The sequence below is a fragment of the Carcharodon carcharias genome, chromosome 13, assembly GCF_017639515.1.
Source record: "Carcharodon carcharias isolate sCarCar2 chromosome 13, sCarCar2.pri, whole genome shotgun sequence".
In the NCBI taxonomy this organism is placed as follows: Eukaryota; Metazoa; Chordata; class Chondrichthyes; order Lamniformes; family Lamnidae; genus Carcharodon; species Carcharodon carcharias.
In genome coordinates this window covers 14,926,243-15,070,421 of record NC_054479.1, presented here as the reverse complement: position 1 = coordinate 15,070,421, position 144,179 = coordinate 14,926,243, and the positions used below count along the sequence as shown (strand labels likewise).

The 144,179-nt window shown below is 42.4% G+C and overlaps 3 protein-coding genes across 7 annotated transcripts; 1 reads left to right on the top strand and 2 right to left on the bottom strand.

The window, feature by feature from the left end:
* Positions 1 to 36,177: 36,177 nt before the first annotated feature.
* lrrc74b (leucine rich repeat containing 74B) lies at positions 36,178 to 81,228 on the bottom strand. 4 transcript variants are annotated; one of them, XM_041202900.1, is made up of 14 exons: positions 81,178 to 81,228; positions 79,562 to 79,738; positions 75,235 to 75,388; positions 73,120 to 73,262; positions 67,039 to 67,171; positions 64,075 to 64,281; positions 62,313 to 62,422; positions 58,296 to 58,411; positions 53,397 to 53,475; positions 49,714 to 49,809; positions 45,328 to 45,444; positions 43,387 to 43,515; positions 38,340 to 38,425; positions 36,178 to 37,115 (listed from the first exon to the last, which is right to left on the bottom strand). In XM_041202900.1, exons 2-14 carry the CDS (start codon positions 79,733 to 79,735, stop codon positions 37,085 to 37,087), a joined length of 1,575 nt encoding a protein of 524 aa, XP_041058834.1. In that variant the 5' UTR covers positions 79,736 to 79,738; positions 81,178 to 81,228; the 3' UTR covers positions 36,178 to 37,084. The 4 variants fall into 4 exon arrangements, with proteins under 4 accessions (XP_041058834.1, XP_041058833.1, XP_041058836.1 ...); XM_041202899.1 differs by lacking the exon at positions 81,178 to 81,228 and adding an exon at positions 79,926 to 79,950; XM_041202902.1 differs by lacking the exon at positions 81,178 to 81,228 and adding an exon at positions 79,926 to 79,940 and having other exon boundaries at positions 79,562 to 79,782.
* Positions 81,127 to 117,183, top strand: chek2 (checkpoint kinase 2). 2 transcript variants are annotated; one of them, XM_041202903.1, is made up of 14 exons: positions 81,127 to 81,386; positions 87,363 to 87,487; positions 88,673 to 88,820; positions 90,787 to 90,877; positions 91,775 to 91,883; positions 93,563 to 93,631; positions 93,712 to 93,776; positions 95,805 to 95,904; positions 103,207 to 103,293; positions 104,766 to 104,929; positions 106,090 to 106,205; positions 106,881 to 106,966; positions 111,878 to 111,958; positions 113,667 to 117,183. In XM_041202903.1, the coding sequence occupies exons 1-14, from the start codon at positions 81,158 to 81,160 to the stop codon at positions 113,760 to 113,762; spliced, it is 1,566 nt and encodes a 521-aa protein (XP_041058837.1). In that variant the 5' UTR covers positions 81,127 to 81,157; the 3' UTR covers positions 113,763 to 117,183. The 2 variants fall into 2 exon arrangements, with proteins under 2 accessions (XP_041058837.1, XP_041058838.1); XM_041202904.1 differs by lacking the exon at positions 111,878 to 111,958.
* Positions 117,184 to 130,159: 12,976 nt separating this feature from the next.
* On the bottom strand, positions 130,160 to 139,951 carry gstt2 (glutathione S-transferase theta 2). Its single transcript, XM_041203566.1, has 5 exons — positions 139,712 to 139,951; positions 138,183 to 138,270; positions 136,271 to 136,421; positions 132,716 to 132,892; positions 130,160 to 130,612 (listed from the first exon to the last, which is right to left on the bottom strand). Exons 1-5 carry the CDS (start codon positions 139,833 to 139,835, stop codon positions 130,472 to 130,474), a joined length of 681 nt encoding a protein of 226 aa, XP_041059500.1. The 5' UTR covers positions 139,836 to 139,951; the 3' UTR covers positions 130,160 to 130,471.
* Between the last annotated feature and the right edge of the window lie 4,228 nt (positions 139,952 to 144,179).

Below are 144,179 nucleotides of genomic sequence, written 5' to 3'. Positions count from 1 at the left end.
CTGGCTTCACGACTGCTGCTCACATCCCATGAATGAATAAACACCTCTCTCCCTCTGGAACTGCGATGGTGCGCTGGATCGCCCGACTCAGCCTGGAACCTTCCGCATTGACTCTTCCAGGACATGGTTCTGTGGGTGCTAGCCTTTGGCACCCTCATCCATTTAATGATTCCTCATGCATGAGCCTCAGTGCTGGCAAGTTATTCAACTGATTCAACTGCATTGCACCTGAGTCTGATCCTGTTGTCCCCCGACATCCACACATATGAACAAGGGGGGTCATTGGATAGCAATCAGGAGGGGCAACCCTGATTTACCTTTCCCTTTAAGCACAGGATACTGAAGCCAAATTGCAATCTCTTATTGGTAGCCTAAATTTAAGGAAAGTGACTTAGTACAGACTGGGGATCGAACATAGAAACAAGAAGAGGCCATTCAGCCCCTTGAGCCTGTCCCCATATTCTGTGAGATGATGATGGGATCTGCATCTTAACTCAACCCACCTGCCATGGCTCCATATTGTTTCATATGCTGGTCTAGCAGAAATTCGACTGATTTCGGAATCTTTTGGGTCTGTGTGATTCAGCTACTCAGTGGGAAATGTAACTCACTCTGTTTGCTTGAAACATTGACAGGATTGTTTGTTTGGCCCCAGTGCACAGTGTGACAGCGTAAACTAAGGGCAGAATTTTGCCCTTGTCAGGCGGGCTCAGAGGGTTTGGAAGGTGGTTAGGAAGCCGACCATCGCCCTCGATCGAGGCCGGAAGGTGATTTCACGCTGGTGGGTTAATTAAGGCGTGAAATGCAAGTGTCAGTGCTCAGCGCTGCCTGTGCGGACGGGGGGGTGGGGGGGGGGCGCGGGGGGAGGAGTGCGAGCAGGGTGGGTGTGAGCTATACGCACGCGTGCGAGTGCACGCTTGATAACCTCCCTGAGGCACAGGGCTGCCTCGGGGAGATGAAGAGTTTTTAAAAAGTGAATAAAGAAATAAAAATGTAATGAAACACGTCCCCTCATGTGTGATTCTGTCATTTACAGCATCTGGATTCTCTGTCACATGAGCAGGGGCATGTTATTAATTACATTTTTAAATTTAAATTTTATTTTTATTTGCTTTAGGAAACCTCGTCCCACAAAGTGCAAAGGCCACTTGGCCTTTTCGCCCGCCCGCCAACCGTAAGGCTCTGGCCCACGCCTGCCGAACAAAAGATCGCGTGACTGCGCATTGACGTTAGGACGCTTGCCCGACAGTCAACGTGTGTCATTTTACACTGGAGCGGGTTGGGAGCGTGCCCATTCACTGAGCTAAACATTTTGCCCCAAGTGTGCGATTGTATCATGGAGATATCACCGGGCAGAATTGCCCCAGATTTACACTAAGTGCGGAAGTGGGTGGGGTTACCCGCCGGCCACAATGGCGGCTTTTCACACCCTATCATCCCAAACCCGCTGGGATGCACACCGTTTCCATGGTGGGCGGGCTCCAATTCGCCTGCCTCGCTGTCACCTTGCCGCTTCATCACGCCGGGCACCACAGTTAAAGTATAGCCACCCTCAGTGCTTCCAGCCCAGGACTGCAGCATAGAAGACATGACCCCGAAAGGCAAGAAGACTGCAGCCCTCAAGCGCTTTTTGGATGCCACGGAGGCCTGCTGTGATGTCCCCTACTCCAGCCGCAGGAGGGGCAGCTACATTACCACTCCGGCTTGGTCGGCGATGACAGCGTGGTCAATGCCAATGTTGCACAGAAGAGGATCCAATGCAGATAGAGGATGAATGATCTCACCTGGGCAGCCAGGGTAAGGCAACCAGCTCGTCACTCTAAACTCACACTCAAGCCCATCGCACATTCACTGGCATCTCACTCACTGCCAGCTCAAGGGACATCACCACCCATTCTCACACACACACCCTCACATCTCCAACTGGCCTCATCTCCTCTGGAGACTGCCTCCTCAGCCCTGGGTACCCTGGGATACCCTCCTTCCCCAGTACAGCCCTCGTCCTGCAGCCTCTTCCCTTGCCTCAGGCCACTTCCCCCCTTTCCACAAGCAAGACCTTGCCCCGCAGCCATTGAAAAGCCACCCACATATGGCTGGTCTGGTAGGTGGAGACCCACCCGTGAGCTCCCCTAAAAGTGATGTGGTGCTATCTGTGAAGCCTGGTGCTGATGACTGCGACTGCTGCCTGAAGCAAGGTAGGCAAACAAACCTTGCAGTTCACCAAGTACACGCCTTATATATACTGCTGTGAAACAGCGTGTTTTCCCACCGATGTGGGTGGATGATCCTGGGAAGGGATGAGTCTGGCGGGCTGGCCTTGTAATGATATGCTGATATCACAATGAGGTTCCAGACGTCTGATAGTGGGGAATGTGGCCCCCCCATTGGCGGGGGGAGCAGATGATTGCAAACTGGTTTCACGGCGTTGCTTAACCGATTTTTAGCCTTCTCGCTATACTGTCCGCTTACGCCGCTGAACTTGCCCAACACCAGCGGGCAGGTAAAATCCCAGCCACGGTTTCTCTTAATGGTGGTATCACTGTGGTACATTCCAAAAAAAACAACCAGAATAGGATTCGCTTTTAAAATAATCAAACAAGAATGTGCTTACAGCCTGGAGTGGAAAGAGTTAAAATTGTCCTTTCTGCTAATTTAGCTCCTGGGAGTCCTTGGAGCTTATAGGATTAAACGGTCTCTTATTAAAAGAGTGAAGCAAATGTGAAGGGAGAGGATTTTTAGCCATTATGCAGTTAGACAGGCCCAAGGGCTAAATAAAGCCTGGTCCTCTTTCAACTACATTCTTAAACACTTGATGTTCCATGTACCTTTGAGACACCATCATTGCCTCATGTCTGTGACGGATTGACTGAGCTGGCATTCATTCCTAATCTTTGCCCTTGCCTTGATCACCACCAGTAAAAGTAAAGCTGAGATAATTCTATTTGGAGGTGACCTTCCTTCAGCTTTCATGTGTGAAAGGACCTAATTAACACAAAACTATTTAATTCAACAGTTGGACCTGGATGGTTTCAATTCTCATAGGGTGGGTGTGGGAGGGACACCCTCCGATGCCTCAGTTGGTGTGAGCACTGCTTACTTTGACACTGAGCCATATAAACTAGGTTCACTGACCTGAAACATTGAGCAGGATTTTGCCTTTTGTGTCAGGACCCCGTCATCGAGGTCGAATGAGGTCACAACATTGCATTGTGTGGGAAAGAGTCACCTGGCAATGATTATCCCCGAGTTGGCCAATTAGCGGCTGGTGGGTGGACAGGCCATCAGTTAAGGACTGCGGGAAGCTCTCAACTTTGGAGGGCCAATAGGAGGCCTTACAGGATGGACGTGTTCATATTATGTTAATTGTATTGTCAAGATTACGGATAAACAGGTGGAAGGTATTGATTAAGTAACTTGAGCACATATAAAGGGGGACTTCCGCGACTATGATCAGGCCGTGGTGTCCTGGAGAAGGAGCATGCTGTGTCTACTGGTACACAAGAGGCTTTCCATGATCAGTGGACACCGCAGGGGCTGGTGTGCATCATCATCCTCGCAAATGACACTTTGATTTAGTTAGGTAAGTTGCCTTTGGAGTTGGTTTCTGTTACAGTGCCCTTTTAAAAGTCTATTACTTTAATTTTGATATGTTAATTTGTTAATTTATGCATTTGTTTTAAATTTGATCCCAAAAGAGTATAAATGGGGACTTCCTTGGCTACGTTCGTGGCCTGGTGTCCCTGGAGAGGGAGCACGTGGTGTCCACTGGTATGCTTGAAGCTGTCCATGGCTGGTGGGCACGGTGAAGGATGGATTGCATCATCAGCCCTGGGAATGATATTTTATTTTAATTAGATAAGTTTCCTTTTGTAAGATTTATTTTTGTTACAGTGCCCCTTTTAAGGGACTGTCACTCCCATTAATTTATTCTTTAAAAGAGTATAAAGGGGGACTCCTGTGGCTATGTTCACAGCTGGATGTCCCTGGTGTCCACTGGCATGCCTGAGGCCTTCCACGATGGGTGGGCACTGGGGAGGGCACTGCAGGCGTTGGGGTGCATCATTAGCTCCCAGAATGACATTTTATTTTAATTTGAGAAGTTTCCTTTAAGATTTTATCTTTTGTTGCAGTGCCCCTTTAAGAGGCTACCACTTTCATTTAACTTGGTAATTGGTTAATTAGTCTGTTTCATGTTTGTCTAATCGAAAGAGTATAAAAAGGGATGGCCGGGATACTGAGTGACTTTGTAGATGTGAGGCAAAAATATGTAATGTTGCATTCTGTAAATAAGGGAACTATCAAGACAAGGATTTGAATTTACCATCTGGCTTGGGATTGAATTATCAGGAAGAAGCTGCAGTTGCAGGTATGAGAGAGAGAGAGAGAGAGGGCCTCCATTTTGAGGCATCCTCTCTGTACATTTTAAAACTTTTAATTGAAAAGAATGGCCTCAGTGACCGGGCCACCACTGTGGAGGAGGGGTAATGGCCAGGCAGGTGAGGAAGGCCTCAAAGCCTGCCCGGGGCATGGAGCCCCTTGATCTGCTACTGGGAGGCTGGCCCCAGGCAGCTGCCCTAGTCCTTGACATCTTGGGGCTCCCAGAGGGAGACTGGAAAAGTCCAGTGAGTCTCTGATGATAGGTGTTAATAGGCTAGTTGGTGTCCTTAATTGGCTACATACCACTTGCAGGAAGGCAGCCCTTTGGCTGCTAATCCCACATCTGGGAAAATGGCCTGGGGTGGGGGGTGGGACAATGCTGACAAACCGGCGCACTGGTCAGTGGTGTGAATTTTTGTACCCACCCACCTTCATACTCACACCAAAAATACTGTCCATTAACTCTGTTGCTCTCTCCACAGATGCTGCCTGATTGGCTGAACGTTTCCAGCAGCCTCTATTTGCATTTCATATTTCCCGCATCACCAGGCATTTATATGAGGAAAATCCTGGGTTATTGGATTAAGCATACCCACTGTGTGCTGGGTAGCTGTTCTTGCCCAGAGGGGCAACGGTTTAAAAGGGAGAGGAAGATTGGCAGGGGATCCCACATCTGGTCACAGGAAAATGATCCCTACCGGAAAGTCCAGACTTGGGAATAGGTGGTGAGGTCGGGCTCAGGCCAGGTAGTGAATCGACAGGGGTAACTGCTGGCCATTCCTGGTCAAGCAAATCCCTTTCCTTCAGGGGAGGGGTGGGGAAACTGGAAGGCATCAAGGTTAACTAAAATGTTCCAGATGTTTTTTAATATTTTGTTATTTACCTTTTGTAGCAGGGATGAGGAGCTGACTGATCTCCTAGTCTCACAAGTACACACTCGACAGCTGTTCCTTCACTATCAATATTTCAGTAGTAATAATGCAGCTCATGGATTAAAACCCTCAGACCTACTGAAAAGAAATCTCTTTACTAAGTAATGATGTATTCAGTGCGCTCTCGAAAAATTTAAAAGAAGTGAATTCAGAAGCACATATTTTTATTTATGTATCGTATATGTAAATGATTGAAGATGCGCTTGTTAAATTAATGTACCTGTCCTGTGGTTTAAATGCTACTGAGACATTTAGACCTGTGCCCTGTACAAGGTGGAATGGGCTTTTGAATCAGATTGTTGTGATTTCAAGCTGACCATGCACTGTCAATGCTGTGGGACTGCTACACTGTACGAGGCGCAGTCTTCCTGATTAAATGTTTAACCAAGGCCCCTTCTGCTGTCTCAAATGGATGTAACAGATCCCACTGCAGAGTTCAAAGAAGGATGGGCGAGGGAGGGGTGGGAGTTCTCCTTGGTGTTCCAGCCAGTATTTATGCTTCAACCAGCACCACTAAAATCAGACTATTTGGTCAGCATTGCATTGCTGCTTCTTTGGGATCTTTTGCTGTGTGCAACTTAGCTGCGATTTTTCCTATACAAGAACAGTGACTGCACTTCAACAAAGTATTTCTTTGGCTGCAAAATGCTTTTGGACATTGAGGTTGTGAAAGGTGCTATATGAATTCAAGACTTTCTTTCCTTCTGAAGACAGGACTGTGCTCAGCTGTTTTGTGCTCCCCTCCCCCTTGACCCTCCCATCCCCTAGCCACACAGCCCGCCACAGCCATAAACCCTCACGGCCAAGTCTCTCAGATAGGGAATAGCCCCATTAGGAGAGGTGTCACCGGACAGCCCGTGGTTATGGAAATCTGCTTCAGTGCGACTCATCATGCACAGGAGAGCATCGGAGATTAAAAACTGAAGAAGGGGTGGGATGCCTGATAAAAGAGAGACAGTGGATGGGGGTGGGGGAGAAAGAATTCACAAGAATTGATGGAAAGGGAACAAAATTCTGCAGCCAGAGGGTTAATTCAATATGAATTAAGCATTGGGAAAGTTGGATGTGGATAGGTCAGTTGCTCAGGGTAACATCTCTCCTGAGACAGAGGTACACGTTGCTCATTAATTGGTGAGCATATGCTGGATGAGCTGATGCGTTCATTATACCTCCCAAGTCTTGCAGGCCTGTCAGTGATTCAAAATGAGAAGCAGTTTTATTGGATCAAAACTGATAGCGTTTTGAAACAAAGCCAGTCGTTGTCATCTCCCAATCTTCTTTACGTTTAGAAATCATGACTCATCGGAAGGGAGAGAAATGGATATAATTTAGTTGCGGCCTTTGGCTAATAGTACATAACCCAGCAAAGCACGAGTGCTTTCTGATTACCATCTGATCCTCCAAGTTCAAATACAGTTTTATTCTCTGTCTGCCACTGATCCATTTTAATTTTTCCCTTGATGTATAGACAATGACAGTGTCTCGTCCAGTCTTCACCAGCCAGGCACCAGGTGTCTTTCACACACAACAAAATGGTGTGGCTGTGGTGAAGAAGCCACGACTCATGCCATGTTAAACTGAAATGCGTAGTAAACATGTTCCCCTCATTCCTCAGACCTCAATCCATTGTTACTGAAATGCCGTGGGACCAGGCGATGTTGCAATGCAAAAAAACAGCCCATTCCAGCAGATTTATTTCACAGAGTACTCTCCTTTTGGAGTAACAGATAAAAGAATCTGTTTAAACAGATGATACTGTTATAAAACGTTAAGTTGGGAGACAGCTATTGCACAATTAACTCCTTTCCCTGCCCTTTGGAACATTCATCCATCATTCCGCCAGGCTGGAAAACCTCATTAAGTTTGGATGCCCCCCCAGTTGCATCTTGGCTGAAGTAGCCTACAGACCAGGACCACCTTCATTCCATAGCCCACACTGGCTCAGCTTGTCTGCAGCTAGGTAATAGTAAGAAAAGCTCAGCAGTCAAGGTTAGCATATAGGAAAACTATCCTAATTCTTACTCTGATTGCCACCCAGTGATCTCTGGATGTGTGTGAGCGAACACTGGATGAAGACAGGGTGATACCTCACCAAGATGCCCCTTCTGGTCTAATGGACTGTTAGACGAATTTAACTGCCCGAATCTTTACAATTTTAGCCAATGTTGCTTTGCTTATTAATCCTTGTAGGCATCAGCCTTGACCAAGTGGGTAGAACTTGTGCCTCCGAGTCTGAACATCTGGAGTCCCACTCAAGAGACTTGAGCTTAAAATTAAAACGGGCACTCCGGTGTGGTACTGAGGGAGCGCTGCACTCTCAAAACTTAAAGCGAGGCCCAGTCTGGTGTCTCAGGCAGATGTAAAAGATTCCATGGCACTATTTTGAAGAAGAGAAGGAGAGTTCCCCTTGTTGTTCTGGCTAATAGTTACCATAAATAAAAAACAGATTAACTGGTCATTACCTCATTACTGTGTGTGAGTTGGCTGCCAAGTTTCCTACATTACAACAGTGACTGCCCTTCAAGAGGGCTTAGTGACTGTAAAGAACTTTGGGGTGTCTGGTGTAAATGCAAGTATTTTTTGGATTACACCCTTCAGCTATAAAAGGCTTTGCCGCGTTAAAGATACCGTGTATGTGCAAACCGTTGCCAGGGCTGCATGTGCAGAATGACCACGTGGGCAAATAGCGGAAGGGCCTCTGGTGCCGATGGGACTGCATTTCAGCAGGTACCAGCATTTTCAGTCGGGGGAAGAAAAACATTCAATTTTGCTTTAAAGAGATAGGAGTGGACTTCAAGGTAACAGAGTCAAACTGACAGATGAGCTCTCTCTTTTAAAAAAAAATCGATACAAAAAAGCAAAATACTGGAAAAACGCACAGTAGGTCAAGCGGCGTCTGTGGAGAGACAAAGAAGAGTCAACAATTCAGGCTGATGATCTTTTATCAGAACCAGTTCTGATCCGTTTGAAAACTTGCTGGGAGAGGTTGCTTTTTGGAACTCTGCGCGCTTTTAAAAAAAAGCACTGCTATTACCACCATAAATATCATTTGCGAATAACACTTCGATTCAGTGACAAATGCCTCGTTACTGTTGTGCTGCTTTCCATTTGAATCTAATCTGCTCTTGGTGATGGTTGCTATGGGTTATGTGCTTCGCTGTCACAGCTCCAGGTTGGTGAGTCACAAGCTGTGAAGTTGGATGTGAGCTGTGCTTGTGTCCTCCAGTCCAAGGTCATTTCGCTTTCAGCTTGTCCTCATGTATCAAGGAGTGAGAGGTAGACAGATGCACAGGGTGTGAAGAGGGCTGTAGAAGTACACTTGCAAGCATTTGGAATTATTGCCATACATTGGAATTAAGAACGTGTCAACAACATGAAAGACAGAGACCATTTTGCCTACTGCTTCAAGGCGATTAATGCCTTTTGATGGTTTCCAACTGAGACTGAAGAAAGCCAAATCTCCATGGTCACCAAGGAGAGAAATAAAATTACAGATCAAAAGAAAAATAAATCACCAATTTTAATACTGACTATTCAAATCAGTATTCCCAGCTTAGTGTTTATGTTACTAGGCTAGTAATCCAGATGAATAAATGAGTTCCAACCCAAATGTGGCAGCTGGGGAATGTAACCTCAGTTAATTAAATAAATTTGGCATTAAAAAAGCTACTATCAGTGACGGTGATCAGGAAACTACCGGATTGTCATAAAAAAATCCCACCTGGCTCACTAATGTCCTCTGGAAATCTGCCATCCTTACCCAGTCTGGCCTATATGTGACTCCAGACTCTCAACGTGGTTGTCTCTAATATTCAGTCCTACCCCAGAAGATGGCTCACCACCAGCTTCTCAAGGGCAATTAAGGATGGGCAATAAATGTTGGCCTTGCCAGCGACACTCACATCCTTTAAATGAATCAATAAATAAAAAAACACATTATATTTAAATGGACGAATGTTATGGTCTCCAGAGATTGATAACTTTTGAAGTGATTTGAACTTCCAGTTATTAGCTGAAAGAAAAAAGCAAGATTTTACGTTTTAAAACTTTTACTGTAACAATCTACTAAAAAGTACCATGAACTAAACATTATTTTCTTTTAGTAGGCAACTTATAATTTTATACTTATCACCCATTGCGCTCTCCATGGGATCACAGTTCTTTTAGCAAACAGTCCACTATTGCTTTCAGCTTCGAATGGGTTTCCAGATCCCTGACTCGCCAAGTTGTAACTTTGAGTGACCATCTCCAGGCACTTTCCTCAATTTGTGGGGTGTTCTTTAAATCCACCACCATGAGTAAAGCCTGTTCCAATGATTCCTCTCCCTGGGCTATGTCAGGACAAATCTTGTGGAATCCTTAAAAGGTTGCAGGACTTGTTTCTTCAACTGGAGACCTCCCTTCCACATCTGGCTGTGGTAGCTCACAAAGCCAAACAGTCTCTTTTCTCTGCTGACCACACAGAACCTCTACTGTTAGTCTGTGATAATCATTGGTTTGTTGGGAAGCCTGTAACCTGATATCAATAATGCCTTCCTCTGCCCTCTTCCCCAGATGTGAAACACATCAACATTGCATTCAGGTAGAACTATTAATTAGCTATCTTTGATCTGAACTTTCTTTCATCTTAGAAGTAAACCCTGCTACCTTCAATAACTTACTGGAACTTTGGGAGACTCAGAGTCTACTGATTGTAAACTCAGAGGCTACTACTGTTATCTCCAAAAGTAAATACCCTCCACCTTCTCAGCTCCTTTGATCCCCAATACATTACTACAGCAACAACAATAGCTTCCATTTATAGGGCACCTTTAACAAAGTAAATTAAACTTTGCAGTTGGATTTTCTACCCTCCATGGCTGTTGTTAATTTTTCTCTCACTGCCAAGTTGATATTTTAGGGACTAGCCAAGAGTTGTGGTGAAGCGCTAATTTACCATGTGATTTAAACTGGAGTGATATCGGTTTTAATCTCACAGCACACCTAACATAAAGGGAATTCCCTGTACCCGTAACACAGCCGGCACAGTGACTCTTCCTTCTCTTTCCTTCTCCAATCCGTGTGTCTGGGCCTCCTTCCATTTCTTCCAGGGGGCCTGACTAAAGTGGAACTTGACACTTTTCCCTCTTTCTTGCCACCAGCAAAAGAAGGCAAAAGGGAAGCCAATAGGAGGAAACTTCCATGCAGTAAATGAATGGAGCCTTTGAAGACGGAACTCCAGGTCCCCGAGTGCTATCTTATCTTTCTTTAGCTGCACTGAAGTGCCTTGCCTGCCCTTGGCAACGGCTCAGTGGCATTACTGGTACCAGGAACACAGTGTGGAAGGAATTGTACACACTGACCTCATCTAATCACTCCATGACACAGAGTATTTTAGATAGTTGTCCTCAGGCAAGGTTAGCTGGGCCTTGTTGAACTATTAGTATGTAACATGCTATATATTACACATTAGTAACGTGATGCCATTAATATTTTATTTTACTAAAAACAGAGAATTCTTGAAAACAATCGGGCCTCTTTAAGTTGGCTTGTCTCCCAGTGTATTGATTCCCAGTTCTGCTTGTGCTAATACAGGTGTAATAAGAGACAGTACGCCAGCCATTCATTGAGCTAGGAATTACTGGCTCTGAATCCACCAACCATATTACTCAGCCCTTTCTTTTTGAATATATAATCGATTTTCTGAAATCGAAACAGAAGAATCTGGGAAACAGGGATAAGTCAATCGACTTCTAAAAGGCCATTTCATAACTCAACTCTTTCAATATACCGTGCAGCTGTTTTGCAGCAATGATCGCTGAGGTGTAAAGTTAAAGTGACATTGGAAAACTCTCAATTGTTTGTACCTGACCTTCCCCACATGGTAAGTACTTAATTCTCCATTGTCTTTTTTGAAATGAAAGCTACAAGTAGAGGGTAGGAACTTCCCCACAGTGGGCAGAATCTTGCCCTCAGATGGCGGACGGGCCCCACCGGCTTGGCGGTGGACGGGCAGCTGACCCCCACCACCTAAATGGGGCCCGCTGCCATTTTGAGTGGGCGGGCCAATTAAGGCCTGCTCGACGGGAAGTGCTATGCGCTTCCTGTGCTGGGGCGGGGTGGGGGGGGGCGGTCGGGGGAGGGAATCCCCACCTGTCAAAGTGTGATCTCTCGCGCATGCGGGTGAAAGAGCGCACTGCTCCCTGAGGCAAAGTGCTGTCTCAGGGAGACTCGTGAGAGGTCAGTAAAATCTAAAAATAGAAAAATATTAAAATTAACATGTCCCCCTCATGTGACGATATCACACCAGATGGGACATGTTAATAGTAAATGCTTAAAATTTATTACATTTTTACAAAACGGACATGAAACTTCATCCCCGCCAGTGGATGAAGTTTCATCAATAATCCGGAGCCCTCTGGGGGTCCTGGCCTGCCCCCAGCCTTAAGGTTGGACGGGCAGGTCTTTAATTATCTTAACTAGCCTGTCAATGGCCTTAATCGGCCATTGACAGGTCGGCGGGCGGGCATCTGATTTCGCTGTCCGCTCGCCTTCCTGAAGATTTAAAGGGACCGGGATGACACCGGGGGTTCCTCCCGACATCATCCCGCGTCATTTTCCCCTCGGCGAGCGGGCCCCGCCCCCAAATCGCCCAGGGGAAAATCCTGGCCAGTGAGGGAAGCACCAAGTAGCACAAACCAACCTATGACATTCAGCTGAGGATTGGCTAAGGTCTCATAATAGACCACTTAGCTGCTCCCTTGCCCGGTTAATGACAGATGAAACTTAACCAGAAGAAAATAACCCAGGAGGGGATTGGGTGTCTTCAAAACCAAGGGCGGAATTTTACCCTGGCGGGATTTTATGGTCCTGCCGAAGTCAGCGGACTATTGAACGGATCGCTGCATTTTACAACCCCGCCCCTGCCTGTAACATTCCTCCCCAAATGTTCACAAATTCTAGTCCCTTGTGCTGCCCGCCACTCAGACATACTTTGCCGTGAATTTTTGACCATAACTAGGTGTGAAGTGGTCAGAGGGCAACAGAAACAATAGGCAGAGAACAGCTGTACTGTTTCAGTTGGAAACTTTGAATGCGGTACCCAAACTGGGACAATTTATACTACGAGACGTGCTCGTAGGGAACCAAGCAGCAGAAAAACCTTTAATGTCAGCTCCCCTGTGGTGAGAAGCAGTAACATTATAAATTGGATTTCTCCCACATGGCTTGGGAGACAGGGCAAAGATGTCTGCTCAGGGATAAACTATTGAAATGTGGCTGTGTTTTCCCCTTGGAAGTGCAGCTGAGTCGCCCATCAATAACTCTCCCTTTGAAGCTTAAGCGTCATGGGGTGGGGGGTGGGGGGGGGGGGGTTAAATTATGCTGAAAACACTTGCTAGTGGAGCCTTGCTCATTCAGGATTCTGTGACAGAACCGTGTTACCATTTATTAAGAACAGTGTCTGCCGAAATAGGACTGGCTGAGTTAATGAGGGCAGAGATTTAAATGGAGTACTGAGGCAGAGCTATGGTGAAAGAACAGGGATGGAATCGTCCCAGTTTTGCACTAAGTGCGGTAGCGGGCGGGTAAAGCGATGTTTTACCCGCCGGCCGCGATGATGGGTTTTCACGCTGTAGCATTCCAAACTCACCATATTATTTATGAACTCCCGGGAAGACTCGGCGTTTCGATGGCGGACGGGATCTCGTTCAGCCGCCCGCCATCACCCTCGCCGCTTCATCACGCCGGGCGCCATATTTAAAGTCCAGCCGCCCGCGCACATCTCAGTGCTTCCAGCCCACGCCTGCCGCAGGGAAGATGTCCAAGAAAGGCAAAAAGACTGCAGCCCCCAGGTTCAGCGACGCGACCCTCGAGCACCTTTTGGACGCCCTGGAGACCCGCCGGGATGTCCTCCACCTCCACCCTGGCCGCGAGATGGGCAGCAGTGTTACCAACCAGGTTTGGGAGTCGGTGGCTGCGGTGGTCAGCGCCAACACCTTTCAAAAGAGGACAGCCACCTAGTGCCACAAGAGGATGAATGATCTCCTCCATTCTGCCAGGGTAAGTCACTCTTCTCATCACTCTCAACTCACATACTCTCAAACCCAGCTCATATCCACAGGGCCCTTACTCATTCATTCTCTCACACTCACTGTCATTGTCCTCATCCCGTCCATAGGACCACCCACCACCCACACAGGCCAGCATTCTTATCATCTGGCCTGGCAGGCATCCTGCTTACACTTTCTCCATCTCTATTCATGCAGGACAGCTGGCACACAGCAAGAGAGAGAGGCCACAAACGGGTGGCAGGATGCCTGAAATCAAGGTCCTCATGGACTTTGAAAACAGAGCTATCCGGCGAGGATCTGGACCAGTCCTATCCTAACGGTGATGTCGGCGCTGCTCTACCAAGTGAGGATCCAACATCCATCAGACAACCATGCTGTGAGTGATGTGTCCTCTTTCACAGGCCACTGCCTTGCACTGATTATCTCCCCTTGCTTTCGCAGGCACATCTGGGAAACAGCTGACAGAGTCCATGACCCAGGGCCTCCAATCAAGCTCCGAAGAAACCTCTGAAGAGGAATCTGGAGGCACACTCCCTGAAGTCCCATCACAGCGCTCACCCACACCCTCCACCAGCGCAGAGACGCACACCTCAGTATGACGTAGCTTTAGAATAGTCTCAGGATCACAATCTAGTAAGCAGGTTGCACCGTCTGGTCCACAGCGGGTGATGGCAGGGACTTCCCAGGTGTCCGACACTTGGATGGCTGCTGGAGGCCAGAATGTTGCTGAGTCCAAGTCAGATGACGAGCCTCTGGACTCGGTCATGTCATAGTTGCTGGAGCTGCAAAGGCAAGCTTGGGAACATCAGGAAGGGATGTCCACTGCACACTTCAGATTGTAAGGCACAATGGAGATGTCCGTCCGCCTTCACTCTAAGATGATAGCGCTGGCATGCCAACGCAACGAGGTCAACACTGGTATGACGGCGGCCGACATGAGAACTTGGTCCAGGACAGTGGTCCTGCACTGCTGTGCGGACTCAACTCTATCGCTAATGCCATATTTGGCTTCCAACACTGTATGCGAGAGGGGTGCGGGACAGCTTGATCTCGCTTCAGCTATACCTTCTCCTCAAGGAGTCAGCCCAGGGCTGTTGGGCACCCATAGGGAGGAGGATCAGCAGGTGCACACTTCGGGCTCATCCATCCAGGTAAATTCAGGACTATCCGGCCCATCCAAATCCCTTCTTCCTGTGACCTCAGCAGCTCCAGCTCCACAGGCCAAGGAGGTGTCACTGCCACACAGCAGGACCCTGAAAGCAGGCCGGGGCTCTCCAAGTCTCAGCCCTCCAGAGAACGCCCGCCAAGGTCATCACAGACAGGGTGTAGCAGTCAGCAGGCTGTCTCCACCTCTGCTGTGGATGTCCAGGGAACACCAAGACATAGTGGCAGGGTTAAGAGAGTTAAGGAGAATTAGTTGCACAGCCTGGATACGGGTGTCAATAACATGTACATACTGTTCACTATTGTCAATAAACTCCCAAGCATGTCTCCCTGCCCATGGCTCCTTGTTCTGATGAGCAGTGTTCTTGTCACTCAGATGTGAAACCTTTCTGCACAAGATAAAGGCAGGTGTCTCAGTCCAGCGCCTCTTCCCTGTGCTCAGTGCAGCCTTCAGACCAAAGTGATGGTCCAGCCTCAGGACCACAGGCTCCACAAGTGGCCTCTGTGGGATATCACAAGCCTCCACCCACAGAGTTCTCTCATTCTCTCTGTCTGTTCTCAGGACATTTAAAGTGGGACACCCCCCCCACAGTAGCTGTGAACAGTAACACTGTGCTCCTGAAGGGCTCAAGTGCTGAAGATGGACAAAGAATCAGATGCTTCTAAAGGTTCACGGTTGCATCTCTATGCTATGACCCTGACCACCAAGGACATGTGAGCTGCCCTCGGGCCAGACAGGAGTCAGACATTCTCAGAGGCTTTGTGAAAATTTATGGGGTGTCCTCAGTGTGTGTCGTCATCATCCTCATGCAATCAAGTGACTATTCGGGCCTCCACTGCATCTCCATGACAGGAGGATTCTCACAGAGGGTATTGGCGCTGCCATAAGCCAGACTGGAGTCAAACATTCACAGATGTGATGTGAGGGTCCATGAGGTCACCTCACTGCATGTTGTCATTATCCTCCACAAATCTAGCAAATAAGGGCCTCCCGAGGGCACCAACCTCATCTGGCCAGTGCGAGAGCCTCATCCCCATCATCGTCATCTTTGAGGACCCCCTCACCCTCATCCCCTCATCGGAGGAGACCTCCAACTCCTCCACCTCCTCCTCAGCCAGCTCCCCTCCCTGTTGCAGTGCCAGGTTGTAAAGGGAACAGCAGACAATGATGATGCATGACACCCTCTGTGGACTGTATTGCAGGGCTCCACCAGACCGGTCCAGGCACCGGAACCTCATCTTCAACATCCCGATGACCTGCTCCACCAAGTTGTGAGCTGCAGCATGAGCCTCATTATAGTGTCGCTCTGCTGCAGTCTGAGGCTGCTGCACGGGTGTCATCAGCCACAGACTCTGTGGGTGGCCCTTGTCCCCGAGGAGCCAACCCTGCAGCCTCTGTGGACCCTGGAAGATTCCAGGGATCTGTGATCGACTCAGGATGTAGGCATCGTGCACACTCCGTGGAAACCGTGCGCACACCTGCAGGATGTGTTTCTGGTGGCTGCAGACCAGCTGCACGTTCAGCTGCCCTTGTCGTTGATGAAGTCCATTGTGTACAGCGATGGAGACCTGAGCACCACGAGTGCAGCCAATCACACCCTGCACCTGGGGGAAACCCGAGATCAGGGCGAATCCAAACTCTTTTGCATCCTGGCTGTCCCAGTCCCAGGCGAAATACACAAAGTTGTGTTCCCTCGCAAAGATGGCATCTGTGACCTCATGGATGCATTTGTGGGTGGAGGCTTGTGATATCCCACAGAGGCCACTTGTGGAACCCTGAAAGGAGCCACCTGTGTAGAAATTGAGCGACTTGGTCACTTTCACAGCCACTGGCAGTGGATGCCCTTCACATCCCAATGGCGCCAAATCCTGCAGTAGCTGGCAGATGTGACTGATCAGTTCCCTAGAAATGCGCAGTCTTCAGTGACACAGGTTCTCAGTCATCTTCAGGAATGAAAGGCAGTGTCTATAAACCCTGGGTGTCACTAGGCTCACTGTGGCTCTTGGGGTGTGTGTGCAGGAGCCTCAGCCGCCACTTCTTCCCGAGGTTGCTGCTCCTGCCTGTGCACAGCCAGGGCCCTCAGTCACTCTCTCCTCCTTCGTCTTTGCACTCTGTAGACCATCAGGCATGCAGCTGGTTCACCAGGCTCCGTGAGCCTGATGTTGTACTCCTGCAGGGTGAAAGAGAGACGCGTGGTTAGCATGGGTGTACTAAGAACCTATCCTGGTCAAGTGTGAAGGCTTCTCAATGCTTCCAGGAGAGTGCTGGCCCCCACTTGGATGGCCAGAGATGAGTGCGCTGCATGGCTGCCTGAAACTCCACCCACCTCCGCCCCACTCCACCTGACCGATTGGTGGCAACTTTGCCCATTGGACCGCATGCTGTGCTCTCAGTTCAGGCACGGGCATTCTCCTAACCCGCACTGCAAGGCTGCCCTGTTAGCCTGAACCATGGGGGAGACTGGTCCAAACCAGGGTGATTGGCATAGCAAGGGGCTGTGAGCACCTCCAGCAGTGACTGCACCACAGCCGGCAAGGAGATTGTACAATGTGCCCAGTCGTCCAGATGTCCTGCAGTCCACTAAAATGCTGATGAATTTGCAGTCTGTGCTGGGGTGGGGGGAGCGGGGGTGTGAAAAGCTTTGGAGCAATTGGTGCATTTTGATTCCTCTACATTACTTGAGTGGGCACATAAGCTAGAAGCCCGACTCCAACCATATCCAACCATATTCAGGCTGTGCCTGAACTGTCTGAATTGTAGAGGTTTCCCTAATGTGTGGCCATTTCCCTCGCCTACCCTTCCCATCGCTCCCCCGCCCCCCCACCATGAATGCTTGTACATTATATTGAATGGCAAGGCTGCCCTTGCCCCTCCTCTCCTCCCCCCCACCCCCGCCCCCCCCCCCACAAGTTGCCTCAAAGGCAGGGCTACCCTTTACATCCCGCCCTCAACGCTCCTCAAGCTTGAAGTCCAACCGTTGCTGTGCACTGACGTCCGAGTTCCCATCAAAGCGCAGCTTGCCAATTGCACGCCTTTTATGTGCTGTTGTGACACACGTCGGCAGGATGGACGATCCAGCGGGGGAGGGGCCGATTCCAGCGGGCTGGCCTGATAATGATATGCTGATGTACGGTAATGAGGTTCCCGACGTCCAATGGCACACCGTCGTGAAACCAGTCGCGCCATATTGTCCGTTCACGCCACTGAACACGCCCAACACCAGTGGGCACAGATAATCCCAGCCCAAGTTTTAATTTTAAGTGAGGTTCAGGTTTATGTCGTAAGCTGTTAGGAGTCACTATCAGGCATGCTTTGATTTTCTTGTGTACCGTAAAATCAAATACAGAGATTCACCATGTATAGATATTGGTAAAATGCACTCTGTCATGCATTTTATCCATAGTCAAGGCTTGAAAAACATTTTCTATTTATATAAAGGCTTTCATGACCTTAGGACACCCCAAATTGCTTCATGACCAATGCTCTTTCAAAAAATATACTGCATTCATAAAATTTGTTCAGGTACAATCGACAACAGTTCATATTTGACATGATATAAAGTGTAATACAGTTCAGTTTCTTTCAATTCAGTACCTGAGGTACCTCGCTACACTTAAAATTACAGTTCATAATTAAAATATATATTTAAATTCAAACTTTTTCTGGTGCATATAGGCTAAGGTGTTTTATATGGATGGCAGTCCCTTGGTGTCTCTGGGAGCAGGAGCAGCCAGACCTGCGAGAGACGTCTCTACTCAGGAAGCGGATAAATAGAGGGTGAGGCTTGGGGCCTTCCCTCACCTTCCGGGAGCGGAGACAGCTGGACCTGCGAGGGACACCTCTACTCGAACAGCGGATAAATAGAGGGCAAGGTTGGGGCCTCCCTCACCTTTTTGGAGTGGAGACAGTGAGGGACACCCCTACTCAGGCAGCTTGAAAATGTTTGAAAAAACATCTGGGGTGACATCACAGGAAAACTGTACGTTCATTAGTTGGTGAGAAGCTTCTATTAGGGAGTGCGTTTAAATAGCTTAAAACTAGAAAAACATATCATTTATAAAGAAGTAGCTTCTTGGATTTCAGTAAGGAAACTAGCAACAGGGAAGTAAAGTTAAATTATGGATCCCTCAACTCCCCCAGATGCTTGTCACATTGTGACCAGTCTCACTGAATTCCATCTTTCACACCGAGATTTCCAATCTCCACTCTCCAGGACCTCACCTTGAAACCTTCTCCCAAACCAATGTTTTCGCTTAGAAACCTTACACAAGCTTGCAAGAAGGTTCAAAGAGACAGCTGAGCATCTGTAACTCTATACTACGAGCATGTGAAGCACTGGTATACTGTTAAGGCTGAGTTGGTGAGAGAGAGTTGCATGGAAGACAGCTTGAGTGTAGGTGGTGACCCAGCGAAGAGGAACATCAGAAGGAGAGTTCAAATCCCTGGAGGTGAACCCTTGTGGAAGATGAGAGAGCGTCAGTTTGGGAGAAGATTTCAAGGTGAGGTCCTGGAGAGTGGAGATTGGAAACCTCGTTGTGAAAGATGGAATGCAATGAGACTGGTTGGCTCACAATGTGACAATGTATCTGGGGGGAGTTGAGGAGAGATCCATTGCATCTGTTTGAGGTGGCATCTATCACTTGGTTTCAGAATGTGGTGTGTCTGACCACAGGGTGCCATAGGTGTACATGGACTGTGAACATTAGAGTATGAGATAGCGTTTGTAACTTGTGTTATCCTTACTAATCCGTAAAGGTATAGTTGTGGGTGTAGACGTATTGTGATATAGTTCATCTTTCCTTGCTGAATAAGTGTTTTATTCTTTTGTTAAAAGTTCATCAGCTGATTCCTGTGCCTCTGTTCAGTAGCTACTCTCCAAGTATCCAAACAAACAAAAATATAAGTTAGGATCTATCAAGCTGGATTCCATTCAGGGATTAGGCTTGTCCAGGGGTAACCTCAACTTGGAACATAACTGCCATGTGCTAGTGGGCATGGGAGTAGGAGGATTGATCGATTAAATATGTGGCTGGAGAATTGGTGTAGGAGGGAGGGCATCAGATTCCTGAAGCATTGGAACCAGTTCAGGGGCAGGTGGGGCCTATACAAGCTGGACGGGTTCCACCTTAACAGGATTGGGATTGATATACTCGCAGGGAGATTTGCTGGTGCTGTTGGGGTGAGTTTAAACCAGCTTGTCAGGGGTGGGATACTGAGAGGTGGCCCAAGTGGGAAGAAAGTAAAGTTGGTAACTGTAAAGTTGGTGCAGAGCATTGAGTATGCTTTGAATGCAGAATGATGTCAAAAGACAAAGTTAAGGCACTCTACCTGAATGCGCGCAGCATTCGCAATAAGGTAAATTATCTAAAGGCACAAATAGAGGTAAATGGGTATGATATAATTGCCATTACAGAAATATGGCTGCATGGTGACCAAGACTGGGAACTCAATAGTCAAGAATATTCAACATTTAGGAAGGACAGACAAGAAGGGAAAGGGGGTGGATTTGCGCTGATAATAAGGGATAGGATCAGTGCATTAGTAAGGGAGGATCTCAGATCTGAAGAACAATGTGTGGAATCTGTTTGGGTGGAGCTAAGAAACAGCAAAGGGCAGAAGAGATTGGTTGGAGTTGTTTATAGGCTACCAAATAGTAATAGTAATGTGGGGCCTGGGATTAATCAGGAGATGAGAGAAGCATGTAGCATGGACAATACATTAATCATGGGTCACTTCAATCTGCGTATAGACTGGGTAAACCAATTAAGTACTAATGTTGTGTAAGAGGAGTTTCTGGAGTGTGGTAGGGATGGTTTTCTAGAGCAGTATGTTGAGGAGCTGACTAGAGGACAGGCTATTTTAGATGAAGTATTATGTAATGAAAAAGGGCTAATTAATAACCTTGTTGTAAAAGAACCTTTCGGGATGAGTGACCATAAGATGATAGAATTTTACATTCTGTTTGAAAGTGAGATAATTCACTCTGAAGCAAGGGTGTTAAAATTGAATTCAGGAAATGATGAAGGCATGAGGAACAAATTGGCTGAGGTGGATTGGGAAAATACATTAAAAGATATGACTGTATATAGGCAATGGATAGTCTTCAAAGGACTCTTACATAGCTTACAGCATCTATACATTCCTTCAAGGTGCTAAAACCCAAAAAATTCAGCCAACCGTGGCTGACAAAGGAAGTTGAGGATTGTATAAGATTAAAAGAAAAGGCTTATAAAGTTGCCAGAAGTAGTAGTAAACCGGAGGATTGGGAGGTTCTTAGAATATAGCAAAGGAAGACCAAGAAATTGGTGAAGAAAGGGAGAATAGAATATGAATGCAATCTAGCAAAAAAACATAAGAACGGACTGTAAAAGCTTCCATAGGTATGTAAAAAGGAAGCGTTTGGCTAAGACAAATGTGGGTCCATTGCAGGCAGAGTCAGGAGAATTCATAATGGGGAATAGAGAAATGGCAGAGAAGCTAAATGATTACTTTGTGTCTGTTTTCACTGAGGAACATACAAGAAATCTCCCAGATTGAGAGATCCAAGGGGCTAGGGTTTCACCAGCTCTTGGCGTTCCCTCTGCGGTCACCTGTTTTCAGGCACTGCTAGGCCTCAGGCCTCAATCCAGGTGTCTTTTTCAGTTTCACAGCACCCACCCTGGCCCCCAGCCGATTTGTGTGAGGGTGAGTGAGTGAGGGTGAGGGTGAGACGGTGAGTGTGAGAAATTGAGGGTGGGCGAGTGAGAGGATGAGTTTGAGGATGGGGGAGTTAGGGAGTGTGAGGGTGGGTGTGTGAGGGTGAGGGTGGATGAATGAGGGAGGGAGGGTTAGGGAGGATGGTGAGTGAGTGAGGGTGGGTGGGTGGTTTAGACACAGACAATGTCCCTGAACAGTGCAGTAGGTGGATTTTCAACTAAGATTGTCTGTTACAGCACAATCTAATTTGTCTTTGAAACACCCATCCATATGGATTACTGACATCACTTTTACTGTGAATATCCAAACCAGATACCTGACTAACCTAATGTTTACTGTTATTATCCATCCAAATAGAGACTGACCATTCTTATGATGTTAATTATAAATGTGTGTGTGTGTGAGGGGTGAGGCGGTGAGGGCTGAGTGTGTGTGTGTGTGAGGCATGAGTGTGTGAAGCGTGTGTGTGTGAGGCATGTGTGTGAGGCGTGTGTGTGTGTGAAGCATGTGTGTGTGAAGCATGTGTGTGTGAGGCATGTGTGTGAGGTGTGTGTGTGTATGAGGGGTGTGTGTATGTGTGGAGTGAGGCAGTGAGGGGTGAGAGTGTGTGTGTGTGTGAGGGGTGAGTGTGTGAGGGCTCTGTGTGTGTGGGGGTGAGTGTGTGTGTGTGAGGGGTCTGTGTGTGTGAGGGGCCTGTGTGTGTGGGGGTGAGTGTGTGTGCGAGGGGTCTGTGTGTGTGAGGTGTGTGTGTGAGAGAGAGTAGGATGAGTGTGCGTGTGTGTGAAGGGGGTGAGTGTGTGTGTGAGTGAGAGAGAGTAGGGGGTGAGTGTATGTGTGTGTGAGAGAGAGGGTGTGTGTGTGTATGAGAGAGAGGGGAGTGAGTGTGTGTGTGTGTGTGAGAGAGGGGGGTGAGTGTGTGTGTGTGTGAGAGAGAGGGTGTGTGTGTGTGTGTGAGAGAGAGGGTGTGTGTGTGTGTGAGAGAGAGGGTGTGTGTGTGTGTGAGAGAGAGGGTGTGTGTGTGTGTGTGAGAGAGAGGGTGTGTGTGTGTGTGTGAGAGAGAGGGGAGTGAGTGTGTGTGTGTGTGAGAGAGGATGTGTGTGTGTGTGAGAGAGAGGGGAGTGAGTGTGTGTGTGTGTGTGTGTGAGAGAGAGGGGAGTGAGTGTGTGTGTGTGTGTGAGAGAGAGAGTAGGGGGTGAGTGTATGTGTGTGTGAGAGAGAGGGGAGTGAGTGTGTGTGAGAGAGAGGGGAGTGAGTGTGTGTGAGAGAGAGGGGAGTGAGTGTGTGTGAGAGAGAGGGGAGTGAGTGTGTGTGTGTGTGAGAGAGAGTAGGGGGTGAGTGTACGTGTGTGTGAGAGAGAGGGTGTGTGTGTGTGTGAGAGAGAGAGGGTGTGTGTGTGTGTGTGAGAGAGAGGGGAGTGAGTGTGTGTGTGTGAGAGAGAGAGTAGGGGGTGAGTGTATGTGTGTGTGAGAGAGAGGGGAGTGAGTGTGTGTGAGAGAGAGGGGAGTGAGTGTGTGTGTGTGAGAGAGAGAGTAGGGGGTGAGTGTATGTGTGTGTGAGAGAGAGGGGAGTGAGTGTGTGTGAGAGAGAGGGGAGTGAGTGTGTGTGTGTGAGAGAGAGAGTAGGTGGTGAGTGTATGTGTGTGTGAGAGAGAGGGGAGTGAGTGTGTGTGTGTGTGAGAGAGTAGGGGGTGAGTGTACGTGTGTGTGAGAGAGAGGGTGTGTGTGTGTGTGTGAGAGAGAGGGGAGTGAGTGTGTGTGTGTGAGAGAGAGGGGAGTGAGTGTGTGTGTGTGTGTGTGTGTGAGAGAGAGGGGGGGGTGAGTGTATGTCTGGCTCACTCCCAGTCTCAGGACTCTTATTCACCCTCACCCCCACACCCGAGAGGCATTGTCACCCACTCACACAGAGGGTGAAGACCCTGAGACAGAATAAGCTGGACACACACACTCTCACCCTTTCACACTCTAATAGTTGCCTTTACTTATTATTCATTTTAAAAAATAATCAGTTTATTGCTGTGACTTTTTTTTGCTCAGCAAGTTGTTTCTTTCCATGAGTCAGTGTCTTAAAAAAATTATTCACGTTTAATATTGTCCCGAACTTATCTTTCTGAAATTTGTTCATCGCTGCCCTCCTCCACCCCCCTCCCCGGCCATGTGAAAAGGTTGACCAAACCTGCCATAGAGCCAACTGCCGCAGCCAAGACTGTAAGCTCAGATCAGGGCTGAGGATGGCGTTGTCAGAGGCTCTGAAGGTGATCGTGGCCAGGATCGTCTATGCCTCAAGCTCCTTCCAGGATGCAGCAGGCAATATTTGCAACAACTCGAAGTTTGTCGTCCGCTGTGCCATAAAGGAAGTGACCGAAGCTCGGTATTTCAAGGGAGCTGACGACATTTCATTCGCTCTTGCAAGAGGGAAGCAGACAAGGTGAGCCCACAGCCTCACACGGATCACAGGTTTCCACAAGGCGCAGGCTTTGTGGGTGATACATGTCAATTCTGAGAATTGCGCTGCCGCCCCCGACAGGGATTCCACTCTCTCAACATCCAGTTGGTGTGCGATCACAGGCAGTGAATTATGAAGGTCAATACCCGGTATCCTGCCAGCAGTCATGATGCCTTCATTCTGCATCATTGAACTTTTTTGCGGCATTGCTTCCAAGTCCTCGGAGTTTGATGGCTGGCATTGACCACCACAGCTATCTGGTCCAACTGCCTTTACAAAATTTACCTGGAGCGCCTCCTGGTCCCTGTGGATAAATTGCGCCTCTCCTCCTCCTCCTCCAGCAAGATATCCAGTGCAGCGTCAGAGAATCTTAGACCAAGTTCTCTCCCCTGTTGCACCATAATTCACTCGTTCCTGCTCTGACTTTCTCCCATGAAGTTTTTGTGCCGTTTTCATGTGAAGCAGATTGCGATCCACCTGTTATTGTAGGCAGTTGAATTTTGCCCAGGATAGCTGTACCGAGTTATTTATAGACTAAATCACATTTGTCAAATTAATTTTAGATTCAAGTCTGTGGATTGATTGTTCATTGTTTTGTCAAGTTTGCTAAAGATAAAAATACCTTGGTCCTACGGTTTGAGTGACAGCGGTTTGACTGACATAATGGTTTGAGTGACAGGCAGCAGTTTGAGTGACAAAGGCTTTAATAAATAGCTTGCTACATGACAAAGATAGACTGCTTAAAAAATAAAACCACACGATTCAGAAGTCAATGTCTGATGCCTCTTGCAGATACCTCTAAGAGGTCCTCCATGTACCACACCACCCGAGGTTATACTCCATGGTGCTGTTCTGTCTCCAAAGAAGCTAGAGTCATCTTGTCGGGGATCTCCATACCCAGTTCTGCGTGCTACAAGATATGGATATTGCAATGCCCCTACTGTTTTATCAAGGCTGTGAAAATGCCCCTTTAAGACACTGATGGTCCATTCAGACAGAGGCAGGTATCTCATTGTAGCTGCACTACTTAGAAGGTCAGCAAGGGGTCCCCGCAAATCATCCATTTACATGATTCTATTCCTTTAAGTGCTCAGCGAATTGCTAAAAACATTGTCAACCTCTGGCAGTGATGTGAAGGATTAATTGCATTTGGCCACATACAATCTGGATGGCCCTTTCTATTAAGCAAGTTGAGCAGGTTAGGTTTAGGATTTCATAAGGGTGTGCATTGCTGACTGCTGCAGCTTGTACTTTGGGGAATCCGACAATGTGGAGAGACTTGATAGCTGTATTGTTTATTCTTTCTGGAATGGGGCATCACTAGCAAAGCCAGCATCCGTTTCCCATTCCTAATTGCCTTTGTGGCTTGCTAGGCCATTTTAGAGGGCAGTTGAGAGTCAACCACATTGCTGTGGGTCTGGATGCTCATGTAGGCCAGACCAGGTAAGGCTGGCATTTCCTTCCCTAAAGGGCAGTGAACCAAACGGAGTCTTTATGACAATTAATGACAGTTTCATTATCATTAGTTTTCAATTCCAGATTTATTAATTGAATTTAAATTCCTGATGTGGTGGGATTTGAACCTGACTCCTCAGAGCATGAGCCTGGGCCCCTGGATTACTACTACAGTGACATTAACACTATACCTCCATCTCGCCCTACTTAACACTGTTCTGTTCCCTTGCTGTCATACTGAAGCTGCTAAACTTTGCAGCTCTCTTAAAACGTATTAGTTACTTTATTGATACAAGCCCAGATAGCCTCGTGGGTGATGTTGCAGGGATCCCGAAGGTTACTTGCACCACAAAAGTTCAGTGTAACCATCACATTCACAGCAACATTCAGGGCTGCCTGGGCACATGATCGTGGTCATGTAGTAGCTGGCACGTCTCCCCCATTACCTTTTTGTTGGTGAAGGGTAGTCTTCTAAAACAGACTCCTAATGAAGGTGTTCACAGGATCTTGGGGGGCGCGCGGTTGGTGGTGGGGTGTTATTAAGGAAGGGACTATTGTGTTGTAGGGCACCTTCCATTTAAATGCTGCTTCATTCTTCTTTCCTCTTGCATTTATAAATTGCCTTTCGTGACCTCAAACGCCTCAGTCAATTAAGTACTTTTGCAGTGTAATCACTGTTACAATAAATACTGCACAACAAAGTCCTACAAAAAGCAACATGAAGACCAGATACAAAAATAAAAATACCTGGAAAAACTCAGCAGGTCTGGCAGCATCTGCGGGGAGGAACACAGTTAACGTTTCGAGTCCATATGACTCTTCATCAGAACTAAGTAAAAATAGAAAAGAGGTGAAATATAAACTGGTTTATGGGGGGAGGGTGAGGGTAGAGCTGAATAGAGGGTCAGTGATAGGTGGAGAAAACCAAAAGATTTTTTATTTTTATTTTGGATTTCCAGCATCCGCAGTTTTTTGCTTTTATCTTTATGAAGACCAGATAATCTGTTTTAGTGAGGTTGGTTGATTGCATACTAGGGATTAGCAATTTAGAATCATGAAGTGGTACTTCTAACTATTTAGAGTGGGTGGAATCAGAGGATTTCCAGTCGTCTCAGAAGACATTAGATGCCAGAACCAAGTCCAGCTAATTCCAGGTGGCAAAACAAACCTGCTTTAAACATCTTCTGCTACTTCAGCAAGCTTTCTTGATAGTCGAACCCTCATCCTGAGACTAAGGGCCAGATTTCCATGGAGACTCCACAGACTTTAAAATTGGCAGGCAGCTCATGCATTTAGAAGTCCCATCCCCCATTCATTCATCTCATTTTTAATAGTCGGGAAAAGGCGTTGGGGAAACCCGAATACACCAGAGCCATTTGAAGTCAGTGCTGTGTTCAAACAGACCCCATTTTCACTGTAGCAAAGGCCTGAAGTCACAGTGTGGGAGCCACAAATTTTTATAGTGGGCGTAAATGTTCATGAAGAGGAGATAAGGTCTATAGAACTGTCAAGCTGTGAAGTTATTCAAATCACCAGCCCTTTAAAAGTTAAAAGAAAAGCAGCCTGGCTGCATAAAGGGGGAAAAAATGTTCTAGGTCAGAGGTGCACGGTCAGAGGGGGGAGACTTCAGCCTGAGTGAGACAGAGACTGAGATAGGAATTTGGTGCACAGGCGGAAAGAAATGCTTTAGGTAAGGTGTACTGCAAGAAGTGTGCTGAGTGGGGAGTTCGGTGAAGGGTGGGGGAGGAGGTGCATTTTTTCTTCTCTTTTTCATTCTCCAGTATTTGATTTCCACTTTAGTGCAGCAGAAGAAGCAGGTAAACCAGTAACTGGTGTTATTAGTTTTATCATTATTGTAAAGTTCACTGCAGTGCCAAAACCCATTTAATTTATTAATTATAATGAATCATCAATTATTAATTAACACATATTGGAGATTGCAGGGCAGGTGATGTGCTGTGATTGCAGGTTGTGGGGACATCTGGATAGCAGTGTGATCTAGGACAAACACATCTGTAGTAAGTGTTTGCAGCTACAGGAACTTCAGCTCTGAGTTATTGAGCTGGAGGCCGAGCTGCAGACACTGTGGTATATCAGGGAGGGGGAGTTACCTAGGCACTTTATTCCAGGAGGCGGTCACATCCCTTAGGATAGGGTCTTCTGATTTGGTCAGTGATCAGGGACATGAGGGTGTGACTGCAAGTGAGGCAGGTAAGGGGACCCAGAGGGAAGGAGTGCAGGAGCCTCAGCTCTTGCAACTGCCCAACAGGTTTGAGGTTTTCTCAGCTTGTTTGGATGAGAGTGGGGGCTGCATGGTGGATGAGCTAAATGGCCATGGCACCGTAGTACAGGAAGCCATTCGAGTGGGGGGAGATACAAGGAATGTAGTGGTAGTAGGGGCCAGTATAGTCAAAGAGATTGACACCATTCTCTACAGCAAGGAGCGTGAGTTCAGACAGCTATGTTGCCTGCCTGGTGCCGGTGTTCAGGCCATCTGCTTGGGGCTGGAGAGGAACTTGCTGTGGGAAGGGGGTGGCCAGTCATCGTGGTCAATGTTGGTACCAGCGAAATAGGCAGGACAAAGAAGGAGGTCCTGCAAAGTCCGTATGAGGAGCTCAGCATCAAATTAAGAAGCAGGACCTCAAAAGTCATAATGTCTGGATTATTACCCAAGCCACGTACAAATTGGCATGGAGCAAATCAGATTAGGGAGAGGAATGCTTGGCTCAAAGTCTGATGTGGGAGAAGTGGTTCCGGTTTATGGGGCACTGGCACCAATACTGGGGAAAGTGGGATCTGTACCATTGGGACGGTCTACACCTGATTCCGAGCTGGGACTGGTGTTCTTGAGAACCACATAACTAGGGAAGTAGAGAGGGTTTTAAACTAAGTAGTGCGGGCAAAGGCACAAATTTGGGAAGACGTGGTAAATCAAAGTGTCAGGGCAAGGCAAAAGATAAAGATATTATTACGGGAAATGAAACACAGACCATGACATGAAGGGATAGAGAGTACACATCTAACAGTTAATCAACAAAACAGACTAGAGGTTATAAAAATAAAAGGATCAAACTAAAGACTCTGTATTTGAATTCATGAAGCACTCGAAACAAAACAGATGAACTGAGAGCGCACATAGAAATAGATAAGCATGATTTGATAGCTGTTACAGAGACATGGCTGCAGGAGGACATGGATTAGGATCTGAATGTTAAAGGGTGGACATTTAGGAAGGACAGGAAGTGAGGAAAAGGTGGAGGGGTGGCTCTGTTAGTTAATGATGGTATTAGCACAATAGAGAAGGATGACCTAAATTCAGGAAACCAGGATGTGAAAACGGTTTGGGGTGGAGGTGAGAAATGGTAAAGGCAAGAAGTCACATGTTGGAGTCATGTACAAGCCCCCTAATTGTAAACACATGGTAGGATGGAGCATAAAGGAAGAAATAATGGGAGCTTGTCAGAAAGGAACAGCGATAATCATGGGAGACTTTAATGTACATGTAGACTGGAAAAGTCAGATGGGCAAAGGTAGCCTAAATGAGGAGTTAATAAAAACGTTTCTGGGATAGTTTCTTAAAACAACATGTTCTGGGGCTAACCAGAGAGCAGGCTATACTAGACCTTGTGCAATGAGATGGGATTAATTAACGATCTCACAGTGAAGGTGGCCCGAGGTGCAAGTGATCATAATATGATTGCATTTTAGATTCAGCTTGAGGGAGAGAGGAGTGGGTCCAAGGCTATGTTTTTAAACTTAAATAAGGGCAATTAGAGCTTGAAAGCAGAGCTGGCTAAAGTGAATTGGCAAATTAGGTTAAGGGATAGGTCAACAGAGATGCAGTGGAAAACATTTACTGGGATATTTCAGAATACATGGAGGTACATTCCAATGAGAAAGGAAAAGTCCAAGGAATGGATACACTATCCATAGTTAACTAGAAAGGTTAAAGATAGTTTCAAACTTAAATAAAAAGTATATAATTGTGCAAAAATAGGAGGAAGGCCAGAAGATTGGACAGTATATAAGCAAAGGATGATTAAAAGGTTAATAAGGAAAGAAAACTTAAAGAGAAAGCTAGCCAGAAATATAAAAACAGACGGTAGGAGTTTCTATAAATATCTTAAAAATAAACAAGTTAACAAGGTGAGAACTGGACCTATAGAAAGTGAGTGTGGAGAATTGATAATGTAAAACAAGAAAATGGCAGATGAATTGAACATATATTTTGCATCAGTATACAAAGTAACATCCCAGAGGCAGCTGTAAATCAGAAAATGGAGTATAGGGAGGAACTCAGCAAAATTACAATCACCAGGGAAATGGTACTGAGTAAATTGTTAGAGCTGCAGGCTGACAAGTGCCTGGGTCCTGATGGACTTCATCCTAGAGTCTTAAAGGAAGTGGCTAGTGAGATAGTTGATGCATTGGTTTTAATTTTCTGTAACTCCCTAGATTCAGGTAATATCCCATTAGATTGGAAGGTAGCAAATGTAACTCCATTATTCAAAAAGGGAGGGAGATAGAAAGCAGGAAGCTACAGGTCAGTCAGCTTAACATCTGTCATATGGAAAATGTTCAAAGCTATGGCCCGAATTTTTCAGGTGATGGTGGGCTCGGCAGGAGCAGGAGGTCCTGGAACCAATCACCACCTGCGGTTGGCTCTGCACTGCCAGTTAATGTTCGGGGGTGGGGGGGGGCAATTAAGGCTCATGTGCGCGAAAGATCGCTTCAATCCCCCTGAGGCTCGGAGCTGCCTCAGGGACATTGAGTCGACGATCAAATAATTAAATAAATGGGTTGAAACATTTATTTAAACATGTCCCCTCATGTTACTGTGTCACATGAGATGGGGCATGTTTTTATATTTAGGAAATTAAAAAAATTTATTTAACATTTACACATCAACAGGCACGCAGCCGACTTTGGCGTGCGCCAACTGAACGAAATATCGCGGGACCGCGCGATGACATCAGGACGCACGTCCGTCATCGCGTGTCATTTTACGTGTCGGGCCTGTCCCCGCATGCCGACTGAAAAATCCTGCCCTACTATTAAAGAAGCCAAAGCAGGTGTCAGGAAACGAACAAATCTTTTCCCATTATATTATTGTCGTTTAATGTAAAGTAGGTGTATGGGTGTGAATGTAAATGGTTCTGTCTGTGTGATTTAATTGAATTACAGTCAGATAGACTGCACACTTGAAATGATCAAAAGTAGTTAGGGGTAAAAGACATTTAAAGTATTAATGAGTAAACATGGATGAGGGCAGCATGTCGGGTTTGAAGGAAATTTGCATTTTTAAATACATGAAGTGGTTGTTTAGGTTTCAAAGGGATGATAGGATGTTTACAACTAACAAGATAAGCAAGGCTAAGCAGTATGTTTATTTTTACATAAAGGTACTGACCATATTGGCAACATGAAAGATTTTTATATTACGGGCAAAGTGAATTTCCAAAGACATATAGAAGAGAGAGGTTATGTTGGGGGTGGAGGTGGTGGCATGTAAGATCCAAGAGGACTGTGTAAAACAACTTTGGGGAAGCCTCCAGCCAATTTTACAGAAGTTTGATGTGTCCAGTAACCAAAGGTGGAGGAAAGCCTTTGGAATTCCACTGTCCAGTGGGTGCTGTGGTAAACTTGCTGGCTTGCTATTTAAATTTAAAATCTATTTTGGACAGTTGCCTTAAAGGGGTTGTGTAGTTGGGAATCAGGTTAATTTGGACTTTGGGGATTTGTATTAGGCAATTAATCTTATGTATGTTTTGGAAATCTTTTTTTGTTAATTTTTAAAATCTGTAAAGGTGCTAGTGGACTCCTTAATTCTGAATTCAGTGCACAAATCTTTATGCAAAATAATAAATACGAATTGCAAAACCACTGTGATAGCATGGCCATTTCCTGTGGATTTGGTCTGCATGGTCCACCTGCCATGTCCTAATGCAGGACATTTGGATAAGTTCAAAGTAATCAGGCAGAGTCAACATAGTTTGTGAAAGGGAAATCATGTTTAACCAGCTTATTGGAGTTCTTTGAGGGAGTAATACGTGTTGTGGATAAAGGGGAGCTGGTGGATGTACTGTACTTAGATTTCCAGAAGACACTTGATAAAGTGCCACATCAAAGGTTATTGTGGAAAATAAAAGCTCATTGTATAAGGGGTATATTGGCATGAATAGAAGATTGGCTGGTTAACATGGAGAGAGTAGGCATAAATGGGTCTTTTTCAGGTTGGCAAGATGTAACGAGTGGTGTGCCACAGGCATCAGTGTTGGGACCTCAATTGTTTATAATTTATATAAATACCTTGGATGAAGGGACAGTTGCCAAATTTGCTGATGACAAAGAAAAGTAGGAAAATAAGTTGTGAAGAGGACATAAAGAGGCTACAAAAAGATATAGATAGGTTAAATGAGTGGGCAAAGATCTGACAAATGGAGTATAATGTGGGAAAATGTGAAATTATCCATTTTGGCAGGAAGAATAAAAGAGAAGCACATTATCTAAATGGTGAGAGATTGCAGAGCTCCAAGATGCAGAGGGATGTGGGTGTCTTAGTGCATGAAGTACAAATGCTAGTAAGCAGGTTCAGCAAGTAATTAGAAAGGCTAATAGAGTGTTATCATTTATTGCAAGGGGAATTGAAATTAAAAGTAGGGAGGTTATCCTTCAGTTATATGGAGCACTAATGAGGCCACATCTGGAGTACTGCGTACAGAATTGTTCACCTTAAGGAAGGATATAAATGAGTTCGAAGCAGTTCAAAGAAGGTTTATCAGACTAATATCTGGATTAGGCACGTTGTCTTATGAGATTGAAACATAAAAGATCCTGAGGGGTCCTGACAAGGGGAATGTAGAGAGGATGTTTCCTCTTGTGGGAGAATCCAGAGCTAGGGGTCACTGTTTAAAAATAAGGTGGTCACCCAGTTAAAATGGAGATGAGGCAAATTTTTTTCTCTGAGGGTTGTGAGTCTTTGGAACTCTCTTCCTGAAAAAGTAATAGAAGCAGAGTCTTTGAATATTTTTAAGGCAGAGGTAGATAGGTTCTTGACAAGCAAGGGAGTGATAGGTTAACAGGGGTAGGCAGGATGCAGATTTGAGGTTACTATCAGATCAGTCATGATCTTATTAAATGGCAGAGCAGGCTCAAGGGGCCAAACGACCTATTCCTGATCCTTGTTTGTATGTTTGCAGTAGATACATTAGCTGTTTGTTGACATTTCCCCAAGGGCTATTGCTATGTCTTTATTAATGCTTGGCTGCTTTCTAAAGTGTATAATTATCTTAGCAGGCTGATCACAAGTTCACAGTTTGACACCTCAAAGAGGTTATGAAAGGATTAGCTGTCTTTGATGTGGGATTGTAAATACAAATTTGTCTTCATTAAGGGGTTTTATAAGGGGATGTAAATGTTTTGAATGGGTTTCTATGAATGGAAGTCTTTAACTACATCTAAGACTTTAACAGGTTTTTAAACCTTTATTTTATTTCATCTCAATGTGGCTCCTGAAGTCTGTCCATGGTGGATGCTGCGTGAGTTGGCATGGAAACTGTGAGGGCAAAGGCTTATGGGGGCATAGGTTGGCATGGGAGCTATAAAGGGCCATGGGGTGGTTGGGGAGCATGGGCTGTTATGAGTTGTATGGAGGTGGATTGGGGAGTCCATGGCAGGGAATGAGGGGTGAAGGCCAGAATAAAATTTAAGGAAACAATTGAGACAAAGTCCCAGAGAAAAAGCCTCCGATCTGTGCCCAGTAGTGGTTGACCTGATTTCATCCCGCACCAGCATCCTTTAAACAAAAAAATTGGATCTTCAGAGGTGGGTGTGGAGAGCCAGGAAATTTCCCAACACGCGCTACCCACCTTGGGAGCAAAAATCCGACGATATGAATCCTCATTCTAGATTCTCTAGATGGGGAAACAACCTCCCATCTACCCTGTTAAGCCGTCTATGAACTTTAACATTTCAACTCATTGAGTAAAATGAGCCTACAGAATTTAGAACAATCTCTTATAAGACAACCCGTCATCCCCAGACATGCCAACTTTTATGATTTTATTGTAAGCAGTGGGATTTCTCAACACAATTAATCCTTTCTCGTAATCTTGCTTGAGGGCTCTGAAGTCTTGGGATTTTTTTTGAAGGCTGCTACATCCTCGAACAAATATGAATAACTGCCTTCAGATAAAGTCTTCTTAAATAAATATTTTCTAACTTCTGGAGGCACCACTTTAGTTTGAATATTTGCAGAACACATTAAAGCTGTTAACAATTGTTAAATCCTTGCTCTATTTGGCTGACTCCAGCACAGTCTCTGCACCTTTACATCAGATTAGAATTAAAAGAAAAACAAGCCGCTGCTTCTACTCGGCGTTTTTCAGTGTTTCCTTTTGATTGCTGCTCAGGTAGCAGTCTGTACTGGGTTGCTGTTTGTCTGCTGACCGGCTGCTTGGTTACAGCCAGCAGGTCTGCAAGGACATGACACTGCCACTGAATGTTTTTTAATATAGAACTCAGTCCCTGACCGCTTCCAACAAAGCAGCACTCATCACTTTCAAAGAGGTAAGTATCCTATTATTTTTAAAGCCACAGTACACATTAATCGTTTCAAACAATTGTGGCATTACAATTACTGAATAGTTTGTAAATATACCTTCACCCAAATTTTGCACAAAGTGTACAATATGACAGCCCATGTATAACTCACATTAAGTAAAAGCATCTGTAATAGAACAGATTTTATGGTATTATATCAATTTATAATTAATTTTTTAACGATGGAATTAATTTAATTTGACTCCACTTCTGGAATTTAGAATGCTAAAATACTGAATAATTTTCCGCCAAAATATTTATCCAAAGTTAATACAAGAAAACTAATTATTTTAGCATCCAGGCAATTAGCATGGCCATGCTTCAGCATTTAATCTGCTGTCACTAGGATGGTTTATAGCGACAGGGCTACAGCACCATTAATGTCACTTTCATATAAATGAGAGTAATACTTGTACCTTGACATCCTGTGTTTACATTGTAAGATCTACTACTATATCCCAGCAATAGAATTATGGGCCCATGAAAATCTCAGCTAGACAAGAGAAGGGAAGCAGATTTAGCAATGTTATACAAGGGAGCAAATGCATATCATTCACTCTCTGATATTTATTAATTCTGCAGTTTTGGTTATAAGAGCATGGAAATCGACTTCTTTCCTCATAAGAATGCTAGTCAGTTTTAACTTGGAAAGGAAGTAAGAAGAAAACTGAATGAGGTAAGGAGTGCATGGAGATCAAGGAGCTGCAGAATCTGGGTCTGCTTTTGTAACTGTAAGTAAATTATTGGGTTCAGTATAGCTTCACATGACCTGTTAAATAGACATTTAGAAACGTAAAATGACACGTGGTGATGTCGGGCATTCATCTAGACATCACCGCACGTCATTCCGATCTTCAATTCGGCGGGCGCACACTGGAGACGGCTGCACGCCCGAACTGTCAAAGGCCTGTTAAGGCCATTAATGAACTAATTAAAGTACTTGTCAGGGCTGCCCATTCAACCTTAAGGTTGGCAGGCAGGCGAAGAACCCAGGCGGCCTTCACATTTTTCATGGAACCTCATCCATGGATGGGATGAGGTTTCATGAAGGGTTTATTAATTAAATAAAATGTTTAATGAAAATTCATAAACATGTCCCAGCTCATGTGACAATGTCACATGAGGGGACACGTCTGAGTAATTTTTTTTTCCAATGTTTTATTGTGAAGTTGATCTCTGAGGCAGTTCTGTGCCTCAGGAAGATTTCTGCACTCTTACACGCACAGGGCCTGACTCTCCCTCCTCCCCCTGCCGCACAGGTAGCGCAGAGCGGTTCTGGGTAAGCGTCATGCTGGGCGGGCTTTAATTGGCCCACTCATGTAAAATGGTGGCCCGCCCGACGGGGAGAAAATTCTCCCCCAAGTGTCTATCTATATTGTTTCATGTTTGAAAAAAAGATTGACACAGTAGGGTTGGTGTTACTGCATCCCAGTGAGTAATTTTGGGGAAAAATACATGAAACATCCATGAGATTTTCCTCCTGAGAACAGTCAAAGTTTCTCAAGGCAGACTTGTAAAGAGGTTACACTGCAATAATATCAAAATACTTACAGAAAGCAAATCTATTAAAAGGTCAATATTTGAGCTAACCCAGAGTACAAGTGTAGGTTTTGAAAGAGTGAGGTGTCAGATGTACATCAGTAAGGCTTGGCAAACATATCAGCAAAATACGATTCAGTTAGAACCAAGATTTTTCACTGGAAAAAGTAAAAATGTACACCAACATTGAATTAAGTCCCAAATAAAAGATTAAAAAAACTTGATTGTTAAATTAATTTTAATATAATCAAAACATAAATTTTAAGGGTTTATTTATATTTTCCACTGTTTTTATCAAATTAATATTTAATTCTAAAATTTAAATCATGAAAAGATAAATTTAGGCAGTATTCCCTTGTACAAGGAGCCAAGCTGAACAAAGAATGTAGATTGCGTGTACAAGTCAGTGCACTTGTTTTGAGGTGCTCCTGTTTGAGTCATTAAAGTTAATTGCCACAACATGGGATTGCCCTGCATCAAGTGCACTGACATCTGCATACAATTCTCCAAACTGCATTCCCCCCATGAACCTCGTCTCAAGCTGTAACTTAAAATGTACAAAGTACTAAAAGAAAAAGAGAAAATGATAGTGGAAAAGATAGCAAAGTATAGAAGTAATTTGGTTTACGTGCCATGGTATATTTGAGCTTCATATGTAAGAGCCCCATGGTCTATCTTAGATGATCGCTTGGGATGCCTGAAAAATAGCCTGACCCAACATGAGGTTGAATGTCTTTCAGATATTTCCCATGTTCTTATGTATCCTAGGAAGCTGATCCATGTGAAACAGACAGATTTCTACTTCTGAAGACTCCTATGGTTATGAAGTAATTATAGTTAGGTATCTAATTAAGACAGGCTTATTTGTAAAGCTATTAGTTTCTGAGCAGCAATTTGTTTAACTCTGAAATAAAAAAAGTAAAATTGTTAACTTTATTGAAGGTATTACACATGAGGCTCTTGGATAAATAATTTCCCCGACAGTGATAGCATTGTCCCTCGACTCCAACTGTTGCGTCTCCAGTTCATACGATTTCATTTTTAAATCTGTACTGGCTGTAATAAATCATCTGAAACAGATATTTTACAGACACAGCAGAACATATTGATAGAAAAATGCATTCCCAACCATTTCAATTAGGGGAAGGTAAATTTCATTTTCCGACCTTTCTTTCTGAAGGCACTCTTGGTGGGAAACAGTCCGATAGGTGGCAGGAGCTATCTGATACCTTTTATAAGTCTTCAAGGGCGAGGCCGTTCGAGTATGGGAAGCATCAATTAAGTCCGAACTTATTCCTACCTCTGCAAGAGCCAAACAAGTGCATTCTCCCGCAAGAGCCAATAGTTATAGTCGGGAGCAGAATCCTCAGCCCAGGGGCGTTGAGTCAGTTACAGTGCCCCAAATATTGCTACAGTTGAGAGCAGCAAACTCTGCCAAAGTGGTGGAGTGTGTTCAATATCTTATCAATTACCTTGTTAAGGTTTGTTAATGTCAATTACATTGTTAAGGGAAACAGGTTGGTGGAGAAGCTGCAAGATGAAACTTTTCCTTTCAGGGAAAATAAAAACTCAGTATATACTTAAAATGAATGTAAGCACTTACGCCACTGAAGGGCTTTTTTTTCTTTTTGACTATTTGACTGTAGAAAAGAAGAAGTCATGGCAAAGAAAAATAATAGTGTCAGCTCTAGGAGTGAGAAAGTGATGATGCAGGGCTAATGCTTAAAACACACATTTCCTTTTATGTCCATGCAGGTGAATTCTTAAGATTCCTCTGGTTATGAGGCTACACCATCTCATTAAGACAGGCTTTGCTTGCACTGAGATTAGTTGCTTAGTAGCAAATTGTTCAATTCACTGAAATAAAAAAATGAAATTGTTAAGATGATTGAAGATAGTATACAGATGAAGCTCTTGGATATTATTCTGCGAGACCAATAACATTGTACCTTGACTCAATTGTTGCAACCCATCTCACACAATTGCAACCTTCTCAACTTTGATAAAAATATTTTTCTAAGAGTTTGAGGGAAAGTAGAATATCAGTGTTACACTACCAATTTATTGATTTTACATTGTGGTGTTTTTGTACACTATTCATGGGGATAGGCAGGAAAGAGAAAAATAAACACACCTCTCTCTCTTCCAACGCCGTGAAATCTGACCATTAAATTGATGTTGCTAAATCAATAAATTGTTAATGAAATTGCCAATGTTGGTAACACTGCGAAGTTTACAAAACAGTAATTTTGGAAGGTGTTGATGAGGTTTAATTCACTTTTTTCCTTACCAGTTTATACTCTAGAATCTTGCCTGCATGGTCATTTTTCAAGTGTTTGCCTAGGCAGTGACTGTCAGCAGGTTATTCAAACATAGGGGGCAGCACAGCAGAGAGACTTCAGACCACACACTTGCCTTTCCAGCTAATGCATAATGATTAGGGAAACTTGGACAATCCTTTAGACAGAGTCTCAAAGTCAATAGCAATGCCTCTTACTGTAATCCAGCTGAGATCGGCCAACTCATCAGGGCTAGTGATAAAGTCTGGAATCTTCCTGGTTTGTGTAACTCAGCTAATTACTGGATAAACTCAGTGACCAGGAAGCTCATAGCTCCGCATTAAGGATGGGGTCAAATTCCTTTTTAAGAGGCAAACAGTTTACAACATAGGGTTAACTTTATTGAAGTTTATTCAGTAGGTTTTTTGATTACCTAGAGCGTACGGCTAGACAGTGGAACATCCACCGTAGTGGTTCATTTTCATTATGATAAATAATGGATGTTTCTCTGTCCAGCTATTTGCTATCATGTTTATGCATTGTGACTGCAAAAGAATGAAAACAGCACTTACTGGTACTGAAATTATATTGATTAAAGATTTTTGAGAGGTTATTGTGAAGGCATCATGTGGAGTAATACTATCAAATCAGATCATAATAGGAGTTAATTTTCATCTTCAAGGCAAAATTACTGGGAAACTGATTATGACGATCGTTAATATGCCTTATTGGCTATCAGCTCTTGGTGTCTTATGCAACAGTGAATAAAATAGAATTTCATTCTGTAAATAGAGTCTTTTACCTGAAATCAATCTCACCATCCTTTTCTTTGTCCAGTAAATCTATCAGCTTTTGCTGTTCAACCTCATTTAAAGGGACTCTAGCATTCTGAAACAGATAGGAGTTATCACATTATAACCAAGCAAACATTATCTTTGCTTACACATTATCCTTTGGCTCTAAAACAATCAGATTTGATTCCACTTTGCAGTGGACATAGACAAAAGAGCTGAATTCCAGAGGTCAGGCAAAAGTCACAGCCCTTGATATCAAGGCAGCATTTGACTGAGTGTGGCATCAAGGAGCTGTGGCAAAATTGATGTCAATGTGAATCAGGGGGAAGACTCTCCAATGGCTGGAGTCATACCTAGCAAAAAAGAAAGATAGTTGAGATTGTTGAAAACCAATCATTTAAGCCCCAGGACATCACTGCAGGCATTCATCAGGGCTGTGTCCGAGGATCAGCCATCTTCAGCTGCTTCATTAATGTCCTTCGGCCCATCATAAAGATCAGAAGTAGGGATGGTCGCTGATGATCGTACAGTGTTTAGTTCCATTTTCAACTTGTCAGATAATGAAGCAGCCTCATGCAACAAGACTTAGACCACATTCAGGCTTCGGTTGATAAGTGGCAAGTAACTTTCATGCCAGAAAAGTGCCAGGCAATGACCATCTTCAACAAGAGAAAGTATTTCCCTTGAAATTACCATCTTCCACGATCTACATCCTGGCCGGGTTGGGGTGTGGCGGTGGTGGGGTGGTCACCATCAACCAGGAATTTAACTGGACCAGGCACATAAATTCTGTGGTTACAAGAGCAGACCAGAAGCTGGGTATTCTGTGGCAAGTGACTCACTTCCTGACTTCCCAAAACCTGTTCCCGATCTACAAGGCACAAGTCGGGAGTGTGATGGAATACTCTCCATTTGCCTGAATCAGTGCAACTCCAACAACACTCAAGAGGTTCGTCAACCTGCCTGATTGGCACTCCATTCACCATGTTAAACATTCATTGCCTCCTCAGTGGCTGCAGTAGGTATCATCTACAAGATGCACTGCAGCAATTCACCAAGGCCTCTTCAACCTAAAATCCATGACCTCTACCACCTAGAAATACAAGGGTAGCAGGTACACAGGGACACTGCTACAAGGTCCTCTCCAAGCCACATCCTGAGTTGGAAATATATCACTGTTCCTTCAATGTAACTGGGTCAAAATCCTGGAAATCCCCACCACTGTACAGGACTGTGGAGCACCTTCACTACATGAATCTATAGCATTTCCAGATAGTGGCTTGTCACCACCTTCATAAGGGTCCTTGTCAGTGAGATCCACATCCGATGAAGGAATAGAATAAAAATACAGTATGTATAAAATGCACCCTCTAGTGCTTCAAATTATGCACAACACTTGGGTTTGGAAATGCACCCATTCTTTTAATGCAAAGGACACAAGATTTCCACAAGTTGTGTAGTTTCCATAGCCATTATTTTTATGATGAAAAACATTATTTTCTATTTTAAATCATTAGCAGAAGGTTGGACTTCGGAATCAAAAGCATAATTTCTCTATTTGTGGATGACACTAAATTGGGGGTCGGGGGGAATAACCAATACTGAGGAGGACTGCAACAAATTACAGGAAGATATGAATAAATTTGCAGAATGGGAAATAATTTGCAAATGAATTTCAACATCGATAAATGTGATGTAGTAGGTTTTGGTAGGAAGAATAGGGAGGTCATTTATTACTTGGAATATACAAGCCTAGGTGGGATAAGAGAACAAAAGGGATCTCAGAGTATAAATAAAAGCTGCATGACAGGCTAGAAAGCTGTAAAAAAGCAAAGTAAGCAATGGCTTTATTTCTAGAGGGGCAGAGCAATTATGCTAAACTTGAATGTGAACCTTGGTTATACCACACTTAAGAGTACTGCATGCAGTTCTGGACTCCAAATTATAAAAAGGACATAAGAGACACTGGAGAGGATACAGAGGAGATTTACAAAGAAATGCATGGATAGACATGTCAGGAAAGGATTTTCAGGCTGGGTATCTTTTCTCTTGAGAATATAAGGCTGAGGGATGAACCAACAGAGGTGTTTAAAATTATGAAAGGTTTTGATAGAGAGAATGTTTACTCTTGTGGGTAAGAGCATAATTACAGGCCATCAGTATAAGATAGTCACCAGGAAGTGAAACAGGGAATTTGAAAGAAACTACTTTACTGAAAAAGTGGCAAGAAAATGGGATTCGCTACCACAGGGAGTGGTTGAAGCGAATAGTATAGATGCATTTAAGGGGAAGCTAGACAAGCATATAAGGGAGAAAGGAATAGAGGGATATGATGATAGATTTAGATGAGAAAGGCTTGATTGCAGCATAAATACCGGCATGGACTGGTTGGGCTGAATGGCCTATTTCTTTCCTGTGTACCCAATGTAGTATGATTATAAAAGGCAATATTTAATTTATTAGTATATTGTCCTTGATCAGATCAAAGTATCAGCAGTGGCCATTTACATTTGTTGGCAATGTTGCTTTGCACCTGGAGATATAAAACAAGAGCATCTCACAAGGTGGTGCTCCCAGTCTCCAGGAACATGCACACTAGCTCACTTATACAGAGGTGCAGTTTGCAAAGACAGAGATTTGGTATAAATGAGATATCAGGTAGGGTGTACAGTGAAGCTTGTAAATCACAGACACTTTACTGATTGGCATCAGCTATCCTTATTTTAAAAGTGATCAAAATATGTATGGTAAATCTTCAGTAGGATGGAGCGTTCTTTATCCAGACCCCTGCAACCATTCAATAATGGGTACTGGTTAAAGAGCTCCCCCTTCCATAGAAGCCACTTCTTTCACAAAATCCACTGCCGCCTTGCACTGACCAGCATGTCCCATGTTTTAAGTTATAAACGAGATGGTGCATTAAAGGTTGCCTGCAGTTCTGAATTTGCAAGTGTCAGTGGTTTCAGAGTGCATTTTGCATATTTTCCATCATTAGCATCCATTCATCTTCATAAGATGATGGACATGCAGCAAATCTTATCCACTGGGGATGGGGGTAGCTTCATGTGGTGCACTTTTGCTAATGGCTGAAGAGACCAATCTGTAACAGGCAGCTTCTGCTACATATGAAGTGGTTATCATATGTGTTGCCACTGGTTACCCAGTCACTATAGCCACTGATTGTCATGATGGCACACACCAGCCCATAAGTGATGTCGCCATTTCCGTCTGTCATCAGCTAGTATCTGCCAGGTGTGATAATCAATATTTACAGCCTTCATGTCACGCTTGCAAGCTTCTTGAAATGGAGCTTTGGGCTTCCCTCTAGTCTTCTGGCTCTAGCTACTTTGCTGTACAGAAAATACTTGGGTCTACATCCATCTTCCATTCTGTGAATATGCCCATGCCAGCAAAATCGCCTCTGCCTGATGAATGCCAACATAGCTATTTAGTGCTGATGTGGGGTTTACTGAGGGGGGTTTGTGCTGGGATGTGGGTTTCATTGAGCGGGTTAAAGTTTTGAGGTGGGGATTATTGGGGGAGTTTAATTGCTGAGGTGAGGGTATTATTAAGGGGGTCTATTGTTGAAGTGAGGTCTTTATCGAGGGCATTAGTGATAAGATGGGTCTCATTGGCTGTCTTGGGGGGTTGGGGGGACTGGTCACTGTGGAAGGATTGTAGGCTGACTCATCTGCCTTAAGAGGCAGCTTTCTATTGGCTTTGTATTCCTTTTCCCTCATATCCAGACCCTGCTGGATGGCACCTTTAACTTTAACAACAACAACATTGAGAATGAAAGGCTAACAGAAAACCCGACATGAAATCTGGTGTGGAGTCCCATTAGGCAGTTGATGTTTCCTTCAAGTTAACACCTTCTGGCAACTCCTGCAACTGACTAGGCCTCAGATGTATTGTTTTTCCTCTAGATACTATCATGCACAGTACAGGCATGTCATATTATGAACTTTCAGTCAATACTTTTAAAAATTGGATACAAACAAGCTGTTAAGATTGCTGCTGCAAATCATGTGACTTTTGGCATTTGAATTACAGTCTCTGGTGAATATCTAATTAAATCTGGACATAAGTGACAGCCATTTGTGGAATTCACACATCCCGTTGTTTAAGGATGTGTTTCCAGACTTCCTGTCTCCATGTTTCATTTTGGACAAAAGGGAAGATTGAAATTCAATGGCCATTATGAAATTCCCATTTTATCTCGATTGCCACTCCCATCTAAACTAGGCTGGGGAGGGAAGGGCTCAGAAGTATTAATCCAACAATCATGTGATTGAAGCTGTTTTCAGGGACTGCACCCCTATTATCCCAGGACCCAGCAGGTCCATCTGTACCATCCATTATCAGCTAGTCTGAGAATCAGACTCTGAACTAGTTGCAAGTCATCAAATCGCCAGAATACTTAACCTGTTCCAGTTTCAAAGTTCACCTGAGAACCAACCTCCTAGATATTCAACCACAAGAAACCTCACAACCTGCTGAAACCCTTTGCCTTACAAGCCCCTCAATTCAACTTTAAATCATCAAATCCATTCGAGAAATTACAGGCCTGTCATGTGGGAGACCGGAAATCAAATCAGAGACTGAATTAACTGTAATTTGTAAAAGTGCACTATCTTTACTTGTATTCAGTCTTTGTGTGTGTCTGTGATTCTGGGTTGGTGTGTGAGAATAAATAACCTTCTTGATTTTTAAACTCACAAAAGCTTGCTGCTGAATTATTTAATTGGAATACACACTCCAAGGGTAAGAAAAGACAAACTTCTTTCCATACAAAACCTTGATTACAGGCAGTAAAAGAGCAAATACATTCTGTTCGTGACAATACCAACCTATGATATCAAGGTGGGGGGGCCAAGTAGGAGAGGTGGTGAGGGGTGGTTCAGATGCTAGGCAATCGTGTATCTCCTAAAACCATACCCAGGCTATGCTACTATATGCATTTTACCATGCAAGTTATTTGGGTGTTTTGATAAGTGTTATTTGAGAGTGTCTGCTTATAAAATTTTCAGTACATTTTGATTATAAAGAACTGACCTTCAGTCCCTCCTGGAAATCCTTTAAGTTGATATATTGGCTCTCAGTTTTATCAAAGTTGTCTAAGAAATGCTCCAACTGCAGGTGGTGCTGCTTCATGAATTCTTTCAGTTTAGTAAGAGGATCGGCCTGTGACAAATGAAAAGGAACTACATGAGTCAGCATCAGTGGAAATGTAGTATTATTCGGCGCTGTCTAACTATGTTTGGCCAGTAAAACTCCATCTCAGACTTCCTTTTCTGTGTTTTTTGGCATTTGTTTTCCCTTGCCAATGTTTTTCCTTCATTTCCTTGCTTGAAGGTACTGATTCTCTTCTGCAACGTGGGCCATTCGTCACTCACATGTCAGCTTGGATAATAAAGTTTTGGCAGAATAACCGCTGGGGCATTACAGCTAACCTGACCCTATTTTATTAGCCATTCACACCTCTCTACTTCTAATAGGAGTGGGGGTTGGGGTTGGGTGTGTTGGCAGTGGGGCAACAAAGTCATTGGACGGCAACCAAGAGCAGGAGCCCTGGTTGATTTTTTTCTCCCTAATCAAGGCTACACTCTCAATGACATTTGCTAACTCAACACAGGTTAGCAATCAAAGATATTCTGTTGAAGGGTCATGAGGACTCGAAACGTCAACTCTTTTCTTCGCCGATGCTGCCAGACCTGCTGAGTTTTTCCAGGTAATTCTGTTTTAGTTGTGTATGGGACATTCCATGTTTACATGTCTAAGCTGTGATGAGATAAGCTTAATAAGACTTGTGGGAGCACTATAATGGATTTTAAAAAAAGATAGCTGTTGGCATTACTGCAAATTCTTAAATATTTACATTAAACATCACCATCTTCAGAAAGTATTAATTTAGATTTTAGACAAAGTGGATTGTGGTTATAATCCCCTTGTTAGTGACAGATTTCTAGATCATTTAAAAACCTAAGAACATATTTTATGTGACTGAATAGAACAAGTGAAATGAAAAGCAGCGAAATAACTGGGATTATGGGAAGAAATCAGCTGTGGGATTCATTTTGGATTGTAGCAAGTGCTGCCATGGATACAATGGTATGAATGGACTTCTTCAGTAGTTCTAAGATGCTCTTGCACACAGATGAGCCACAGATGATGCTCACCAAATGGTACTGAGAAACTTCTCCACCTAAAAAGAGAATTAATCCAAGTAGCTCTCCTGCTCCTCCTAGGGGAGAAATTATAGAACAGCGTCGCCTGGGGTCAGGAAGCAGATCACCTGCTTGCCCTCATGTAGTCATGCCTGTAATGCTTGGGATAGCAATTACTTTGCCTCCGTATTTCCGTCCTACAACATTGTGGATATATGATTAAATCTTCCAATTACACATAAATGAATCTTCTGCTGATTTTGCTTATTTCAATGGCTAGTCCATTCTATAAATGAGAAAGAACTAATTTTTAAAAAAACTCAGAGTAGAAATACATTTACCATCTACTTAACACTCTTCTCTGTAGTGAATTTTATTACCAACACACAGGGAACTAAGAAAGTGATTTACCAGAACTAATGATCCATTCTGAGGGATTGGTGTTCAATAGCAGGAGGGGGAATGAAATTGCACCTTGATGACATATTGGTGAGGAATAATGTTGCATTCGGTGAAACTTAACATTATCATGTTACCAGGGTGAGGGCAGAAGACAGACCATACACCATGTAAGCTACTGCTCAGAGACAGTTATAAAGCAATATATGCAGAAATGGAAGATGATCAGGTAACATCAGTAGATGGGGAAGTATATTTTATAACATATAGGGTTATTACAGTTCTTCCTGGCGATACTTGAATTCACATGACCTGAAGAATTTATAATATATCATAAAACAATAGGTGTTACAGGTTAGGTGAAGTGCACAAACTACTGAAAATATTTTTTTTGGCCTGACAGAAAATTAATGGGAAAGTATATTTTTACCTTGGATCTTGGTCTTCTAAACTGATCTGCATTCTTCTCATGTTTCACTTGAAGATTTGGTATTTGTTGTTTCACATCATTGAACAAGTCCTCAAAGTCCTTATTAACTCTGATATCCTGTATAGAATTATAATGATTTAATATGGGGATACACAAAAACAGTTTAAGTGGAACACTGATCTCAGTGATGAAACAGCTCATGTCTTCATTAGCACTAAATTACATAAAAGTCTTATGTATACTGTACATTTATTGCCACCTTTTAAAGCCTGAAATCATTACATCAGGGTGATACACCTTAAGGTGTCATCATGGAACAAAGGTTAACAATTAGCTGATCTGTTTCAATCCACCCAGAATTTTTACCGCTGAAACCTGACTCAATTCTGTTTCTACTTTGATTGTTTGATTCTAAGTTTGGAATTGCTAACTTTGAACAAAGTTGGGCTGATTGACTTCTCAGTTTTCTATTCTTTCTTCATTTGTACCGACTGATCAAATCAAAAGCAGTTTGATTAGTTCTCATTTAATTAAATTGATATTCGGGTTGGTTGAACCAACCATTTTTGCCTTAAGTGTATGAGACATTTTTAAGATGTTACGACATTGATCACGAGGCCTTTGAAAAAGATGATGCATAAATAGAAACTTTTAACTTGTTAGAATCATCTCTTTCAAGATTGAAGTTTTCTTTTATAAAATGCAAGGATTTGGCGTGATCTTGTCATCTGGATGCTAACCTGGGATTTTTTTTAAAGGTAGGTCATAAGTTTACCTTGAAACTGTCAACAAGTAGGCCTCTTCCAAGAAATCACCTGACCTATATGGTACTTGAGAAGGAGTTGTTTGTTTGTGTTGAACTGCAAAACACTTTGATTAATGAACAGCTGGGAGACAAAATGCAATCACATGGGTGAGAGGAAAAAACTAAAGTTGTAAACCTGCTTGATTTGAAGGTAGTCTTGTTGGAGAACAAGCTAAGAAAGGAAGGCTACCTTGACTGGCTTCCCTCTCTCTACCTTGCCTAAAATTGTGTGGTTATCAACCTGTAGCCAGAGAACCCTTATCTGAGTATAGCTAGTCTGCATTTGGACCTGCAAAGCTGAGACCAGTGGTGAGAACTTCCAGACACAAGAGAACTCCTGCACACAAGAGAACTCCAGGTGGACAGTGTTGAAACCCTGTGGACTTTATCCTTTACTTTTTGTAACGCCCATCCTCTAAAGCCCATCTTTGCAGAGAGACTGTTTGTCCTGTTTGTCTGTGTGTGTGTCTACGTGTGTGATGGAAAATTCTTTCGGAAGAGATAGATAGTTATACTTCCCGATTACAATTGTGTGTTACCCAGTACTTGCATCTCGTTAAAAGAAGTTTTGTTTTAAAAATAAATTAATCATTCTGAGTTTTTGGAAGAAGCCTGGTCAGAGTTTCTGTTCTTCTAGCTACCAGAGGTACAGTACACAACTGGCCATTTCGGAGAGATAATTAAACATTTAAATTAATGGTATGCCCTGCGGGGTGGTGGGGCTTGATAATTTGCTCAGTCCTCCCATCCCAGTCGTAACAAGCTGTATGAGCTAAATTAAGTGATCAAGCTGCATAGCGGGGCTTAAATCTACATTCTTCTAATTCAGAGGAAATAGTTCTACCAGTGTACCAAGGCTGATACGCCCTCTCATGCCTCCTATTCAGATGGCACAAGGTTCAAGTCCTGATCCAGAGACTAGAACGCATAATCTAGGCTGATACCTCAGTGCTGCACGGTCAGAGATGCTGCCTTACAGCTAACATGTTAAACCCAGGCTCTATCCTTCCTCTCACGTAAAAGATCGCACAATACTATTCAAAGAAAAGCAGGGGGTTCTTCCTGGTGTCTTGGTCATCATTTGTTCCTCTACTAAAATCATTAAAATAGATTGTACGCTCATTTATCTTACTGCTGTTTGTGGGACCTTGGTGTGTGTATATGTTGGCTGTCACGTAGCCCCATATTATAACAGTGAATACATCTTATGTACTTCAATTGATATACATCACTTTGGGATGTCATGAGGATATGAAAGATAACAAGAGCATAAATATTAAACAATCACAAAAATTTAAAGGGGAGGTTGTTAACTGGATCTACGCCAGTTGCTGAAGTTAAAACTAAGACACAGCAGCTTTCTTTGCTGGAGAGAGTTTATTGACTTAGTTCACAGTAAACACTACTCCACACAATCAGTGTCCCAGCTATCCCCATTTATAGATGTACAAATACCCATCACCTGCTTAACAATTAATTTCCGTTAAACCTTAACAATGTAATTAATAGGACATTGACAGAGGTTAGAAAAAAAACCACAGAGAGCGATCACAACATGAATCATGCATCACAAACCGTTTAAGCAGAATTCATAAATTCTTTTAGGTGAGATTTAGTTAGGTTATTGAAAAGAAGGAACAAAAAAGCAGTAAGAAGAGTGGAAGAGTACAGGAATGCTCCTCCCTGCTCCACAGCAATCCAGATTGCCACTGCTGACTGCGAAAAAAACTTTTTCACATAACAAGTGGTTTGGGTCTGGAATGCACTGCCTAGAAGTGTGGTGGAGGCAGGTTCAACTGAGGCATTCAAGAATGCATTAGATGATTGTTTGAATAGAAACAATGTGCAGGAATACGGGGAAAAGGCAGGGCAAAGGCACTAGGTCATAATGCTCATTTGCAGAACCGATGCAGACATGATGGGCCGAATGGCCTCCTTCTGTGCTGTTAAGATTCTGTGATTTCCACTAATCCCTGCGTTCCCCCCCACAACAACTGCTATTGTTTCCCCTCCCCCATGTGACTTACCAGAGGCTACTGTTGGTGAGGTGAGGTAAGCAGGCTAAAATCCAATCCTTCTGAAGGGAAAGCTGCCTGTGTGTGTATAACAGGTGCTGGAAGCTGGCCTGGCATATTTACATAAAACCCAAAACCAAATTTCAGGAGGCATCAGGCCTCTCGGATTAGGTTTTTTAATGTTTCTGTGTATTCTTCAATATTGCTTTTCACATAAGGAATCCACAAAGTAGCTGATAGAATACTGCTAAAGTATACCAGTTAGCTACCATTTTTTTCCTTCAGAGACTGTAAGCCAGGACATAGTGTAAAATATTGCTGAAGAACAAGACTTTGCAGTCCCCACTAGCCCTGGTAAATCTGGTGACTCCTCATCCACTGTATCATTCACCCTTTCTATTACACACAGCATTTCAGAGACATTCAACCAAAAGGATAGAGGTAGTGTATATAAGGAATTGACACCTGGTGAGATAGAGCATAAGGAAGTCAGATGATATTGCTGTGGAAGTGGGCCCTGATGTACTTGACTGGAGAAGGCAGACATGCTCTCCAATGACTGAGGAGTAAAATGATGATGATCCCAGAGCTCCTGTCATGAAGAGAAGTATGCTAACAAAGCATCAGGCACAACTGGCATTTTCTCAAGATGCTGCTTGAGTGTTTCCAGCATATTTTGTTTTTAATATGGTCTAAGACAGTGTTTATGCTTCACTTGAGGCTCTTCCCTCTTTACGTCATCAAACACCTTTAGCATATCCTTCTACATCATTGCCCCCTATGTACTTATCTAGTTTCATCTTACTTCTGCCTTGCTGTATGAGGCTTGGCAAATTGCAGCTCTCAAACAGTGGTGCAAATTATCAAGGGTTGATGGAAAGGTGGAAGTCCCAGAATTTATATGGGTGAGGCTATTCAACCATAACTCTGTAATTTGCATGTCAGTTCCATGATTAGAAAAGCTGCTTCTTTTGCCTCCCCGTCACTAACCTAAGTTTCTGCATGAGTGAGATATAAAATATTCTTATCTTGAGAGGATTATGTGATATACAAATGAGTGCGACAAATCAGATAGCTCTTTCAAAGAGCCGTCATAAGCACGATGGGCACAAATGCTGCATAATTCCATAACTTTACAATATAGCTTTGGTATATTTTCCACAGTTGTACTACAGTGATGTGCAAACCATGGTTGACTTTAAAACTGGTGTGGCACTACAGTAAAAATCAAAAATTCTGTGAGAAACATTGTGGGAAATTTGAATAAAAAGATGAAATTGTAGATGCTGGAAATCTGAAATGTAAACAGATAATGCCAGATTCGGCCAGTAAGCAGTTGTGGAAGAATACAGAAGATAACAATTCATGTACGGAATTGAGGAAGAAGTTTGGGAAATGAGCTAGTTTCGGTTTTAGACAAGAAAGAGAGAGGGAGAGAGACAGAAACACTTGCATTTATACAGAGCCTTTCATGACCACCGGCCATCTCAAAGTGCTTTACAACCAATGAAGTAATTTTGAAATGTAGTTGAAATGGTATTATTTAAGGAGCAGAATAATACTTACAGAGAAATCCAATGATTCTATGGCACTTTTGGGATTTTCTTTTAAGGCTTTCAATATCCCGTAGCATCCAGCACTCTGCATGGGATTCCGGGCCATCTGTGAACACAAGATCACAAAATTGTAATTACTCGAAGTAACATTTAAAATGATTGAATCACCTTCTTCTCAATTTGCATCCCTTCTCCCTTGAAGGGGCCGACTCTTGCTGGGGTGCATTTCCATTGGCGCTGGCAGCCTTGAGTACCTTGTTCAAGTGTCAATTCTTCATGTGCAAGTTATAACAGATGATAAGCTATTTTTTCCTGAGCGGGGAGGCATCGAATACAAGGTTCATCATGTTTTCACCCAACACGCTCATGTACCTTCAGGCAAAAGTGCTGAGTGGATGTTCTTGCTCAGCCAATTCCTGAGGTCCCCATTGTGTCAGATTCAAATCTTCAGCCAATTCAATTCACACCATGTGATATCAAGAAATGACTGGGCGCACTGGGCATAGCTAAACTATAGGTCTTGACAATATACCAACTATAGTGTTAAGGACCTGAGCTTCAGAACAGCCGCATATCTAGCTGAGCTGTTCTTTTCTTCCATCAAAAGGTCAGAATGGGGATATTCGCTGATGATTACACAATGTTCAGCATCATTTGTGACTCCTCAGATACTGAAGCAGTCCATGTTGAAATGCAGCAAGACCTGGACAATATCCAGGCTTGGGCTGACAACTGGCCATCAACATTCACATCACACAGTGCCAGGCAAGGACCATCTCTATTGCCCCTTGACATTCAATGGCATTACCATCACTGAATCCCTCACTATCAACATCCTGGGGGTTGTCATTGACCAAAAAGTGAATTGGATTAGTCATATAAATACTGTGGCCATAAGAGCAGGTCAGAGGCTAGGAATCCTGAGGTGAGTAACTCACTTCCTGACTTCCCAAAGCCTGTCCGCCATCTACAAGGCACAAGTCAGGAGTATGATGGAATACTATACACTTGCCTGGATGAGTGCAACTCCACCAACACTCAGGAAGCTTGACACCATCTAGGACAAACTAGCCCACTTGATTGGCACCCCATCCACAAACATTCACTCCCTCCGCCACTGACGCACAGTAGCAGCAGTGTGTACCATCTACAAGATGCATTGCAGGAACTCACCAAGGCTCTTTAAACAGCACCTTCCAAACTCATGACCATTACCATCTAGAAGGGCAAGGGTAGCAGACGCATCAGAACATCGCCACCTGAAAGTTCCCCTCCAAGCCACTCACTGTCCTGACTTGGAAATATATCGCCGTTCCTTCACTTGTCGCTGGGTCAAAATCCTGGAACTCCCTCCCTAACAGCACTGTGGGTGTACCTACACCACATGGACTGCAGCAGTTCAAGAAGGTAGCTCACCACCACATTCTCAAGGGCAACTAGGGATGGGCAATAAATGCTGGCCTATCCAGTGATGCCCACATCCCATAAATGAATTTTTACAAATCTGGTGGATCGCACTTGCAGAAAAAACTCAACTGTACGCTGAGAATGGCGACATAAGTGGCTTCTATGAAGCACTAAAATCTGTCTATGGACCAGCATATCAAACTCAAAACCCCCTGAGGGGCACCAATGGCGAGACACTACACACTGACAAAGAGTCAATCCTGTATCACTGGTCAGATCACTTTGTTACACTCTTCAGCGTCAAGTGTACAATGCATGATAGTGCATTGCATCAATTGCATCCAACAACTGCCTGTCAAAGAAGAACTGGATGACAGCCCAATTCTGGAGGAAGCTGTAACTGTCATCAACCAGATGAAGAGCAACAAAGCCCCTGAAGTCAATGGAATTCCACCCAAAGACTTGAAACAAAATAGTCCTGTCCTACATACCAAGCTTCATGAGTTTTTCATAGCCAGCTGGGAACAGGGCAGGATTCCAAAGGATCTTCATGATGCTTTTATCATCACCATGTAGAAAAACAAAAGAGAAAAGTCAGACTGCTCCCACTATCATGGGGCTACCCTCATTTCTATTGCTGAGAAGGTCCTGGTTAGAATACTTCTGAAAATATTTGTACCCACAATCGTGGATGAAAACCACCCAGAAGGCCATTGTGGTTTCAGACAAATGCAAGAAAAATGTTGTGAACAAAACAAAGGCCTGTACATCACTTTCGTAGACCTCACCAAGGCATTAGACATTGTGAGCAGAGATGGACTTTGGAAAATCCTTGAAAAACTTGGGATGGCCACTGCTTCGTAAAGCAGTTTCACGAAAATCAGTATGGACAATTCAAGCACAACAGCAACCGCTCGAATCCCTTCCAAATCTCCAATTGCGTTTAACAGATATGTGTGCTGGCCCTGACTTTAATAACCATCTCCTTCAACATGATGCTGCTGCAGGCAACAAACGACCTTGAGGAGGGAGTTTACGTTTGCCTCCGGACAGTTGGATGACTTTTCAACCTCAGGCTCACACAAAGACATAAGAAAAGCTCATCCATGAACTTCTTTTTGCTGATGACTGCTCTCTCCTGGTCCACAGTCAGACAGGCCTGCAATTTATAACATGTTTTTCCAAAGTGGCACAACTCTTCGGGCTAAAAATCCGTTTAAAGAAAACTGAAGTCCTGCATCAGCATGCACTCCAAGAAGAATATAGACCACCAAGCATTGTTAGCGAGGGAACCGAGTTGAATGCCGTCAAGTCATTTACCTATTTGGGGAGCGTCATCTCGTTTGATGTCGCCATAGACAAGGAAGTGAACAATAGGCTTTCAAAAACAAACAGCACATTCAGCAGACTCTACAAACAAGTGCAGACCAACCACAGCCTCAGAGCACAGACCAAACTCAAAAAGGGTACAAAATCGTAGTCCTCATCACTTTTCTGTATGGTGCCGAGTCATGGGTCCTGTACCACCATCATGTAGGTCTTCTAGAATGCTTCCATCAGCATTGGCTCTGCAGCATACTTAGGATCCAGTGGCAGTTCTGCATCACAAAAGTTGAGGTCCTGGAAACAACCAACAACATCAGCATCGAGGCCATCCTCCTGCAAAGTCAATTGTGTTGGGTGGGTCATGATACCTGGATGGACAACAGTCGCTTGCCCAAGATTGTGTTGTATGGAGAGCTGACTACTGGTAAACGGAATAGAGGGGCCCCACACAAAAATTTCAAGGAATCTTTGGATAAGTCACTCTCTGTGTGCCACATTGACCATCGCCAGTGGGAAGCACAGGCCATAGATTGTGATGCCTGGAGATGCCACATCAGGAGTGCTACAGACACCTTTGAGACTGAGTGAAAAGCCAGCATGAAAAAGAAAAGGAGAAGGATAGATCCAATTGCCCCCAACAGTGACTACGCCTTCACCTGCACCTGCTGTTGGAAAATCTGCCTGTCACAGATAAGCTTGACTAGCATCAGCAGGCTTGCAATCGATGAGAAGAAAAATACAACCTTCCTAAAATCCTTCATCCACGAAGAAATGCCAAGAAGAACATGGGTCCTAACTGGACATCTATACATCTGTACATCCCACCTGTTTTCGCATGCTATCCAGCTTCCACACAAAGGTTTGTTGGAAACTATAATTAATTATTTGATGCAATGGTTGGAATACCTCTATTAAAATGAGCCATTTGATAAGCATATACCTGTTCGGTAATTTACTTACATTAAGCACAGTAAGTGTGGTATTGCTTCTCAGTCCAACAGATAACCACACTGCTCCTTCTGGAGAAATACGATTATTACTGTAAGAACAAAATAAAATATAAATCGCAAAACTTCAAAATCTCAAATCCAAACACATCACAGGTTGGATATCTAAAACAATATGGTATATTTATCGGACCAAGGTAGAAGTTAAGCTTGTAATGATTGTAATTATGCATGCTGATTATAGTTTCTTCTCAAACCACAAAAAATCCAATTTTATTTTACTTTTTACAAATTTATCACAGTTGGTAGCACTGTTGCCCGAGTCTCACAGTTTTGAGTTTAAACTCCAGAGTTTGAGTACATGAAGCTCGTTGATAGTTCAGTGTGATATTGAGGGAATGCTGCATTGTCAGAAGTGTACTTCTTTGAATGAGATATGGCATCTGTTTTAGTGGATCCTAGAAATGCCACTGACATTATTCAAATAGGATATTTGAACATCCTGGTGTGTGAGGCAATATTTTCCCAATAGCAATAAAACAGATTATCTAGTCTTTCATCTCTTTTCTGTCTGTGGGTTTGCGCAATGAGCAAAATGGCTGCCCCATTTGCCCACAAACTGCTTTCCAAAGAAATTCACTATGTATGTAACATATTGAAAGATGTGATAAGATGTCATACAAGTACAGATAAATGAATTTTCTCTTACAAAAGCATTGTCTGCAGCCTAGTCACAATTTCACATGTAGTCTAGATTACAAAAATATTTTACAGCATTTTGTAATAACAAATATCTGCTACAACTGGTTATGGGATCCAGGGTTTTTTAAAATTTTAATAATGAAGAATGAAGCGTTGCTCGTTTACTTCTCTCTTCTTCTGCAAATTAAATCTTAAAATTCAGTATTTTCATATTTCAAAGGAGAACCAGGTAGGTAAATCTACCATATATTGTGGTATTCAGTCAGACAGGCTAAAGAAGTCCTAAGTTTCACCCTGGTCTGTACGGAGTTAAGGAAGTATGGAACAGGAAATCCATCAGTGCATTTACTCTCAATTGTTATCTAGTCCCTCTGCCTGAGAGTGCTTGTATATAGATGTTGAGTGAGATGAGTCTCAGCTATGATTCCCAATGGCTGAAGGACTTGCTGACACTCATTGTTTAGGCTCCGACATGATGAATAGCATGATGGATGAGGAAGTAGAAGGCTCATAGTGTTCAGCATAAGTGTTTTCAGTATAGCAGACAAACATTTTTCTTTAAAAAAAATGTCAGTAAACCTCTGTCACGACTTACTGGGAATAGTGCGCTATAATATCAAGCCCCACTGTTCCCGAGCAGCAACAAATGTGCAAAGTTTGACCAAACCACCAGACTGCCCTAATTCTACCTAACTTCTTAATTTAAGTTCACAGAATATGAGCACCAGGTTTGTAAACTTAATAAGTAAATAACTGTTTATTGAACAAATTGGTCTAACTAGTAGCAAAAGAAAGAAACATGAACCGCTAACTCCTAACACTAATAACTTATATGCTACCCCCCTTCTTTCTTAAATGAACACACACAAACACCAGGCCAGAGTACAGGATTCGATGGATTGATTTTGATCAATGCCTTCCAAATTCCTTTCAATTCTTGTTGATGACACGAGGTGGTCTTCCAGTTTCTAACAGTGGTCTTCCCCTTTTCCTTTTTACAGGGGTTTCCTCAGGGAGAGCAGGTTATAGAGATATGAGGAGAAAAGTCAACTAGCTATTATTGTGGAAATACTGGAATCTTCCCACACACAGGAGCAAGAGGTTCTAGGTCATTTTCCTTTCAGGCTAGAAGCTATTCAGCTGCACTGGTCTTCACACAAACCATGATCACCTGGTCAGGAGCCAATTAAAATGCTGTTTTCAGGCAGCTCCCTTGGCCCAGGGCTCCTTCCTGGCACCATCCTGTATTTTATGGCACACTCTGTTCCAGGACTGCAACATTGTATATATCTCTCATCCTGTTCCAGTGGAAACGTATTTCAAACTGCAGCCATTGTAATTCTAATCCACAATCCAACAGAAAATAAAAAGATATGTTCTTTACAGCAGTCCAGCAGAGATAAAAAGATATGTTCCTTACACTAGAGATAAAAACAAAAAACTGCGGATGCTGGAAATCCAAAACAAAAACAGAATTACCTGGAAAAACTCAGCAGGTCTGGCAGCATCGGCGGAGAAGGAAAGAGTTGACATTTCGAGTCCTCATGACCCTTCAACAGAACTGATTTTTCTTTACAATGAGAGGGGTGAAATATAAGCTGGTTTAAGGTGGGGGGAGGGGGGGGGAAGAGAAGTGGAGGTGGGGGGTGTTGTTGTAGGGACAAGCAAGCAGTGATAGGGGCAGATCATCAAAAGATGTCACAAACAAAGTAACACAGAGGTGTTGAAGTTGGTGATATTATCTAAACGAATGTGCTAATTAAGAATGGATGGTAGGGCACTCAATGTATAGCTCTAGTGGTGGGGGGGGCATAAAAGATTTAAAAATAATGGAAATAGGTGGGAAAAGAAAAATCTATATAAATTATTGGAAAAAAAAACAAAACAAAAGGAAGGGGGAAGAAACAGAAAGGGGATGGGGATGGAGGAGGGAGCTCAAGACCTGAAGTTGTTGAATTCAATATTCAGTCCGGAAGGCTGTAAAGTGCCTAGTCATTAGATGAGGTGCTGTTCCTCCAGTTTGTGTTGGGCTTCACTGGAACAATGCAGCAGGCCAAGGACAGACATGTGGGCAAGAGAGCAGGGTGCAGTGTTGAAATGGCGAGCGACAGGGAGGTTTGGGTCATTCTTGCGGACAGACCGCAGGTGTTCTGCAAAACGGTCGCCCAGTTTACGTTTGGTCTCTCCAATGTAGAGGAGACCGCATTGGGAGCAACGAATACAGTAGACTAAGTTGGGGGAAATGCAAGTGAAATGCTGCTTCACTTGAAAGGAGTGTTTGGGCCCTTGGACGGTGAGGAGAGAGGAAGTGAAGGGGCAGGTGTTACATCTTTTGCATGGGCATGGGGAGGTGCCATAGATGGGGGTTGAGGAGTAGGGGGTGATGGAGGAGTGGACCAGGGTGTCCCAGAGGGAACGATTCCTACGGAATGCCGACGGGGGGGGGGGGGGCTGGAGTTGGCGGAAATGGCGGAAGATGATCCTTTGAATGCGGAGGCTGGTGGGGTGATAAGTGAGGACAAGGGGGACCCTATCATGTTTCTGGGAGGGAGGAGAAGGCATGAGAGCGGATGCGCGGGAGGTGGGCCGGACACGGTTGAGGGCCCTGTCAACCACCGTGGGTGGAAAACCTCGGTTAAGGAAGAAGGAGGACATGTCAGAGGAACTGTTTTTGAAGGTAGCATCATCAGAACAGATGCGATGGAGGTGAAGGAACTGAGAGAATGGGATGGAGTCCTAACAGGAAGCGGGGTGTGAGGAGCTGTAGGAGTCGGTAGGCTTGTAATGGATATTGGTGGACAGTCTATCACCACAGATTGAGACAGAGAGGTCAAGGAAGGGAAGGGAAGTGTCAGAGATGGACCACGTGAAAATGATGGAGGGGTGGAGATTGGAAGCAACATTAATAAATTTTTCCAAGTCCCAACGAGAGTATGAAGCAGCACTGAAGTAATCATCGATGGACCGGAGAAAGAGTTGTGGAAGGGGACTGGAGTAGGACTGGAACAAGGAATGTTCCACATACCCCATAAAGAGACAGGCATAGCTAGGGCCCATGTGGGTATCCATAGCCACACCTTTTATTTGGAAGTGAGAGGAGTTGAAGGAGAAATTGTTCAGTGTGAGAACAAGTTCAGCCAGACGGAGGAGAGTAGTGGTGGATGGGGATTTTTCGGGTCTCTGTTCGAGGAAGAATCTAAGGGCCCTCAGACCATCCTGGTGGGGGATGGAGGTGTAGGGGGATTGGACGTCCATGGTGAAGAGGAAGCGGTTGGGGCCAGGAAACTGGAAATTGTTGATGTGACGTAAGGTGTCAGAGGAATCCCTGATGTAGGTGGGAAGGGACTGGACACGGGGAGAGAGAAGGGAGTCAAGATAACGAGAAATGAGTTCCGTGGGGCAGGAGCAAGCTGACACGATCGGTCTACTGGGACTGTTCTGTTTGTGGATTTTGGGTAGGAGGTAGAAACGGGCCATCCAAGGTTGGGCGACTATCAGGTTGGAAGCTGTGGGAGGAAGATCCCCAGAGGAGATGAGGTCAGTGACAGTCCTGGAAACAATGGCTTGATGTTCAGTGGTGGGGTCATGGTCCAGGGAGAGGTAGGAGGAAGTGTCTGCGAGTTGACGCTCAGCCTCTGCGAGGTAGAGGTCAGTGCGCCAGACAACAACAGCACCACCACAGCGGGTTTGATGACAATGTCAGGGTTGGACCTGAGAGAACGGATTGCAGTAAGTTCAGAGAGAGATTAGAATGGGTGAGAGGAGCAGAGAAATTGAGACGACTCACGTCCTTACACTTCCTAGTTCAGTCCCTTTTAATGTCACCCCCCATCCATTCACTGATACTGTCACTCTTTAGGACCATTCAGTCCCTTTCCAACATCTGGATCCTATCCAGTCTAGGAAAGAGACCTCCCTCCAAAGACCTGCCTTTTCCCAAGGCTCAGAGGCCAACTAAGATGCCCGATACTGTGGTGTGCGGTTTCCAGCAGCCCTATTTTAATGGGCTGTGCTTTCTGCCAGCACTATCTGCTGATCACCAGATCCTCTTTTTTTTAAAAAAAGGGGAAAAAACAATTTCTGCAAACTATAAATTCTTACTTGAATAAACTATTCCAATCAACACCATGATAGCATGCAAATAAACTGCCTTATACAAACAGAAAAATGGTACCCAATCTGCAAGAAAAGAATGTAGATGTTGATATACCTGATATTCAGTTGTTCAAGCACATTATTAACTTTAAGAGCAGCACCGAGTGCTTTTGCTCCATCATTCCCAAATCCATTATAGGACAAATCCAGTACTTTCAAATAAATATTATCCTAGGGGAAAGAAAATAGATTTCACTCAACTGCTTCTTCTAATGACAGGATTTGTAAATTTTGGTCAATTCAGTTTCCCAGACTAGACATCAGATTTAAGCAAAGGTTTATCCCACTGAGAAATAAAGACTTGAGAAGGGTGCATTATCTGGGTCTAAATAAGGAAATAAAGGATACTGAGAAAACTAGTAGATCTAAAGATTGACAAGTCCGCAGGACTTAATGGCTTGCCTCCTAAGGTCTTAAAAGAATTGGTGTCAGAGACTGAGAGGCATTAATTAGAATCTTCCAATCTGGAAGGGTCCCAGTGGATTGGAAAACAGCAAATATAACACCTTTTTTTAAGAAAGGAGGCAGACAGAAAGCTGCAAAATTTAGGCCTGTTAGCTTTTTGTCATAGGGAAATTGTTAGAATCCATTATTCATAAAGTTATAGTAGGATACTTAGAAAATTGTAGTGGGATCAGGCAGAGTCAGTATGATTTTATGAAAGAAAAATAGTGTTCAACTATTTTTAAAGAGTTCTTTGAGGACATAACAACCAACATAGATAAAGGAGAACCTGTAGATGTGGCATATTTGGATTTCCAAAAAGCATTTGTAAGGTGCCACATCCAAGGTTACAACACAAAATAAGAGCTCATGGTGTAAGGAGTAACATATTAGAATGGATAAAGGACTGGTTAGCTAACAGAAAGCAGATAGTAGGTCTAAACGGGTCTTTTTGCATTGGCAGGCTATGATTAGTAGAGTGCCACAGGGATCAGTGCTGGGGTCATAACTATTTACAACCTATATCAATGACTTGGATGACTGAAGGAATGGTAGATAAATGTTCTGATGACACCAAGATAGGTGGGAAGTAACTGTCAAGAAGAGGCAAAGAGTCTACAAACGGGTATAGATAGGTTAAGTGAGTAGGCAAAAATTTGGCAGATGGGAGTATAAAGTGGGAAAGTGTGAACTTGTCCACTTTGACAGGAAGAACAGAAAAGCAGTAACCTATTTAAATGGAGAGAGATTGTGAAACCTGGTGGTACAGAGGGATTTGGGTGTCCTAGTATGAGTCACAACAAGTTAGTATGCAGGTAAAGCAAGTGATTAGGAAGGCAAATTGAATGTTTGTGTTTATTGCAAAGGGAAGTGGAATACAGAAGTTGGGAAGTTTTACTGCAGCTGTACAGGGCCTTGGTGAGGCCACATCTGGAGTACTCTCCTTATTTGAAAAAAGTTACAGTTGCTTTAGAAGCAGTTCAAAGAAGGTTCACTCAACTGATTCCTGGGACGAGGGGCTTATTTTATTAAGAAAGATTGAATAGGCTGGGCCTGTATCCATTTGGAGTTTAAAAGTATGAGAGGTGATCTTAATGAAACATATAAGATCCTGAGGGGACATGATAGGGTGGATACTGGGAAGATGTTTCATCTTGTGGGGAAATTAGAACCAGGGTACATGGTTTAAAAATAAGAGGTTTCCCTTTAAAGAGACTTGAGGTGAAATTTTTCTCTTCAAGGGTCATTAATCTCTGGAATTTTATTTTATTCCCCAGAAAACAGTGGAATCTGGGTTGTTGAATCTATTAAAGGTTGAGTTAGATAGATTTTTCATGGACAAGGGAATCAAAGGTTATGGGGGTGCATACAGGAAAATGAAATTGGCCATGATCTTATCGAATGGTGGAGCAGGTTCGAAGGGCCAAATGGCCTGCTCTGCTGCTAAGTCCTATGTTCCTATTTTCACTTGAGAGACTAAAGCCTAATACCATGTAAGTTGCATTTACAATTCAAATGCAGGTTTTATGAATCAATTCTACTTTTGCTCCTTAAAAACTGCTGCTTATGAATAACATTGAGACCAGCAGTGAGAAGTTGAAAAAACTTAAATGGATAGTATTGTAAAATTTGGCTTGGGCCTCAAACCAGCATGGACTGGCACAGAAAGCAATTGCTCAACCGACTTTACATCCATTTTGGACACAATTTTGACATTGTGTGACAGTGTAAAATGGATGATGTGTTTAGCAGCTTGTTTTATATCTCTCAATTTTTATTTCAATTTGAAGTTGACAGTAATACATTTCAGGAGAGATGTAAAACAGACAGCTGATTCTATATGCTATGACCCATTGCTGACAATGAGGAATGGTGGAAGCTCTTGTAGGTTTCAATTTCCTTGAATTTTCTGCTGAAATAGGGCAGTAACAATGGCGGAAGTGCAGTGGAAACCCTTATGCACATGCAAACGGGGTTTCTGCTGCACTTCGGGTTAATTTGTGGCAGTACAATGGCAAAAGTCAAAGGAGAAATACACTCAGGTCTTGGTCAATGCTGCTGATAAATACAGTAGCAGCTAAGATGGGTGGCTGTGCCTTTGAATTTCCCCCTTTTTTGTATAGGACCATTGCTCTGTCTCCCTCTGCTACGCATGTCTAAGAGCAAGAGCTCATTAGAAATTAACACCTAAGCACTGAGGGACATAGTGTGTTGATGCTCCACAATGCTGAAATGTAAAATTTTAATGTGCTGAAAAGGGCAATTTGACAGTGTACACCTCATTCTTAGCACTGAGTATGACTGAAGGAATTAGGGCATGTCTTGACCGCAGTAGGTGAAAACAGTACCGTATAGTTGCTTAACCAAGGGCACTGCAATTCAGGGAATTTCAAATTCAATTTAACAGTTCACTAAACATGGGATAATAGGTATCCAAGAATGTGTTACTAGGTGGAAACATAGGAAAGATTTAGATGACTGTACAAATCACTAAAATTAAGCACAATCAGTTTGACAATGTATGTTACCACCTTGAAATATGCTCAAATATTTTTTTCTTTAATTCATTCAAATTCAAAAAATCTCTATGTATGAAAAGGTATGTGTGCTAAATAATAAAACAGAATTACAAATGTACTTGTGATCTAAGTTAATACAACATAAATACACAATTTAAACTGGAGTAATGTTGAGATAGATTTTCCTCTGCCCTGCTCTCAAATGATACCAGAAAAACAATGCAGAGAAAAAAAGATTATAGTGCAGTGGAGGCTGGGTTATTGAATATATTCAAGGTTGGGTTCGACACATTTTTGATCTACAAGGGAGTCAAGGGTTTGGGGTGGGATGGTCACAGGCAGGAGGCCACAATCCGATCAGCCATGATCTTATTGAATGTCAGGACAAGCTTGAGGGGCTGAATAGTATACTGCTGCTCCTATTTCTTATGTTCTTAAGATGAGCTGTAATCTTTTGTTGCCATTTTGTGCTTGAATAGCACCGACCCAAACTTTCTCAATGGCTTTTTTTGATGTTTGCACCTCAGTGTGCCTGAAGACAGACGGCCCTCCCTAAATACTTGGAGCTACTATTTCCTGAGCTGTCTGCCTTAAAGAGAGGGGCTGGGTATTATCTTTATTTTTGCTTGTTTCATATTCAAAATGATAATGCAAATTAACTCCAGAACTTTTGCTGAATGTTTTAATTCATTCATTCATGTATGCTCTGCCCAAAGGCAGGTGCTTGGCTCATTGGCTCAAGATAGAACATCAGCAGACAGTTTCTTGGCAGTTTTTGTCAGTAGTGATTTGCCATTACCATCCACTCTCAGGGGCAGGACAAGAGAGCAGGTCCCAAGTCCATCTTGGCTTGAGTGGAAATTGAACCTCGCTATTGGCGATATCCTAAACTGCATCTAGCCAAATGAACTAACCAGCACTGAAAATATAAGCCTTTTCTAATTCGATATGGAGGTCATGTTCAATAATGTGCCAACAACCACCTCCATGCCCTGTTAGGTTGCATTTGAAACCACAAAATACCATGCTGTGCACATATTATCATGGTGTATAACCATAATTATTCCCCTCCAAACAATCACAGGAATCCACAGTCTTGCAGTACTCACGCTGAGGCCTTCTGCTACGGCTATACATGCCTTGCCACGTAGATAATTCCAGCTTAGGTCCAAGTCTATTATCCCAGTGTTTTCTGCTATTGCATTTCCAAGGTCTTCACCTTTACAAAGTAACAAGTAGGTTACTGAAGCCTGAACTTCTTTGTAAAACTTAATAAACTGCGCGAAATTTGCTAAGTACCAGAGGGCAGTCAGAATGCAAGAAAGTGAGAAATTGGAGAGCTCAGGAAAGTTATGCAAACAGAAAGTCAGACATTTACCCTTGGTTTATTTGTGTGGCCAACCATTACAGATACACAAAAAGAATGATGAGCAGAAAAAGACCCTTGATCCATCCAGCCTCTTCCACACAATTATGTATCACAATATTATAGAATCAAAGAACAATGCAGAAGGAGGTCATTTGGCCCACTGAAAATGCGCCAGTTCTTTTGCAGAGCAAGCCAGTAAACCCCAATCTCCCACTGTTTCTCCATGTCCTTGCAATTTTTCTCCTGCAAATTTTAATCTAATTCCCTTTTGAAAGCTGCTATTGAATTTTTCAAGCACACAACCAGGTAGCACACTGCAAATCCTAACCACTAGAGTAAAAAGAAATGTTTATATCGGACCTGGTTCTTTTGCCAATAATCCAAAATCTCTGCCCACTAGTTATCGACCCTTCATCCATTGGAAACAGTTTCTCTATCTACATCTTTCATGATTTAAGCATCTTTATCAGCTCTCTTCTCAAGCCTTCTCTAAGGAGAACAACACTAGCTTCTCCAGTCTATTCAGTAACTATAATCCCTCATCCCAGGAACCATTCTCATTCACGACTTCCTGAAGTATGGTGCCCACAATTGTGCACAAGAATTCAGCTGATGCTGAATCAGGACTCCTGATTCCCTTGCTACTCTCAGCCTTTCTGGTATTTCCTCTTTATTTATTTTTATCTCATCTAGTATCCTGACAACCTCCTTGTTTACCATAGATTTGGCAAAGTCCTCTTCTTTGGTAAACACTGATCAAAGAACTCAGCCATGCCTTCTACTTCCACCAATAGACTTCTATTTTGGTCTCTTATCCACCCCCATCACTTGTCTAACATCCCTTTGAATGTTGACATGCTCATAGAGAACCTTTGATTTCCATTTGATGTGAACTCCCAACTTATTCTTGTACCGTCTCTTTGCCTCTTTTACTTTCCCTCTCCACTCCATTCAAAACCATGAGTGAGGCGAAAAGCCAGATAAAATCTCAGGCTTATCTAAGGGAAAAAAAAACTGGAAAATTTCTCTCCCAATCTCCTAGGCTATCAAAATTGGTTCAGGAGGTCACTCTGGCCATGATAATTCTATGCAGTTCCTACTTTTGAAAGGTGTTCTTCATCGCAGCCAGAAACAGGTCAAACTCTCACTTGAAGGAAGTCAGTGAATCAGCATCCACTGCATGAGCTGACAACCTGTTCCAGAAGTTCACTGGTCTTTGGAAAAAGAAACAGCACCTGACATCTCACCTAGATCTATCCTTATGTAAAACTTGAAATTGTGATCTCTGGTCCACCCTAATCTACTTGGAGTAAATTGTCAAACTTGAATACAATCTATTCCTTTGATCAGATCATCCAAAAGTCTACGCTTCTCCAAAGTATGAAGTCCCAGCACCTTTCACCTAACCTGATAACTTTGCTTAACATCTATTAATTTGTGGACACAGGATAATTTACTTGTATGCAAATAAAAATTGCAAAACATGTATTGTACAAACTTACCTAAGGTATTGCCAATTTTGTTGTGGCTCAGATCCAAGAATTTCAACTTGTGTGAGCTGCTTATAGCCTCAGCCAGGAACACAGCAGCATGATCATCAAAATAATTCCCGGAAAGGATAGCTGTTGTCAGTGTTAAATTTTCCATGAGCATGGAGGCAATTGCTCTGGCCCCTTCAACTCCCAATTGGTTGTCCGACAAATCAACATCTACAAGTAAGAAAAATTGAATCACTTCTTAAAAAAATAAAAAGGCACAGGAATTTTAACAATCATTAGCTTCCTATTTATAATAGAAATAAGAACAGTAAGGTTTCAAGGTTTGTTTCTTTAAAAACAAAACATTTCTAATTCCTAATTTTCACAGAATCACACAGTGCAGAAGAGGCCCTTCAGCCCATTGAGTCTGCACCGACACATGAGAAACACCTGACCTACCTACCTAATCCCATTTACCAGCACTTGGCCTGTAGCCTTAAATGTTATGACATGTCAAGTGCTCATCCAGGTACTTTTTAAAGGATGTGAGGGAACCCACCTCCACCACCCTCCCAGGCAGTGCACTCCAAACCGTCACCACTCTGAGTAAAAATGTTTTTCCTCACATTCCCCCTAAACCTCCTGCCCCTCACCTTGAACTTACGCCCCCTTGTGACTGACCCTTCAACTAAGGGGAACAGGTGCTCCCTATCCACCCTGTCCGTGCCCCTCATAATCTTGTACACCTAGATCAGGTCGCCCCCTCAGTCTTCTCTGCTCCAACGAAAACAACCCAAGTCTATCCAACCTCTCTTCATAACTTAAATGTTTCATCCCAGGCAACATCCTGATGAATCTCCTCTGCACCCCTTCCAGTGCAATCACATCCTTTTGGAGGCTCAGGCCTAATCCTGTCTTCATCAGACATCTTTGCCAGATGTCTATACAAATTTGCTTTTCAGCAAAAGTCACTACATAACAATCAGGATTCAAACTGAGGTTAACATTTCCATTTCCAAGGCTAGAGCTGCTGAAGCCATTTATAACACTGTTAATTACCATCTCATCTGAAATCACAGGCCAAACTTGGGACCTCTGGTCTGTAAAGCTTAATGTTACAAGTGGAGTGTATTGTGCACCAAGCCATGAAGGAAGGGAACTCTATAAAGTCTGGATAAAGATCATTTCTGTTAGGATGAACACTGGAAAATAATTAGAAGTCAATGCAGAAATCAAGTGCATCAGAAACCAAGTTGCAAAGGTTATGAGCTGCATCTTACCTATGTCAGGCGGGCTGCGTGGGAGCGGGCGCGGAGACAATTGCCACCCACGATCAGCAGCATGCTGTCGTTTTATGTGGTTGGACCAATTAAGGCCCGCCCAGCGTAACATGCAGCCGGTAGCGAGTGCTACCTGTGTGGGCGGGGGGGGGGAGGAGGGAGAGTTGGGGCATGTGCTCTGTTGCGCAGCAATCTCCCTGAGGCATGCAGCTGCCTCTGGGAGATAAAGTTGTGAAAAATATGGTAATAAATTATTTAAACATGGCCCCAGCTGGGATACGTTTGTCAAGTTCACCAAATTTATTTATTAATTTTATAAAACCTTCAGGAAACCTCATCCCGCCCATGGTTGAGGCTTCCTGGAAAACGCGAAGCCGCTTGGGCTCTTCGCCTGCCTGCCTGCCAGCCTTAAGGTTGGATGGGCAGCGGTGTTAATGATCTTAATGACTTTATTAATGGCCTTAATAGGCCTTTGACGGTTTGGCGGGGGAGCAGCTGTCTTCAGCGTGCGCCCGTTGAACACAATATTTGAATGACACGCGATGACATCGGGACACATGCCTGCGTCATCTCATGTCATTTTGGGTGTCAGGTCTGCCCCATCACGCCAACGGCAATATTCTGGCCTATGTGGTTTAAAATGGTTATCTGCACCCCAAAATTAGTTTGCTATATTGATCTATTGTTTCCTGATATATATAAATAACATTATAAACTAGTAAGGGATGAAATTGGTTCATGCTAACAGTGTGAAACAATGGGCAGGACTTGGAGGCACAAATCAGGGTGGGTGGTGCTGAATATCACACCGTACGTCAACATGCCAGTTCCTTGGCACCACTCTGTTCCAGTCATTTTTCCCAGAAACAGGATGAGGGGGTAGTGGGGCTTTTTGCCCAGAAGTGGCAGGTAGCCTAATGACCTTGTTAACACCCTACTGTCAAGAGGTCGACTTCCAGATGGCCCGCAGGTCCCCAGAGGCATTGGGGAACAACGTAGTTGCTGGGATGAAGCCTTCCAGCAGTAGATCGGGGAAGGGAAGGTTGGTGGTGTGGGGGATAATACTCCAGGCAGGTCCAGCGGCCCTCTATTCTTGCATGGCTGCAGTTGCAACCGCAGGCCACCCTGTGGAGGGATTCCCCTCCAAAATGGCGGCCAAGCTGCTAAGGGCCATTTTTTACTTGAAGTTGGAGGGATGACACCTCCATGTTGGGGGGGCCCTCTCCCTCACTTACCTTGACAGACCAGTTTCTATTTCTTCAGTGCTGGAGAGCCTCCTTTTGACCCTTCAGCTTTGTGAGCCTACTGGCTGTCCTTAATTGGATGGTGAGCCCATTCTCTGGCTACTAATTAGCCAACTCAGGGAAATTCACAGTGGGGTTCCTCACACACTGCTGGGCCGGGACCCCTATTTGAGCCTGATGGCAGGGTCCTAAAGCCTTAAGGGAAAATCCTGTTCAACCTCACGGCTAATCAGCAGTTGTTTTACACTGAGCACGATTTTCTTTTCCACTGAAGTTGATGAAATGATTTATCAATTTTGTTTTTAGGAGTTTTCCAATATGTCCCCTTGTTCTCTACTTCCCTCCTGAAAAATGCAGTTTTTACTGGACATGCTACTACAGGTGATGCGTGGATACATGTGGTAAAATAAAAAGCAGCACAGACTTAACGTCAATATGTTAAGAGAGTATAGAAATGCTTAAACCTGTAATGTAGCAGTTATCCTTCAGCATTTCTGCAATAGCTCTGGCACCTTCTGCCTCCAGCCAGTTATCCTTCAGATTCAACTTTACAACAGATGTGTTGGTTATCAGAGAAACAGAAATTGCCTTGGCACCCTGAAAGGAAAAAAAAAAACTAATTGGTGGAATTTCCCTGCATTAGAGATTTTACAAAATATACCTACAGCAGTTCAAAATGGGGAGCACTGGAAAATGCATGATACTTGCTGCAATGAAGAAAAGTGACATTAGTTTTGTCCAGTAGGACACTGAAAAAGTTTTGTTTTGTTTGCCTTTTGGTTGAGATATTAAACTGACTTGCTTCTCATGTGGATGCAAAGTATCCCATAGCATTATTACAACAAACAAACATCAATTACATTGTGATTTGCTTGTAGAAGTGAAGGCTCACTCTTCAGTGATGTAAAAGTGAAAGTTCTCCTCAATGTCCTGGCCAATATTTATCCCTCAACCAACATAACTAAAATGGATTATCTGGTCATTATCACATTGCTGTTTGAGGGAGCATTCTCTGTGCAAATTGGCTCCCCATTTCCTATGTTAAAACAATGACTGCACTGCAAAAGTTGGCTGTAAAGCACTCTTGGGAGGTCCTGAGGCCATGAAAGGCACTTTACAAATCAAGTTAGACTGGTAATGATATAACCTCAGCCTGAGAGTCCTAAGAAGAAAAATGCTATTTAATAAAAAACATTCCTTCATAACTTTTCTTCTTGACTTACTAGCTCACTAGTAAATGAGGTAGGGCTTCAGAAAATTAAAGAAAAATACAGGTTGTGCATATAGTTCCTAGCATTACTACCCCAAGATGAACAAGTGCAGCCAAGGGCAGACCTCCTCATGTTTATGTGCAATTTATATTACAGTATTGTCTATAAATTTAAAGATAATTGAGGCTCAGACAGGCAGGAAGAGATGGTTTCAGTCATGGGGAAAAGAGAGGGTACAAAAAGAGAAGAGGAGCAGTGTGTCTACCCCCACACACTATTTATTACAAAAATAGAAACAGAAATTGCTGGAAGTATCTGGCAAGTCAGGCAACATCTTTGGCAAGAGAAATAGTGTTAATGTTTCAGGGTGATGACCATTTCTAACTGAAAATACTGGAAACATTCAGGTCAGCCATTTATCACAAAATGCTTTCACTTATACATCACTGAAGAGTGAGCCTTTGCTTCTACAAGCAAATCACAATGTAATTGATATTTGTTTGTTGTAATGAGGTTCCAAGGCATTAAGGAGTTGAAAGTGACTCCTTGGTAACACCAGGAAACCACAACAGAAATTATAACAAATAGCATCATAAAATCATACAGCACAGGAGGAGGCCATTCTGGTCATCAACCGCTCAGTATGGAGTAATTTGTTACAAAATGTTATATAATGACAGGATCTCAGCCTCTGGAATGCAGAGAATGTAAGTGGGTTTGTGTAACAGTCCCTGTGAATAATCTCTCAAGAGAAAACTAATTAAAAATGAAAACCAATTAGAAACTCAAGTTTTTAAGTGCATAAAATGCAATTATTTTTCATCGGAGAAGAGCAGTGTCCAGCAGTTAGGTTTTCTGATACTTTTGCTAAGTCAATGGCAGGAATTTTACACTAAGGCAATAGCTCCACTCCCCGGCTGAAATGTCGGGTGAGCCCACCTCCACTTGGCCAGGTGCCCCACAGTGATTTATTGGCTACTGGGCTGTTAATTGGCTTAGGCTGAGACTTCAGCCCTCATCTGGGAAGAAGACCCAAGAACCCTCCAAGAACTGCTGGACAATCAAATGGTCGACAGCACTCTAGTCCCAGCAGCGGCATTGGGAGGAGATACTTGAAAATCAAGAAGTACACGGGAGGGAGGAACTTAAAAATGTCACAATCACTATGGCAAGGTACTGGGAAAAGTATTCAAACTAAATGTTGACAAATATAGCTCTGGTGGATTCAGGGAGGCCACGCCCCCTTTTTTTACGAAGTCTGGGGCGTTCAGAGGTCCTGGACGGGTGGAGGGGTTGCCACAGGGTGGGGTGGCGGAGGTCAGGAGGATGGAGGCTTGGAGGTAGGGGTTGGGAAGGTAGGGTTTGGGTGGGTTGGAGGTGGGGAGATTCCTGTCAGGTTGCATGGGTCAGGAGGAAGTGGAGGGGGTGTCCTGTAGGGGTGGGGGAGTCCCATAGGGTTGGTCTGGGTCTTTACAATAGGTACCCAGAAATTAGAAGAGGTTTTAATTCTTCTAACCTTTTCTGATAATTATTAGTGTAACCCTGTCGGAACCATCCGAAGTTTGCAATTTAAACCGCATTTTCCAATAGGGCAAGTGTGCACTTCTGGACAATTGCCATGCAAACCCTTACCTGGGAACTTCTGAGGCGCATCTTTGGGGTACCCACAAATCCAATGCTGGGTAGCTTGGAAGTTATGGCCCTATATCAATGACTTGGATAAAAGGACTGAACGTATGGCAGCTAAATTTGCTGATGACATAGAGATAGGGAGGAAAGTAAGTTGTCAAGAGGGGGTAAAGAGTCTACAGAAGGATTTAATATGCTAAGTGAGTGGGCAAAAATTTGGCAGATGGATTATAATGTGGGAAAATATGAACTTGTTCACTTTGGCAGGAAGAACAGAAAAGCGGTGTTATTTATATGGAGAGAGACTGCAAAATTCTATGGTACAGAGGGATCTGGATGTCCTGGTACATGAATCTCAAAAAGTCAGTATGCAGGGAAGTAAGTGATTAGGAAGGCAATCAGAATGTTGGCATTTATTGCAACGGGAATCAAGTATTAAAGTAGGGAAGTGCTGCTGCAGCTGCACAGGTTGTTAGACTGCATCTGGAATACTGTGTACAGTTTTAGTCTCCTTAATTACAGAAGGATATAATTGCATTAGAAGCAGTTCAGAGAATTTCCACCCAATTGATTCCTGGGATGAATGGGTTATTTATGAAGAAGCGTTGAGCAAGTTGGGCCCATTTCCTTTGGAATTTAAAATAAGGTGATCTTATTGAAACATAAGATCCTGAGGGGACTTGATAGGGGGGATACCAGGAAGATGTTTCATCTTGCGGGGGAGACTAAAACCAGGGCACACAGTTTAAAAATTAGGGGTCTCCCTAATTTAAGATTGAGATAAAGAGAATTTTTTTCTCTCAGAGAGTCATTAGTGTTTGGATTTCTCTTCCCCAGAGTAATAGTACAGACTGTGTCACTGAATATACTCAAGGCTGAGTTAGGTAGTTTTTTGATCAACCAGGGAGTCAAGGGTTATGTGGTGCATACTAGAAAGTGGAGTTGAGGTAATTATCAGATTAGTATCCAGTGGCGGAGCAGGCTCGTGGGACTGAATGACTTACTCCTGCTCCTACTTGTGTTTAATGGTCTGTTTGACTGATACTTCTATAGGGTTGTATGAACAGCAGCTTTTTTCTCAAAATGGGAATTGTGACTGTTTTTTTTTCCCCTTAGCAATCCCACATTTGCCAATGTTATTATATGGCTCAATGGATACTGAGTGAATGGCATAGAAGGGTTATGAGTTAAAATGGGCACTATGAGAGGCCAGGGGTTGGTTGGGTGTATGAGTTGGCAAAGGTTGTAAAAGGGGTGATGGTGCGGCATGAGTTGGCATGGATGGGGCATGGGAAAGACATTTTGAACTTACATTCCAATTCCAGACTATGGTTCACAATTCTTTTAGAGGGATTATGAACCATGAGTCATAGAGAAGTTGGCCTGACTCCATGAAAATTGTAGGCAGCAAGGAGATGCCTACCTATGCATTGCAGCCGGCCAGGTCGGGAGTCCAGGGTGCGGGTTCGCTATCCACACCCTTTTCCTGTGCCCATCAAAAATTGGGGAGGTGTCAAGAATGGGGACAGGGATCCTGGAATTGAGTCCCTCCCGCATTTTTAAATGGCTCTGGAGTCATATTGAATTCATAGAAATCCAGGCCTAAGAGTCAAGATGAGATAAATCAAGAGGTAACAGTTAGGTTGTGATGGGATACAGAGATAGTTAGGTAGAATATAGATAATTAGGTGGAATGCATATGTAATTAGGATGTAATACTTTAGAATTGAATAAATGGGTACTCTTTGTTAAGAGGCAGAAAAGGGCTAAAGCTCTTACCCAGAGACCTTTGCAGACACAGGGACATCTCTTCATTTAATCAATGACAGATGACCATTACTTAATGTTTTTAGAATTCACTGGAATTTTAAAAGCTTTTTTCGGACACAGATACCAGATATGGACTATCTTGAGGAAAAAACAGAACATTTAAATTCTATTTCATGATTCTAAATGAACTTATTCTTTAGCAAAGGAATGTTAAAAGGTTAATTCAGTCTGCAATTCTTAAAACCTGGTCCAAGGTATCACTAAAGCCTAGTGGACTTTTATCAGTCAGAATTGAACATTATCAAAAACAGAATTACCTGGAAAAACTCAGCAGGTCTGGCAGCATCGGCGGAGAAGAAGAGTTGACGTTTCGAGTCCTCATGACTCTTCAGCTGCTGAAGGGTCATGAGGACTCGAAACGTCAACTCTTTTCTTCTCCGCCGATGCTGCCAGACCTGCTGAGTTTTTCCAGGTAATTCTGTTTTTGTTTTGGATTTCCAGCATCCGCAGTTTTTTGTTTTTATCTTTTTATCTCTTTATTGAACATTATCAGACACTCCTACAAAGGACAGATGCTATGGATATGTAGCCCTTGAATGAGCTAATTGAAAAAAATTCCAAAATGATCATTCTTTGTTAAAGTTTAAAAATATTTTTAAGAAAATACAGAAAGAAGTGAATCTAGTTGTAAGGGTTGCTACAAAAACACATTACAAACATCTATTGACCAGATAAACATGCACAACGTTCACATAATAAGGTAATCCTCAACAATTAAATAATTATCAATTATAAAGACTGATTGAACCTCAAAAGGATGATCAAAGAGGGAGGAGCTTAAATAAAGAAGTAACACCCACAAGGATGCTAAGGATGATATAATTCAATTCAATTCAATATGATGTACAGATAGGAACCTTTACTATTGAAACTCAGAACTATTGAAATCAATGCTTCTCACTAAAGCTGACTCTGAGTAGTTAGAAGCTTCTGATCTTAATTGAGAAGGGATGTCCTGCTAGTCAGGCAGCTTACTGTTTGGGGATTTAAGGTAACACTTTACTTTAAATTTTTGATGGATATTCTAAGATATATTTGATTGTAGCATTGTAAGAGTTTTGACTTTTGGATTCTTTATTAGAACTAAAATTATGTTCTTTTTATAATCTTTAGTGTAATTATGTACTTAGCTACTTAAAGTGTATTGCATGTTTCAGTTCTTTAATAAATTTGTAAACAAATGAATAAAATATAATGTCTCACGTCGTATTCTGTATACAACTTTAAAGAACCCCTCTCTGTATTCTCCTAAGTGGGGAGATACATTTTTGAAGGGAGACCCCCGGACCCTTATAATGTCCGCGTTAATTATAGCCTAGCTGATAATTATTTAAAAAGGCTATCTGGAAGAAGGTAATAGTTCTTGATAATTATTTTACTTGAGGGAGAAGTGCTTCATTTACTCAGACCCAAAACAATTGTCTGCAGGAGATGGCTACTTTGAACTCAAGTGAAGGTGGTTATTGGGGAAATGCTCCCGATCTGGAACAGGTCCATAAGGGGTTAAAGATATAATCCACTTCAAGGTGGTACCAAGTTTAGATGTTAAAAGCCTGAAGAATGTGTAAGAGGAGAACATTGAGGGAGGTAGGATCATCCCACGGTTTTGAATGTCCTGGAAAAGAATGATTTAGATTAGAACAAATTGGATGAGTGTCAATGCAAGATTATCAATTTCCACTTGAGAGCAGACAAAATATTTCAAATAGATGCAATGGCAAATGTAAGTACTCTGAACAGTGTCATAATGCAAACAGGAAATAAGATTTACTAGAGTCCCAAGAAGCTTTATTAGATTAAGTGAGAACAGACTGGCAATAAGAACAGTGTAAAAGCTCTTCCAAATACATATACACAATATAAAAAATTGTTTACCTGAGGTCCAAGCCCATAATGCATCATAACTAGTTCTGTACCATTCATATTGCGCAGGAAGTAGGAGATTGGCACCACACCATATGTTTCACATGCCTGTTTATACTTGGTCTTCCCTGTGTGATCATAGATTTTCGAAACATCTGAAATAAAACCATACAAAGTTAGCAAGTTCTATATTACAATATGAAATGCAATGTGTTCCAGCCTTATTTAAGTTAATATTGTAAGTCTGGTATAATCTGTCACAGCACACCAGGCCCTTTTCCTATTATGAAAACGCTTCACCCTTCAAATAAAGCAAAAACTTGCCTTGCTGCTGTATGGTAATAGAACACAACTGCCTTCTGCAGTCTCATCCAAGTGAACCTTCTTTATATATCTGGCCAGCTATTTGACTGAGGGGACACAACTGATGAGGCCAAATCTGTTTTCATTCAATCCCGACAAATACACATTTTTCTGCAGGGGTCCCAGGAGAGTAATGAGGAATTGAAACTCTGGTCAATCCTCCCCAGCCTTTCCAAGGCCTTAAAGTTCAATTGTGGGACTTCAGCTGCTACCCTGTTAATTCAGACCAGGAATAAAACTGGAGCATTTTTGGTCTGTTTGGTTTAGTTACAATTGCTTTTATTAATTGAGCCATTAGAAAATTGGAGATTGCCATTCAAAGATGTTTTCTCTTCTTAGTTTCCTGTTGCTGCTGACTCTCAATTCTCCTATGATATTTATGTATACATGCAATTGTCAATAAGATATAAAAGAAAAGGTTAAACAATTAAAGATAATCTTACCAGGTTAAAGTTTATATAAATAGGGCAGCAACTAATGAACTATTTGCTCATAAGAACAGGAGTAGCCATTCAGCCTCTTGAGCCTGTTCTACCATTCAATTAGATCATGGTTGATCTTCTACCTCAATACCATTTTCCCACACTATCTCCAAAGCCCTTGATGTCATTAGTCTCCAGAAATTTATTGCTTTCTGTTTTGAACATACTCAATGGTTGAGCTTCCACAGCTGCCTCACCCTGAGTGAAGAAATTTCACCTCATCTCAGTCTTAAATGGCCTACCGCTTATCTTGAGGTTATGTCCCCTGGTTTTAGACTCAGCAGCCAGGGGAAACATCTTTTCTATATCTTCCCTGTCATGCCCTGAAAGAATATTGTAAGTTTCTATGAGGTCACCCCTTATTCTTCAAAACTTTAGTGAACAAAGAGCCAGTCATCCCAATCTCTCCTCAGAAGGCAATCCCACCATCCCAGGGTTTAAACCTGGTGAACCTCTGTTGCACTCCCTCTATGGCAAATATATCCCTCCTTAGGTAAGGGAACCAAAACTGTACACAATACTCCAGTTGAGGTCTCACCAAGGTTCTGTACAACTGCAGCAATATATCTTTATTCTTGTACTCAAATCCTCTTGTGATGAAGTTCAAGATACCATTTGCCTTCCTAATTGCTTGCTGCACCTGCATGCTAATTTTTAGTGACTCATGAACAAGGACACTCAGGTCCCTTTGGACACCCGCACTTCCCAACTTCTCTCCATTTAAGAAATATTCTGCCTCCTGTTTTTTCCAACCAAAGTGAATAACTTCACACTTATTAACATTATATTCCATCTGTCATGTTCTAGCCCATTCACTTAGCCTGTCCAAGTCCACTTGAAGTCTCCTTGCATCCCCCTCACAACTTATATTCACACACAGTTTGGTGTCATCAGCAAATTTGGAAATATTACAATAGTCATTTACATAGTTTGTGCCCAGGTAATTGCTCTAATCAGGCAGGAGTGAAAACCTGGATCGATTTCCCTCCTCCCTAACCCACAAACATTGAGAACCAATTGTGCTCTTATTTCGTAACCAGATATCATCTGACTCATTATAAACAAGGGATTTAACCTGGTATCTTACTGGTCTGCATGGTTCAGTGCCACACCACGCAGTGGCGTTATCCACTGTGGCATAGAGATTAGCTCTTGGGCAGTCCTTTAAGATTTCATATTGGATAGAGCTTGGATAAAGTTTCAATACCTTCCTGTGTGCCTTCCATTGTTTAAAAAAAATTAGACTTAACATGAATCAAGTGGCATTGTTAGTTTCTCTTACCTTCCAAATCCATATCCAGTCCTCCATCGCTTAGTGTATCATCAGAAAACTCTTCAAATGATTCGACAGATGCTTTGTCAGAAGGTACTATAACTTGGCAGATTTCAATTTTATCCTCTTTTACACGATTATTGGTATGTAATCGAGTAACTATCTGGAAAGTTCAAAATTGGAATGAAATCAGATTGATTAGCCTACACTAGCCTTAGTTATTTTAAAATATACCAGCAAATAACATGCCCAGTCTCAACTGATGGAAGGACAACTATTGTGAATAATGTTATAGCGTTTTCACTTGGAAAGCTGATCAAAAGCAACTGTGGACATTGCTGAAAAAAGTAATGTTGCTGAAGCTTTTTGTTGTGCACTTATCAGGACAAATACGAGAATGCCAAATTTCAAATGACCACAACAATTTATGCTACAGTAGAAAAGGGCGCTGCTTGGCTGGCAAGTCGACTTTTCCTAAAGTCGCAGTTTTCTATATCGCTTCTCCAAAAAAAAGTGCTTCATATGGGCCGTGAGTGGCTTAGGGACATGAAAGACGCTACCAGGAAGTAGCAGTGCAGGAGCCTCAGCCCTTGCCCTTATCCAACAGGTTCAAGATTCTTGCTCCCTGTCTGGACGAGAGCAGGGACTGTAGGGAGGAAAAGCAAACTGTCCATTGCACTGTGGTGCAGGGAGCCATTCAAGTGAGAGGAGAAAAGAGAAATGTAGTTGTAATCGGGGATAGTATAGTTAGGGGAATAGATGCTGTTCTCTGTAGCCAGGATCGAGAGTCCCGAAGGCTGTGTTGCCCACCTGGTGCCAAGGTTAAGGATATCTCATCTGGGCTGCAGAGAAACTTGGAGTTGGAGGAGAAAGATTCAGTTGTCATGGTCCACATAAGTACCAACGATGTAGGTAGAAGAAGTATGAGGTTCTGCTGAGGGAATATGAGCAGCTAGGGGCTAAATTAAAAAGCAGAACCAAAAAGGGAATAATCTCCGGATTACTACTTGAGCCACGAGCTAATTGGCACAGGTTCAATAAGATTAAAGAGGTAAATGCGTGGCTCAAAGATTGGTGTGGGAGATGTGGGTTCGAATTCATGGGACACTGGCACCAGTACGGGGGAAAGGGGGAGCTATTCCGTTTGCTCAGGCTCCACTTGAATCATGTTGGGACCAGTGTCCTGGAGAATCGCATAACTAGGGTCATGGATAGGGCTTTAAACTAAATAGAAAGGAGGGGGGGGTTCAGTTGCATGGAAATATAAAAAATCAAAGTTTAAGGAGAAGGTAAGAGTGCAGGTTAGTGACCAGGCTGATATCAAAAAGTGAAAGGAAGGGACAGAGTGTGTGAACGCCATATTGCACCAAAGAATCATATAAGAGTAGGGAAAATTGACAATAGGGCAAACTTAAAGGCTTTGTATCTGAATGCACGTAGCATTTGGAATAAAATGAATGAGTTAACAGCGCAAATAGAGATAAATAGGTATGATTTGGTGGCGATTACTGAGACATGGTTACAAGGAGAACAAGTTTGGGAGTTGAATATCCAAGGGTACTCAGTGTTTCGGAAGGTTAGGCAGGAAAGAAAAGGAGGTGGTGTAGCTTTGTTAGTAAAGGAAGAGATCAGTGCTATAGTGAGGAATGATATAGGCACTGGAGGGCAAGACGTAGAGTCAGTCTGGGTAGAAATAAGAAATAGCAAGGGAAAGAAGTCCCTGGTGGGAGTAATGTATAGGTCCCCAAACAGTAGTTTAGCAGTAGGGCACAGTATAAACCAGGAAATACTGGGAGCATGTAAGAAAGGCACGGCAATAATCATGGGTGATTTTAATATGCACATATTGGCAATCAAATTGGCAATGGTAGCCTTGAGGGAGAGATCACAGAGTGTATTAGAGATTGTTTCTTGGGGCAATATGTTGTGGAACCAACCAGGGAGCAGGCTATTCTGAATTTGGTTTTGTGTAATGAGATGGGATTAATCAGTGATCTCATAGTAAAGGATCCTCTAGGGAAGAGTGATCATAGCATGCTAGAATTTCAAGGTCAGTTTGAGAGCAAGAAACTTGAGTCCCACACTAGTGTTCTGGAGTTAAACAAAGGTAACTAAATAGGTATGAGGGCAGATTTGGCCCTAGTGGACTGGGCAGGAAGACTACAAAGTGGGACAGTTGATGAACAGTGGCAGATATTTAAGGAGATATTCAATTCTTCCCAAGTAAAATATATCCCAATGAGGAATAAAGTTGGTAAGAGGGAGAAAAAGCATCCATGGATAAGCAAGGAAGTTAAAGATAACTTAAAGGCAAAAACTAAGGCATACCAAATTGCAAAGGTCAGTGGCAGGCTGGAAGATTGGGAAACTTTTAAAGATGAACAAATGGTTACTAAAAAAAAATTAAAAGAGCAAAGGTAAATTATGAAAGAAAACTAGCGCAAAATGTAAAAACTGATAGCAAAATCTTCTACAAGTATATAAAAGGATAGAGAGTAGCTAAAGTGAAGGTTGGTCCCTTGGAGGATGAGACTGGGGAGTTAATAGTGGGGAACGCAGAAATGGCAGAGACATTTAATCAATATTTTGCCTCAGTTTTCACAGTGGAGGACACTAGTACCACCCCAATAGTAACAGGTAGTGCAGAAGACATAGAGAAGGAGGAACTTAGAACAATCACCATCACTAGAGAAAAAGTACTGAGCAAACTATTGGGATTAAAAAGTGACAAGTCCCCAAGACCTGATGGCCTACATCCCAGGGTCTTAAATAAAGTGGCAGCGGAGATAGTGGATGCATTGGCTATAATATTCTAAAATTCCCTGGATTCTGGAAAGGTTCCAGTGGATTGGAAAAATGCTAATATAACACCCTTATTCAAAAAGGGGCGGGGGGAAGGCAGAAAGAAGGAAACTATAGTTTAACATCTGTCATTGGGAAATTGTTGGAATATATTATTAAGGAATTAGTAATGGGGCATTTGGAAAGTCAAAATGCAATCCATCAGAGTCAGCATGGTTTTATGAAGAGTAAATCATGTTTGACTAATTTGCTAGAGTTCTCTGAAGATGTGACAAGCAAAGTGGATAATGGGGATCCTGTAGATGTAGTATATCTGGACTTCCAGAAGGCCTTGATAAGGTGCCGCACAAAAGATTAATACCCAAGATAAGGTCACATGGAGTTAAGGGTAATATATTAGCTTGGACAGAGGATTGGCTAACCAACAGAAAGCAGAGTCGGGATAAATGGGTCTTTTTCTGGATGGCAAACTGTAACTAGTGGGGTGCCACAGAGTTCGGTCCTTGGGCCCCAACTATTTACAATCTATATTAATGACTTGGATTCAGGGACGGAAGGTACTGTAACTAAATTTGCAGATGACACCAAAATAGGTGGGAAAGTAAGCTGTAATGAAGAAATAAGAAATTTACAAATGGATATGGACAGGTTAGGTGAACGGGCCAAAATTTGGCAGATGGAATTTAACGTGGATAAATGTGAGGTTATCCATTTTGGTCAGAAAAATAAAAAGGCAACTTATTATTTAAAAGGGGAGAAACTTCAGAATGCTTCAGTGCAGAGGGATCTGGGTGGCCTCGTGCATGAATCGCCGAAAGCTAGTATGCAGGTACAGCAGGCAATAAGAAAGGCAAATGGAATTTTGGCATTTATTGCTAAGGGAATAGAGTATAAAAATAGGAAAGTGTTGTTGCAACTGTACAAGGCATTGGTGAAACCACACCTGGAGTACTGTGCACAGTTCTGGTCCCCTTAATGGAGGAAGGATGTAGTTGCACTGGAGGCGGTTCAGAGGAGGTTCACTAGATTGATTCCAGAGATGCGGGGCTTGTCTTATGAGGAGAGATTGAGCAGTTTAGGCCTATACTCGCTAGAGTTTAGAAGGATGAGAGGAGATCTAATTGAGGTATATAAGATGTTAAAGGGGATAGACAAAGTAGACATGGAGTGGATGTTTCCCCTTCTGGATCATTCTAGAACGAGAGGCCATAGTTTTAGGCTAAGGGGTGGTAGATTTAAATCAGAGATGAGGAGGAATTACTTTTCTCAAAGGGTCGTGAATCTGTGGCGTTCACTACCCCAGAGTGCAGTGGATGCCGGGTGGGGGCTGAATAAATTTGAGGAGGAGACAGACAGATTTTTAATTAGTAATGGGTCGAAAGGTTATGGGGAGAGGGAAGGAAATTGGAGCGGAGGCCGAAATGAGATCAGCCCTGATCGTTACGGATGGCGGGGCTGAACTGCCTACTCCTTGCTCCTAGTTCTTATGCTCTTGATGCAGGTGCTTACTTCATAGGTTTGTTGTTGTACTTACTTTGGGGTCGACACTACCTCTACTGTAGGAGTTGCGGGGTCTGTTGGGGGGCTTGCTGCTGACACCTCCGAGTTGATAGCGGGAGGCATCTTCTGAACTCGCCTCCTGTACCTCCTCCACCTGAGGGGTCTCCGACTCACTCTCTTCCTTGGACGAGTTCTCGCTGAGCACCATCGCCTTTGGACCGAGAGCAGAAAACAGTCCCGTCAAACTTCCAATATCTGAAATGTAAACAATGTAAACTTTTCTTTCCTCCCCACCTCCCCCCCCCCCCCCCCCCCCCAAAAAAAAAATTATTGTTACTGTTGCTGCTTATAAAGCAAAAAAAAATCTCTGCGAGCGCCTCACCAATATCTCAACCTACCTTGATGATAATGCAGGCGACAGCGTTCAATGACGGACGTCGGGACAAGCCAATAGCGGCTCAAAGACGCACCGGTCCGTGGTCTTCCGACCAATCAGCTATAATGAGGCGGGACTTGACCGAACTAACATGTTCGGTTGACTTGCCCGTTGCCATGGCGACCGAAAACATCCTTATTTTCTGATCCCCAAATATTGTTTTTATTTTCCCCCCTCCCAACAACAACAATTTCTATTTTCACCATTTGCCAGCCTGACAAGAAGTGAAAGATGTTGAACGGAGTGAAACCCGAACCCATTTCATTTCTTTTTTTGAAACCAAGACCCCGACCGTTGCCCTCGCCCAGAATGCCTTGCGGCAGAAGACAAACATGTTGAATGAAAATAAATCTTTTATTAAAAGCGAGGCGGGTTTGGAATGAAATACCATCGTTGATGTTTATTTGCGTGCCAATATATAATAGAATCACAAAAGATGTTCCTCGTGCGATGGGCAGCAGTTGGAGGAAGGTCAAAGGTGAAGAGTTGGCGCGGTCGCCCTCGGAGGTTTGGGCGGGAGTTGAAAGAAGCAGAAGAAGAAGAAGAAGAAGAAGAAGAAAGGAGGAGGGGGGAATTTAAATATCTTTACGGTGGATTTTCGTTGCATGTTTGTAAAAAAAAAAAAATAAGATTGATGTACGTTAGGTCTTATGAAAAGATAGGATTTATTGTTTTGGGAGCCACACGTTTACGTTGCCCTGAAGCGGTTCAGCAAAGACCGAGCTGGTCTGCTGGAGGAAGCTCACTCTAGGCATTTGTCCGGCTTCCCTTCTATCATTTCCATTGATTTATGTTTTTTATTGCAGTTCGTTCACATTTGGACATTTTACGTTTGTCCACTTGGGATAGCTGGTGTTTCATTGCGTTCCAGTTTTTTTAAAAATTATTTTTACAGATGGGGAGCAGACTGGGCACCGAGCTGCAATGAGTTGAGTTTTAGCATCAACCCTTTTTATTGCTGGACAATAAACAATGACCATCCCCACGGGAAATCTCCCATAGTTTATCGTCAAAGTCTGTGCCAAACTTTTTAAAGTGGGGGGGGTTAAAGTTTTTTTTAATATTAAGAAAAGTTACCACATCGCTGGAAGTTTTTTTTTGTGTGTTTTAGTTCCCATCCCCCCCCCCCCCCCCCCCCCCCCCGCCAAATTCTTTTCTTTTACTATTGTCATTTTGGTCTGGTGTCAGCCAACAATGTCGAAGGAGAGCCTTACCGGCACATCTCAGTCCCAGAGTCAGTCCCAGTCCCAATCTCAGTCCGCCTCATCCTCCAGCGCCACGGGATCGAGCAGCCTCTCCTCAGCAGGCACTGTCATCCTGGATTCCGCCTCAACCCAGGATCTTGCTACCATCCCAGAAGTGGAGGAATCGCCTAAACCCTGGGGTCGCCTCTGGGCGTTGGAGAAAGGATTTTGGAACTTCGGTAAACAATTTTTACACATCTTTGGCTATTGTAGGACTGCGCATCACTTTGAGAAAATATGTCTTAATCTTCGGATAGCAGCTGAATATGAAATCTGAAAAATGGATCTAATGTTGCAATTATTGAGAGCTGTGCAAGCCTGTGACGCTTTACAATTTACTATATATTGCCTATTTCGAACGCTTAAAATTGAGTTAAGCTGGAAAACTTCTCTGGCTTTAGTGACCTGGGTGGGCTCCAGAGATATTACTAACGGTTATACTTGTTTCTCTCTCGACCTCTGTGTTGACACAAAAGTCAACAATGCAACAGCCCTGTTAGGAAAGCCTGTGCTCTGCGTGCTTGCAAAGTGCTAGAAATGTTTGCAAATTAAATAAATTGTAAGTTTTTAAAACAGGAAATGCTGGAAAATCTCAGGTCTGACAGCATCTATGGAGAGAGAACCAAAGTTAACGTCCTGAGTCCGTATGATATTCAGAGCCAAAGAGGGATAGAAATATGGGTTTTAGCTGTTGAAAAGAGCGGGTGGAGCAAAAGAGGTCAGGATAGGATGGAGCTCAGGAGAGATTAAATGTCAAACATGTCATTTCCAGGTTCTACAGAGTTTTGTTTTAAGTTATAGGTTTAAATTGACTTTTGCAGTGGTTGCAGTTATACTGTAGCAGCTAAGATGCTGATTCTTTTATTGGGCTTTTTAAAATTTATGTTCATTGTTCACCTTTGTTATTTTGACGTGAAACAGGCTGTTACAAAAAGTCTTTTTTATAATATTTGAAGAAACAACTACAAAATGCAGTCTTAGCTGCTTGATGTAAGATAAATGCAAAATTGCTTATGTACAATTACAATATAAGATCCAGACAATAGCACTATCTCAAGGCAAATTGCTCATGTACTGTAGCAACACTCTTACTCCTGGTTTTACATTTAGGTAAGCATCTTTTTAAAGCTTACCTTGTTGATTGAGGCCTAATATGTTGCCCCTTCAAGGTCTCCTTAAGTGCAGACATTCTTGCAGGGGTGGAGGGCCTCAAACTGCTGTTCGATCCCTAACTTTCATTTCCATATAACTCACAACCTGTTTCAGGGCACGGCACAGCATGTTTTTTGGCTTTTACCCATGATGGGTGTTTCTGGCTCATAATCGGCCTGCACTTCCTTCCCACCATTTTGGAGGCTGAGGATGCCATTCAGCGCCCAAAAACAGGTGCTGCATAGCCAAATTTCCTGGCCAGCCACTTGAATTTGAGGCTTCATGTTACAGTGCAATTCAGTGCAATAAATTGAAATTGGTTGTGGGGCAAATGGCATAAAGCTGAGAGAGTAAGTAGGTTGTGGCAGTGGATGGGAGAATTGAATATATAAATGTTGGTTTAGAATTGACTTGCTATATTTGTGAAGTTCTGCATTTTGCTGTTGTATAACAAGCATGGAAGTTATCTGGATCTTGAAATCTTGCTTAGGAGTGTGGCTGTGAAATAAATTGTGTGGATTGAATTTTGTGCATGGCTGTAAGTAACCTTTTGCAGTGTGGGTGGTGTTACTGTTGGCACAAAATGAGTAATATATTAAGGTGATAACTAGTGACTCTCTTTTTCTGAGTTGAGAAAAATACTGCAATCTGAAATTAAAAACATCATGCGATAAATGTTCAGCATGGCAGTCAGTGTCTGAAGAGCAAGTGAGGTTAGTACTTCAAAATGAATTCTTCATCAGGGCTGCATGCTTTTTTCTGAATTACCAACGGTTAAAAAAGAAAATGGTGTAATGACTAAGTGCACTGTCTAAAGTAATTGCAAGCTGTAATCTCTAACACTGTTGAAGCATTACCATAAAAGAGTTGTACCTTGAATGGTGTCGGATAAACCTCAAAAGTGCAAACTAAGCATGAAATGGCACTGTTACTTTTGTAATTTGTGATTTTATGTTTGTTTTTGAATGGAGGCGTGGAGAGAAAGACACTATATGTGAATCATATTGGAAGGAGGAGCAGGAAAACATACTGGTATGTTAAAGTTTTGATTAGGAAACCCAGGAAATAATAAACAGTTTTGACATTGCCCTGGAAATGTTCTTGACATTGTGAAAATGTTTCTGGTAATAAATGAACATTTTATATATGGACTGGTTTGAAGAACATTGACATTTACAGCCTTCATTTAATGTCAAGCTCCCGTTTTCTCATAGGACTACAGGTAAATAAGGCTTTGTAAATTTTTGACTAAATTTTAATTACATGTTTCTGTTTCATGACACTTTTAGGTCAGATTGATTTTAAAGTGGTAGAGCCAGTGAAGAAAGAGTAAATGTTAGTCACCAAGCAAATGCCCAGATATTGTGATAGAAATTGAAGAAGCTGCTTATCTTAGAATAGTGAGAGGCACCTAAAATTAATTTTCTTTTAAACTAGTCAAAAAGAAACAAGTTAAACAATAATGTTTTTTTTAAAAAATGAATTCATTATTGAGAAATGTTTTGAAAAGCCACGCAGACTTGAGAAGACTGGATGTATGTAATACTTTTCAGTCAAACTTACTGATGCTCGGTTTCCTGTTTGTGTTTTTGTGCATTTAACAATATTTGATAGCCATTAATAGTTCATTGGCAGCCTGAAAGCAAACTGTAATACAATTTCTTCCTTCTTTAAACTCTTTGTGGGGGTAGGGTCAGATCAAGACAATTTGGGCCAATGCTCAGTTAAGAATATATGATGAGAAATGCTTGCACTTAGCCTACCAGTTTAGTCCACATAGGATAGTTCATATGTGAGAAGTTGTTCCAAACCTTGATTTTGTTGGGTCAATGCTCATGGTTGCATGAGCATCGTTCACCCTGTAGCATCTCACTCAAGTGCCTTTTATTCATCTGTGAGCCTTGATGGCTGACGCTGGTTAGCATGAGGAGAGTCCAAGTGTCCATTCATTCCAGCAGGCTTCGTTGAATATTGATCGGGAGTAAACTTCAGGCTGACTTTACTATTTCTTTCCTTAGTTGCTCAGGCCTCTTGCCAACCCAGATCAACCAGCTCATCATAGACTATGGATTGAAACTGGAAGCTTCCTTTCTGCTTCAGCTATTTGTTCGTTAAATGAGTTAAACCATTGGAATTTATTTAATTCCATTTTAAGTCTATTTAGATTGAAAGTAGTGGCTGTCCTGTTGAATGCTAAGAGTTGATATCCTTCCCAATGGTGACGATATCTACTTTTGAAAGATTAAAAATTTGAAAATAATCACTGTCTGTGAGAGCAACAGTGAGGTGTTGGAAAGTATGTCACATTATATTATACCAAATGTATTCTGTTTTGTGGACTTTCCTTTTTATGGCAAAGCAGAGCTATGTGTTTTCTCTTGACTGCTAGGTTTGTATGTGTAAAATGATTTTTTTAATAAGGAAAAAATGCAATTCACTGAGACTTTGACCACTTAATAGAGTCTTTACAGCACAGGTGCATTGAGTTGTGTCTGATTTAAATAGGGAACTGGCGAGCAGGAGCAGAGCAATGACTAGAGTACAGTAATGGATAGGAGGCTCTGAATGCATCAGTTGCTTGGGGTACATTTACACATTGCTAAGGCACTGTTCATCTTTTTCAAAACTCCTGACTTGTGTTTTTAAGAAGTTTGCTCCATATCCATTCACCCTTGTCCAACTGCTATCCTCTTCTCACCATCCCATTCCTCTTCAAGGTCCGTGAATGATCTGGCTTATCTCAACTCCCATGTTCAAATCCTTTTTGTCTGACTTCTACCTTGCTCACACATCATGATTGCTCTGGTCAAATTCTGAGACCAAATTCTCTCATTGTGGCCAAGGTGCTTTATCCTTCCTGCTATCCTTGACTCCTACAGTGTTTGACACTGACCATATCTTCTTTACCATCTCCAGGAAGGAATTCTCTTACTGCTCCAGCACAGTTTCCTAAGAGTTCCCCAAGAACCTTAGTCCTTCCATGGTCCTCATCGCCATGCCATCTGTATGTGCTCTGCAGTTTTTGGGTCAGCTTCCTTGTGTATACTAACAACATCCAACCAAATCTCCCATGATCCAAAGATGATCTCTTTGCTGCCAGACTGCCTATATGACAGTCTTGGATAATATATAATTGCATCCAATTCTGAAGCATTATTTTTTTACCGGCCATTCACTTGCTACTGATCCTACTCCTCGACATAGTTTAGGCTGAATGAAGTGGTACAAAATCTTGGTGTTCTGTTTGATTCAGCAGTGACTTTCAAAACCCATATCTTATTCACACAGTTTTGCCCACTGCTGACCCCACTTAACTCCTGCCACTGACACTTGTACACTTTTATCACCCCTCCACTTGCTTTTCCCAACACCTTCCTTGCTGACCAGCCATCTTCCAACCTTTATAACTCTATTGCCAATATCCTGTGCATTCATCCATCATCCTGACCAACAATGTTTTACACATTGTATTTAAAATTCTTGCCCTCTTCAAATCTCTTCACAACTTTTGCAACCTCATCCAGCGTGGCTTTTCTGTGTGGATAATTCTGACTCTAGCCTCCTGGCAATCTGCCCCCCCTCCACCCCACCATTGGTAGCAGCGTCTCCTGCCTTCTGTCTACCTTGGCTGTGTGGTAGCACTCTCATGTCTGTGTCAGAAAATTGTGGGTTCATTCCAAAGACCTGAGCACCTAGGCTGACTATTAAGTGCAATGATGATGGAATGCTGCATTGTCAGAGGTACTGTCTTTCGGATGAGATGTTAAATGGTGGCCCTGTCTGTCGTCTGGGGTGTATGTGAAAGATCCCATGGCACCTTTCGAAGATGAGCTAGAAGTTCTTCTGGGTGTTCTAGCCAATATTTAACCCAAAACCTAAAATCTCTAGAACAGATTTTCTGGTCAATGACCTCATTGCTGTTTTTGGAACCTTGCTATAGGCAAAGTGGCTGCTTTCCAACTTTTGGCTGCATTGACTGTAAAGTGCTATGGGACATTCTGAGGTCATGGAAGGTGCTTTATAAAACAAAAGTCATTTTTCTCACTTTGCCTATCCTTTCTGATCCCTTTTTACTACTACTTATCTTTAGAAACCTTGTTAAAACCCATCTTTGCTCCCTTACATACATGGGCTCAGCATCTATGCCCTTGTGTCCCCCATAAAATACCGTGGGAAATTTTTTCTTCATTTGAAGGATGATATAGATGAAATTGCTGATGTTTTTCTCTCTTCTGTCACAAACCATTCTGAAATGTTTCATTCCAACTGCATCGCAGTGATGGTCTGCGGGTCTGCATCTCCACTTCCTCACATTGTGACCTTCTGATTTGAGTCTTGCATATTCTGCCGTCCTGGGTAATTATAAGTTGGCGGCACTTTATCACGGAAAGGGTGAGAATCCCTAAATGATCAATAATTCGATTAAAACATAGGGGCAGAATTTTACATCTGGTGTGTGGCTCGGCACTTCCTCCTCCCCTGCCCACACAGGTAGGGCTCAGTGCTACCAGTCGCGATCAACGCAGGGTGGGCCTTAACTGGCCTGCCTGTGTGAAATCTCAGTGCGGAGCCGATTGTAGGTGGTGGTTGGCTCCGCATCTGCCCCTCCTGCCCGACGAATCGAAAATCCTGACCATAGTTTCAGCAGGTCCCTTGTTTATTCTGTGGTTGCTGGGCTACCCCTATTTTCTCACTGGAAAGCAAAGCAGAATGAATGCTATGGAATGGCAGCTCCTGGGAAGTTTTACTTCCATGAATGGACGCGAGGAGGTGCATTGAGTAGCAGGTCCACTGAGCACCACAGTAGCCATATTGATCAAAGTTGTGCTAAATCCTGTCATGTGACACAGAACTTTAAAAAGATGATAACTGGTTGTACTGTGCTTGTCTCTAATGTTGTACCTTGTGTCACTTTTAAATAAGAGCTACCAGAATATACTTGCATATACTTTAGAAGGGGTTTTGGGATGGATTCATCCAGCTGCATGTCTTTTCTGTCACAGATTGCTTAAATAATGAATACTGGTTCGGGAGGGATAAGTCATGTCACTACTGTTTTGATGATCCTGTATTGAAGAGGAAGGAGCACTTCAAATCGTATAGCAAAAAGCACTGCAGAATAATCAGAGTAAGTGATGGAACCACTTCAGTGTGGTGGAGCATTGAAGGTTTCCTCTTGTGTTTGAGCAGGGTCTAGGTGCCAGTTCAAATGACCCTTTGCCAATTTTGTTATTCCATGTCTCATTCTGAACATAGAAACTGGGGAACATAATACTTGATATATTAGAACAAAACTGATTTGAGTACCATTTTAAGATATGTACATATACAATGCATACATATCAGATAAGTTATTTGATTGTGATCTGTCAATCCTTGCTATTTAGGCAAATGGCTGAAGATTGGACAACTGATACCAGAAGGCTGCCAGTGCTGGTGAAACTAACCCTGCAAGAGTTAATTTTCTGCCAATTGTCTCCCCTGACCCCCAAGATGTTTTATTTTTAAAGTGATATTTAAGACAATAGTCACAATAGATTTATTGGAAATCCTTTTATTGCAATTGGCATAAATTTATAAAATTAATTCTATGAACTACTTTTTAATTATTCTCTTCCCCATGTTTCCTGACATTTTGCGAAACTGTCTTAAAGTGGGAAGTAACAGCCAAGATCTGTTGAAATGTGGTTTTCCTCATTTCTCAATATGGTTCACTTCATACGGTCTTATATATCAAGTTTTACATCTTTCTAAATTATGCAACTTTAAAGTGTTAGGTGCCCCTGGCTGAAAGCCTCTTGTACCCCTCTTAAATGAAAGGCTGAACTCCCCAATGGTTTTAATTGAAGCTGTTAATGTTATTTGCCATTTTTGATAACAGTGAGGTCTGATTTGTTTTTATGATTGGAAGTCAGCTATGGTAATTAATGCAGGGCAGTGAAATTGAAAGTGTCAGTGTTTATTTTTAAATTACAAACTAAATGTAAAGATAAAAAAATACAGCACATTTTCCCCCATTTATTGGTTCAATTTCTGCCCTTCTTCCTATATTTCCTTCCACCCCAGCTGTGGATCAGCTGCAATAACAAATGTAAATGTTTATTGACTTTAAGTGGACAGAAACACAGTTCCAGTCAGTTTGCAAAATCCGCGTGCAAAATAATGTGTTTGGAATTGGGATAGGAGTGCTACTCTCTTCATCAATTTCAACAAACGTTTATTTGAGATTAGGGAAATTCTAGGCAATTCTACCTCCTCCAATGCCCAATTAAGGCATATATTTTTTAAAAACTTATTTTGTGATCTTAATTAGGAAAAGGGTCCTGGAAGCACCTTTGTTGTATTTATTGAAGATCATAGTTCGAACGGTACCTTCCTAAACGGTCAGATAATTGGGAAAGATCGAAGATTTCCATTGTGCAATAATGCTGAAATAGCAATTAATCATGAATTGCACAAAGGTAAGAATGTGTTTTTAAAACCTTGGTTTTTGATCCAATTCATTTGGTTGTTTTGTAGACCAGATTAAACATAGAACTTGGATAAAAACAATAGCTGGAAAAACTCAGCAAGTCTGACAGCATCTGCGGAGAGGAATACTGTTAATATTTTGAGTCCGTATGACTCTTCATCAGAACTAAAGAAAAATAGAAATGAGGTGAAATATAAGCTGTTTGAGGGGGTTGGGACAGGTAGAGCTGGATAGAGGGCCATTGATAGGTGGAGGACTTAGACATTTATTTGGAGCAAATTTAGATCACTAGAAAGTTTGGGGCATGGATCGTTGCCTAAATTTACTTTTGAAAATTAGTCTGGAGGCCTTGTTCTAGCGCCTGAACCCATTTCTGTCCCCTCAGGGATGTAAAAAGTCCTGTGGAATCACTCAAATAAGAGCATGGAAGCTTTCTCGGTGTCATGGTTGACATTTATCTTTCAACATCATTATCCTACATCACTAAAACAGATCATTCATATCATTGCTGCATACAAATTACCTGGTGTGTTTGTCTACATTGCAACAGTGACTTCTTTTCCGAAGTACTTAATTGGCTGTCAAGTAGTTTGAGACATCCCGAGTCGCGAAAGACAATATATGAATTAAAGTTCTTTCATTTGTGCATGACATCTTTTCCCTTTTAAAGACTTGAGCCTCTTTTTTAGGTGTCTGAGAGGTTCAACCAAATAGCAAACTGGAACTTTCAGAATATATACAGTGTCACTGTACAGGCAATCTGGACAAAACTCTCAGACACAGCCTTAAGCTGTATTTTCCCTTTTGAGCCCAATGAGTACCACGCTTTGAAGCAGATAGGTATACAATACATCAGGATTTTGTAATTGTAAGAGCATGCTGTTGCTGCTTCAACTTGGTACAGCAATTAAAAAGGCCAGACAATATAAACAAATAAAATGCTAAGCTGTGAACTTTTGTTCTATATCAGGGGAAAATACAGCCGATTAAAAAAATTTTAATATTGTGTACAATGGCTTGAAACATATAATAATGCAAGCATCCTTTATAATAAACAGAGCAGGCACTGCTGTTTTCTATTGGGTTCGTGCGTGGGAATGTTCCTGCCACTTCAGCCTCTATAAATTTGCTGCTTGCTGTTGCCAGATAATTGGAAACCAACCCTACCTCATCTGTGCTTCAACTTGGTTGTTTGGCTTCTTGGTCCCCGTCATGTTGTGCTCCCTGGTCTACGTTCCGGACTGAGCAATACTGCAGGAGATCCTCCTATATGCATTAATTAAGGCCATAGTTTTAGGCTAAGGGGTGGTAGATTTAAATCAGAGATGAGGAGGAATTACTTTTCTCAAAGGATTGAGAATCTGTGGAATTCACTACCTCTGAGTGCAGTGGATGCCGGGACGCTGAATAAATTTAAGGAGAAGATAGACAGATTTTTGATTAGTAGTGGGTTGAAAGGTTATGGGGAGAGGACGGGAAATTGGAGTGGAGGCCGAAACGAGATCAGCCATTATCAGCGTTATGAATGGCAGGGCAGGCTCGAGGGGCTGAATTGACTACTCCTGCTTCTAGTTCTTATGTTCTATGTAGTTACCAGCTATTGAGCTAATAATTTTAAAGATTTCTGAATAACAGTTCCTCTTTTTTTTGAATCTGTTAAAATTGTAAATGCTGTGGTTTAATGCAGGTTTTAGTAAGAAACTTGGCTCCAGAGGAGAGTGATATCACTAAGATACATAACACACCCCAAATGGCCTTTTAAAGGGCACTTTACTGTGCCACAGATAATGTAGTAACATTTCCTGGAATATTTGAAAATAGTATTGTCATCTTCTCAACCCAAATGTGAGCTTTTCTTTTACACAGTTTGAAAGTGGGACAAAGTAGTACTGTAGTTCCAACAAAAGCTTTTTAAATGATGCGGATGATTAAATCTCCTATGTTGTTTTTTCTAGTTTTTGTCTTTTCTGATCTCACAACTGATGACCAATTGAACCTACCAAAAGAGTTCCGGGATAAATACATCATCTCAAAACCTCTTGGCTCGTAAGTACAATGACCATTTTGTTTACTTTTGGCTTATTCAAAGCCCTTATTTTATTTTTTTAATATTGAATAACAATTGTGCAGTTGTTTAGGAAAACATTATACAATAACTAACTGGAAGAGTCAAGTTAATATACATTTTCCTTATTAAAGGATCTGCTATATTCCAGCATTTTCAGCATTCATTTGAGATATCCACCATCTGCAGGTTTTTTTCTCCTTTTGCTGTACTATGATTTTTAAGGGCCTGGAACCCCTTCCTGCTATGGCCAAATGTTCATTCATCTTGTGTGATTCAGAATGGATGGGTTATTGGATCTTTGGGGAAGGGGCATGTCAACTCAGCCTGCTCACACTTCTGTGAGGCCACCTGGATGGTGATTGGGGATAAACTCTGATGGTTTCATCCTATTCCTCCCCTGTCCCCCGTTGACCTTCAAAGAGAAACCTAACCTGGGATCAACTAGAAAATTGTACTGGCTGAAAGCAATTAACATTGCATTAACCAGAATGATATTTAATAAGTTCCAAGTTCAAAATGCAATTAGTATTTTATGTTCTTAAATTGCTCAATTAAAATGAAAGATCATCAATGTATTTTTCTTGAATCTGTTTTCTTACTGATCAGTCTTTACCATTCATGAATGCTATAATTCCTTGGTTGGTTAATTGCTTCATTTATCGAAGTACAGAACCACATGATTCTATAAATCTTCTTTCTAAACATGCATCCAAGGAGTTCCAATACTGTACTAGTGAATTATCATAATGCCAACAGGAATTATCCTTCACAGCATGTATAAACCAAGTTCCTCATGTAGCTTATCTTTATGTGCAGTTTGTCTTATTCTTTAATTTGTATTAATTCCTCGTTTTAAATTATTCTTTGTCCTGCAGGGGTGTGTGTGGAGAAGTGAAGCTGGCATTTGAGAAGGCAAACTGTAAGAAGGTAGCTGTGAAGATTGTACATAAACCAAAATTTGCACAACTTGTGTCTGAGCAAGGAGTAAGTATGACCAACTGAATTGCTCAGTATCTGAGAAGGGCTTTTTTACAACTGAATGAGCTTAACATCGGCAAAGCAAGGAAGGAAGTGACCGAGGGAACCTTCGAGTTATGTAAAGTTATTTAACTGTAGAAGCCTCGGAGAGTAATTCAAAGTATGCCGTGAAAATTGTAACAAAAGCACAGGCTGCAAACTGCTGATGAGCAAATTTAGGGCTGAAATTGGAAACTTGTTTTCTAACAGGCATTGCTCACTCCTGATAGGGTAGTGAAACGGAACCTTTCAATTACGTTAAGAGCTATTTGAATTCTGTGACTGAGAGGGTGATGGGGAAGTGGTGAGGAGGGGAAAGGAACTGCACGTTTTTCTAGGTGGCTGAACTTAGTTGGGCCAAATATCCATCCATTACTTTAGGATGTTGAAGTGTTGTTTTATGGAATGGTGAAGCTTGTGTTCATGGGTGTTAACAATTCTTGTGGCGAGTACCCATTCTCTGCTTGAAAGACATACAAGTCAGGTGATGGACTAGTCTTACCCACAGAGCCAGAAAATCAGAGGGTAAATCAGCCCATCATAACTCCTAGGGGTAGTTTCAAAGCAGCAGAAACTTGGGAACAAGTTGTATCATCTTGGGAAAGTAGTTGGTTGATATAATTGTCCTCTGTGCTTCTTCGCTGGGATGCATGTTGGATGAGGGCATTTTAGAGACTGCTTTTAATATATGGGGCATGTGTCGATGCATTCATGAGAGAAAGCCTTTGGCTATCTGGCTTCCATGGTTTTCAATTGAAGAAAATTGCAGATGTCTACAACCTTTCGGATTCAGGCTGGAGGAAAGTTATATATTTAAAATCATTCTAAAAATTGCAGGAAAATGCTATGTGATGGCAAAAGCAAAATCCCTTCGTAAAATAACCTCCCATTGATAAATAATCTACAGGTAATGAATCCTGCCTGAGTAAATATTCCCTCTTAAACACATTTTTAGTTTTTAACAGGTGTTTGCAAATCTTAACGTCAACAAATAAAGCTGCTTTTTAACAGCATATCAGCGTATGTGACTCATGAAGGGCCTGGCAAAGAAATGATTAGAGAGCTTTTCTCTAGGTCTGCAACCTGCTTTGAATCTTGAGCTATTGTACGGCATGTTTAACACAAGTATCTAGGCAGCTACAGATGTTCTGGGTGGCCCATTTTTGTGGAAATTAACATGCCAAACGTTCTGATAAATTTTCAATCTCCAGGCTGCATAAATCATCTTAAAAATGCCAGTCAATTTTTTTTCCAAAAGCTCTAGCCTGCTCCTGAAACTGCACACTGCATGTTGTTGAACACACTTTTGAGCGTTGACAGGCACAAGTAATTCATGTGTACCTCCAGTGCCCATTTTTCTGCAGGAGTCTCCTGGCTGCAAAGTAGTTATTGTTACTGAGGCACTGTACCAATTATACTGAAGGCTGCCAAACACAATTGTAATGCCAGAGTATTTGCATGAGGTGAAGCTGCTAATAGTTCAACTGTTTTGTGCTATAAATCTTGCCTCAAGTTCATACACAAAATGTCTTGAATGGCTGATTAAAAGCCATTTTCATACAACTTGATTTCTGGATAAGCCTTGTACATGAACTAAACTTGCTAGCATTGGACTGTCTTTATTACAAGTCCTTGTTTTTCTGCAGGATGCTGCTGCAAAATGCTCCACTTCAAATGTTGCAACAGAAATTGAGATTCTAAAAAAATTGGACCATGTAAGTTACAGAAATTGCCTCTTTTTTTCCTACTGAAATATTAACATCTGCCTAATAAATTATTTTTTTTCTCCTTAAAGCCTTGTATAATCAAGATTGAGGAAGTGTTTGATTTTGAAGACTCTTTCTACATTGTATTGGATTTGTAAGTGTTTCATCTCTTTGGCCTTATTTTAATTGCTTGGAAAATACATTTGCATAATCAGCAGCTGGAGACATCTAGTCTGTTCTGTTCCTTAGTGCAATTGCATTGGTTGAAGTAAAGTAATTTATTGAAATCAACATTCCTTCATTCCAAAGTGGAATGAATTGAAACAAACTTAAAAAAAAAATCATTCATGGGATGTGGGCATTGCTTTCTAAGCCAGCATTTATTGGCTATCCCTGATTGCCCTTGAGAAAGTGGTGAGCTGCTGCCTTGAACTGCTGTGGTTCATGTGGTGTAGGTACACCCACAGTGCTGTTAGGGACGATGTTTCAAGATTTTGACCTAGTGACAGTGAAGGAATTGTGATGTATTTCCAAGTCAGGATGGTGAGTGGCTTGGAGGGGATCTTCCAGGTGGTGGTGTGCCCATGTGTCTGCTGCCCTTATCCTTCTAGATGGTAGCATTCGTGGGTTTGGATGATGCTGTCCAAGGAGCCTTGCTAAGTTTCTGCAGTGCATCTTGTAGATAGTACACACTGCTGCCACTGTGTGTTGGTGGTGGAGGGAGTGAATATTTGTGGATGGGGTGCCAATCAAGCAGGCTGCTTTGTCCTGGTTGGTGTCAAGCTTCTTGAGTGTTGTTGGAACCGTACTTATCCAGGCAAAAGGAGAGTATTCCATCTCACTCCTGACTTGTAGATGATGGACAAGCTTTGGAGAGTCAGGAGGTGAGTTACTCACTGCAGGATTTCTAGCCTTTGTCCTGCTCTTGAAGCCACAGTATTTATATGGCTAGCCCAGTTCAGTTTCTGGAAATGGTAACCACTAGGAAGTTGATAGTGGGGGATTCAGCGATGGTAATGCCAGAGACGGTCATTGTTTGGTACTTGTGTGGCGCAAATGGTACTTGCCACTTGTCACTCCTAGCCTGGGTATTGTCCAGGCCGTGCTCCCTTTGGACATGGACTGCTTCAGTGCCTGAGGAGCCTTGGACGGTGCTGAACATTGTGCAATCATCAGCAAACATCCCCACTTCTGACCTTATGATGGAAGCAGGGTTACTGATGAAGTAGCTGAAGATGGTTGGGCCTAGGACACTACCCTGAGGAATTGATAGATCATTAAATGGACATCAAGGAAATATTTGAAAGGGAATATTTATTCAGGCACTGATTAATTCCATGTGTATATAAATATGTAAAGTAACTACTATTGATCTTTGTCCTTGGTGGGGTAGGAGGTGGAGGGCGAGTTAATAATGAAGTCAAAATTAAGATGTACTCCATTATAAGAGAGATTTATTTTTTCTTTAAAATATAAAGTGGGGATAAAAGGGAGGAAACGAGATGATGGTCTTATTGAGCACTTACACTTTCACATCTTTAAAAAGGAAGTGATTTTTTCCTCTTTAGACTTTTTGATCAAAGGTTTTTCACCAAAGTCGGCTTTCCTCTGAGATTGGATTTTTCTCTACGGGGAAACTAGCTGAAAGAACTAAAGAAATGTGGCTATTAATGTAAGAAGAGGCATTCAAATAATTTGTGCCTTGAAGGGACCAGGTATACCTCAAGACAGGCTAGCTTCAATGAACAGAAAAATAAAGATGTGCTATATTATAAACTATGGAGTGGAAATTCCTGTGTTAGCATAAAACATTATTTTGAGGTGTGATCAGTGTATTTTTGTGGTTGCTGCTTTATAAATTCTTATGCGCAACCTCGTTTTACATTTAAAAGGATTATATGATGCTTGCTGCAAATTTGTGTATTAAGCATTGCAGCTTAGTTGAGTTTGCTGAAGGATACCAGTGCAATTGCTCATAACATCGTGGAAGTTAATTTACCACAATTCCATTTAAGTTGTCTCCTGATTTAAAATGTGGCTGTGTATAATTGAATTGTTTCTCTTTTGCGGTCCTATGTTGTATGCTGAAATGAATTCTGATTGCAATATGAATTAAAGAGGTTATCTTGTCATGCTAAGGTATAAAAACCCAATTTGAGTTAAGATATTATCCTTTTTTAAGGATGGAAGGTGGAGAACTTTTTGATCGAGTGGCGCGCACAAAAGGATTGAAAGAACAAACAGCCAAACTGCTGTTCTATCAGATGCTTCTTGCAGTCCAAGTATGTACACGTGATTTCTGTTTCTTTTTTAAGCAACAAGAACAACTTGTATTTTTATTTTTGATGAGCAGCTGAGCAGTTGAGCTTGTTTGCCGATCCTTCAGGTTTGAAAAAAGCAAAATACTGCGGATGCTGGAAATCTAGAACAAAAATACCTGGAAAAACTCTGCAGGTGCGACAGCATTTGCGGAGAGGGATACAGTTGACACTTCGAGTCCGTATGGCCCTTCATCAGAACTAAAAAAAAATATAGAAATGAGATGACATATAAGCTGATAGAGGAGGGTGGGACAGGTAGAGCTCGATAGGAGGCCAGTGATAGGTGGAGGCCAAGAAGAGACTGCCAAAGGTGTCAGACAAATGGACAAAGGGGTGTTGACGGTGGTGATGTTATCTCAAGGATGTGCTAATGGTAAAATTAAGGGTAGCAAGCAGCACAAGCTAGTGGCAGATGGCCCTAGTGGGGGTGGGGTGGGAGGGAAGGGATCGAAATGGACTAAAAGGTGGAGATGAAACAATAGATCTCAATAAATTTTAAAATAGGTGGGGGAAGAAAAATATATTTGTAAAAAAAATTAAAAGTTATTGGAAAACGGGGGATCGGAATGGGGGTGGGGATGGAGGAGAGAGTTCATGATCTGAAATTGTTGAACTCAATATTAAGTCCGAAAGACTATAGAGTGCCTAGTCAGAAGCTGAGTTGCTTTTCCTCCAGTTTACATTGAGCTTCACTGGAACATTGCAGCAGGCCAAGGACGGAAATGTGGGCATGAGAGCAGGGTGGTGTGTTGAAATGGCAAGCAACAGGGAGGTCTGGGTCATGCTTGCGGACAGGCCGAAGGTGTTCCGCAAAGCAGTCACCCAGTCTACCTCACAGAGGCTGAGCGTCAACTAGCAGACACTTCCTCGTACCTCCCCCTGGACCATGACCCCACCACTGAACATCAAGCCATTGTTTCCAGGACTGTCACTGATCTCATCTCCTCTGGAGATCTTCCCTCCACAGCTTCCAACCTCATAGTCTCCCAACCTTGGACAGCCTGCTTCTACCTCCTATCCAATATCCACAAACAGGACTGTCCCAGCAGACCGATCGTGTCAGCCTGTTCCTGCCCCATGGAACTCATTTCTTGCTATCTTGACTCCATTCTCCCCTTGTCCAGTCTCTTCCCACCTACGTCATATCAACAATTTCCAGTTCCCTAACTCCAACAGCCGCCTCTTCACCGTGGACGTCCAATCCCTCTAAACCTCCATCCCCCACCGGGATGGTCTGAGGGATCTCCACTTCTTCCTCGAACAGAGGTCCGAACAATCCCCATCCACCACTACCCTCCTCCATCTGGCTGAACTTGTTCTCCCACTGAACAATTTCTCCTTAAGCTCGTCTCACTTCCTCCGAATAAAAGATGTGGCTGTGGGTACCCGCATGGGCCCCAGCTATGCCTGCCTCTTTGAGGTATGTGGAACATTCCTTGTTCCAGTCCTACTCAGGGCCCCTCCCACAACTCTTTCTCCGGTACATCGATGACTGCTCTGGTGCCGCTTCATGCTCTCATCTGGAAAAATTTATTAATTTTGCTTCCACCCCTCCATCATTTTCACGTGGTCCATCATTGACACTTCCCTTCCTTGACCTCTCCGTCTCAATTTCTGGTGATAGACTGTCCACCAATATTCATTACAAGCCTACCGACTCCCACAGCTGCCTCAACTACAGCTCCTCGCACCCCGCTTCCTGTAAGGATTCCATCCCATTCTCTCAGTTCCTTCGCCTCTGTTGCATCTGTTCTGATGATGCCACTTTCCAAAACAGTTCCTCTGATATGTCTTCCTTCTTCCTTAACCGAGGTTTGCCACCCACGGTGGTTGACAGGGCCCTCAACTGTGTCCGGCCCATCTTCCACGCATCTGCCCTCACACCTTCCTCTCCCTCTCAGAATCATGATAGGGTCCCCCTTGTCCTCACTTATCACCCCACCAGCCTCCACGTTCAAAGGATCATCCTCTACCATTTCTGCCAACTCCAGCATGATGCCACCATCAAACACATCTTCCCTTCACCCTCCCCGGCAACTTTCCGTAGGGATCATTCACTCCGAGACACCCTGGTCCACTCCTCCATCACCCATACACCTCAACCCCCTCCCACAGCACATTCCCATACAACCGCAGAAGATGCAACACCTGCCCCTTTACTTCCCCCTTCCTCACTGTCCAAGGGCCAAAACACTCCTTTCAAGTGAAGCAGCGCTTCATGTGCACTTCCCTCAATTTAGTCTACTGCATTTGCTGCTCCCAATGCGGTCGTCTCTACCCTGGAGAGACCAAACGCAGACTGGGTGACCGCTTTGCGGAACACCTTTGGTCTGTCCGCAAGCATGACCCAGACCTCCCTGTCGCCTGCCATTTCAACACACCACCTTGCTGTCATGCCCACATGTGCATCCTTGGCCTGCTGCAATGTTCCAGTGAAGCTCAACGCAAACTGGAGGAACAGCACCTCATCTTCCGACTAGGCACTTTACACTCTTCCGGATTTAATATTGAGTTCAACAATTTCAGATCATGAACTCTCTCCTCCATCCCCCCCCCCATTCCGATCTCCCTTTTTTCCAATAATTTATAATTTTTTTACAGTATATTTTTCTTTTCCCACCTATTTTTAAATTTATTTTGATTTATTGTTTCATCTGCACCTTTTAGCCCATTTCAATCCCTTCCCCCCCACCCCAACAAAGGGCCATCTGCCATTAGCTTGTCCTGCTTGCTATCATTAATGTACCCATTAGCACAGCCTTGAGATAATATCACCACCGTCAACACCCCTTTGTCCTTTTGTCTATGACATCTTTGGCAGTCTCTTCTTGGCCTCCACCTATCACTGGCCCCCGATCGAGCTCTACCTGTCCCACCCTCTTATCAGCTTATATTCAAACTAATTTCTATATTTTTTTAGTTCTGATGAAGGGTCATACGGACTCGAAATGTCAACTGTATCCCGCTCTACAGATGCTGTCGGACCTGCTGAGTTTTTCCAGGTATTTTTGTTTTTCTTCTGGTTTGAAAGTTGTCCATAATCCTGACCACTATTCCCTTCACAACCCACCAACTGATTCCTTATTTTCCAGAAGGTGTTGATTCATGCTGGGATATCGTTTCACAAATTCCAGACACTCAAGTGCCCATTGTTCATTTGTCAATCAGCAACTGCCTACATGCTCTCGAAAGGAAGCAAAGCCCTGAACTGCATTATCCTTTCCTCACTTCACTTCACACAAACATTTCTCAGCAGGAGTCACTGTACAATGACCAGATGTAGGAACTTTTGCCATTTCTTCTCTTGGCACCCCATTCTCCCACCTAAACTCCCACCATGCAAAAGACAGACCTGTCCTGGTCTTGTTGGGAAGCCCACCTGCAGGCATATAATAAAGTCTCAGGAGATACCAGTTTAAATGTACATTACCATTGTTCCTGTTAGCTTACACTGCTGATATGAACAGATCCTTCTGTTCAGGTGATAATTGGCTTAAAGTTTTCACTATTTAACGCCGTTGGAATTTTTTGATGCATCGCTGTCTTGCAACATGTGATGTATTTAGTAACTAAAAGTTACTGCTGGTTCAAATTTATTCCTAAATTTAATCTTGATCCTCAAAGCCGTTCAAACTTGTAATATTCTAAATAATAGTGTTCCAAATTGTTTTGCCACCAGTAGAAATTTACCCAGGCATGCTCATTTGTGCCAGTAGGATAAACTGCAGAAACACAATGTTAGAGCTCTGAAGTATGCATAAATTTTAAAATCCCTTTCATAAGTTAATGGCCCAGAATTTGCTGAAAAACTTAACAGCAAATGTGCAATTTGGCTAGCAACTTCTGGCAGAGAAGAGGCACCTGAGAATAGTAAATCATCACAAGTTGCTGGCTGAATTTGTTGTTAGCTTTGTGAAAACATCTCCCTTAACATCCCACTGATTTTCACGAAGTTTGTGTTTGCACGTGAATTGTCCGTTTAAACTCACCACAAAATTAAGTCTAGTAATTAATATTGTATGTACCCACTTAACAATGATAATGACTGCCAATCCACTTCTTTTGCCCAGAAACTGAACAATTTAAAGATTGGAAACTTGCCTTCAGATTATGAATTGTTGGAGATTTAAAAACTGTCAAGTTTAAAATTGGAACAAAATATTCTCTTCTCTGTCTCTCTCTGTCTGGATGTGATTTGACATTGATTTTGCCTTCCCCTGTCCTCCTTGTAGGTTTTTCAATCCCTTAACCTAATTGGTTAAGGCAAGACACTATCTGTCCTGTTGTTCTCCAAGGTCCTATATGTTGTTGCCTTTGCTGCTTGCAAGGGGATTCTCTCAGACTAACCCATTTTGGTGAATTTAACATTTACCCATTTATCCAGCACTGAGAATAGAATTTTTCAAACCTGCGGTACTAGGAAATGGAGCTGGAGTAAGAAATCATGGGCTGTGGACTGAATATGCCAAGAATAGGGCTACTGTAACTAATTGTACTAGTTCCTTTGCTGAGCTCAGCTAACAGCACTAAGTGGAATTTGAACCAAGCATTGTATGGTTCAGTGCTACATTAGACAGTGCATTTACAAACTAAGACAATGGAAAGCTTTTCTGTTACTCTTGCTCCCAGAACCAAAGAGAATCCTGTCTCTCTTCCACCAATTCTGAGTTGACATTGAGGTTTTACTGGAACCTATTTTAAACCTGAAAATTGACATGATTACATCTGACTTTTAATGTGTTTGTGCTGTGGTTGTTGAGGCTTAACTTATTCACACCTCATCAGCCTCCTAACAAATGGTCACAATGGTGAACTCTATGCAATATCAAAATGCTACCAAAAGTTCCGAGGGGCCTAGAAAAAAAGAGCCCAGAAGTCTCAAAAGGTGATAAAACTCTAGTTAAATATCTAGTATTTTAGAACTGTGAATTTTGTTTATTCACTGATTTTTTTTTTTTAAAAACTGTCACTTGTTTCTATTCTGTGTTCGACAGTTTCATGTAATCTATGGTTGTATCACGGATGAGAAAAGGCCATCAGACTCTCCTGTCTTTGTCACCCACCTATGACCAATTTTTAATCCCTAAATTCCAACCCTCCCTTCATCTCCCAGCACCTATATGAGAGGATAGGGGGCTAAACAGATCTCTGATTATTCTAGAGTCCCCATCAAAAGCTCTGGGGTCCCACCCCTATTATTTATTACTTGCACTATTTTCTCTTGCTTTCTCAATGCTCTTAGCACCTTTTGCAGTAGTTTATTTATTGTTACCTTGAGGGATGGTCAGTCTTTGCTACCTCCTACAAAATTCTCTTTTACAGGTCACTTACCTTGTGGAAAGAGTAAAACTCAGATCTGTTGCTATTCCTTGTTCTAGTCCTACTCAAACAATGCACTGGTAAAAGAGGTTCATCAATGCCATGTTCTGTTCTTGCCCTGAACTAGCAAATTTAATCAACTTTGCTTCCAATTTCCACCCTTCTCTCGGCTTCGCATCGTCCTTCTTTCACTCTTTCCCTCCCTTCCTTGACTTCTCTATCTCTGTTTCAGTGCATAGGATCTCAGTTTGTTCATTATAAACCCACTGACTTGTAGCGACCTCACACCCTGTATCCTGTGAGGACTCCATTCCATCATCCCAGTTTCTTCCTCTCCTTCGAATCTATTCTGATAATACAATCTATCAAACAAGTGCTTCCAATATGCCTGCCTTTTTTTCCTCAACTGAGGACTTTCTTTTCTCCCCCCCCTCCCCGCCCCCCAATCATGATTGACAGTCCCTGATCTTGTCTGACCCATTTCCTGCACTTCTGCTCGCACCCCTTCTTCTTCCCTCCAGAATCATGATGGAGCTCTCCATGTCCTCACCTTCCATCCTGTCAGGCACCATTTCAACGGACAATTCTCCATTTTTGCCACCTCTGGCATGATGCCACCACCAAACACATCTTCCGCTCCCTTCCTCGAGGCACCTTTCCACGTTTTTTTACTTCCTCTCCTTGCCATCCAAGGCCCCAAACACTCCTGAGTGGGACAGTGATTTTATGTGTACTTTTTAAAATTAAGTATGTTGTATTGTATTGTATTGTATTTTCTGTTCACAATGTGGACTGCTGTACACTGGGGAGACCAAGCGCAGATGGATGTCTGCTTTGTGGAACATCTCCATTTGGCTCACAGGTGTGACCTCCGAGCTTCCGGTCACCTGTCATTCCTGCAGTGTTCCAATGAAACTCAACATAAGCTGAAGGAACAGCATCTCATCTTTTGGTTCACCACTTTACTGCTTTCTAGGCTCCACGTTCAGTTCAGCAATTTCAGACTGTAATCTCTGCCTCCTTTTTTTTTCTTTTGCAAGTTTCAGTTTTATCCCTGTTCTTCTTGTTTTTGCTTTTGGATGGCAGTTGTTGTTCACTCTGCCATTTGCACCTCCTCTAGGCTGATATTGTTTCCTTATTTGTCTCAATATCATTCCCTTTGGCCTTGCACCACCAACTTTTGTCATTTAATCTCTCCTATCTCTCCTGCCTTCTAACCTATCACAGACCTTCTCCTGTGTTTTTTTTCCACACTTCCTCCTTTCACTCACTTAAAAGCTATTATGTTTCTAATTTTTTCCAGTTCTGGCAAAAGGTTATTGACCTGAAACATTAATTGCGTTGCTCTCTCCATAGATGCTGCCTGACCTGAGTATTTCCTACATCTGTTTTGTTTTATTCTAGTTATGTTGTTGACTTTTAATTACTCCTGAGGTGACCTGGCAAGACCCACAGTTTAAGAAAAGATAGAACAAGTGCTATCCAAGAGATGGCCCATTGCCTCTTTTCCGTGCAGCAAGAAGTGGGCAATAAATGTGGCTTTGCTGGTGTTGCTTGTCTCTTGAGAATTTTTTTTAATTGGAGTACACTCTCTCACAGGTTGTACTTCAGGAAGGGTTTGCTTGCTTATGAAGACGGAGTAGAGGGTTAGAAAACAATGCATAGAGCTGGACAGAGTGGGTGAATTATGTCTTGTGGTACAGAATTTTGAAATAATCTCACTTTTAAGCTCATTTGATGAAGCTCCTGCATTTACTACTTGGAGCCCGCCATGTGTTGCAGACTGATAAGTTATTAGTTCGTAGCACAGATTGTAGCATTTAATGTGGCATTCTGGATACTCATGTATATGTACACATGAACCTATATCATATTGGAATAATATAACAAAATATTAGCTGGAAATTTGATGTAAAAATCAAAGAATTTTCTCTCTATCTGCAGTACCTTCATGATAATAACATCACACACCGAGATCTCAAACCAGAGAATGTATTGCTTGAGAACAATGAGGAGAACTGCCTCATTAAGGTAAGGATTGTGATGCAATTTGATGCCATCTGCTGGTAAAACTAAGACTGAGTACTAAGAGGGCATCTTATTTTTAGAAATTGAATTGAAGTTTGGGGTGGTAAAATGATGCATTGCACATCTAACCTTGTCCTATTATGTACACGAAATATTTACATGATGAGTATATGGCTGTTTTACCTGACTTTAGCCTTACTCTTGTTTAAAATCCTGTATAGTGAGTAACATTCTGTAGTTACCCTGCTTTTGAATATGACCTCCTGTTTATATATACTTACATTTAAAATGACTTACTGCCCTCATACCCTTAAGATGAAGGTCAACATTCCAAAAATTCTATCCACCAAAAATTCCCACCTTCATGTGCAGAAATTCATTTTCTTCATAATCTCTTATTGTGATAATTTGGTTGAGATTAACTGTTGCTCACCCAAAAGGTAGTTTTCCTTCCCAAATTCCATGCTGGTGCTTAATTTTTAAATAAACTCCTCCTCCTGTATGTACCTTGCTGGGCTACTTGATTTTAAATATCACAACACTCGAGAACTGCAACAAATCCTAAAGAGAATGCAATGATCCTAACTTGTACAAGTTCTATTCAGCTGTCACCTCTGTGCTCACCATACTACATTGTCTCTCGTCCAGCTGCACCTTGAATTTAAAATTCTCACCCTTGTGTTGAAATCTCACCCTGGCTTTGCCCCTTCCATCTCTGTAGTCTCGTCCAGCCCTGCAACCCTCCAAGATTTCAGTATTTCGCTCATTCTGACCTTGTTGGACTTTGCCCATTTTTCCGTTGTTCCATCAATAGCAACTGTGCCTTCAGCTGTCCAGTCCTGGAATTCTCTCCCTAAAACTTTGTCTCAGCCTCTCCTTCAAAACACTCCTTAAGACCCACATCCTTGGCTAGTACCTCTCTGCATGGCTCAGTTTCATTATTTGTGTGCTGCTGCTCCTGTGAAGTATCTTTAGTGTGTTTTTCTATGTTAAAGTCACTATGTAAATGTTATTGTTGTTGCTACTCCTTGGCTCATTGTCGCCATAAGATGGTGCTCCCAGACCTCAAATATCTTTGGCTACATCATTACATTTATTAATTTTAAGCTTTTAATTTTCAGATACCCAAGTGTAAAGGGTCATCCTTATTATACACCTATATAATTTACATTTTCCATCTAATAGTTTTTGGAAAAATAAATGTCCATGGACTCAGTTATCCCAAAACCCACCCTTTAAGTCTTTCATATAATGCATGTTGAAACCAAATTAAATGCTGTGTATTTGTTCAAGCTACTAAAGCTTGATGAATCAATGCAAACTCTGTATTCATTAAATGCTGGCTTCTCCAGCAGTCTCCAGAGAACATGGTACTGCTTAACTGGAAACTTTGTCTCCCAAATCTTTGTGCTGTATTATTCAGTTTATTACAAAAATGAACTTAATTTTTAGAATAGTATATTTTTTCTTTTAAGATTACAGATTTTGGTCTGTCAAAGATCTTAGGGGAAACATCACTGATGAAAACATTATGTGGAACACCCACTTACCTAGCTCCAGAGGTGCTGTTGGGTGCAGGAGCAGGCGGGTACTCCAAAGCGGTGGATTGCTGGAGCCTAGGGGTGATACTTTTCATGTGGTAAGTCACTTGCCTTGCACAAAATTTTGCTTACTGAATAATGGCTTTCAGGAGGAAATCACTATTTGAACATTGACCTTATAAGCTGAAGCGCAATTATTTGCAGTTTCCACTTTAACTCTAGATTGAATTGTTAACTTGTAAATGCTTGTACCTGCTTTTGAAAATGTTGCAGTATATTCAAGTTTGGGTATTTGCAATGACTTGATGGCCTACAGGGCTTTCTTGGTTCCTGCTGTTGAAAGGCTGCTGCCCATATTTGCAAGCCTGACTGCAATAAACCAAGGTCGGTTGAAGTTATTTGTTGCCTTTTAGGAACAAGGGAATGTATGGCTGTCTATTTGGCTGTTCACAAAGAACCTTGAGGAATATGTTGTTTGCTTGTCATTAAAAATCGTTATAAGACTAGCAACATGTTTCTAGTTTTAAATTGTGTTCACATCAGCAGCTGGCATTGAGAGTTTCTACACATTGTGTTGCATTGGCTGGAAGGGACAGGCTAAGTGCACCAGTGGGTCTTTTCCTGTCTGTGTTGTTTTTCATTTGTTGTATGTTTGTACCCTGCAATTAAGTCACAATAGGTAATGTTTTCTGTACGTAGTGAGAGAACAAGTAGCCGGAAAATGTCTTAAAATATATATGGAGTTAATGTGTTTGAAATGCACATAACGCTAACTCTTAAATGAATCAGAAATTTATAAATTTTTAAAAGGGCACACTTGAATCTTGTTGAATTTTCTGGCTCCTGTGAAAAGATTTTATTTATTAAATGGAAGGTCTGTGGAAGCTGTATAGTTCATTTTGACTTCTGTTTAAAATTCAGCTACTCCTTGGTCACTCAGAAAGGAGGAAACTAGCCTTCCTCTTCCTGATGGATCATGGAAATTGGCGGATAATGAAGAGTCCATAAAAAAAGTTTGGTCTTGCACATGAGGCAACATTATTCCAGGTACAGGAATAATGTAATGTTTCTTGAGCTGAGTTTTTTTTTCTAATCTCTCATTGCATAACCATTAATGCCAAGCTCCTCTTGCTGGACAATGCCTTGTGCAAAACTTTATCTTGGAAAAATTTCGAGCCAGCAGTGGGAAAATGAATAATGAGGTTCCATTGTAGTTACTAACCTAGACACTGTTTAACCGAACCATTCCGTTTTTCAGCTTGGGTGGGTATCCACCATTTAGTGATCAAATCAAGGACATGAATCTGAGGGATCAAATCATAAAAGGGCATTACAGCTTCATCTCACAGTGCTGGGTAAATGTCTCTGAAACAGGTAAGCATGATGTTCACATAACCCTTGACCAAATTGCAAATGATATGACAGGTGAAGCATGATCAGTATTCAAATCATTAAAGTTGTTACCTGTTTTGTTTAAGCTCCCTTATTCTCTTGAGGCTGTAAAATAAATTTTCCAAATTGTTTCACTCCTGATATGTAATGCATTACTTCGCCTGCCTGCACCCCACCCCACCACCAACCCCTGCACAACCTACTCCTTCCAGCCTTGCTAATTGCAAAAGTCAGAATTTAACTTTAGTGGTGATGTTCAATTTGGTACAAATGCTTATGGAAATAAATTGATTGTGTACCATAGCATTCAGCTAATTGTTACTTGGAAGGCTCACCAATTTATTCAAAGGCAAAACAGAGAAGTTCATTTTTAACAAAAAGTCAATGAGCTTTTCAGGAACAAGATTTAAATGAAAAGCAGCAGTTATTTAATATACATTCCCACCTAAAATAAAGCTATGTTCCTTTCATGAAATCTGCCTTTATAGATGATCAGACTGTTGGAAAAGTTGAGCGGTTTCTAAATTAAAACTAAGCCTTTTGATGTCCATGAGGATTTTTTTAATAATGTTATCATTCCTCCTTTAAAAGCAGGTTTAAATGTAGTTCTTTTTGCCCATACATAACTTCCCCTCCCCGACTTTTTTTTCTGTTTAGCAAAAGACTTGGTGAAGCAGCTGCTTAACGTGGACCCAAATAAAAGATTCACAACAAAGGATGCCCTTAATCACTCGTGGATGCAGGTGGAGATTGCTTTTAAAACTTCTATTTAAGTGATGGGTACCAGCTGTTGTTCAAAGCCAGGAGCTATGATGAGTGTGTTATCAATTTTGCCAACTTTCTTGAAGTACCAGATTCTGAAGAAGAGAGTTCTGCAGCTGAAATTGTCCCTCTAAATTAATGATCTATTCTTGGAAATTTTGCATATGGTACGAGATACAGCTGAGTGGAATTGAGAAGTAAACAGTCAGCATTCATAAACACACAAGTTGTCATGTTGAAGTAAACTCAGCTGCACAACCAATTACTTCTGACTCAGTTGGTAGCACACTCAACTCTGAGTTAGAAGGTTGTGGCTTCAAGTCATGCTCCAGAGATTTAAGCACATAATGTAGACTGGCACTCCAGTACAGTACTAAGTGGGTGCTGCAAGCTGGAGGTGAATTCATAATTTTACTGAAGCATAAAATTCTAAAGTGGTATTTTAATTCTTAAGTACATGCTAGGAGGATGTTTCCACTGGCTGAGGAAGTATGGAATTAGGAGTCATTGGCTAACCGCTCATTCTGAGACAATCAGAATTGAAATGAGGAGAAATTTCTTCACTCAGAGGGTTATGAATCTTAAAAATTCTCTAACCTGGAGCACTCTTTGGATTCTCAGTTGTTGATCATATTCAAGACTGAGATCAATAGATTTTTGGATACTAAGGGAGTCTGGAATGTGGAGAAAGTGCAGGAAGGTAGAATTGGGGTGGAAGAACAGCAATGGTCTTAATGAATGGTAGAACAAGCTCAAGGGGCTGTAGTACTACTGCTCCTATTTCTTATGTTGTGTAGCCTGAGGTGTTTAACTGAGCAACCAAAGAGCTAACTGCAACAGACTAATGATGCACATTATGTAAATGAGGACTAGTTATTGGGAAAGGAACTAGTTTAATTTCCCTTTAATTTCAGAAAAGCCCAGTTGTCTGTGGTTATTTTTTCTAGAATTCTAGAATTTTACAACACGCAAGGCCTTTGCCAGCTCTCCAAGTTCTGTCCATATCTGCCTGCTCTTTCCCATGTCCTTTATATATATTTTCAAATACTTGTCTATTTGTCTTTTAATATGGATTCCATTTCCACGATGTTTTTGGTGGAGCATGTCCTAACAACCCTCTGCATAACTTAAAAGAAGGAAAAGATCTCTCTCCCCTCCCTTTGGCAAAATTATACCTTTTTAGCTACAGGCAAATCAATCAGAAGCTGTTTTCCTTATTTTACCTTGTTAGGAATCCTGACTCTCATTGTTGAGCACTGGCTGCAAACTACAGGTTCTGGGAGCTTCTGCATATGTGCAGATTAGGGGTAGGCAGCACATGCATCGTCTGGCATTTGTAGTTCTTTGAACAGAGGGCAAGGGCCCAATGCGCCTATGTGAAAAGAAAACAACGCTCAAACCCCGATCACGGGAGTGGGGCATCATATCGAGAAGATTCCCGGGACAAGGGAGAGTTCCCAAAAGAGAGAACCCAGTGAGAGGGGACCGGAGGAGGTTCCAGAGAGAGCGAGAGAATCAGAGAAGAAGCAACTAGGAGGAGAACACCACTGGGGAGCAGAGCAACAAAAGAGGTTCCGAGCAGTAAAAGTACTGTGTTTGACAGACTTCAGGTAGAGCTGGGGAGAAGACCTGGCTATCTCTGTGCTGTTGGCCACTTGGGAAAAGGTAACCCTTTGGAGCCGTGTTGTTTTGCTTGGCATGGCTGAAAAGATAAAGTTGTACTTGAGGTGGTGTTGGAGTGCAGACTCGGGAACCGAGTCTTGGGAGATGAGATTGAAATCCTATGAGGTGAGCGGTTGTTGAGCCAGCAACTTTTGGAAAGAATTGCAAGGCCAGATCTTTGAAGGTAAAAACTGGAATCCCTTGTGAGAGACAGAGGTTTCAATGAGATAAGAGACTAATAGCAATCCAGAAATACTAATTAATCAAGGGGCAAAAAGGGGTGATGAAATAAATACGATAACTAGCACTAGAGAAAAAGTACTAGGGAAACTAATGGGGCTAAAGGCCGATAAGTCTCCTGGACCTGATGGGTTGTATCTTAGGATATTGAGGGAAGTAGCTATAGAGATAGTGGATGTACTGGTAGTAATTTTCCAAGAGTTCTTAGATTCTGGGAAACTCCCAAAGGATTGGAAAACTACCAATGTAACACCCTGATTCAAAAAGGGAGGGAGATTAACTATATGCCAGTTAACTTAACATCTGTCATTGGGAACATGTTAGAGTTTATTATAAAGGATGTAATAGCAGAGCATTTAAAAATGCATAATATAATCAAAAGAGTCATCATGGAAATCATGCCTGACAAATTTATTAGAATTCTTTGAGGAGGTAACAAGCAGGATAGATAAAGGGGAACCAGTAGATGTAATATATTTGGATTTCAAAAAGGTGTTTAAGGTACCGCACATGAGGCTACTTAAGAGCCCATGGTGTTGGAGTTAGTATATTAGTATGGATAGAGAATTGGCTAACTAATAGAAGACAGAGTTGGGATAAGAGGGGCATTTTCAAGATGACAACCTGTAATAAGTGGAGTGCCACAGGGATCAATATGTATTCATGACTGATGGGGAAAGTGTACAATCGCCAAATTTGTGGATGACACAAAAATAAGTGGGAAGGCAAGTGGTGAGGATGACAGTCTGCAGAGGGATATAGACAGGTTAAGTGAGTGGGCAAAAACTTGGCAGATGGTATATAATGTAGGAAAATTAGGTTATGCACTTTGGCAGGAAGAATAGAGGAGCTGAATATTATTTAAATGGAGAAAGACTGCAAAAAGCTGCAGCACAGAGGGATTTGGGCGTCCTTGTGCATGAATCACAAAAAGCTAGCATACAATTTCAGCAGGTAATAGGGAAGGCAAATGCAATGTTGGCCTTTATTTCAAAAACAATGTAGTGTAAAAATAGGGAAATCTTGCTAAAGCTACACAAGGCACTAGCTAGACCACACCTAGGATACCATGAACAGTTTTGGTCCCCATATCTAAGGAAAGATATACTGGCATTGGAGGCAGTCCAGCGAAGGTTCACTAGGTATGGAGGAATTTTTTTACGAGGAGCGGTTGGGCCTGTACTTGTTGGAGTTTAGAAGAATGAGAGGTGATCTTATTGAAACATGTAAGATTCTTAGGGGGCTTGACAGGAAAGATGCTGAGAGGTTGTTTCCCTTTGTGGGAGAGTCTAGGACCAGAGGGCATGATCTCAAAGTAAGGGGCTGCCCATGTAAGACAATTTCATCTCTGAGGGTAGTGAATCTGTGGAATTCTTTGCTGTAGAGGCTGGGTTGTTAAACATATTCAAGGCTGAGATAGACAGATTTTTAAATTAATAAGGGAATTGAGAGTTATGGGGAAAAGACAGGAAAGTGGAGTTGAGGATTATCAGATCAGCCATGATCTCATTGAATGGCGGAGCAGATTCGATGGGCCAAATGGCCTACTTCTGCTTCTATGTCTTACGGTGTTATTAGTTGACTGTTTACTGATGTCTGAGCGGGTTGCTGAGAAATCGGGCAGATCTATCTTGGTTGCATTTGCCGTTTATTATGCAGTGTAGTGTGTTCAACCACAGTTTGCCTGTTAATTCACATGTACCTCATTAACCCTGAATATTATAGTATAAGATATCATAAATTGTTTTTTCTGACCTTGAATAGTAAAGTTTATATTGTTTGTTCAAAAATCATGGAATCTTTTGGCCTTATTCTCTTAACCAGTATCTTGAACTTTGTCGTCTTTAAACAAAAAGTTACTGTCCCTAACCGGATTATGCCAAAAACATGGATGTGTGGTTTGTGATCATAACAACCTATGGTCAATATTTATAATTTTCAAGTCACCTCTTCCCTTCTGTAGTGAATAGAGCCCAAGTTTCTTTGAATTTAACTGTAGCCAAAAAACAGGCTTTGAAGTAAGGCAACCAAACTGGACACTGTTGTAACACAGCTAATCAATAATTCACAGCAATTTAGCATTATCTCTGCTTTCTATTATGTGCTTCTATTGACTAGAATTTAGGATCACATGAATTTTTTATAACTGCTTTATCAATTTTTCCTTCCACTTTTTTTTTTAAAGATTTGAACTTGCTTCTTCCAAGATATACTGAACCAAACTTTTGAACACTGGAGAGATTGAATTTCATTTGACAGCAATGTACTAATGTGTCCTGTCCACCTGAAGTGGAAGTCCTTTTAAGAATCAACATATACTCAAGATTCAGTGCACATAATTTTATCAAAATACCTATTTCCTCAAAGGTGTCTGGCTATCCCTAATTAAATGTAACTGATTTTTTTTTGTGTGTTTTGCCCTCAACTTTTATTTGCACTGCTGATTCTCTAGTGTAGTGGACCAAGTTTCATATTCAAGGGTGTTTTGAAAGACTGGTCAGAACCTCAGCTATTGCCCTATCTCTGTTTCCCACCCCAGCATTCCAGGCTACATGCCACCATCTTGCAGAGCTATGGGCAAAGAGCAGGGAGCTGGACTAATTTGATAGTTCTTTCAAAGAGCTGGCACAGACATAGTGGATTGAATGGCCTCATTCTGTCCTTTTATGGTCCTATGATCTTATTCCACTTTACCTATGTAATGCTACTGCCTTTTTTATTCTCATTGTCACACTCCTCTGAAACTTGAAGCAAATCATTCAGTTTATTTTCAATTCCTTTTTGTATCATTTGGTCCTAGATTTATCATGCACCCTTTTATTAAGTCTTGTTCTAATTTTAATTTCCCTTCATCGAAGGCAGCTCTGGCTTGTAATCCGTCAGTTGCACGATAGAATTGTGCCCAGTCGCTACTAAATGAGATCAGGTTTTAGTTATTGTGACTGTGAATTATTTGGTGAAAGCTTTCAAATAGTATTGTTTCAACCCAGGATGAGGAAATGAAGAGAAAGGCACAGCAGCTGATGGATACTCGGAGGGAATTAATGTTGCCACGAAGCACAAGTGATCAGGTGAGAGTTGGCTTCACTTGCATCAGCAGTTTCCTTCACAACAGCACTTGCCTTTGTGTATGACTTGTTCATTCTTAATACAGTGGGTATTGGAAATACTAGAGGCTGTGCAGGGTTTTGCCTTAATGAATAGTGATAATCTTCCATAAAACTGAAGCCTTATAATTACTAGTCAGACCACATTGGAAGTGCTGTGTTCAATTTTGGTCACCTTTATGATGAAAATAATGTATGTGCAACAATGATCCAAATTGTAAACCAGATGAGATATTAAGAAGGTCTTACTCTTGGTTTTCACAAAATAAAAGCGTATATAAACATGGAATGAAATTTCTCAAAATACCCAAATTCCATACAAAAGTGAGCACGAGAGTGAGCTGAAGATTAGCTGTGAGTGCTACAAATTAACTGTACAAGAGAAGTGCACACCAACCCTGATGCCTTTACCCAGTAAGCCACCAGGGAAATGGAGAAGTCTAGGGATTGCAGAGGGAGACCCACTTTAAAAGATGGATTTCTGTTGGGATTGCAGATCTTTGTTTGCACCTGTTGGTGACAGCTGGTTAACTAGATATTGTAATACAGTATTTTATTGTAACATTAAAGTACAGTGCATGTTGAGTAACATTTTTGATTTCAGTACAATGCACCTGGAGTATAGGGATGATGGTGGATTTCTTCTAATCTCTGCTATGCCTGTGTAGTGCAAGTTATTTGTTTTAAATTTGTATTACAAATTTCAGCTGCTGCTCTGGATCTAAATCTATTATTCCCATCTTTTTTCCTCTTGGGGACCCTTCTCCAGTCTCCTCCTGCCTGCCTTATCACCCCACTTGAATACTTTGCCCCCTCCAATCCCTTCCCAAGCATTCACTACTTCTGATTTCCTTATTCTGCCATTTCATAGAATCTTACAGCACAGGAGAAGACCATTCAGCCTATTGTGTCTGCAATAGCTCTTTTTAAAGCTTTCTCCTTTCCACTCTGTTTCTTTTGCCAAGCTTGAATCCCTCTTATGGAAAGGCCACAGCTATCCTCAATATACCCTTTTAGCATTCTGGAAAAGCCCATAAAAGGAGCAGCCCAGTCTGTGGTCTAGCTTCTGGAGTTTACCTGCCCCCCTGGCTATTTGGGATTTTCAGCAAACATTGAAGAATCTATTGGGTCGATCTTGAAAATGAAAAACACAGTGGTATTAAAAAACTATACCTCTATTTTGCTGCTTTTGTCATTTAATCCAATGCCTTTTGTGTGTGGCAGAAGTAATTCCGATTGTATTGTATTTATCAGTGATTTGGTGACTACCGGATTTTGGGGTTGCCACGTGTTCGCACACCAAGCGTTGCTAGTATGGAAAATGGAAACAAAACTGATGAGCATTTTGTTTTGGCTGCCTGTTTGTGAATGTGGCCACAAAGTTTTCACTTGTAGCTTCAACCGTACCAACTGAGAATTTAATTTTTTTTGGGTGGATTAATGTTGTTTAAAAACTTTGATTCCACAGCTTTTCGTCCCCACCCCTTTGGTCCTTTTTTTTTAATCACCTTCCTTCCTTTAATTTAAAAGAGAGGCTTTCACCAACCTCAGGGTATCCCAAAGTGCCTTTACAGCCAATAAAGCACTTGAAAGATTTGGGGAGGCATGATAGGGAGCAAAGGTAGAAAGGAATTGATTAATCAAGGTTTTTTTTTTGTTTTGTTTTTTACAGCCATCAACTGGTATAAAACGGCCACATGAAGAGGACTGTCCCTCAAATACTAAACGACCCAAGTGCTCTTCAAGCAAAACAGTTACTCAAGAGTAGGGAACCTAAAGTGGATGCAGCATAACTGTTACCTCCTGTGTGTGGAGTCCCCAAAGAAACTGCTTCATTTGATTTGCTCTGGGTGTCAATGACCCATTTTAGACAAAATGTTTTCTGTGCTTTGCGTCTTTTATGAAGCACATTCATTCTATCAATGCATCTAGAATTCTTCCTATAACTTGTATTACAAATTAAAACGTTTCCATTTGGTTTTCATTCTGTGCTCTCTAGAGCCCAAAATGGGAGATGGTCAGTCATTATACCCATTATATAGATAATTTGTTTTATGTTAAACCTCTACACCTTTTACATGCTTTATACATTGTGCGATTTAAATAAAAGTTTTGGTATAAATACTAAGGCAGCTTAAAGAGCTTAGTGTTGCTCTTACACAGAGTCAACTTTAGCTGGTAAAAATGTTATTGATTTATCATACTGGTCTCTTTTATATGTAAAAGAAGTAGAGTGAAGTGGGACTCAAACATACTGCTGAATGTTGCACTACCTCACAAATTTCCCAAAATAATTGAGAGATGGGGAATATAACTAGATTGTGTGAAGTATGAAAAACTGAATAAATGACTATTCTAATTGCTGCACTGATAATCAAATTTGGCTTTAAAGCTGTCAACTGACCATGTGGGCTGGATCCCTAGGTTTCATTTCTGATAGCAGCCTTTGGTCATGGATAGCAAAGGCAAAGACACTTTAATATAACGTGGGAAATGGAGACCTTTCCCTTCCCAAGGTATAATTTTTGCCCTTTATGAAGTTTGGTTCTAAAGCTGCAAAACTACCATTTTAAGTGTTTTTTTTGTTGAACTGCAGATGCTGCATTTAAATGAGTGGCTGTCCTTGTTCATCCTCAAATTTCTATAGAAGTGGATTTGTTGGTATCCCAGTGGTTTAGTGGGTATATCCACCATCCATCCATTGCACTGAGCCATACAGATCACTAGGATCCCAAGTTTTGCTTCCTTAGTCTGTCCTGAAATTAAGCGGTTGCAACCAGGTAGCAGTAGGGTTACTACAGCTGACCTTGTCGTCTTTATGCTGGGAAGATGGGGTTTTTGCCCCTGATGGCTGACTGTTGCTGAAAAGTTTGCTTATGAAGCTTGAGTCATGTCGGATCGACCCAAGCTATGATGCTGTCTAATAGCCTAGATTTGCTGACCAGACTGGCAAATGAAGCTATGGCCCTTGGCTGAGATACTGGAGGTGTACTTATGCCATGTGCAAATGTATACTACCAAGAGACGGGGCTTTGAGACAAATGTGTGGAGTGCCCAGGGTAAATTTTGACTGAGGAAAAAAATCCAGTGTGGGTATTTAAGGCAATATGCAAAGGAAAGCCAGCTGCTATGAATCAGTGTAATCTTGTTTCTACTGTCAAATGGCTCAAGTATGTTGCATTTGTTTTTCTCACTCCATTATGTTAGAGGTTGTCCCCAGATTTGTATTTAGCTGAGCTTTTTCACCTTAAATGATCATGCAAACATAACGATGTTTTGATGTCATTTTGGAAATCTGTAAGACTATTCCATGGTGGAACTTACATGTATCCATTTTCCACCCTCTATAATCTTTTATGATCTTTCTATTCCTAAATATTTTAACCTGTCTTAATGACAACTGCACCTTATGTTGCAACTCTTTAATCATCTAAAAATCTGATGTGAATTGTATATTCATTTAGCTGATTCTGTCTAGTTTTACAGTCCCTTATGAACTTCCATAAGTCTAATTACTTATCTTACTGCAGCAAGCTTTCCACCTGTTCTTGATTCTCATCGTTCCTTTCTGCATCCTTGTGCATTTGTAACTTCACTGTGTGGATCAGTTCTATTTCTTGCCCTGTTACAAACATTAGGATAGTGATGCTTAATTCTATCATGCTAGATGCAAAAACTTTCTAGTGTAGCTTCTGAAATTAAATAGTAATAATTCTGATGAACATAAACTTCCTTTTCCATTCAGTTGCACTTATGCTTAGATGGTGTTTAAGGGAGGAGAGTAGCCATGCTAGCTGATATTCTGCTCATGTAAGTGTATATTGAAAAGGTAGCAAACAGCCAGGAGCATATTAAAATGCTTTGAATTGTACGTGCTCAAGCAATATGAAAGTAATACACAGTATGAATGACACTTCACCTCAGAACATGTTTGTTTTAAGAATGTTCATGGAAAGTGTCCAAGACATCATGTGCATTGAGATTCCATCTGCTGTAGTTAGAAGTACTTTTTTTTTCAGTTATTTTGTTTGTGCTGTACCGACTGCACTTTTGTGTGTCAGGGTCAGCACCCTCATAAAGCCTATGACAGCAATTAAATGTTATGGAGGGAGAGCTTTTTTTCTTTGGATTAGCTTTAACCAAGACAAAGAAACAAAAAGATTAGAATCGGACTTGAAATCAGCACCAACTTTTGTGTTTTCTTTTTAATAAAACTTGCACTTGTATAGCCAAAACACTATTAAATGCTTCACTGAGCCTTTAAATTTGATTTTCACTTTGTAGCTAAACCTAGTCAGTAGAGCTAAAAAGCTGGACTTATGCACAAATGTTCAATCTCAAGATGATTATATTGTAAGATGAAAGTGTCGAAATGTTGTCTTGCTATATTTTCATAGTGGTATATTGAACTTTGGTTTGGAAAAGCCAGAAGAACAGGAAGCGAGGATGAAGAATGTTTAGAAATGTAGTTATGGAAAGCCTTAACGTTTGAGGTTTAAATTGCCCTGTGTTGTATTTAGTACACTAGTTAGTGTTTTTTCCCCTAAGCTGGTAGAGAGTTGAGTTAGTGTGCTAAAACTGGGGAAATTAAATCCTCATAAGCTGTTTGTCCTCTGCTTTGAAAATATTATTTATCTAGAAGCCTTGCTTCTACTGTATGGCTATTAAGCCTCATTACAACTGCAAAACAGTTTTTCAAAAGAAAACACAAAGTTGATCATTGACCTTTCAGTTACAACTCTAACTGATCTGAGGAACCCGGAAGCAACCACAGTTATCCTCCCAGGGAGCTTTGTGGCCTTTTCCAAAAGAAAATGAGCCAGTTAAGTGTCACAAACCTGCCCCTGACTACTTGTGAGCAGTGCACTTATTACATTATACATTCGAGCGGTGGTTAAAGCAAGGAGTGGTAGATGAAAGTTTACGGTCATGCCCTTGTACAAGCTGATATGACTCTAAAAGACAGCTATTGCTGAGGGATTGAGTTACAGTTCAAGGATTTCCATTTTTATTTAGATATACACCACCTGATGTGATGTTTTTGTGATCGTTGGATCCAATAGTTGCTCAAAATGAGATGCTACTTCCAGCCTGCCAACCTTGGTTTACATTGTATTCTGAGCTTGTCCACAGAATTGGAGGTGTATTATATATTTAGTATTTAATTTTCTTATTTCTGTAACTTCTCTTCCTGACAATTGCACCCCCCCCCCCCCCCCCCACACTGCTGCAAACATGGATCTTTTTGACTCTTGACAAATCTTATAATTGAGGAATTAATGAATTTCCAAAACATTGCTGTTTTATCTGCATGTTGGTTCTTTTTTAAGATGGATTTAATTTTCTGTATAGTTGGGGAAGATGGTTTACATGAAAACTTGTTTTATAAACCAAGACTGACTACATTTTGTACAAAAAAAATCAATAAATGATTTCTAAGAATTATACAGCTTCATTATTAATTCCTTGAGGGAAAAATAAATTGTTTCCTGGTAGTAACAGCTTGTAATGTGCCAATTGATGCTGGAGATGCCCAAGCCCATTGGAGGATTGAGTTTATTTTATTATAGCACTGTTGGGACTTAGTTGACATATGTACCGTAACCACAAAGGCATGATGGATAAATGTTGGCTACAGTTCTGTATGAGTCATGACGTGTTAAGTGATGAAAAAGGACAAATTCAGACCAAGTTTTAAAACCCTCTGTTTAAAAGTCATTGGAATGTGGATAGCTCCAAGGAAGCTGTTACCCTTTTAACTGGTAATGACTATGTCTAGCTAGATAGCTGTGAAACGGGACAAATCCACATTGATCTCGTTAAGTGACTTGATGTGGATCCCCCCTGAATGACCGTGACCTAAACCAGGCTCCAGGTGCCATCATGACCAATTAGATGGACAGAAACAGGGTTTTACCTCGTACAGCACAGAGCCAAGCTGTGAACAGTGTATATAAGTAAGGATACTAAGCGTGCACCATTATCAAGGAGCGGACTGAAACTGTTCCATTGTAATGTGACGGCTAACCACTGCACTCAAGTATCATGATTTTGTGCTTATTGAGGAAAACTTAATAAAGTCTGTGAAGCTTGTAGAAACACCCTGGTATCTGTGTGGTTATGTAGCTCCTCTGAGCTGAAAGTCCCTTTTTAGATCTGCTTTCCCAACTCGGTAAGTGATTGCTAAGTGACTTCAGTCTTGCGATTAAAGAAAACGCTGGACCTTGCACCACCAGGCTCATCAATTGCTCAAATCAAGGCTTTAGCTAAAAAAGTTGAGATTGATTCCAACTCGGGGGGTGACGTTGCCTGGAGTTGACCAGTACCAAAAATTATATGAACTGCCACCTTCATGAATACGTGGGAGTATGCAGAATTGAGTGTGGGCTTGATGTGCACATGGAAGCTGCTTGTGGGTTCATTAAACAGTCAGGAGACAGCAAATCTCCATCATTCTGTAGCTCCAGAGCAGACCAACCGTGTTATGAGAAACATCTAGTGTGACATCACAGGAAAACAGGTAGTTGCTAGGTTTGAGTTGTTGCAACCTGTATAGATTTAACTGGGAGTGGGAGAAGTGGCGGACTAGTGTGGAACCAGTCCTGAGCAGGAGGATGTAAATCAGGGCCAGGACTCAAGGCCTGCACATAAGGCACACCAGTCTGCTGCTTGGATTGGCACAGAGTTTGAAGGAAGAGTTGGGGGGTGGTTGGCGGGGGGGGGGAATGATATCGCAGGAAAGTCATTAGTTAATTGGTTGGTGGGTATCTACTGTAAAGATGTGTCCAAGTAGCTAGATCAATTCACTACTTTTAGGAAAGATGGGTAAATAGCTGGATTATAGAAAAACAAGTTTTCCAATAATCCTTGGGTAACTAACTTTTATGGGCTTGGGAGAAGGAGCTGATTGGTAAGGGTGAGTAATTCTACTTTCTAGTCTCCAATTTATAGTAAATAGTCCAGAAGTAAACAAGGTATGGCAGGGCAGCTCGGCCACAGCGAATACACATCCTCTGGTATTTGGGGAGTAATTAATGCTGCATATGGTAAAGATGAACATGTACAGGAAGTATCACCAGCTGCAGAAACTTGAGCTCCAGGTTTCAGAACTCGAGCAACAGCAGGAGTCACTTGGTGCATCCATGAAGCTGAGAACTATGTGGATAGCATGTTTAAGGAGGTGGTTGCGCTACAGGTTAGGAGCATGCAGGCAGAGGGGGAATGGGTGACTACCAGACAGTCTAGGAGTGCCTCTTGCTCACTAACCGGTTTTCCATTTTGGATACCGGCAAGGGCAATGGTACCTCAGAGGAGTGTAGCAATAGCCAAGTTCGTGGCAACCCTCCGGTGGCTCAGCTGCACAGATTGGAAGAAGAGTGACAGAGCAATAGTGGTAAGAGATTTGATAGTTAGGGGAACAGAAAGATGTTTCTGTGGCCCTAAATGTAACTCCAGGTTGAACATAGGGCTTAGCAGGAGTAGGCCATTCAGCCTTTTGAGCCTGCTGTGCCATTTGATAAGATCATGAGATAAGTCAACTTCACTTCGCTGTCTGTTCCCTATAACCCTTGATTTCCTTGTCGATCACAAATCTGTTTAACTCTTCCTTGAATACATTCAATGACCCCTGCCTCCACTGCTTTCAGGCAAAGAGAATTCCACAAACAAACGATACTTTGTGATAATTTCTCCTCATCTCTGTCTTCATGTTAGACCTCTTTGTTTTGAGATAAAAACAAAAAACAAAAAACTGTGGATGCTGGAAATACAAAACAAAAACAGAATTACCTGGAAAAGCAGGTCTGGCAGCATTGGCGGAGAAGAAAAGAGTTGACGTTTCGAGTCCTCATGACCCTTCGACAGAACTAGGCGAAACCCAGGTAGGGGTGAAATATAAGCTGGTTGAAGGTGGTGGGGGGGGTGGTGGGGTGTTGGGTGGGGGGAGAGAAGTGGAGGGGGGTGGTGTGGTTGTAGGCAAAAGCAGTGATAGAAGCAGATCATCAAAAGATGTCACAGACAGCAGAACAAAAGAACACATAGGTGTCGAAGTTGGTGATATTATCTAAACGAATATGCTAATTAAGAATGGATGGTAGGGCACTCAAGGTATAGCTCTAGTGGGGGTGGGGGGAGCATAAAAGATTTAAAAATATTTTAAAATAATGGAAATAGGAGGGAAAAAGAAAAATCTATATAATTTATTGGAAAAAAACAAAAAGGGGGAAGAAACAGAAAGGGGGTGGGGATGGAAGAGGGTGGTCAAGACCTAAAGTTGTTGAATTCAATATTTAGTCCGGAGGGCTGTAAAGTGCCTAGTTGGAAGATGAGGTGTTGTTCCTCCAGTTTGCGTTGGGCTTCACTGGAACAATGCAGCAAGCCAAGGACAGACATGTGGGCAAGAGAGCAGGGTGGAGTGTTGAAATGGCAAGCGACAGGGAGGATTGGGTCATTCTTGCAGACAGACCGCAGGTGTTCTGCAAAGCGGTCGCCCAGTTTACGTTTGGTCTCTCCAATATAGAGGAGACCGCATTGGGAGCAACGAATGCAGTAGACTAAGTTGGGGGAAATGCAAGGGAAATGTTGCTTCACTTGAAAGGAGTGTTTGGGCCCTTGGACGGTGAGGAGAGTGGAAGTGAAGGGGCAGGTGTTACATCTTTTGCGTGGGCATGGGGTGGTGCCATAGGTGGGGGTTGGGGAGTAGGGGTGATGGAGGAGTGCACCAGGGTGTCCCGGAGGGAACGATCCCTACGGAGTGCCGACAGTGGGGGTGAAGGGAAGATGTGTATGGTAGTGACATCATGCTGGAGTTGGCGGAGGATGATCCTTTGAATGCGGAGGCTGGTGGGGTGATAAGTGAGGACAAGGGGGACCCTATCATGTTTCTGGGAGGGAGGAGAAGGCGTGAGGGCGGATGTGCGGGAGATGGGCCGGACACGGTTGAGGGCCCTGTCAACGACCGTGGGTGGAAAACCTCGGTTAAGGAAGAAGCAGGACATGTCAGAGGAACTGTTTTTGAAGGTAGCATCATCGGAACAGATGCGACGGAGGCGAAGGAACTGAGAGAATGGGATGGAGTCCTTACAGGAAGCGGGGTGTGAGGAGCTGTGGGAGTCGGTAGGCTTGTAATGGATATTGGTGGACAGTCTATCACCAGAGATTGAGACTGAACTTGCTCCTGCCCCACAGAACTCATTTCTCGTTATCTTAACTCCCTTCTCTCTCCCCTTGTCCAGTCCCTTCCCACCTACATCCATGATTCCTCTGACACCTTATGTCACATCAACAATTTCCAGTTCCCTGGCCCCAACCGCTTCCTCTTCACCATGGACATCCAATCCCTCTACACCTCCATCCCCCACCAGGATGGTCTGAGGGCCCTTAGCTTCATCCTCGAACAGAGGCCCGAACAATCCCCATCCACCACTATTCTCCTCCGTCTGTTGAACTTGTTCTCACACTGAACAATTTCTCCTTCAACTCCTCTCACTTCCTCCAAATAAAAGGTGTGGCTATGGGCATCCGCATGGGCCCTAGCTATGCCTGTCTCTTTATGGGCTATGTGGAACATTCCTTGTTCCAGTCCTACTCCAGCCCCCTTCCACAACTCTTTCTCCGGTACATCGATGATTACTTCGGTGCTGCTTCGTGCTCTCGTCAGGACTTGGAAAAATTTATTAATTTTGCTTCCAATCTCCACCCCTCCATCATTTTCAGATGGTCCATCTCTGACACTTCCCTTCCCTTCCTTGATCTCGCTGTCTCAATCTCTGGTGATAGACTGTCCACCAATATCCATTACAAGCCTACTGACTCCCACAGCTACCTTGACTACAGCTCCTCACACCCCGCTTCCTGTAAGGACTCCATCCCATTCTCTCAGTTCCTTCGCCTCCGTCGCATCTGTTCCGATGATGCTACCTTCAAAAACAGTTCCTCTGACATGTCCTCCTTCTTCCTTAACCGAGGTTTTCCACCCACGGTCGTTGACAGGGCCCTCAACCGTGTCCGGCCCATCTCCCGCACATCCGCCCTCACGCCTTCTCCTCCCTCCCAGAAACATGATAGGGTCCCCCTTGTCCTCACTTATCACCCCACCAGCCTCCGCATTCAAAGGATCATCCTCCGCCATTTCCGCCAACTCCAGCATGATGCCACTACCATACACATCTTCCCTTCACCCCCACTGTCGGCATTCCGTAGAGATCGTTCCCTCCGGGACACCCTGGTCCACTCCTCCATCACCCCCTACTCCCCAATCCCCACCTATGGCACCACCCCATGCCCACGCAAAAGATGTAACACCTGCCCCTTCACTTCCTCTCTCCTCACCGTCCAAGGGCCCAAACACTTCTTTCAAGTGAAGCAACATTTCCCTTGCATTTCCCCCAACTTAGTCTACTGCATTCGTTGCTCCCAATGTGGTCTCCTCTACATTGGAGAGACCAAACGTAAACTGGGCGACCGCTTTGCAGAACACCTGCGGTCTGTCCGCAAGAATGGCCCAAACCTTCCTGTTGCTTGCCATTTCAACACTCCACCCTGCTCTCTTGCCCACATATCTGTCCTTGGCTTGCTGCATTGTTCCAGTGAAGCCCAACGCAAACTGGAGGAACAGAACCTCATCTTCCAACTAGGCACTTTACAGCCTTCAGGACTGAATATTGAATTCAACAACTTGAATTCTTGACCTCCCCCCTCCATCCCCACCCCCTTTCTGTTTCTTCCCCCTTCCTTTTGTTTTCTTCCAATAAATTATATAGATTTTTCTTTTTCCCTATTTCCATTATTTTAAAATATTTTTAAATCTTTTATGCTCCCCCACCCCCACTAGAGCTATACCTTGAGTGCCCTACCATCCATTCTTAATTAGCATATTCGTTTAGATAATATCACCAACTTCGACACCTATGTGTTCTTTTGTTCTGCTGTCTGTGACATCTTTTGATGATCTGCTTCTATCACTGCTTTTGCCTACAACCACACCACCCCCCTCCACTTCTCTCCACCCACCCAACCCCACCCCCCCACCACCTTCAACCAGCTTATATTTCACCCCTTCCTGGGATTCGCCTAGTTCTGTCGAAGGGTCATGAGGACTCGAAACGTCAACTCTTTTCTTCTCCGCTGATGCTGCCAGACCTGCTGAGTTTTTCCAGGTAATTCTGTTTCTCTTTGTTTTAAACTCTGTCCCCTGGTTCTAGTCTCCTCCATAAGTGGAAACGTCCTCCCTGTACCTATTCTATGCTTCCATAAGATCACCTCTCATTCTTCTAAATGCTAATGGGTATAGGCCCAACTTCTTCAACCTTTCTTCATAGAATAAGCCTTTCATCCCAGGAGTGAGTTGAGTGAACCTTCTGAACTGCTTCTAATGCAATTATATCCTTTTTCAAATAAGGAGGCCAAAACTGTACACAGTATTCCAGATGTGGTCTCACATCTGCAGTAAAACTTCCCTACTTTCATATTCCATTCCCCTTGTAATAAATACCAATAATCAATTTGCCTTCCTATTCACTTGCTGTATCTGCATATTAACTTTGTGATTTATATAGCAGGACCTCTGTACCACTGACTTTTGCAATCCCTCCACTTAAATAATTATATTGCTTTTCTATCTAAGTTTCTATCTAAGTTTAAGCTAGCTTGTAAGGGGGTTGGGAAACTGAGAGGGAATTTGGATAGGAGGAAAACAAAGTGGGCAATAGAAAAGTAGTAAACAAAAATGGAAGGCAGTAGAAACAAATGCCAGCATCAAATAGAGTCAAAATATGGAATGTTAAAAAGGCTGAATTAAGGACACTCGATCTGCTGAGAATGCTACATGCATTCAAAGTAGCTGAATTGGTGGCACAAATAGAAGTAAATGGGTATGATCTAATTGCCATTTTGAAGACATGGCTACAGGGTAATCAAGACCGGGAACTAAATATTCAAGGATATTTGACAATTAGGAAAGACAGACAAAAAGGAAAAGCAAGTGGGGTAGCACTAATAAGGGCTGCGATCAGTACATGGAGCTAAGAAAAAGCAAGGGTCAGCAAACATTGGCAGGGGTTATTTATAGGCCACCAAACAGAAGTGATAATATAGGGTGCAGTATAAATCAGGAAATTAGAGGTGTATGTAACAAGGGTAATATAGTAATCATGGGTGACTTCAATCTACATGTAGACTGGTAAATCTAATGAACTTTAATGCAATGGAAGATAAATTCCTGGAATGTGTACGAGATGGGTTTTTTTGAGCAGTGTGTTGAGGAACCAACTAGGGAACAGGCTATTTCAGATCTAGTATAATGCAATGAGAAAGGACTAATTAATAATCTTGTAAAAGAATCTTTTAGGGAATTGTGACCATAATATCATGGAAAATTCTAAGTTGAAAATGATGTAGTTCAATCTGAAACTAGGGTATTAAATCTAATCAAAAGAAACAACAAAGGTATGAGGGGCAAGTTGACTGGTGGGTTGGAGAAGGGTTGGGCCAGGCCAGGCCCAAGGTTTCCACAGGCTAATGGTGAAGCAGGGAGAGGCGTCCAAACTGTGAAGGCATAACTGAAAAAGAATGAAAATTTTCAACCAGCACACTGGAGTAGCCAATCCTCTCCCCTGCAGAATGGATTAGTTCCATGCGAGTTGGGTAGAAGGCTGCGAACACAGATTCCTACCCTCGCACATACATTGACACCACAGGTTAAAGACACCAACTTAGCACGAGAAAGAGAGGAAAGTTACTGAAGTAAACAGATGAAACACTATGATAGTCGTTACAGAAGGAGAACATTATCAGATCTTCAACCAGGAGAACAGGTTTGGATCAGAGATCAATCAAGAAATAGTGGAAAAATCGCCATAGCCGAGATCTTACATTGTTCAGATGGAACTGGGCACCGTAAGAAAAAACAGATGAGCTTTGATGAGATTGCAATTGAGCAGCAGAGTGACAACCAGAGAGCACACAGTCATCACAAATGATTGAAAACACCGAAGCAGATAATCCCAAACATCTACTCGTTTGAGTTCTGTTCAATCACATCCAAAAGATCGACATCAGAATGAGTGTGCTTTATTCCCTACAAACTAGAGAAGAACTAGGTATGGTATTTTTAAAAACATTTTTGTTTCTTCTTTTAATTACATATACATTAGAAAACAAACAACAATAAAATGCCTCTCCATCCGCACCAGTCTTGGCCATTAAATCCTTGAGGGCTTGGGCATCTCCAGCGTAAAGATGAGTGGCTCTGAAGAAGAATTTACGGACTTGAAACGTTAACTCTTTTTCTCTCCACAGATACTGCTAGATCTGCTGAGTTTTTCTAGCATTTTCTGTTTTTGTTTGGCATAGTACAAGTTGTTCTGCTTTTTTTCTGTATTTCCCCTTTATCTTTCCACCACATTAAAAGATGATGTCCATGATGCAGCTGACAAGGGAACTTGGACTTTGACCAATAGCTACTGGAAAGTTGCCTTTGAGAGCATGTCGCTTTTAGCATGTTATTCTTTCTCAAAAACATGGCAGGGATTGTCAGTTGTAGCTCCGCACCACCAACTGTTGGGACCACTGTTGAATGATATGCAGTGTATTTGCAATTCTACAATCCTCTGGGACCACCCCTGAGTCAAAGGAGGATTAAAAAATGATGAACAGTACCTCTGCCATTTCCACTCTCACTTCCCTCCATATGCTTGGATGCATCTGGTGCCTTGTCAACTTTAAGTACAGATAACCTATCCAATACCACCACCTTTTCAATTTTAAATCCATCTAGTGTCTGGCTTACCTCATCTTTTACCATGGCCTGAGTAGCATCTTCTTCCTTGGTAAAGGCAGACGCAAAGTATTTATTTAGTACCTCAGCTTTGCCCTCTGCCTCCATGTGTAAATCCCCTTTTTGGTCCCCACTCCTCCTCTTACCACTTTTTGTTTACTATTTATATGGCTATAGATGATTTTGGGATTCCCTTTTATGCTAGCTGCCAGTCTCTTTTCATGCTCCCGCTTTGGAAACTTATTGGCTTCTTCACCTCTTCTCTGAACCTTCTGCATTCAGGTTGGTTTTCAACTGTATTTTTTACCTGACACCTGTCATAAGAACACTTTTTTCTTCTTTATCTTAATTTCTATTTCCTCTGTCATCCAGGGAGCTCTGAATTTGTTAACCCTACCTTTCCCTCTCAAGGGAATATACTCTGACTGTGCCCAAATCACCTCTTCTTTGTAGGTAGCTCATTGTTCAGCTACTGTTTCTCCTAAACCAAAACAGAATTACCTGGAAAAACTCAGCAGGTCTGGCATCGACGGAGAAGAAAAGAGTTGACGTTTCGAGTCCTCATGACCCTTCGACAGAACTAGGTGAATCCCAGGAAGGGTTGAAATATAAGCTGGTTTAAGGTGGGGGGGGGGTGTTGGGTGGGGGGAGAGGGAGAGAAGTAGAGGGGGGTGGTGTGGTTGTAGGCAAAAGCAGCGATAGAAGCAGATCATCAAAAGATGTCACAGACAGCAGAACAAAAGAACACATAGGTGTCGAAGTTGGTGATATTATCTAAACGAATGTGCTAATTAAGAATGGATGGTAGGGCACTCAAGGTATAGCTCTAGTGGTGGTGGGGGGAGCATAAAAGATTTAAAAATATTTTAAAATAATGGAAATAGGAGGGAAAAAGAAAAATCTATATAATTTATTGGAAAAAAACAAAAGGAAGGGGGAAGAAACAGAAGTGGGGTGGGGATGGAGGAGGGAGGTCAAGACCTAAAGTTGTTGAATTCAATATTCAGTCCTGAAGGCTGTAAAGTGCCTAGTCGTTAGATGAGGTGTTGTTCCTCCAGTTTGCGTTGGGCTTCACTGGAACAATGCAGCAAGCCAAGGACAGACATGTGGGCAAGAGAGCAGGGTGGAGTGTTGAAATGGCAAGCGACAGGGAGGTTTGGGTCATTCTTGCGGACAGACCGCAGGTGTTCTGCAAAGCGGTCGCCCAGTTTACTCTACTGCATTCGTTACTCCCAATGCGGTCTCCTCTACATTGGAGAGACCAAATGTAAACTGGGCGACCGCTTTGCAGAACACTTGCGGTCTGTCTGCAAGAATGACCCAAACCTCCCTGTCGTTTGCCATTTCAACACTCCACCCTGCTCTCTTGCCCACATATCTGTCCTTGGCTTGCTGCATTGTTCCAGTGAAACCCAACGCAAACTGGAGGAACAACACCTCATCTTCCAACTAGGCACTTTACAGTCTTCCGGACTGAATATTGAATTCAACAACTTTAGGTCTTGACCTCCCTCCTCCATCCCCACCCCCCTTCTGTTTCTTCCCCCTTCCTTTTGTTTTTTTTCCAATAAATTATATAGATTTTTCTTTTTCCCTCCTATTTCCATTATTTTAAAGTATTTTTAAATCTTTTATGCTCCCCCATCCCCACTAGAGCTATACCTTGAGTGCCCTACCATCCATTCTTATTTAGAACATTCGTTTAGATAATATCACCAACTTCGACACCTATGTGTTCTTTTGTTCTGCCGTCTGTGACATCTTTTGATGATCTGCTTCTATCACTGCTTTTGCCTACAAACACACCACCCCCCTCCACTTCTCTCCCTCTCCCCCCACCACCTTATATTTCAACCCTTCCTGGGATTCACCTAGTTCTGTCGAAGGGTCATGAGGACTCGAAACGTCAACTCTTTTCTTCTCCGCCGATGCTGCCAGACCTGTTGAGTTTTTCCAGGTAATTTTGTTTTTGTTTTGGATTTCCAGCATCCGCAGTATTTTGTTTTTATCTCTACTGTTTCTCCTGCCAAACTTCAACTCCAATTTATTTAGCTCAGATCCATTCATACCCCATTGAAGTTGGCTCTTCCCCCGTTAGTTATTCCTACTCTGGACTGTTCTTCCTCCTTTTCCATGACCAGCCTATGCTTTATGATACAATGATCACTGTCTCCTAAATGTTCTCCTGCTGAACTTGATCTACTTGGCCCACCTCATTTCCAAGAACCAGGTCTAGCAATGCCTCCTTTCTCATTGGACTGGAAACATACTGAAGAAAATTTTCCTGAACACAGTCTAGGAACTCATGTCCTCTCTGCCCTTTCCCTTACTATTATTCCGGTCTATATCTGGATAAGTGAAGTCCCCATTATAAGTACTGTATAATTTTTGCAATTTTCTGTAATTTCTTTGCAAACATGTTCCTCTACATCCTTCCCAGTAGTTGGTGCCCTATGGACTATACTGAGCAATGTAATTGCGCCTTTTTTGTTCCCGAGTTCTAGCCAAAAATCGATTTTGTCCTTCATCCTTCGGATATCCTCTTTCTCCAGCACTGCAATAATCTCCTTAAAACAATACCGCCACCCCCTTCCCTTTTCATCCTTTGCTAATTTTCCAGAACACTTTGTACCTAGGGATATGTAACACGTAGTCCTGCCTTCTTTGAGCCAGGTCTCCATTGTAGCCACAACATCATATATCCACATGGCAATTTGTGCCTGTGACTCACCAGTCTTATGTACCATACCCCGTGCATCCTCACACACGCACAATAAGCCTGATTTAGACTCTCTTATTATCTCCTTTACCCTGAGCCCACCTTTTAACTTATTATTCCCTATTCTAGTGATATTTATCTCTCCAAGTATTCTTTGACCCTTGTTGATTATCTCTAATACTCTCCCCTGGTTCCCACACCCCTGCTGAGTTAGATTAAACCCTCCCCAACCCTTGTGCCAACAGCACTAGCAAAACAAACAGAGCCAGGGCTGAGTTCCTTGTGGTCCTGGTGCAACCCAATCAGCCTGTACAGGTACCATCTCCCCCAGGGCTGCTCCCAATGTCCCAAAAATATGAAGCCCTTCCTCCTGCACCATCTTTCCAGCCACGCATTCATCTGTCTAATCTTCCTACTCTACACTTACTTGCGTGTGGCACTCGGAGTAATCTGAAGATTATTACTTTTGAGGTGCTGCTTGCTAATTTTCTAACTAGCTCCCTAAATTCAGACTGCAGGATCACAGCCCTCTTTCCACCTACATCATTGGTACCGACGTGGACCACGGCTGCTGGCTGTTCAGCCTCCTCCCTGAGGGTGCTCTGCAGCCAATCAGTGACATTCTTGACCCTGGCACCAGGGAGGCAACACACCATCTTGTATTCACAACTGCAGCCACAGAGACTACTATCCATTCTCCTAACTATTGAATCACCTATCACTATTGCTTTTCCAGACTTCCTTGTACCCCACTGCACAGCTGACCCACCCATGGTGCCACTGACTTGGCTCCGGCTGCACTCCCCAGATGAACTATCACTCCCATCAGTATTCAGAACTGAATACTGGTTGGAGAACGGGATGCATTCAGGGGATTACTGCCTGTTCCTTTCTAACATTCTGGTGGTCAACCCTTCGCTCTACCCTTGCATATTCTTAAGTTGCATGGTGACCACATCTATAAACATGCTATCCATGTAATTCTCAACCTTACGAATGCACCACAGTGACACAAGCTGCAGCTCAAGTTCCACAACCCAGAGCTCAAGCTGCTATAGCTGATGACACTTCCTGAATAAATGATTATCCAGGACATGGAAAATGTACTGGAGTCCCCACATAACACAAGATGGGCACACTCAAGTTTGGAGCAGCCCAGCCATTTCTCTGTTAACTGATAACCTTGTAATTGTGATTAAACCTTATTGGTGGCAATAAACTTCCTAATATTAATAAACCTTAACATGGACACATGACCAGAATTTTTCCCATTTTGTTGCAAACAATACTTTAGATTGCAGTGATAATGCATGTTTATCCCATCTAAACAAAAAATAGGAAAGCTTAGCACAGTTTTTTTGTCTTCTAAGCTGAATAGTTTAAAGCTTGTTGAGCCCCAAGTACCCCAGTGTCCTGTTGGAGATCACAAAGCCTTAGCTCTTCTAAACTATGGCTAAAAGGCACTGTCCACTTCACAACAGGTAATTTTTTTTGAGCATAGCGATAGGTTTGGATCAGACACATACCCGAGTTTTAAAAAAAAGTCTGCTTATGCCTGTTCTAGATAGAAGATTCAGAAAAGATGTAGTTAATAATATACAATAAGATGCACTTTGGAAAACACTAGTCTTGCATTGATTGGTGCCTGGAATAGAAATTGTATAAGGCCAGATTTTAAACAATTGAAATCTTATTTATTGAGGCGCCTTGTCGTAAGAGTGATTACATTTGTGAGGTTACGGTTGCATTCAACACCAATCCAAAGTTTGTTTAGCAAGTTAGTTTTGACTATATAGTTTTACCGTGGTAACATTTGCCTTCTGTATTGGATGGTTTGTTGTAATTAGTTACTTGGACGGCTATTAATGTTATTGAATCATTAAGTAGTACGTGCATATGGTTTTACAAGAGTAAATTCAGACTCTTAAGTTGAGCGTATAATAATTCCCAGTGAAATTTACTGAAATTCCAGATGGTTTGGCTTTTAAAGTCTGGCTTTATTTCTCAGTTGGTAAAGGAAGGAATGCACATCGTCAAATGTTTTCCCTAATGCCGACTGAACTCTGTTCCGCCAGGCGATTAATTTTGGACGATCTTTCAGTATGTCACGATCTGCTCCGAGTGGCTAAATAATTTAAAAACAAAAGATGTAAATTATTCTGAATGCTACGTTTTCAGCCGTTTTCTTACAAGAGCAGGGAGACATGATTTCTGATCTCAAGTGCATCGCTGTGAAAAGGCCTGAAGCAAAACCATAGAGAAGTCATTGATTTACTTATATTTACAATTTAAGAGCAGATCCTACTTGGACCAGATTAACATATTTTACCTTGAAGCTTCCCAGTAACCAAATCTCAATTTTCATGAATTATTGAAATTATATACATTTTTCAGGATTACTTGTGGGCAGCACCATGGGATAAGTGCCACTACGCAGCTAAGTGCCAGTGGTGGAGCCCAGGTTGGATTTTATGGCCACCCATGAGCGGATGATCTCTGATTGATGAAAGGTTAAAAGGAGAAATCAAATGGTGGAATTGCTGCTTTTAGCCTTTTATTCTGCAGTCGCTTCTGCAAGATAAGCTCTGTGCTGGTCAATACCAATCGCAGAGTGCTATCAAAAAACACAAAGGAGGAACAGATCTAAAATTTGTGATGCTTCCTTGCACATGTAACCAGAATATTTTCAATGTGCAGTGTGGTAATTCTTAGACTTTCTCATGCTGACCAACTATGGGTACAATGGATGGAGTCTGTGCTAAAAGGAGGCTAACTTAATAGAGTTTACGTATACAGAACAACCAGGTGCCTGAGAGATATTTATTTTTCTTCTCATCCTAATAAACTGTGATTCTCTGAACTGCCTCAATTCTTGTTTTTTTTTTAAACTACCCCTTCCTCTGCCCTGTTTCTGCAGGAGCACCAGCCCACCCCTACTTGGACCATTTCTTCCAGCTCTTGGTATGTAGGGAAGCACCATCTTGTGTTCTGTTCCACCACATTCGCCCATAGCTATGGGCTTTTTTCACTAATTTTTAAGTAGTATGTCATAAATGATCAGCTGTCCTTTTTTACTTGACAGGCACCTTGATGTTCATTCTTGGTCATGTGCAACTTAGAATTATCAGAGAGGAAAGCATGATTTTCTTAAAAAAAAAATTAAAAGAATGAAATTCAGGATTAAGATCATCAATTTTTAAGTTACAGCCCAAAAGGAACATGAGAGAGGCAGAATTATTGCTGACATACAGCAGGTTGTATGTCGAGAAGATTCACTAAGATAGCTACAGCCCAAGAACTGCTGTCAATGTTGACCCAAAAAGCCAAGACTTGATCTGATGTGTTTAAGGAAAACGTTTTAGGAATGAAGCTGAAACTTTGTGAATTTTATTCTTGAGTGTGAGTGTCAGCAATAGTTTCTCTCCCTAAATGACTGCAAAAAGGCAAGTGGCACTTTGTTTGGCAACTCTTACTGCTACCTCTTACCATGTCCAATCTTTGGAGATCAATTAGCGTGGGGTAAATAAATGACAGTCTAGGACCACTGCGATTGCTTACGGTATGATCAATTATACTGACTACATGTGAATAATTACACAAACAATTAAGGACAATTGAAATGAAGATCAGTGCCTGGCAGAACCAGACCTATTTTTTTGTTTAATTCGTTCCTAGGCTGTGAGCATCACTAACAAGGCTAAGCATTTGTTGCCCATCCCTAATTTCCCTTGAGAAGGTGATGGTGAGCCGCCGCCTTGAACTGCTGCAGTCTATCCTAAACGCTTAAAGAGCAACTAGCATTCTGGGCAGACGCCATGTAGAGATGGCTCGTTAATATTGGTACCACATGGTAGCATCAGCACATTTAAAATACTGTCTCTTGTGCTATAGCTACCTCACAGCAGAACATTGTTACTGCATTGATTGTTGATCCATTGTAGGATCACGCATTAGAGCCTGGATGAATTTCTTGTTTCAGAATCCTAGGTTTAATGTCAGAGGTGTAGGTTACAAACGCGTGCTTAACTTCACAATTTGGAAGCTCACTAAAATTGGGCTATGATTAAATGCATATTAATACCATGTGGTAAAGGTAAAAGTTTTCCCTTCATCTCTCACATTTTGGCTATTTTATCCTCTTCCCCTCCAGAATGCACATTTTATTGTGTCCTAGCAATGTCAACCGAGTTACTCAATATCAGTTTTGAAAGGCATTTGAAAATCACACCTGCATTAGTTCACAGATGGCCAATAGATCAGCCAATGTAATCTCATCACCACAGAGGAAGGGTTGTTTCTTCAGAAACATAGATTCCAATATGTCCAAGGTTCCTTTCAATTCAGACAGAGCTTTGGTCAGCTTCATCTCATCAACTGGCTGGCCTGTCATCCGAGGCATCAACATCTGCATGAATATAGTGCAGAAATAAATAAGTGATGCTCCAAAACACTGCACCAACTCCCCAATCATAGAAGCATAGAAACTTTCATGTTTCATGGAAGGAGGCCACTCAGCCCATGCTAACTCTTTGAACGAGCAGTCATGCTTAGCTCCGTCTCTCGTTTTTGTCCATAATCCTGTAAGCTGCTCACCTGCAGGTACCTGACCAAATCCCTTTCCAGGTTGTGCGTTCCAGATTCTGACAACTGAGGGAGAACCATTTCCCCTTATGTCCCCAAAAGATCTTTTTGCATTGGCATGACAAAGGCATATCACCCTAGGCCACTATCACACTATCTGACTCAAGCATGGCATTGGTGAAGGGCTGGGTGCAGATTATTTTAACAAGAGAATATGAGGTGTGGGGAGACTTAAATAATGGGAAAGAAAAATAAATAAGATGAAAGTTACATGTGTACCTTTCATGAGTTGCATGACAATGCATGCTCAGCTAGTTCATGATATTGATTTATTATGTTACTTCCTCATCTCATTGAATTGATTTGGTCTTACACTTTAGGCAAATGATCTTGTTAGTGGTCAGATGGTATTTGCTGCCTCTGTCAATGCAAAATGGCAGGATCCAGGCAGCAAATCATACTACACATGGTGCACACAGAAATTCATGACATTTATTGCACACTTCTCCGTGATAATCATTTGTCCTACTTGACACCGTGATTATCGTTAAAGTCAAATTGTTTCCCTTAGTGTATCTTGCTTTCCTGGTGTCACAGACTTGTAATTATAATATTATAGATAAACTGTAATCTCTTTTAAAAGTGGACAAAGAGAGTCTTAAAACATGACTCCCAGAAGTAACATGACTTCTCTTGTGGATTCCAACTGCTGTCAGCCAGACCGTCCTTATCTCAAGAAGGATTGCCGGACGCTTGAAATTCAAAAATTCAAAGGCGTGAAAAAAAACCCTTTTACTTCTGAGAACAGGAAACAGGATGGGACTTCAAAGGATCTCACCATAATTGACTCTTTGCCCGGTGGAATAATGATACCTAAATTAACATAACAGCCAATTTGCATTTTTTTTTTCAAATTATGTAAAAAGCAGCAATTTTGCTATGGCAGTTTTGAGAGATGCTACCAGCCGGCAGCTCTCAGCTACAAAACATGTGACAGCTGGTGTTCCCTGCCACCTGAGGTTATAGAGAAAGGTTCCCAAAGGGAAAATATCATAGTTCTGCTAAAAAAAAGAAACCAGGCAATCTTGAAGTGTTGTACTGACAGTAGCCATAAAGAAAAAAAGACTTTTACCTCTCTCCTCAAAGCTGACCTGCTGAGTCCACCTTTACAGGCAACCTCCAGACAGACGACTATAGAAGCCATCACAGCTGCTGAATATGACTTCAAGTTTCAAACCCCTTACTTCGGAAAGAAGGAATTCAAAGCAACGGGTGGCGACGATATCTCACAGAAAGATGAGATTTCAAATTGGTCTAAGTAACTTTTTTATCTTTATCTGCTTTTAATCTTTGTACCTGTATTTTATTTAAGTACTAATGACAAAATTATTAACTAAGTAGCTTTCAGCAGTAGTCTTGTAACAAACTAACCTTTATCTTAAGACTAAAGCTTGTCTGCTTTAATTGAATCACTCAAACTAAAAGGGGGTTACATACACACATACAAATTTTAAGCTCATGCATCAATTTAAGGAAATGCCTTTTATGTGGCTGTGCAATTGTTCTTCAAGTTTCTTACACCTGGATTCTGATCCTTTAAAGCTGTAAAATACCTGCATGCATGTTAAACAGGACCTTGTGGATTGAACTTTTATCTCGTACCGATAAAGAGCACCCAAGAAAATCTTCAGTCGGTATATACACCCTTTAGCAATGGTATAAACTGTCTGCTCATCAGTTACTTACAGGTACACTTTCATTTTACTTATGAGTCTAGGCTGTAGGTGCTTCCTCCCCTGTGTGATTTGAGCGATAGAAACTTCTTTGGGAACCATGGAGCAAACTCTCTGCTTGTCTCTCTACTCTCCCTGCATTTCTAGCTCAATTGTACAGCACTTCCTGACACTGTCGTAGAGGTCAACTCGCTCAGCAAAGACCACAGCTCCAACTTGGTACTAACCTGGTCTAAAAGACCCAGTTTCACACTGGGCGGAACATTCAGCACTGACACCATTAGAGGGGGATTTTTAGGTAGACTTGTATACCACGTGACAAATATGTAGTTGTTATTAACTTGGGAAGAAGATTTTAAAAATAAAGCTTAAGGAAACAGATCTATAACGTTAAATTTAAGAAAAGGACTTCTCTTTTAAGTTTAGTTGAAAAATGCTCGCTATTGATAAGAGATCCAAAAAAAGGGGGCAATTTTAATTTTGGGTTGAATTTTCTTACCATTATACATCATGCCTGAATTTCCTTTTCATTGAATTCAATGCAAAGGAACAATCGAACAAGGTATATAATGGGCAGTCAATTCATTTCTTTCCTTTTTATTGCTCAGAGTTAATATTACCCCTAATGAATCGAATCTAAATCCACCTTTATGACCAGGAATGGGTGGGTTGTCTTATGAGGAAAGGTTGGACAGGCTGGGCTTGTATCCACTGGAGTTTAGAAGAATAAGAGGTGACTTGATTGAAACCTTTAAAGATCCTGAGGGGTCTTGACAGAGTGGATGTGGAGAAGATGTTTCCTCGTGTGAGAGAATCTAGAACTAGGGGTCACAGATTAAAATAAGGGGTCGCCCATTTAAGACAAGAGATGAGGAGGAATTTTTTCTCTCTTAGGGTCTTGAGTCTTTGGAACTCTCTTCCTCTAAAGGCAGTGGAAGCAGAGTCTTTGAATATTTTAAGGCAGAGATGGACAGATTCTTGATTAACAAGGGGGTGAAAGGTTAGCAGGGGGTTGCAATTAGATCAGCCATGATCTTATTGAATGGTGGAGCAGGCTTGAAGGGCCAAGTGGCTTACTCCTGCTCCTAGTTCATATGACATTGAACCCATGAGGTCAATGCAATATGTGTCACCTGACAGATATTTGACTTACCTGGATTTTCTGAATTAAAACTCTGGCACAGTATAAGGTTCATTTGGTGTACTGTATGGAGATATTTTTTAAAGGAAATTCAGAGTTTTTAATTTGTTCGTGGGAAGCAAGTGTCACTGGCTAGGCCAGCATTTATTGCCCATCCCTAATTGCCCTTGAGAATATGGTAGTGAGCTGCCTTCTTGAATTGTGGTGCAGGTAACCCATAGGATGAAAGCATATGAACTTCCATTTAGAGTACTCCTTTAATACCAATGTCCAGAGGCAAATTACAGCTCAGGAAAGTATGCTGTCTGGAGAGTGGTTCAATACCTACCTCCAGGATGAAGACTTTAGCTGTGTGATACCTCACATTGGCGTGCTGCCATGCCATGTACTCATCCACCTTTGCCCTTTTCATTGGTTCTTGAGGGTACCAGAAGAGAGGGGTATTGTACTTTGTTGCCAGGTACTTCAGAATAGCAACACTGCAAACAAAATTCTTAATACCAGTAAAACAAAATATTTGAGTGTTTTCTACATTTGAATCTGCTTCAATCTGTTTTACTATTGATAACCTGCGTAATGATGATGTGCAGTCACTCATTTGCAATCTCACCGTGAAGCAAACCAAGCTTTGGTGCCTTCTTCATTCTCAAATTTTGCTTAGATATTTTAAAACCAAGTGTTACCATCAGCGCCCATTAGGTATAATTCTCGCTGTTCATTTCCATTGTCCTCTGCTTTTATTACCAACTTCCAGCATTCATGACTTATCATTTTATCGCTAAGAATCAAGCTACTGTGTAACATCGCTATGGGGCCATTCTTGAACTACCCCAACTTATATCGCCTGATGTAACATATGTAGGAGTGACTGGAGACTTAAGGAAAGAAAGGAATTCTACAGATAGGATTATGTTTTGTACCATATCAAAGACTGTGGGAAAGGAACTAGAAGTTCTTTCACAGGGATATACTGTTCTACAACCTCTTGCGTTTGGCCGCATCTTCAAATTGAGATTAATGTACTGTACTGTCATCTTTGAAAATTTCAATCCTGTGATTTCCTGATTCATTCTATCCGCCTGCAAGCATCAGATTTTTTAAAATAAGGAAAAAGTTTGATAGCACCGACTTTAAAATATAATAGTACGCTTATATTCACATGCAGTTCTGGCACTGAGTCCAATGATCACTTTTTCATATGACAGTGAGAACTATAATGGTTGCCAAGTGCACCAACAACAACAACTTGCTTTATATAGAACCTTTAAAGTAGCAGAAGATCCTGTGGTGCTTACAAGTAATTACCCCATACCAGGAAAGTGTACGTGGGTGGATATTGTGCGAGAGCTTGTTGGGCATGTCATTTTTTTAAAATTCATTTGTGGGACGTGGGGCTTCGCTGGCTGGGCCAGCATTTATTGCCCATACCTAGTTGCCCTTGAGAAGGTGGTGGTGAGCTGCCTTCTTGAACAGCTGCAGCCCCTGTGGTGTGGGTTCACCCACAGCGCTGTTAGGAAGGGACTTCCAGGATTTTGACCCAGCGACAGTGACGGAACGGCGATAAATTTCCAAGTCAAGGTGTTAAGTGACTTGGAGGGGAACTTCCAGGCGGTGGTGTTCCCATCTATCTGCTGCCCTTGTCCTTCTAGATGGTAGTGGTCGTGGGTTTGGAAGGTGCTGTCGAAAGAGCCTTGGTGAATTCTTGAAATGCATCTTGTAGATGGTACACACTGCTGCTGCTGTGCGTCAGTGGTGGTGGGAGTGAATGTTTGTGGGTGGGGTGCTAATCAAGCAGGCTGCTTTGTCCTGGATGGTGTCAAGCTTCTTGAGTGTTATGGGAGCTGCACTCATCCAGGCAAGTGGGGAGTATTCCATCACACTCCAGACCTGTACTTTGTAGATAGTGGACAGGCTTTGAGGAGTCAGGAGGTGGGTTCTCATCACCTTTGACCTACTCTTGTAGCCACAGTATTTATATGGCTAGTCCAGTTCAGTTTCTGGTCAATGGTAACCCCCAGGATGTTGATAGTGGGGGATTCAGTGATGGTAATGCCATTGAATATCATGGGGCGATGGTTGGACGTCTGTGAAGCTCCCCATGATTAAATAATCTACTAACTATCTAGACTTACATATGAGGAATGTTCTTTGTATTGTAGGGTATGTGTGTTTATCACAGCAAGATAAACTATTCAAGAAAGGAAGGAGAATGAGAAAAATAAATAAAAGGCAACACTCACCTCTCAGTCAGAACAAAACCATTGTCCTCAATCACTGGCACTTTCTGCATTGGGTTGAGTTTAGTAAACTCTGGACTTCTGTGCTCATCTGTTCAAATAAAACAGATAAAGATTAACTAGGAACCAAAGTAGTTATCATTAAAAAAAATCAGATATATAAAAACTAAAGAAAGCAGTGCCTCTTCACCCTGACTTGCTAGTGGCTCAGCAGTGAACTTTGTCCCCTCTCCTCTTTAACCCCATGACCTTATCTCGTCATTCAATTCTGCAGTTTTAGGAAAATTTACAGAGACTTCCCAGACATTTGCTACATCTTTAAAGTGTATTTTACTCGTTCATAGGTTAGGGAAAGGTAGCTAACAGGATCTCAACAAACTATTAAACGGCTCAGATAAAGTTGATCCAGAACATTCTTCCAAAGTAAACCCATCGGGTGAGAGCTGAGGATGTGGAGTGCACTGCCCAAGAGGTGGAAATAAGATTCAAAATGAACTTGCAAAAAGGAATTGGATAGGTAATTAAAAAAAAGAAAATTTGCAATACTATGAGGAAAGAGCAGGTCAGTGGGCCTAACTGGATAACTTTTTTAAAGAGCCAGAACTGGCATGAAGGGCCCTCGGTGCTTCATTCAAGTGGTGTTCAACATGGAGAGGCATTGGGTCATAATTGAGGGAGGGCAGGAGGTGGAAATAAGGAGGTCGCCTTGGTCATGTTTGAGCTGATGCTGCAAGACTTCATGGAGTATGGAATCAATGTTGAGCACTCCACTCTGCCCCATCTGAAGATCACTGTGCTGTCACCTCAAAAGATGGCGATGGAGAAAGCTACCATTCTGAGAGTATGACTGATCAGCCAGTTGCTTGACATAACACTCCCAGATTTTGGCACACATCTCCAGGTGTTAAGAGTAGGACTCCACAGCGACCAACACTGGCGGTCTCTGATTGTGTTAGCTTATTTTGTAGCTGCCTGGTACAACTGAATCACTCCTTCAGAGGCTCTAGGTAAGAATAGCAGATTTCCTTCCATAAAGGAAATTTAGCGAACCAGATGAGTTTTTAAACCACAATTTGGTAGTTTCATGGTCACAATTACTGATACTACTTTTTAAAAATAATTTAATTCCCTATTTATTTAATTAACCGAATTAAAATTCTCCAGCGGATGGGGTGGGATTTGAACTCATTAATCCATATCTCTGGGTTAACAGCCGAATGATACAATTATTCACCAACCTACTGTACTTTTTAATTTACTTGGGACTCCGAACTCGCTGTGTAAATTTACCAACTGCAGTTGTGCACATGACTTTGAAATCTCTCTGTTTTTGTGGGGCTCATTTCTAACATTAACAGGAGGAGGAAGGAGGGAGGGAGGGGGCGGGGTGGTGCTGAGTTTGAAATCTCGGGGGCTGACTGCATGACCATGACCACCACCACCAGCCACCCACCCATCCTACCCTACCCTCCCTCCCTCCCTCCTTCCTCTTTTCATTCGGCAGGAGAACAAACACGCTTCCATTTTCTCACTCTTCCGGAGGGCCACGGGCTTTTCAACGTGCGGGATTCCGGTGCGTCTGAGGAAGATGAGCACGGCCCTGCTGGGCTGGGACAGCAGGTCGTAGTAAACTCGCAAGGGAAGCCGCGAAGCCATGTGTGTGCGAGCAGTCCGCCAGTTACAGCAACAGCTACAGCTCCGCCACCGCAACTTGCAACATGGGAGTTTTGATACAGTGTAACCGACAAGCGGCAGATCAAAGGCTTTCGGGGGAGGCGCTGTAATCGACCACTGCGGGACGGATACAGTCCCCGCTGTGGAGTGCAGACACTATTAAACGGTTCAGAAACACCTCCCCCCTTTTCAAGTGGGGGGTGACTGCCAACTCCTGTGTATATTTCTCGTATCCCCCTCCCCTTCCCCCGCACTCTGAGCCTTTTGCAAGCATCGCTTTCACGTGCCAGAAACAAACTGCAGAAAGACAAATACCAGTTTCACCCACTGAAAAGGGCCCCCCCCCCCCACTACCGCGGAGCTCACCCACACAGCAGGGTTTATCACTTGGTTTTATAACGTCCTTTCTTGCTGAGTATCGCCCCAGTTATTGTAGATTCTTGACGTTGACCAATTTCGCAACCCTGTCTCCTCACCCAGTTTATTGCCTACCCACAGTAGAGGGCTCTTACCTCAAACACTTGAATGGTATTGCCCCATTGCTGCTGGACAGAGGGCTTACTCTCATGCACTGAACCATGGGTATTTTATCCTCCATTTACTTGCATATTTCCATTGCACCCTGCGCCTGCTGGCTGTTTTTGCCTGCAAACGTAAATCAACGGGTAAAAGCAAAATACTGCCGATGCTGGAAATTAGAAACAAAAACAGAAAATGCTGGAAAAACTCGGCGGAGAGAAAAACAGGGTTAACGTGTCGAATCTGTATGACTCTTATTCAGAGCCTTAAATTAAAAGGTGCTGATCTTCAAATAATGGGTGGCTGGCGTGTATGAATCCTTGGCTATGCTGTGCAGCAATACAATTTTGTGCAGTTGCGATCTTTCTGCTGATGCTTAGGCTTTTATTTATTTGGACCTAGGTATTGTGATTATGACTTTAAGGGAATACAGATGAGCAAGTACAGCAGCATGCAGCCAGCGGCTAGTGTACGATTTGTAGCTGTGCTGTCTCTGTGAGTCATGGCTGCTATATCCCTGAAGTAGATCTGTCTGTTAAGTTATCCTGTACTGAATCACAGAACAGAATTGTTACGATCTAGAAGGAGGCCATTTGGCCCATCGTGTCTGAACTGGCTCTCTGAGCATTTTAACTTAGTGCCAATCTCCTGCCTTTTCCCCGTAACCCTGCACATTGTTTTTATTTAAATAATCATCCCTCTTGAATGCCTCATTTGAACCCGCCTCCACCACACTTCCAGGCCATACATTCCAAACCCTAATGGCTCGCTGTGTGAAAAAGACTTTTTCTGTATCTTCAAATAATCCGAACCTACATATATTTTACCAGTCCTGGGATTGGTAATTCTGTGTAAAGTAGACATAGAAACACAATACTAAGTAGGCTGAAATGAAGCATACTAAATTCCACCACTCACCTTCAAGTTAGCTTTCCAGGCATTCCTGAGGTCAGTGCTGTCCCCACAATTTGCCGAAAATAATCCAGATCTTTCTGATTATGTTCTCCTTCAATTTTTTTTTCTCAATCCCTCCTTTTAAAGGCGTAGACGTGCTGGGGTATAGGTGTCTAGCCCAGCTCCCTGGCACAATGCAGCCAAAGATTTGGCTTTGATTTTGGCCGTTTTTATTTATATGAAGGTCTACTTGCAGCTATTGGATTTAAATAGTTATCAAGTAGGGAGGGTGATACAAAGAAGTTGTTTGCATAACCAAAGTGTTCAGTAACTGCACAGACATACTGAATGGAAGTCAGCTCTGGCCAGAAGCATCACAAGGAGCCCCACTCTCTTCCTTGAACTGCCATGATCTCTAAATCAGTTTAGTTCTCTTACATATATGAGTGGGTCATTTTGTGCTTGTGCGACTGTAACTTAGTTGAGTATCACAAAGCTGTTTTGAATTAATTGGCCAAGTGTTGGTCATTCTAGTGTAGAACCTCATTTACGTGGTTATTTTATGTATATCAGAATCATAGAGTTATACAGTACAGAAGCAGGCACTTTGGCCCATTGTGTCCATGCTGGCGATCAAGCACCTATCTATTCTAATCCCATTTTCCAGCACTTGGCCCGTAGCTCCGTATGCTATGGTATTTCAAGTGTTCATCTAAATACTTCTTGAATGTTGTGAGGGTTTCTGTCTCTACCAGCCCCTCAGGCAGTTTGTTCCAGATTCCAACTACCCTCTAAACCTCCTGCCCCCTACCTTAAATTGATGCCCCCTGGTTATTGACACCTCCACTAAGGGGAAACATTTCTTCCCATCCACCCTATCTATGCCCCTCATAATTTTGTCTACCTCTATCAGATCCCCCTTCAGCCTTCTCTGCTCTAAAAAAAACAACCCTAGCCTATCTTTCTCTCTTCATACCTGAAATGCTCCAGCCTAGGCAGCATCCTGGTGAATCTCCTCTGCACCCTCTCCAGTGCAATCACATGCTTCCTATAGTGTGGTGACTAGAACTGCACACTGTACTCCAGCTGTGGCCTAAATAGTGCTTGCATCTGCGTTAAGCCCAAAAAGTAAATGTTGATGGGTTAACTAGATCTGGTGAGATTGCCTGATTCACATTCACATTTGCGTGCTTTTTATTAGTAGTCACTGGATAGCAATCTGGACTGGGAAACCCGGTTTAACTTTTTTTCTTTTTTGGCCAGGTAACTGAGTCTGATTGTTGCAGAGTGGAGATCCTGTTCGTGGACTTGTCAAGCCTTTGCCCTCTCACAACATCTGGGATTCGGGAAACATAGGCACTGGGATGAGCAACCTGTCTCTGTGGAGATTGACCTCAAGCACGGTAGTACTATGGTGTGACAGTTAACCTCACCAACCCGCAAGTGCAAGGAGCTCCTGGACCTCTATGTCACTAAGATTGAGACTATCCGTTCATCTGCCTTTGCCACTTCCTTCACTAGCTCACCAAGCCAAATTTCCCCTGAGGTTTTTCCCTGCCCTATTTCTGAACTTGCATCTTTCTCTCACTTCTATCCCATCTACCCTTACTCTGAACTCAGCTTGCCTATTTGGCACACCTTTACAGCTCATTACACCAATCCCACCAAAACTGCTGACTACCCAACTTCCCTCCCTGGCTCCCATGGTAGCTAATATTGTTATTGCTTCCGTCTCCTCAGGTTCTGTCCCCCTCCCCTTCAAATCTGCCATCATCAGCCTCTTCCTCAAAGAATCCACCATTGATTCATCTGTCTTTTCAAACTATTGCTCCATTGGAACCTCCCTTTCCTTTCAGAAGTCCTGGAATGTGTTGTCACCTCCAAAATACGTGCCCATCTTTCCCACAACACCATGATTAAAACCATCCAATCAGTGTCCCCTTCTCCTGCCACAGCACAAACAACCCTTATCAAAGGCATAAAAAAGCATTCTGTGTGACTATGGACATGGTAAAGTATCCCTCATCCTTCTTGACCTATCTGTGACCTTTGACACAGTTGATTGCACCATTCTCCTTCAACACCATCTAGCTATCATCTAGCTGGATGGGATTCCTCTCAACTGGTTCCATTCCTAGCACGTTGTAGCCAGAAAACCACCTACAATGGATTCTTTTCCTGCTCTCGCCCTGTTACCTTTGGTGTCCCACAAGGATCTCCCCTTGGGTCCCTTCTATTTCTCATTTACATGCTACCCATCAAAGGCATCATCTGAAAGCATTAGTTTCCATATGTTTGCTGATGTGACCCAGCTCCCCCTCGCCACCACTTCTCTTGACCCTTCCACTGTCTGTAAATTGTCAGACTGCGTGTCCAGCATCCAGTAGGAGAGGAGCAGAAACTTCCTCCAATCGAATATTGGGAAAACTGAAGCCAGCGACAGAAAACAAAGGATAATCATCGATGGATGTTTTTGTGAATGGAAAACGGTTTCCAGTGGTGTTCCACAGGGCTCAGTGTTGGGGTCCTTGCTGTTTGTTGTGTATATTAATGATTTGGACATAAATGTGGGAGGTATGATTGGGAAATTTGCAGATTATACAAAATTTGGCCATGTATTTGGTAGTGAAGAGGATAGCTGTCCACTCCAGAATGATATCAATGGTTTGGTTGAGTGGGCAGAAAAGTGGCAGATAGAATTCAATCCGGAGAAGTGTGAGGTAATGTATTTGGGGAGGGCAAACAAAGCAAGGGAATACTCAATAAACGGGAGGATATTGAGAGGAGGAGGAAGTGAGAGACGTTGGAGTACATGACCACAGGTCCCTGAGGGTGTCAGGACAGCTGGATAAGGTGGTCAAGAAAGCATATGGAATGCTTTCCTTTATTGGGCGATGTATTGAATACGAAAGC

Excerpts from the sequence above, each read along its gene's own strand:
- gstt2 (XM_041203566.1), bottom strand. The coding sequence starts at position 139,835 with ATGGCTTCGCGGCTTCCCTTGCGAGTTTACTACGACCTGCTGTCCCAG. Across the intron at positions 136,422-138,182 it reads GGTTTTGTTCTGACTGAGAG|TGTTGCTATTCTGAAGTACC; the intron begins GTGAGTGTTGCC and ends TTTTGTTTGCAG. Across the intron at positions 132,893-136,270 it reads CTAAAGTCTTCATCCTGGAG|ATGTTGATGCCTCGGATGAC; the intron begins GTAGGTATTGAA and ends ATATTCATGCAG.
- lrrc74b (XM_041202900.1), bottom strand. The coding sequence starts at position 79,735 with ATGGTGCTCAGCGAGAACTCGTCCAAGGAAGAGAGTGAGTCGGAGACC. Across the intron at positions 73,263-75,234 it reads ACTGGATATGGATTTGGAAG|ATGTTTCGAAAATCTATGAT; the intron begins GTAAGAGAAACT and ends GTTTTATTTCAG. Across the intron at positions 62,423-64,074 it reads CAAAATTGGCAATACCTTAG|GTGAAGACCTTGGAAATGCA; the intron begins GTAAGTTTGTAC and ends TACTTTGTAAAG.
- chek2 (XM_041202903.1), top strand. The coding sequence starts at position 81,158 with ATGTCGAAGGAGAGCCTTACCGGCACATCTCAGTCCCAGAGTCAGTCC. Across the intron at positions 106,967-111,877 it reads TTAATCACTCGTGGATGCAG|GATGAGGAAATGAAGAGAAA; the intron begins GTGGAGATTGCT and ends GTTTCAACCCAG. Across the intron at positions 111,959-113,666 it reads CACGAAGCACAAGTGATCAG|CCATCAACTGGTATAAAACG; the intron begins GTGAGAGTTGGC and ends TGTTTTTTACAG.